Source organism: Suncus etruscus, chromosome 6 (genome assembly GCF_024139225.1).
Source record: "Suncus etruscus isolate mSunEtr1 chromosome 6, mSunEtr1.pri.cur, whole genome shotgun sequence".
Taxonomy (NCBI): Eukaryota; Metazoa; Chordata; class Mammalia; order Eulipotyphla; family Soricidae; genus Suncus; species Suncus etruscus.
Genome location: NC_064853.1, coordinates 46,121,600 through 46,265,778, shown reverse-complemented (window position 1 = coordinate 46,265,778; position 144,179 = coordinate 46,121,600). Strand labels below are relative to the sequence as shown.

At 43.0% G+C, this 144,179-nt stretch overlaps 3 protein-coding genes, 2 non-coding genes and 1 pseudogene across 6 annotated transcripts; 2 read left to right on the top strand and 4 right to left on the bottom strand.

Moving 5' to 3' along the window:
• Positions 1-25,778: 25,778 nt before the first annotated feature.
• Positions 25,779-63,320, bottom strand: SNRNP40 (small nuclear ribonucleoprotein U5 subunit 40). The gene is made up of 10 exons (XM_049774913.1): positions 63,151-63,320; positions 61,901-62,030; positions 59,285-59,378; positions 56,561-56,726; positions 42,064-42,186; positions 37,727-37,847; positions 34,124-34,206; positions 32,601-32,662; positions 27,072-27,175; positions 25,779-25,898 (listed from the first exon to the last, which is right to left on the bottom strand). Exons 1-10 carry the CDS (start codon positions 63,301-63,303, stop codon positions 25,849-25,851), a joined length of 1,086 nt encoding a protein of 361 aa, XP_049630870.1. The 5' UTR covers positions 63,304-63,320; the 3' UTR covers positions 25,779-25,848.
• LOC126012950 (U6 spliceosomal RNA) lies at positions 41,916-42,022 on the top strand. The gene has a single exon (XR_007497291.1). It is a non-coding gene; the product is annotated as a U6 spliceosomal RNA (small nuclear RNA).
• Positions 63,321-63,555: 235 nt separating the features above from the next.
• ZCCHC17 (zinc finger CCHC-type containing 17) lies at positions 63,556-124,340 on the top strand. 2 transcript variants are annotated; one of them, XM_049775025.1, is made up of 8 exons: positions 63,556-63,613; positions 75,384-75,504; positions 80,587-80,644; positions 104,480-104,580; positions 107,321-107,412; positions 112,544-112,644; positions 115,210-115,352; positions 124,091-124,340. In XM_049775025.1, the coding sequence occupies exons 2-8, from the start codon at positions 75,439-75,441 to the stop codon at positions 124,250-124,252; spliced, it is 723 nt and encodes a 240-aa protein (XP_049630982.1). In that variant the 5' UTR covers positions 63,556-63,613; positions 75,384-75,438; the 3' UTR covers positions 124,253-124,340. The 2 variants fall into 2 exon arrangements, with proteins under 2 accessions (XP_049630982.1, XP_049630983.1); XM_049775026.1 differs by lacking the exon at positions 75,384-75,504 and having other exon boundaries at positions 63,599-63,613.
• LOC126011366 (U6 snRNA-associated Sm-like protein LSm2) lies at positions 85,188-85,478 on the bottom strand (annotated as a pseudogene).
• LOC126012833 (U6 spliceosomal RNA) lies at positions 110,827-110,933 on the bottom strand. Its single transcript, XR_007497189.1, has one exon. It is a non-coding gene; the product is annotated as a U6 spliceosomal RNA (small nuclear RNA).
• Positions 124,341-125,868: 1,528 nt separating the features above from the next.
• On the bottom strand, positions 125,869-135,675 carry FABP3 (fatty acid binding protein 3). The gene is made up of 4 exons (XM_049775212.1): positions 135,555-135,675; positions 130,670-130,842; positions 128,792-128,893; positions 125,869-125,992 (listed from the first exon to the last, which is right to left on the bottom strand). Exons 1-4 carry the CDS (start codon positions 135,625-135,627, stop codon positions 125,939-125,941), a joined length of 402 nt encoding a protein of 133 aa, XP_049631169.1. The 5' UTR covers positions 135,628-135,675; the 3' UTR covers positions 125,869-125,938.
• Between the last annotated feature and the right edge of the window lie 8,504 nt (positions 135,676-144,179).

Below are 144,179 nucleotides of genomic sequence, written 5' to 3'. Positions count from 1 at the left end.
TCTTCTTTACTTTTCTCATTTTTTTGTTTTTGTTTTTTGGGCCACACCCGTTTGATGCTCAGGGGTTACTCCTGGCTAAGCGCTCAGAAATTGCCCCTGGCTTGGGGGGACCATATGGGATGCCGGGGGATCAAACTGCGGTCCTTCCTTGGCTAGCGCTTGCAAGGCAGACACCGTACCTCTAGCCACCTCACTGGCCCCTCTTTTCTTATTTTTTTGTTTGTTTTTTTGGGGGGTTTGGGGTCACATCTGGTGGTGCTCAGAGGTTACTCCTGGCTCTGCGCTCAGAAATTGCTCCTGGCAGGCTCAGGGGACTAAATGGGATGCCAGGGATTGAACCTGGGTCCGTCCCAGGTAAACTGCATGTAAGGCAAACGGCCCACCACTGTGGTATCTCTCCAGCCCTTAGTACTTTTTCATAAGCCTATTGGCCGTCTATCTTCCTTGGGAAAGTGTCTGTTTATCTTCTTGCCCCATTTATAAATGGGATCACTGAATTTTTTGTTATTGAGCTATTTGAGTGCTTTTTAGAATACAAATATCAGTCTATCTACTGTACTGTGAGACCATTTTATTCTCCATTTAATAGGATGTCTTTTTACTTTAGATTTAGTTTCTTTTGCTGTACAGAAGCTTTTTAATATGAGATAGTCCCATTTGTTTATTTTTCTACTCTTTGCCACCGTGATCATCTTGTTGAAGACTTCTTACAGTCAATTTCCTGGAGAGTTCTGCTAGTATTTTTATCAGTATATTTTATAGATTCTGACCTAAAAATCTTGAATTTTTTTTCAAGATGGGCGAGAACCACACCTAATGGCACTCAGGAATTACTCCTGGCATGCTCTTGGAACCATATGGAATGCTGGGGTTTGAACCTAGATTATCTGCATACAAGGCAAGTGTCCTACCTGCTATGCCATCACTCTGGCCTCTAATCTTGAGATTTTAATCCATTTTTTTGTTTGTTTGTTTTTTTTTGGGGGGGGGCACACCCGGCAGTGCTCAGGGGTTACTCCTGGCTGTCTGCTCAGAAATAGCTCCTGGCAGGCACAGGGGACCATATGGGACACCGGGATTCGAACCAATCACCTTTGGTCCTGGATCGGCTGCTTGCAAGGCAAATGCCGCTGTGCTATCTCTCCGGGCCCGAGATTTTAATCCATTTTGAGTTTACTTTTGTGAATAGTGTGAGGTACATTTCTTCTTTGTTTGTTTTTTTTTTTGGGGGGGGGGTCACACTCTTCGGCACTCAGGGTTACTCCTGGCTCTGCATTCAGAAATCGCTCCTGGCAGGCACAAGGGACCATATGAAATGCCGGAATTCGAGCCACCATTTGTCCTGTGTTGGCTGTGTTCAAGGCAAATGACCTACTGCTATGCTATCATTCCAGCCCTGTGAGGTACATTTCTTTTTCTTTTTCTTTTTCTTTTTTTTTCTTTTTTCTTTTCTTTTCTTTCTTTTTTTTTTTTCTTTTTCTTTTTTTGGTTTTTGGGTCACACCCGACAGTGCTCAGGGGTTACTCCTGGCTGTCTGCTCAGAAATTGCTCCTGGCAGGCACGGGGGACCATATGGGACACCGGGATTCAAACCAACCACCTTTGGTCCTGGATCGGCTGCTTGCAAGGCAAACGCCGCTGTGCTATCTCTCTGCCCCCCCCCTTATTTTATTTTTTAATTTTTATTATTATTATTATTTTTTTTTTGGTGCTACACTCAGCAGTACTCAGGCCTCACACCTGGATCTGTGCTCAAGAATCACACCTCACAATGTTCAGGGGACCATATTTGGCTCTGGGGATTGAACACAGGTCAGCCCATGAAAGCAAGTGCCCTAACCACTCTATGCTTTCTCTTGCCATTTATTTATCCTATTTTTATTACCCTGTCTCCCTTCCCTTCATTGCTGTGATTTCTGGGACATTTGGGGAGTTGCTCTGATGTTCCAACATGTGCTTTCTGGGAGTCAAACTCCAGGCTGCGGTGCTCACACCTCTTTAGCTGTGGTGCTCACTAAGGGCAGCACACTTGAGCTGTAATGGGAGCACACACCTGGCCTCAGTGTTCTGGAGACTGCACTGTCTGTTGTGGTCCCAGGGAGCTACAGAGATGCTGTGACTGCACTTCAGGCATGTGATTGAAATCAGGGATCAAACTCATGGCCTCACACTTTCAGGGCAAGTACTTTTAGCCATGGCACACCCCAGGTCTATAACATGACTTAAAAGGGGGAAAAGGTCTCTGATAAGTTATGATTGAGAAAAAAGGAAGAGCTAAAACAGGGTAACCATGTGTAGGCCAGGCAAGATCAGGAAACCCTGAAAAGCTCTTTACATTCCCTATTTAAGGCTATGGGGGAGAGAATCTGCTGGCAATCAAGTCCCATCTCCCTTCCCACTCACCCTTGGAGGCCACATGTCAGCTGAACTCTTGAAACTCTTAGGGACTCTTGAAACAGCAAGAACCCCTCTTCACTTGGCCCTGACCCTCAGTGGGCCTTCTTTATGCTGAGAACCAAAGCAGACTGGAAGACATATGGGGTGGGTGCAGGCCTCCACTCCAGGGTACCAAATACCCTGCCAAGATTCTCCTCCTTCTGACTCCCCACCTTTGTCATTTTTCCATAATACTCACCCACGAGTCTTCTCTCCTAGCAAACAATTCACTGAGTCTTAGAATCGCCATCTTAGAGTCTGAGAAAAATGGTGTCGGAATCACAGAGAGGGGGTAGAAAAGTGCAGAGTTCTCTGACAGAGCAGCTCCACCACGGTGTTCTTGCCTTGGAGTCAAGGCCTTTCAGTGACCCGACTCCAGCACTATCTCTGGAGGTTGGGTATTTAAAAATATACTCCCCAGGAACTCTGATGAGCAGCTCTAATCCTCCAAATCAATACAACACAGGCGTTCCTGTCAAATGGCCACCTGCTTCTCTTGCATTCCTCTGGAGAAGAGGCACTCACCGTTTTCTATGTGTACAGCTGTGGTTCAGTTGCTTTCTTTGGAGAGAAAATCTGTCTTCTTATAATCCGCTTTGTCTTGGCTCAATATTTAGAGGCCTCTGAGAATCAAAGGTTTTCCTCTTTTTCATGGTAGCCTTTGGATGTTTGCAGACAATGGTTTCATCTATTTTTCTTAGTTCTTACAATTGCTCCCCAAAATGATCTTCTAAGAGGGTCCTGAAAGCACCCTTTTGTGTCAACCTCCTGTGCAGGATACTGAGAAGCCTCTGATGGTTTCCTTTCTATTGGACAAAGTCCAGAACTGTCAATCTGGCTTTCAAGATCCTTTGCTGATTCCTACACTTCCCCAAATACTGTTACCCTAATGTGATGCATACAATCAATTTTTTTTACTTTAAATATTTTGTGTGTGTGTGTGTGTGTGTGTGTGTGTGTGTGTGTGTGTGTGTGTGTGTGTGTGTGTGTGGTTTTTTGGGTCACACCCGGCAGTGCTCAGGGGTTATTCCTGGCTCCAGGCTCAGAAATTGCTCCTGGCAGGTACGGGGGACCATATGGGATGCCGGGATTCGAACCGATGACCTCCTGCATGAAAGGCAAATGCCTTACCTCCATGCTATCTCTCCGGTACTACTTTAAATATTTTTATATGTTTATTTTGGTTTTGGTTTGTGAGCCACTCTTGGAGGTCTCCGGTTTTACTCCTGGTTGAGCTCAGGGATCACTCTTGATGGGGCTCAGAAGACCAACATGTAGTGCCAAGGACTGAACCCAGGTTAGCTGCATGCAAGTTGTCTATCTCTTCGGTCCCTGAATTCCTTTTGGTTTTCTTTTTTTTTCTTTCATTTTTTTGGTTTTTGATTTTTGGGCTATACCTTGTGGTGCTCAGGGGTTACTCCTGGCTCTGTGCTCAGAAATCACTCCTGGAAGGCTCAGGGAACCTTATGGGATGCTGGGATCAAACTCAGGCCTGTCCTGGGTTGGCCATGTGCTAGGCAAATTACTGCTGTACTATCAGTCCAGCCCCATGCATTCTTTTTTTTTTTTAGCCCCATGCATTCTATTTTTGAACACTAGGAAATCTGCCAAATTATTGTACATGTTTTTTCTTGTCTTCTTATTGTGGGGGTGAGTATCTGGGTCACACCTGGCAGTGCTCAGGGATCACTTCTGATGGGTCTTGGGGAGACCATATAGAATGCCAGAGATCAAACCAGGGTTAGCAAATGCAAGGCAAGCACCCTACCTTCTGTACTCTCTCTCCAGATCCTCAATAAAACTTAATTTTATTTTTTGGAGCCACAACTTCTGGACAGGGATAACTTCTGCTCAGGGATCACTTCTGGTGGGCTCGGGGGATCATATGGAGTGCTGGAGATTGAACTCTCGTTAGCTACATGCAAGGCAAATACCCTGCCTGCTGTACAATCTGGTTCCAATAAAACCTTTTTTTTTTTTGTTTTGTTTTTTTGGGTCACACCCAGCAGTGCTCAGGGGTTACTCCTGGCTCTGTGCTCAAAAATCGCTCCTGGCAGGCTCAGGGGACCATATTGGATGCCAGGATTCGAACCAATGACCTTCTGCATGCAAGGCAAATGCTCTACTTCCATGCTATCTCTCCACCCTGCCAATAAAATGTTTTCTAACTCTTCCTTAGATACTGTCTCCTATTTGTAGGCATACTCTAACTATATTATTGGAATATTATTTGAATTATTTTTTCTTTTTGGTGTTGATCGCTGGTTAGTGCCCAGGGGCTACTACCAATGGTGCTGAGGATCAAATTTGGTCTTCCACCATGCAAAGCACATGCACTAGCCATTTGAACTATATCCCCGGCTTCCTGAGTTGTTTTTTCTATGTCTCTAAAGCAGGTGCATCAGAAGACACGAAGCATAGGTTATATGTGGTACATACATCTCCTGGAGTGTCAGTTTTATTTGATGCTTAGTCATTTAAAATATTTATTAGTACTGGACTGGAGAGATAGTATAGCAGGTAGGAGGCTTGCTTCACATGGCTAACCCAGGTTCAATCCAAAACACCTCACATAGTCCCCTGAGTACAGTAATTCCTGAGTAATTCCTTAGTATAGAGCCAGGACCAACTCCTGAGCATCACCAGGCATCCTATATATATATATATATTTTTTTATATATATATATATACACACACACATATATATACATATATATACATACATATATATACATATATAATTTACTTATTGTTTATTTATTTTGGGTTTTAGGGCCACACAGAGTTGCTCAGGGGTTACTGGTTCTGTACTCAGAAATCGCTTCTGGCAGGCTCAGGGGACCATATGGGATGTCAGGGATTGAATGTGGGTCTGTCCCAGGTTGACCATGTGCAAGGCAAACACTCTGCTGCTATGCTATCCCTTCAGCCCCTATATGTATTTATTAGTGCAAATGAGGCACAACTGTATGAAGCAACAGACAAATCCACGAACATTTAAATGGCTTCTGTGGGAACAAAAGTAGGGGATCACTCTAGATGAAGAGACACTAGAGAGGCAGAAGGGCCAAATGCATGAAACTTGGTTCACCCCAAATTGAAAAATAGCTATAAAATCAATTTTTAATTTGAAGCAAATTTTTATGTGACCATTAGATGTTATTCTGGAACTATTTAGGTGTCTAACAGAATTGTAGCTATAAAGGAGAGTGTTCTTAGGAGATATCTGCTGTAGTATTTAGGAGTAATTGAGAATACAGAATGATGTAACCGTCTTTCATTTGTTACTGATAATTGTAAATGTGTGCTCTGTATGTGAGAGGGATTATTGAATCCAGATAGATGCATGTTGATGTTTACTATAATAAACTTCCACTTGTTTCCTGGGAAGAGAGCAAACGGTCCCTCACCTCAAATGATGCAGCTGAGCTCCCCATGTTTGAGAAATCACAGGGATCCGCATTTCCAGAGTGCAGCAAATAAACCTTCTCCTGAGAAAACCATCTTTGTGATTTTTTTTGTCTTTTTTTTTTAACCACACCCGGCGATGCTCAGCTGCTATTCCTAGCTTTGCTCAGGACGCCTTCCTGGCATGCTCAGGGGGCCATGTGGGATGCCGGTGACAGAACTCAGGTCGAGCGCTTGCAAGGCAAGCGCCCTACCCGCTGTTCTATCACTCCGGCCCCATTTTGTGATCTTGAGCTAGCTCCTGCTAGCTAACTATGATGTATATATATTTTTTATTTAATTTTGGTTGGGGGGGTCACACCCAGAGGTGTTAGGACCTTTTCTTGGCTCTCTGCTTAGGGACCACTCCTGGTGGTATTCAGGGAATCATATGCAGTGCTACACAACCAAGGTCAGCCATGTGCAAGGCAAGTGCCTTAACTTCTGATTCTCTATACTATTTCTCTGGCCTAAAAGAGAAACATCTTTTTCTTGGTGCTGAAAATTGAGCTGATAACTTCACATATGTGTGGCCTGAACTTTACCACTGAGCCACAACCCCAGCTGCGAGAAGTATTCTTGAGTTCACACAGAGTAAGTATCAGAGAAATGGTTTCTCTGAGAGCCAAGGAACAGCAGCGAAGTCAACTTGTCTTTATGTTTTGCCCTCCTGGCTCTAGTGATATCGCCTGACTAACACAGCAGTGTCCTCAGCCTTGATGGCATATTGCAATCATCTAAGGAAGCTCTGATGCTCACTCCCAGAGATTCTGGCTTAATTGATCTGGGGGATGATCTTAGCATCTGGAGTTTCAAAGGCTCCCCCCAGGTGATTCTAATGTGCATTCAGGGTTAGAAGCTCTGAAGGCCTACACTCTGTTGATGAGGATGAGCTCCAGCTGGGTACACAGCCTGGCCTTGCTGCTTACTAGTCTGATCTTGGGTGTTACCTCTATTCTTTGAAACTGTTGCCCCGTATATGACAATCAAGTAATTTAATGCATGTTCAGCACAAAGCCAAAAAGAGTGCCCAAGTAGCTAAGGGGAATTATTAATGGGGAAAAAAAAGTCTCTGGGACTTTCTCAGGAAAGATGAACACTTCTGAGCTAGTGGATCTCAAACTTGCATCAGGATCACATGGGCTTCTGTTATAGCAGATTGTTGAACGCCTCCTCCCCCCAACGTTTCTGATTTTGCAGGTCTCACTGGGGCTGTTTAATTTGCATTTCTAGAACATTTTCAGGTGATGCTACTGTTCTAGGGCAATCACTGTTGTAGAGCCTTCTCCTACTTCTTTGTCATCCTCTTCCTCCCTTCTTCTTTCTCCTACTCCATCTTCTTCCTTTGTGTCAGGGATCAAGTTGGAGTCAGTTGTATGCCAGGCAAGTGCCTGAATTTCTGTACTATCACTCAAATCCAAAGCCTATCTTATTTTTGTTTTTGTTTTTAGATCACACCTGATGGTGCTCAGGGCTTACTCCTGGCAGTGCTCAAGGAACCTTATGGGGTATCAGGAACCAAACCTGGGTTAGCCTCTTGTAAGGCAAAAGCTCTGCCCTCTATCTTTCCAGCAATTCAAGAGCCTAACTTAAACAGTGGGTTGCAACTCTATATGGTGTCACACAACTGAATGCGAAGTCACCTCCAGTTACATTGTTTTAAAATACATTTAAAATAATTTATGATTGGGGCCGGAGTGATGGTGCAGTGGTAGGACATTTGCTTTGCACGAGTCCTAGGTCCCAGGATGAACCTAGGTTCGATCCCCTGGCGTCCCATAAGGTCCCCCAAGTCAGGAGCGATTTCTAAGCACATAGCCATGAGTAACCCCTGAGTGTCAGTGGGTGTGACCCAAAATAAAAAAAAAAAGAAATTTATGATTAAAAGTACCTGTTCTGGCCCGGAGAGATAGCACAGCGGCGTTTGCCTTGCAAGCAGCTGATCCAGGACCAAAGGTGGTTGGTTCGAATCCCGGTGTCCCACATGGTCCCCCGTGCCTGCCAGGAGCTATTTCTGAGCAGACAGCCAGGAGTAATCCCTGAGCAACGCCGGGTGTGGCCCAAAAACCAAAAAAAAAAAAAAAAAAAAAAAGTACCTGTTCTGGGCTGAAGAGATAGCATGGAGGTGAGGCATGTGCCTTGCATGCAGAAGGATGGTGGTTTGAATCCTGGCATCCCATATGGTTCCCTGAGCCTGCCAAAAGTGATTTCTGAGCATAGAGCCAGAAGTAACTCCTGAGCGCTGTCAGGTGTGACCCAAAAACCAAAAAAAAAAAAAAAAAAAAAAAAAAAAAAAAAAAAACATAAAGTACCTGTTCTAAATATCTATGCTCAGAGTCACATTAAAAAGAGCCTGAGCCGGGAAGGTGGCGCTAGAGGTAAGGTGTCTGCCTTACAAGCGCGCCAAGGAACGGACCGACCGCGGTTCGATCCCCCGGCATTCCATATGGTCCCCCCAAGCCAGGGGCGATTTCTGAGCACATAGCCAGGAGTAACCCCTGAGAGTCAAACGGGTGTGGCCCAAAAACCAAAAAAAAAAAAAAAAAAAAAAAAAGAGCCTGATTGAACAAGGGGAGGACATGGCTCCATGCTCTCTTGGCTTGTCCAAATCACAGACCAAAGTGGTGTCTCGGAAACACCCCCCTCCCTCTTGACTATTTCTAAAACACAAAAGGGTCATGTGTATCTCCTTTGTATATCTCAGATGTATTCCTTTAACATCTATAACTCTTTTCGAATATCTTCATATAGTGACAATTTTACATACTGGATTTGTTATTTGATTGTTTGATTTCCCCCCTTTGAGGTCTGTTTTATAAGCAATACTGGTAGAAGAGTATCTCTGTATAGATTTCATGTATGTACCAAGTTAAGGGGAATGTTGGACTTTATTTGTCGGCCCCAGATGCACCAACAATATCTTGTGGCATTGCTTCTCTTTTGCATAGGCACATTAAAATGGGAAAATAATACATATGCAAACAAGTTCTTACCTAATAGAGATGGGAACACAAATTTGGTAATGTAATTAGGCCTTTTACCCTGGCATAATGATTTGGCTCAGGCCTCAGAAGAATGGGCATCGCCCACACACACCTGAACAATGGATACCATCTATGGAAACAATCACAATTATCTATAACATTACCAGGATCCAAGCCTCTACCAGGGAAGATCTACCACTGCTTTGGCATTGACTTACTCCAAAGAGTAAGATGACTCAGCAACAGTCTGCATGCAGGACAGATTGCTCCGCATTGAATGGTATGCTGAAACTAGAGGATGCTCCACATCAGCCTGACATCGATGAAAGAAATGCACAGAATCCAGAGTCTTTAAATATAAGAATCTGATACCAACAATAGGTAAAGTGTGAAAAAGTTTCACCGGGACCTTGACAATGACTCAAGTTGGATGGACTGGTATGCCTGGAACCGAGAGTTGGTCTTATGCCAATAAACTTCTGTGGTGAGGCCTTTTTGTAATCAGGTCAAGGATTTTTTTTTCCATTTTCCCCATTTTTCTGGACCTATGCAAACAACAGCGATTGCCACTATCACACCTTTACTATAATTTTTTACTCTTATCCTTTAAGGAAAAAGAAATACAACTTACTGAACTTAAAAACAAATAACTGTAATAGAATGCCTGTCTCGAATACAGGCAGGGGATGGGAAGGGGGGAGGGGGTAATGTTACACTGGTGAAGGGGGGGTGTTCTGGTTATGACTGTAACCCAACTATGATCATGTTACTTAAATAAAAAATATATTTAAAAAAAAGAGCCTGATTGATGATAACACAGCAGGCAGGGCACTTGCATGCACACAGCTAACCTGAGTTCCATCTTCAGCATCCTATATGGTCCCCTGAGTACTTCCAAGAGTGATCCCTGAGCTCAAAGCCAGGGATAACCCCTGAACACGACTGTATGTGGCCCTCAAACAAACAATGTATATCACTCCTTCAGTTGTAACAATAAGAAATATTTCCACACCTAGGTTAAAGAGATGGTAGAGGTATGAAGGCATTTGCCTTATACACAACTGATTCTGGCTGAATCTCAGTCACTACATATGGTCCTCTGATCACTGTCAGGATTGCTGGATGTGGCAAAAAGCAATGTATTTTTGGTTTTTGGGTCATACCCGGCGGTGCTCAGGGGTTACTCCTGGCTGTCTGCTCAGAAATAGCTCCTGGCAGGCACGGGGGACCATATGGGACACCGGGATTTGAACCAACCACCTTTGGTCCTGGATCAGCTGCTTGCAAGGCAAACACCACTGTGCTATCTCTCCGGGCCCAAGCAATGTATTTTTTACATTGTCAAGTGTTTCTTGAAATTCAAGATTATTTAGAATTAACAGCTACTGCCTTTTTTTTGGTTGTTGTTGTCTTATGGGTCATACCCGATAGTGCTCAGGGGTTACTTCTCTGTGCTCAGATATCACTCACTCCTGGTGGGCTCGGGGACTATATGGGATGCTGGGAATTGAAACCGAGTCAGCCAAGTGCAAGGCAAGCACCCTACTGGCTGTACTATCAATCACTCCATCCCCAAAAGAGCTACTGCTTTAAAACAACAACAATAACACCACAACAGGGGCTGGAGCATTATCACAGTGGTAAGGTGTTTGCCTTGCAAGTGGCCGACCCAGGACTGACTTGGGTTCGATTCCTGGCATCGCATATGGTTCTCAGAGCCTGCCAGGAGTGATTTCTGAGCACAAAGCCAGGAGTAACTAATATCCACCTAATAATAATAGTAACTAATAACCATAGCTAATATCCCCAGTTTCCTTCACACCCTCCTCATTATCTGTCTCCATGGAAAACATTTTTCTTCTTTCCTTTTTTTTTTTTTTTTTGTTTTTTTTGGGTCACACCCGGCAGTGCTCAGGGGTTACTCCTGGCTGTCTGCTCAGGACACGGGGGACCATATGGGACACTGGGATTCGAACCAACCACCTTTGGTCCTGGATTGGCTGCTTGCAAGGCAAATGCTGCTCTGCTATCTCTCCAAGACCCTTTCTTTTTTTTCATATTAGACACTACAGTTTGCAGTTTTGTTACTGAAAGAAAGTTATGCACATCACTTTACCTAGTTCTTGTCCAGAGTGATCATTTCCAACTATTTTTGTCATTTAGCTCCTTCTCTTCCCTAACTGCATTTCTCTGCTCTTTGTGGTCAGCTACCTACCATGGATCAGTTCTCCTGGCCTTTGACTCTATTGTATTTGGTATTATTACCATACTACTTTCTTTTATAATATCCCTAAAACTAGTGTAATCAATGCTATGTCTATCCATCCCCTTCTGACTCATTTCATTCAGCATCATACTCTCACATCAATCAATAAGCAAATTTTATGACTTCATTTTTCCTAAAAGCTGAGTAGTATTCCATTGTATAGGTAGATGTACTATGGTTCTTCATCCACTTATCTGTTTCCAGGCACTTGTGTTGTTTTCAGTTTCTGTTCTGAATAGTGCTACAATGAGCACATATGACTTTTCTGCATTGTGTTTTTGGGCCACTATGTATATTCCAGGAAATGATAGTGCTAGGTCAAAAAGAAGTTCAACTTTTTATATTTTTTTCTTGTTTTTTGAGTCACACTAGGCAGGGCTCAGGGGTTACTCCTGGTTCTATGCTCAGAAATAGCCCCTGGCAGGCTTGGGGGACCATATGGGATGCCAGGATTCCAACCACCGTCCTTCTGCATGTAAAGCAAACACCTTACCTCCATGCTGTATTTCTGGCCCCAACTTTCTATATTTTTTGATAAAGAGAGCTTAGAGAATGAGAGTTGAACAACATTTAAGAGAGAAAAACAATTCCAATGGCCCTCACATGCACAGGGCCCTGGATTCAGTCTCTAGCACTGCCTTGTCTTGTGGGCAAATAATGGCCAGGACAGCACTACTATGGAGGCCTCCCCTAAAAAAAAATTGTGAGAGTCTAGAGGGGTTGTAGAAATAAGCAGAAAAGATAAAATTCTGTAGAAAGTAGAGTTTCAGAGCTAGAGAAATAATTCAACAGGCTGGAGGCATGCTGGTGGGTATGTTTTTTTTAATTTTTTAATTTAATTTAATTTTTTTTGGTTTTGGGGCCTCTCTTAGCAGTGCTCAGGGGTTACTCTTGTCTCTTCAGTGAGGAATTGCTTGTGGCAGGCTCAGGAGACTGTATGGCAGGCTGGGGATCGAACCCAGGTTGGTCCTGGGTTGACTGTGTGCAAGGCAAACATCCTACCTGCTATGCTATTGCTCCAGCCCTATTTTATTTTATTTTATTTTATTTTATTTTATTTTATTTTATTTTTTGTGTCACACCCAGCAGCACCCAGGGGTTGCTCCTGGCTCTACGCTCAGAAATTGCTCCCGGCAGGTTCGGGGGACCATATGAGATTCCAGGATTCGAATCACCGTCCTTCTGCATGCAAGGCAAATGCCCTACCTCTATGCTATCTCTCCGGCCCCTATTTTATTTTATTTTATTTTATTTTGGTTTTTGGGCCACACCAGGTGACGCTTAGGGATTACTCCTGGTTCTGTGCTCAGAAATCGCTCCTGGCAGGCTCGGGGGACCATATGAGATGCTGGGATTCGAACCAATGACCTGCATGATAGGCAAAAGGTTTACCTCCATGCTATCTCTCCTGCCTCCACTTTATCTTTTCTTTTGGATTAAAGGGAGAGGGATTGGGCCACACCTAGTGGTTTTCTTTCCTTCCTGAGAGCCGGGAGTCTCTGCCAGCATGGGGTTTGGTAGGCCTCTGCCATGCCAATGGCCTTCTTAACCAGGCCTAGGGGGGTGCGGGACTTGGGTGACCCCACCACCCCTCAACCGCCTTGCTCCGGATCTCCAGGGCTTCCCCTGGTCCACATGCCTGGGCAAGCCAGCGAGGTGGGTCCCTTGGAGGAGCTTGAAGGTTACCCTAGGCTTAACTTGTGGGTGCTGAGAGTTGCTCGGTTGCACTAAAGCAGTCACTAGTAATTTCTTAGCAGTCAATTTGTTTAAGATTCATTAAACATCCCTATCCTTGAATTATGTTTTTGTGTATGCAGAATGTCCATTTTGTACTCTGCTCTTTTGCACACCCCTACAAAAGCTCATTTTTCTCTTTAACTCTCTCACCCCTACCATCATTACTCCACATTTACCCTTTTTAACTTCAGTACTGCAGAGTTCTAAGTCACAGAGCAAAGTGGTGCACTGGAATTAACACCACCCCCAACTATTTCAACAGGCATAAAATGGACACATATGTCTTTTCAACATTTTGTGTATGTTTTCTTTGACAGCTATAGTTCTTGCCGAATTTTTTTTGTTTTTTTTTTTGTTTGTTTTTGTTTTTGTTTTTTGGGCCACACCCGGTGGTGCTCAGGGGTTACTCCTGGCTGTCTGCTCAGAAATAGTTCCTGGCAGGCACGGGGGACCATATGGGACACCGGGATTCGAACCAACCACCTTTGGTCCTGGATCGGCTGCTTGCAAGGCAAACGCCGCTGTGCTATCTCTCTGGGCCCTGAATATTTTCTTATACAGTGATGATTTTCCCCATTTTTTATCTTTTCTTCACTTTGTGAACTGTTCAATAGGGAATTTGGGGAAAGAGTCCCTCAGTTTAATTCTTGTTTGAACCAAGTCACGGGTATTTTTGGATGTGTTCTTAGGCCCTCATATACACCGATGACACCACGTGGCTTTATTTCTTGTTTGCATAGGCACATTAAAACGGGATAATACTATACATACAAATAAGTTCTTATCTAATACAAATCTTGTAGTGCAATGAGACCTTATACTGTTTTTTGTTTGTTTGTTTGTTTGTTTGTTTTTTGTTTTGGGGCCACACCCGGCGGTGCTCAGGGGTTACTCCTGGCTGGCTGCTCAGAAATAGCTCCTGGCAGGCACGGGGGACCATATGGGACACCGGGATTCGAACCAACCACCTTTGGTCCTGGATCAGCTGCTTGCAAGGCAAACGCTGCTGTGCTATCTCTCCGGGCCCGAGACCTTATACTCTGAACATTGACATAATGACCTGGCACAGGCCTCAGAAGAATGGGCATTCTCCATTCACCCCTGATCTAGGGAAGCCATCTACGAAACATCCAAGGTTGTCTATAACATCACCTGGAAGCAATCTTCTACCAGGGAAGACCCTACTGCTGCTCTGACATCGACCTACTCAAAAGAGACTTCCCTTAACACTGAGAAGACTTAACAACAACAACGACCTGCTTACTGGACAGGGCATTGCCCTTTAATTGTGAGGTGAAATGAGAGGATGCTCCACACCAGCCTGACTTGAATATGCAGATTCCAGGATCATTAATACAGAAACCTGATGCCAACAATAGAGACTGTGTGAAAAATAAAACTGTATTGGCACTACAGACAATGACTTAGATTGAACAAACTAGTTTGCCTGGAGCCTAGAGTTGGTCTTATGCCAGGAAACTTCAGGGGTAGGGTGTCCTTGTATTTAGGCCAAGGCTTTTCCTTCCATGTCCTCCATATGTTGGTGGGCCTATGCAAACAATATTTGCTACTCTAACACCATTTCTACTGTGCTCCTTTGACTCTAAACCTTAAAAAAAAAAAAAACCACTTAAACTTTTGATGTTAACTTAAACTAATATGCATGTGCCATGAAAATGTAAAAAAAAAATACTATGGGGCCTGGAGAGATAGCACAGCGGTGTTTGCCTTGCAAGCAGCTGATCCAGGATCAAAGGTGGTTGGTTCAAATTCTGGTGTCCCATATGGTCCCCTGTGCCTGCCAGGAGCTATTTCTGAGCAGACAGCCAGGAGTAACCCCTGAGCACCACCGGGTGTGGCCCAAAACCAAAACAAAACAAAACAAAAAAATACTATGCCTTCAATGTTTAAGGAATCACATAAATTTCATGGCTTTATATTGCTTTGTGTACTGCTAAGAAAAGTTATAATGTACTACAATCTGGGGACTTGTGGACAAAGTAATTGTACATGGGTTCTGTTTTATTTTTTTTAATGTTCTTTGACTGTAAGTTCAAAATTTAGGTGTCAGTAAGGGGATTTCTTCTGAGAACTCTATTTATGGGTGATTGTCTTTCCACTGTAACTTTACCTTGTCCTCTTTTCTTTTTTCATTGTTCTCATAATTAAAAATAAAAAATTAAAAAAATAAAAATAAATCGCTCCTGGCTTGGAGGACCATATGGAACACCAGGGGTTCAAACCACAGTTTGTCCCTAGGTTAGCTGTGTGCAAAGCAAATGCCCTACTGCTGCACCATCCCTCCAGCTTATTTTATTTTTTTAATGTGGGTTGCACCTTAGCAGTGCACAGGGATTACTCCTGGATCTGTGTTTAAGGATTACTCCTGTTAGGGACTGAACCTGGATTGGCTGTGTGCAAGGCAAGCACTCTACCTGCTGTAGCATCTCTCCAGTCCCAGGCTGCCTGTGTTTGATCTCTGTCCTCTGGAGTGCAAGGTGGGAATAACTCCTGAGCATTGCTGGGTAGGGCCCCAAAACAAAAAAGGAAGAGTTTGTGGTGCCAGTGAAAGATAGTACAGTGGTAGTGCACTTGCCATGCACCCAGCTGACTCAGGTTCAATTATCAGCATCTCTTTTTTTTTTTGTTTTGTTTTGTTTTATTGGGCCACACCCCGAGGTGCTCTGGGTTTACTCCTGGCAGGCACAGGGGACCATATGGGACGCTGGGATTTGAACCAACCACCTTAGGTCCTGGATTGGCTGTTTGCAAGGCAAACACCGCTGTGCTATCTCTCCGGCCCCCAGCATCTCCATATGGTCCCACTGAGCCTAAGCCTAGAGTCAAAAGTGATCCCTAGGGGTCAGATCCATAGTACAGTGGTAGGGCATTTGCCTTGCACACAGCTGTCCCAGGACGAACTCGGTTTGATCCCCGGCATCCCATAAAGTCCCCTAAGCCAAGAGGGATTTCTGAGCGCATATCCAGGAATAACCCCTGAGCGTCACCGGGTGGGCCCAAAACCAAACAAACAAAAAAAAGAGTAATCCCTAAGTCCAGAGCCAGGAATAAACCTTACTGGAATATGAACCCCACCCCCTCAAAAGAGAATTCATATAGTTTAGGGCTTGATGCAGGGAATGGGACTCACCGGCATTCTCAAAGAAGGATCACTACCAATCTAGGGACAACAAGTTGACCAGAGAAGAGGGTAGCTAAAAGCTCAGGATTGGGGCCCGGAGAGATAGCACAGCCATGTTTGCCTTGCAAGCAGCCGATCCAGGACCTAAGGTAGTTGGTTTGAATCCCGGTCACCCATATGGTCCCTCGTGCCTGCCAGGAGCTATTTCTGAGCAGACAGCCAGGAGTAACTCCTGAGCGCCGCCGAGTGCGGCCCAAAAACCAAACCAAAACAAACAAACAAACAAACAAAAAAACCCCACAGAGCTCAGGTTTGGCTTCATTTGGTTCCATAGGAGAATCAGAGCTGTCTTTTTGTTTAGGCCCTGATTTTTCCCCCTTGGTACACCTGCCATTAAGTCCTGAAGTCTCCTGGAAGGATAATCCTGTCCTAAATCAATCAGACTTAGAGTCTTTTCTTGAGGTTCAGCTACCCATATCCTTAAATTGCATGAAGCTGTCTCGCAGCTGTTTCTAATCCACAGTCCTTTCAGTACTAAGCACTAGCAGCAGACGCTAGTCTCTCAGGCAGAAACAAATAACTAATTTTGCTGTGAAGGAGAAACTCTTAACAAAAGTCTTGACCTGTCCTAATTCACCTCGTTGACAATTCAGCCCACAAAACTCAGCCACCTAGTGAAAATATTTGGCTCTTTAAGTGCCAACAATATTAAGTGCTAGAGACTGTGGAAGTCATAAAAGGAAATTAAGTGAAAACCAGAGATGCCATTACTCATTTGGGAGCAATATATCTCTCCCAAAGTGAGAATACAATTTGCACCCTCTGGGGATGTTTTGTACTCAAATCCTTATTCCCTAAACTAGGGTCTCTATTCCCTTCTCATTCTAACTGGTACTGCTTTTTCCTACTAATGGCTTTATCCAGCCTTTCAAGAAGGCACTAGGGAGGAGTGAAGAGATCCAGGTTAGAGGAAAGCCCCAGCAAACCTCAAGGCTTTGGTTCTTCCCAATCATCACCTACTTCTCCAGGGGCTGGCAGACTTTCAAAGTGCTATGTTGGCCTGGAGAGATAGCATATCATCGGATGTCTCTTGCCTTGCACTTGGCTGACCAGAATTTGATCCCTGGATCCCATATGATTGCTTGAACACTGCTAGGAGTGATTTCTGAGTGAGTGCAAAGCCAGGTGTAACCCCTGAGCATCATCCCCAGGAATGGCCCAACAACAACAACAACAACAACAACAACAAACCCAAACCCAAGTAAAAATACTACATGAAGGTATTTTTGTTTGTTTGTTTGTTTGTTTTTGGGCCACACCCAGTGATGCTCAGGGGTTACTCCTGGTAATTTCTGCTCTCAGAAATCGCTCCTGATAGGCTCAAGGGACCATATGGGATCTCAGGTTCGTCCTTGGTTGTCCATGAGCAAGGGAAATGCCCCACCACTGTGCTATCACTCTGGCTCCTACATTAAGTTTATGCTTTGTAATACTCCAACCATGAATGGTGAGGCTATGTAGATGGAAAAGCTGGACTAATTCTTTTCTTTTTTTGTAGGGGGATTTGGGCCATACCTGGTGATGCTCTGGGATTACTCCTTGCTAAGGGCTCAGAAATCGCTCCTGGCTTGGGGGACCATATGGGATATTGGGGATTGAATCAAGGTCCATCCTGGATCAGTCATGTGCAAGGCAAATGCCCTACTGCTGTGCTATCATTCAGGCCCCTAATTCTTTTTTTTTTTTTTTTGGGCCACATCCGGCGGTGCTCAGGGGTTACTCCTGGCTATCTGCTCAGAAATAGCTCCTGGGGGCCAGGCGGTGGCGCTAGAGATAAGGTGCCTGCCTTGCCTGCACTAGCCTAGGACGGACCGCGGTTCAATCCCCCGGCGTCCCATATGGGTCCCCCAAGCCAGGAGCGACTTCTGAGCGCATAACCAGGAGTAACCCCTGAGCGTCACCGGGTGTGGCCCAAAAACCAAAAAATAAAAAAAAAAATAAAAAATAAACAGAAATAGCTCCTGGTAGGCACGGGGGACCATATGGGACACCGGGATTCGAACCAACCACCTTTGGTCCTGGATTGGCTGCTTGCAAGGCAAACACCGCTGTGCTATCTCTCCGGGCCCCCCCCCCCCTTTTTTTCTTTAATACTTTATTTAAACACTGTGGTTTAGAAGTTGTTTGTAATACAATTGTTTCTGGCCTTCAATGCTCCAGGATTTCCAGGATTTTTGGAGCTGGGCATATGAGTTGGTATGGCCACAGCTGTGGAACATAACTGTGACTGCAAAGGCTTCCTGAAGTATGGAGGGTTGAGGGGGAAGCTGCCTGCTTCTACTCTGAGATGATCAGGGTTGGACTAGTTCTGAGGTATGTGGACTCAGTATTTATTTATATTTTTTGTATTAGTTAATTTATTTTTTGTAGTTTTTTTCTTCTGGTATTCCTATTTGAACACCAGTCCCCACCATCAGTGTAAATTCCCTCCACCATTGTCTCTAGTTTCTCACTCATTCCCAAGTCCTTCCCTTTGGCAGGCACAACATAGTTTATTTATATTGCTTGTTACAACTAAGTGGCTAATTAAATTATCAAAAAATACTTCAGTAAAAGAAAATTTGTGGTGTGTCATTAAGTCATTGTCTGAAGGTTCACTAAACTTTTTGTTGCTAGTTGAGCCTTCTGTGCTTTCTTTTTGTTTATTGTGCTTAGTTAGATTCTATACTACTTTTCCAAATGATCTGGTATGCTCCTACTGGCGTGTCAGTATTAAATTTAAAGGTGCCACATGGCTCCATCTATGGCTGCATGTTCTAGTAACTCCAGGGCAGGACAGGGTAGATGAGTTTACCTGATGGCTGCTGTAGGATGTGGGTATGGCTGCTGGGTCTTCCAGCAGAGTACTTGGGGGAAGTACAGGGGTTGGGGAAGGCTGATTGCCTTCACAATGAGAAGAAACCAGGGTTTTCTTTCCCCAGAATCAGTGTACTTGGAATTTTTTGTTTGTTTTCACACTTGGCGACACTCAGGGGTTACTCCTGGCTCTGTGCTCAAAAATCACTCCTGGCAGGCTCAGGAAACCATGTGGGAAGCTGGGATTTGAACCACTGTTTGTCCTGGGTTGGCTGCATGCAAGGCAAACACTCTACTGCTGTGCTATCTCCCTGGCCCCTGTACTTGGAATTTTTGTTGGTTTGGTGTTTCTGCAGTTGTGAAGTAGTGAAATTGGGCCCTTAGCATGTTGGTAGTTGTGGGGTGTAGATACGGCTGCTGAGGCTTAGGTGGGGTGGGAACTCAGCCTATTCTTCACCTGAGAACTCTACAAAGTTTTCAAACTAAAGTCCAGTAGACCAGTGAATTTTATTTCATTTTTTACTATTTATTTATTTTTCAGGTCACACCTGGCAATGTTCAGGGGCTACTCTGGGCTCTGCACTTAGGAATCACTCCTGACAGTGTTCAGGAGACAATAAGGGACAAGGGGGATTGAACCGGGGTCAGCTATGTGCAAAGCAAATGCTCTCTCCACTTGTGCTATCCCTTTGGCCCCTAGACCAGTGGATTTTATTGACCTTTTTATTTTTTGTTTTTGTTTTTGGGCCACACCCGGCAGTGCTCAGGGGTTACTCCTGGCTCTATGCTCAGAAATCGCCCCTGGCAGCCTCAGGGGACCATATGGGATGCCGGGATTTGAACCACCATCCTTCTGCATGAAAGGTAAACACTTTACCTCCATGCTATCTCTCTGGCCTCTTATTGACCTTTTAAATACTGAACTCAATATTTAAAAGAATTAGGGAGTAATGCATGCATGGTCAACTGTCTCCTTTTTAAAATTTTCTTCTTAAAGAATGGTTTTATTCAGAGGTATTGAGGAAGAGGAGGAAGAAGATAAGAAAGAACAAGTTCCAGAGCTCAGGTTTCTCCAAAGGTGGAGAGCTCCACTGCAAAAATCCAGCAGTAGGAAAGTACTCATCTCAAGAGATGTGGGCAATATATGTATGCAGATACCATGTGCATTGGCTGGCAACATGTGCCCCACTCTTCAGGTTAAAGGTGTAGTCTGCTGTGGCTGCAAAGATAATATAGCATGTAGAGTGCTTGCCTTGTAAGTAGCAGATTAAGGTTTGATCCCTGGTATTCCATGTGATCCCCAAAGAATTACGAGGAGTGATCTCTGAGTGCTGAACCAGGAGTAAAGGCTAAGCACAGCAGAGTGTGGCCCTCAAATAGAACAAACAAAAAATTGAAACTTGTATATAATTTTTGTTTGTTTTTGGCCACACCTGGTGATACTCAGGGTTACTCCTAGATCTGTACTCAGAAATTACTCCTGGTGGTGCTCAGGGGACTAAATGGGATGCTGAGGATTGAACCTGGTCAGAGCTGTGAGCAAGGTAAATCCCTAACCACAATACTATTGCTTCATCCCCCAACCTTGTATATAATTATTATTCTGGTTGGAAATCTGAGTTACTAGTCCCACTATACCTTTTTCTTTATCTTTTTAAAATTTAATCACTTAATCACTGTGAGATACACAGTTGCAAATTTGTTGATGGTTGAGTTTCTCAGTCATAAACGTTCAAACACACAACCCATCACTAGTTCACTTTCCACCACCAATGTCCCCAGTTTCTCTGCCCCACCCAGTTGCCTCTATGGCAGATACTTTTCTTCTCTTTCCCCATTTTTCCCTTTTAAGCACTGTGGTTTGCAATATTGTTACTGCATATCAATTTACCCCCTCTTAGCACCCAGTTTATGCCCAGAGTGATCATTTCCAACTAACTTTGTCATTGTGGTCCCTTCTCTGCCCTAACTGCATTCTCCACCAATCACCATCCCTGTTGTGTCAAATTTCCTATCATAGGTCAGCCCTTCTGGCCCTTGTTTCTATTGTCTTTGGGCATTATTTTCATCCTATGTTTTTCTTTCTCTTTATGTCCCACATAAATATGATTATTCTATGTCTGTCCCTCTCTTTCTGAAGTATTTCACTCCACATGATACTCTACATATCTATCCATGTATAACAAATCTCATGACTTCATTTTTCTTAATGGCTGCATAGTATTCCATTGTGCTGTATTGTACCATAGTTTCTTTATCCACTCATCTGTTCTTGGGCACTTGGGTTGTTTCCAGATTCTGGCTATTATGAATAGTACTGCAATGAACTTAGGTGTGCAGATACCTTTTTTGCTTTAGTTTTAGACTTCTAGGGTATATTCCAGGAGTGGTATTGCTGGGTTGAAAGAAAGCTCAATTTCCATCTTTTTGAGGAATCCATATTATTTTCCAAAAAAGGCTGAACCACTTGTGAAGTCCAAGGATACTTTTGACTTGAATCTAAGCAATCCTGCAATAATGAAACCTGAAATTTTGGGTTGGAGAGATAGTTAGGTCAAGCATTTGCCTTGCACGAAGCCAACCAAAGTTCAATCCTCAGTATCATGTATGGTCCCTCAAGTACCACCAAGCATGATCCCTAAACAGTCGGGCCCCAAATCGAATACCAAAACCAAACCAAACCAAACCCCCACCCCACTCCTAAAGAAACCAGTTTCATTTCCTTTAACCCAAACATGTTGAGAATCTTTGTTTCAGTGCGTTAATGTATTTGGGAAACTACTTTTCCTTAGAATTTGGAATCCTCAAATATAGAATCAAAAACAATAGTGGACAGGACATTGCTCAGAAGTGTGGCACTTTGAGGAGCCTGTTCGATAGTACAATGGGTTAGGCATTTGACTTGCAAAGAATTGATCTGTGTTAGTCCCATCCCCCGAGCATTGCTTGGAGTAATTTTTCAGTTAAGTACTTGGTTCTAAGTGTAGCAGAATCAGGTGCAGGTCCAAAACAAAACAAAAAAACCTCACAGAAGTAGGATATTTGTCTTGTATGTATGTGGCTTTGAGTTTAACCCCTCACATTGGCAAGGATAAAAAGAATGAAAAACAAGCTCCCTAAGACTTGGCTTTTTTGGTTTTGTTTTTGTCACACTCAGCAGTGCTCAAGGGCTGCTCCTGGCTCTATTTTCATTGGACTCTTAACAGTGCCAGGAAGGAACCTAGACCTCCTGCATACAAAGTAGGTAGGTGCTCCAGTCTGTTGAGTATTTCTCTTGGTTGCCTTTAAAATATCGTTTTTGTGTTTGGACACTTCAGCAATACTCAGGGGCTACTTTGAATGATAGGGGGTCTTTTCCAGCAATGCCCAGGTTCCCATGTGGTACTGGGAGTTAAATCTGGGTCTTCTGCATGCAAATCCTATGCTCAATCCCGCAATTTTACAGTTCATTGCTTCACATGCCTTTAATTCCACTTGCCCATTCTCCTTGTTGAACTAACCTGGGGTTGCACAGACACCAGGCTGTGGAGCTCACATTTTTTTTTTTAATTTTGGGTTACACTTGGCAGTGCTCAGGGGCCACTTCTGGCTCCATGCTCAGAAATTGTCCCCCGCAGGCTAGGGGACCATATGGGATGCCGGGATTTGAACCACCGTCCTTCTGTATGCAAGGCAAATGCCCTACCACTGTGCTATCTCTCTGGTCCCCGGAGCTCACATTTTTAAGTATGGTGTTTTTATTTATTTGGTTTTTGTGTCATATCTGGTAGTGCTCAGAAATTGCTCCTGGCAGGCTTGAGGGACCATATGGGATGCCAGGAATCGAACCACCTTCAGTCCTGGGTTGGCCGCTTTGCAAGGCAAACACCCTTCTGCTGTGCTATCTGACCCCTCGGTGTGGTGTTTGCTGGGGTTACTGTAGTGCTTACACTTATAAGGTCTCATTTCCTGGCCACAACAATACTAACACTTTTTTGGGGGGAAGATGTTGGGCCACACCTAGCAGCACTCAGGGTTACTCCTCGCTGTACTCAGAAATCACTCCTGGTAGACTCGGGACCATATGAGATTCCATGGATCAAACTTGGTCCACCCCGGTTGGCTGTGTGCAAGGCAAACACCCTACTCCTATGCTATCGCCCTAGCCTGAATACTAACACATTTTTAAAAGTCATTGTGTTGGCTAGGATTTTTACCTTTTTGTGTAGTCAATTGCACTGCCAGAACTCAAAGACCGTAGCTGCCAGGATCACAACTAACTGTATATGTGAAACTGGGAATTTGAACTTATTACCATATCTTTGCTTGCAAGATAGGTGCTTTAAATGAGTATTTCTTAACTAGGGGCCCCAGATGAAAACAATTGCTTTTTACATAAAACTAAAGTCCAAACTGGCAGGATGGGGGAGGGGAGCATCTGAAGGAAAAGGTCTAGATTTGGAAAAAGGTCAAGATACTGTTCTGTTGTTGCACTATCCTTCTAGTCTCAGCTCCTCACTTCTAGTCATGATGAAGTTCTTGTAGTTTATGAAACACACCAGGCTTTCAAGCTAGTATCTGTTCTTGGAATGCACATGGCTCTCTGACCACCTGACAAAGTGTTGATCATTCTCTAAGTCCCAATCTAGGAATGATCACATGTACACAACTTCCTTAATTCTCTTATATACAATAAATTCGTTTAGTGCACTTTATTTAAAGTTTATTAATACTAAATGTTAAATGATTTGGGGCTGGAGTGATAGCACAGTGATAGGGCGTTTGCCTTGCACACAGCTGATTTGATCCCCAGCATCCTATATGGTCTCCCAAGCCAGGAGCGATTTCTGAGTGCATAGCCAGGAGTAACCCCTGAATGTGACTGGGTGTGGCCCAAAAACCAAAATAAAAATAAAATAGGGGCTGGAGAGATAGCATGGAGGTAGGGCATTTGCCTTTCATGCGGAAGGATGGTGGTTCAAATCCTGGCATCCCAAATGGTCCCCTGAGCCTGCCAGGAGCGATTTCTGAGTGCAGAGCCAGGAGTAACCCCTGAATGTGACCAGGTGTGGCCCAAAAACCAAAATAAAAATAAAAGTATGCTTGGACAGTTTTACTATCCCACTGGTTCCTTCATAAATGAGTTAAATAAACTTGAACACATGCTTACTTGAAGGTATTCTTTGTTAGAACTTAAGATAAGCACTACTCGGGCCCGGAGAGATAGCATAGCGGTGTTTGCCTTGCAAGCAGCCCATCCAGGACCAAAGGTAGTTGGTTCGAATCCCGGTGTCCCATATGGTCCCCTGTGCCTGCCAGGAGCTATTTCTGAGCAGACAGCCAGGAGTAACTCCTGAGCACAGCCGGGTGTGACCCAAAAACCAAAAAAAAAAAAAAAAAAAAAAAAAAAAGATAAGCACTACTCCAGGTTTGTGAATTCAAGTATAAAATCATGTTCAGAACAGTCTGGAAACAGATTGTATTCACCTATGGGATATTAAAATAAAGCCAAACAAACCACAAACCCCGAGTATGAGACTAGTAACCAAAGAATAAAAATAATGGATGAAAAGTGCAGTTATGACAGATGACAATAATAATTGGGTATGATCACTCTGGGCAAAAACTGGGAATTTAAAGGAAGTGATATGCCTGGTACCTTTTCAGTAACAGTATTCTAAACCACGTGCCTAAAAGGGAAAGGAGGGAGAGAGAAAGTGAGTCTGCCATAGCAGGTAGGGCACTTGCCTTGCATGCTGTTAACCTGAGTTCGATCCCTGGCATCCTATATGGTTCCCCACCAGAAGTGAATTCTGAGTGCAGAGCCAGGAGTAATACTGAGCTCATCAGGTGTGCTCCCCTGACTGTCCCCTAAAAAGAAGTATCTGCCATAAAGGCAGGCTGGGACTACAGAAGGATAACTGGGGAAGCTGGTGGCTATAAATAAACACTGAAGGATATCTGAACGTTGTAAAACAGTGTATGACTGAAACTCAACTATCAACAATTTTTTTGTTGTTTTTGGGCCACACCCAGCAGTGCTCAGGGGTTACTCCTGGTTTGGTGCTCAGAGTTCACTTCTGACAGGCTCAGGGGACCATGTGGGATGCCAGGGATCAAACCAGGTCCATCCGAGGTTGGCTGCATGCAAGGCAACCGCCCTACCACTGTGCTATCATTCTGGGCCCCTATGAAAAAAAATTTAAACTTTGTATCTCATGGTGGTTTAATAAAGACAAAAACAAAAAAAGAAGTCTGAAAGTATAAAGCCAATATTCTTTTGGGGTTATGTGTAAGAGCCAGGTTATAAATTTTACCTATCATCTCTTGACTTATGCTTATTGTATGAGAAAAGTATAACTAACTGAAAGATAAACATCTGTACTTTCTAAAACCTGAAAAATCTAAAAATAGAAAATGGGAGAACCCCAAACAACCCAAACACCCCAGTAAATAGCCTCTTCAAAGTTTAAGCAGATTGTATCTCCAGGGTATATTCACGTTTCACTCCCACTTATAGTGAAAAAGCTCCGAAGAAAAATAGCAATCAATTCAATCGATATGTTTTTATAAAAAGGCATCTATTTTATTTTTAATACAAAATGACTCAGAAACAAAAAGAAATATACAAGCCAGTTATTGAATTAAAAAAAATCCCAACAAACTATTTTAGTCACACTTTGTCATCTTGGACCTGAATTATGAAACAGGAAATGATATACCAACCAATGTCTGTCCCTTTGAAGAACTCTTACTGGGGTCAAGGTAGATGTGGGTGGGGGGGGGAAGGGGATATGCAAATAGTCCCTGAAATGTGGCAGGTGGTATTCAGAAGCCAGTGGAAGTTTAATATAAATTCATCCTGGTGAAATGGGATACATGTGGTTGTTGCGATATGGTCACACCTCCTCCATATTTCTTGCTAGTTCTGGTTCTGGGCACCATTTGATGCCATAGCCCGAAGTCTCAAGGTCAAGCAGCCTTGGAATCTTCCATAATCTTCACTGAATCTCTCCCATATACAGCCTCTTGTCACTTGATGCTGAGAGAACTAAGGTGAAAAGAACATAGAAGATAACTGGAAATATTGAAGGTTTAAGGAGATTTGGTATTCAAGGGCTCTTGTGTCAAGAGCCAGTTCTGATATTGAAAGAGCAACTGGATTTAGCTTCAATTCCCCTTTGCTCAAACACTACTTCATAGGAAACTGTTGCCTGGTTTCTTAGTCCAAGCCTCTCAAAACCAAGGGTGAATGGTGCTAAGGGAAATAAACACATTACCAAGCTTGAAATCTTTATGCCCTTTATCAGTCAACCCTAAGAAAGAGACCTCAGCCATTCTAGACAGGAAGACTCAGTATCTATATCAGTTATTTTGTAAATGCGTTCTGCTTGTTAGGTTTGGCACAAATAAGTTTCATTTTCTCTTTAAATTCAAGGCCCATAGGGGCCGGTGCGGTGGCGCTAGAGTAAGGTGTCTGCCTTGCTAGCGCTAGCCTAGGACGGACCGTGGTTCGATCCCCTGGCGTCCCATATGGTCCCCCAAGGCAGGAGGGACTTCTGAGTGCATAGCCAGGAGTAACCCCTGAGCATCACCAGGTGTGCCCCCCCCCAAAAAAAAAAATTCAAGGCCCATCAAGTGCACAAGTCTTTTTAAAAGAAACATGGTTTACTTGCACAAAACTGATCAGTTCGAGAGATTGTTAATGCCCTTGAAGTGGTTTTTGTGGGTGTGAAACAAATGGTGAGAATTTGAATTGGTCCCTCCTATTATAGTATTGAAATTAAGTCTACTTAATTTATCAAGTCATGTTCATGCCCTGATTTTATATACTTGTATCTATCAATAAACACTGTGATACTTGAAAAAAAATTCAAGGCCCATTATTTATCTAGTCAATAAAATGGTAAACTACAATTTATATAAGAATGTTAAGAAACATTCTTTTATCTAATAGATAGTAGAAGACACAAATTTTCATTTGTTTGCTTTTGAGTCAGTCCCTGCAACGCTTATTCCTGGTAGTTTTTGGGAGATCATAAGTGGTGCCAGGGATCAAACATGGATTGATCAGGCAAGTGCTGTACTAAATTTTTCTGAAACATAGATTTGAAGCAAGAAAGAACTAGGAATACTTTCTTTTAAATTGAATGAAAGATTTATTTTATTTTTTTACCTTTACTACTTAGACAGTTCCCCTATCCCAAAGTCAAAATAAACTTACTGATGGGTTCATCGGGATGGAAAGCCACTTCATTGATAGAGCCAGCATGGCCAGGTAACTTATACAAAATCCTTCTGCTTGTGGTATCCCACACATACACGAACCTGTAAGGTACCATAAGAAAAATGGTAAGATTTCCCAGAGTCAAAGGTAGAGCAGAGGCATGAGTTTTCAAGGAACATGAAAGCGACAATATAATTACTTTGTGCACACACAAAGACACACACAAATTGAAATAACATGTTAACATTTTACAGATTTTAAATAAATCACGATGTATGTTACATTCTGCTGACCACCTAAATTCTAGTTTCCATCCTTCATCTTACAATTGACCCCTTTAACTACATATAGCTATTTCTACTTTACCATGTTTATTTATTATTATTGCTCCTGACTCTGCTTAGGGATCACTCCTGGTGGTGTTCAGGGAGTGAACTGTGAGGCTGAGGATTGAATCCAGGTTGGCTGCATGCAAGGATCAACCTACCCCACTATACTGTGCCTCCAATACCCTCCATTAATTAATTAGGAACATAGGAGAAAGTTGAGAGGGGTTAAGTATGGGAAATATTAACACAGCACTGGAAATTTGCAACAGAGAAGTAGCTGGGCATGATACTGTTTGACAGACCATAGTATGTATAATTCCTCTGCCAACTCAGTCATATTCAGCAGCAAAGCTTTGATGAAACTTTTTTGTTTGTTTGTTTTTGGGCCACACCCGGTGATGCTCAGGGGCTACTCCTGGCTCTGCTCTCAGAAATCTCTCCTGGCTTGGGGGACCATATGGGACACCAGGGGATCGAACCTCAGTGCATCTTAGATTAGCGCAAGGCAGATGCCATACTGCTTGTGCCAATGCTCCGACCCCTCCAAAAACAACTTTTTTCCCTCCACCCCTCCAAAAACTTCTTAATCATACTGTTTAGCTCTTAAGGGCAAGGCTCCATACAAAATTAAGTTTCCCCCAAAAATGGGATGGAAAGAGGAAGTTCTTCTGTTCTACAGACTCCTTGGCTCTGATGCTTAAACTCTCCATAGTGTCTTTACTGCCATCAAGAAATAAACTGTCCACATTAATCCAGTTATGATATATGAGCTCTGGAGTCAGGAAGAACTTGGTTCAAGACTCAATGCAGTTAAATAATAATTAAGTAACCTTTCATAATTATTTACTTTTCTGAGCTTCTCTTTCCTTAGCTATTATGATAGAGACGTAGTAAACTCAGTTTGGTTGAGAGAAGGAAGATAATGTAGAGAAAGTGCATGGTAAAGAGAACTAATGACAGCAATTGTTTGAATACACTTATTATCAAAACAGAATCACATGAAGTCAACAGCCCTACTAAATCAAACACTCCTAGCAGAAAGACTGGCCAGTTTTCCCATAGTTTTAGATAGGTCTGTTGAAGGGCCTTAAACTTGATTTTGAGGAAGTAGGTGATATGCAAATAGAGGGCTCTTTGCCAAATCCAGGCCAAACTGAAAGCAGTTTTCTGAGGAAAAAAATGGATACATAAAAGTCAGCAGAACTGATCTCTCAGGGCTTATTTCAAGGTCTCACTCTCCATGGTTGCCAATTAGATACTAAATTTAGAGAGATTCACTGTTTCCTTACCATGGTATGGCAACATTCAGCAGGAACCTGGATCCTTACATAACAAATAGAGCTTATAGATTTGGGGGAAATTGGCTAGGTCACTTGTGACATCTGACCAACCGTCAGCAGGCCTTCCCTAGACCAGAGACACTATTACAATTTTACAGGAATAGCGTGGAGGAAAACAGTGGAACCTGAACTGAGGGTTAGGAGGCAGCTCAAAGGAAGAGAGGTATGAGCTTGATTTCTGCACTGCCTGGTGCCCTGAGTATTGATGCGACGCCCAAGTGAGTACCCAATCAAGAGAAACATCTGAACACTGCCAAACAACAAAGAGACCAGAGAGACAGTATATGGTCAAAGCACCTGCCTTGGGCCCGGAGAGATACCACAGCGGCGTTTGCCTTGCAAGCAGCCGATCCAGGACCAAATCCCGGTGTTGGTTCAAATCCCGGTGTCCCATATGGTCCCCCGTGCCTGCCAGGAGCTATTTCTGAGCAGACAGCCAGGAGTAACCCCTGAGCACCACAGGGTGTGGCCCCAAAACCAAAAAAAAAAAAAAAAAAAAAAAAAAAAAGCACCTGCCTTACACGTGCTACTCATTAGGATTCCCAGCACTACACTCCTCTAAGCACCACTGGCAGAAAGCCTTGAGCACAGGGGGCCAAGAACGATAGTACAGTGCACATACCTTGCATATGGCTGACCCCAGTTCAATCCTCAACACCCTATGTGGTTCCCCCCAAACCACCATTCAAGTGAGTACAACTTCCTCTTATCAGTTTAGACTGGCACAAGCTTTCTGTAATAAAGTGACCCCTGAGTGAAGAGTCAGGAGTAAGCCCTGTGTGCTGCTGGTGTTGCTCAAAAAAAAAAAAAAAAAACCAACCCAAACAAACCAAACCAAAACAAAAACCTTGAGCATGAACAGTAGATAATGACCAATGCTGAGTGTGGCCCAACATCTCTCCTTGTAAAAAATGAGGTCATTGAAAAGCAGAAAGGAACCATATCAGATGCAAATTACTAAGAAGAAAAACCATGCAGGGGCTGGAGAAACAGTAAAGCTGGTAAGGCCCTGAACACATTTATTTGATGGTGGGTTCAATCCCAGGCATCCTCATATGGTTTCCCGAGCTCCACCAGGAGTGATTGATCCCTGAGCATAGAACCAGGAATAAGTCACAAGCACTGCTGGGTGTTACCTCAAAAACAAAATGGAAAGAAAGGGTGGTGGTGGTGATGGTTTAGAATTCTGAAGGGGGGGGGGGCGGAGAGATAGCATAGTGGTAAGGCGTTTGCCTTTCATGCAGAAGGACGGTGGTTCGAATCCTGGCATCCCATATGGTCCCCTGAGCCTGCCAGGAGTGATTTCTGAGTGTAGAACCAGGAATAACCCCTGAGTGCTGCCGGGTGTGACCACCCCCAAAAAAAACCCCAAAACAAACAAACAAAATTTCTGGAATATGGGGGCTGGAGAGATAGCACAATGAAAGGGTGTTTGCCTTGCAAGCAGCTGACTCAGGACCAAAGGTGGTTCGAATCCTGGCATCTCATATGGTCGGTCCCCCACTGCCTGCTAGGAGCAATTCCTGAGCACCAAGCCAGGTGTGGCCCCAAAACAAGATAAAAAAAGAATTCTGAAATATGGGCAGGAGCCATGGGTGTTTGCTTTTCACACGGCTGATCCTGGTTCGATCCCCAGCATCCCATATGGTTCCCCAAGTAAGGAGCAATTTCTGAGCTCATAGCCTACTCCTGAGCGTAATCGGGCATGGTCCCAAAACAAAGAATTCTGAAATAATCTGGTATGTTCAGCTTTGTTTACAAATAGAAAGTGAAAATAGTGACCAAAGTGAGGTTTCTAGGGTCCGAATAGGAAAAAACAAACTAAAAACAAATACCAAACACCTGAACATGATGAAAGCCCAAGTCAAAGAAAGACTTTTCAAATCACTATGGAAGCAGGAAAATCTCTGAAATTGAGAAAAATGGGAAGGCTAATAAAGGTTAAGAAGGCCATAAAGAGATCAACCAGCTAAATGCATAACTGCATGAGAAAGAACGACATATAATTACACCAGAATCAGAGTTCCCTGAATACTGCCATGAGTAGCCCAAGTGTGTAGGCCAGAGAGAGAGCACAGAGGTAAGGATTTTGCCTTGCATGTGGCCCACCCGGGACGGAGTTGGGTTCGATCCACGCATCCCATGGTCCCCTAAGCCTGCCAGGAGTGATTCCTGAGTGCAGAGCCAGGAATAACCCTTAGTGCTGCTGGGTGTGGCCCCCAAGCACACAAATAAACACCACCAAAACTAAGTGTGGAACCACAACAAAACAACAAAACCCCGAGGAAGAGTTAAATGTCCTCCAAGGGGAGCAAAACCTAAAGTTGGCTACACTTTTTTACCACTCCCACTCAATCTGATTCACTCTCAAGCACTGGTTATCTATCACAGACATACTGAACACAATTCTGACAGAATTCCTCCTTTCTGTTTCCGATTACATAAAGTGTGAGCCAGTTTAACTGACAGGAGAAAGCTACAGTCTCTTGACCCAGCACATAGCTGGAAAATACAGTTCACAGGCTACCAAACCCTTATTAGCAGTCCTGACACTTTCTCTACTAGAATCCAGATCCTGCTCTCAACCACTCCTAATATAGTGTCTTTACCAATACCGCTAAACTGATATGTAGGGTAAAAATCTGCTAATATCCTTGACCTACAAATTCATTTACTGTGTTTAGACTAGCTTAAAAAACTTTCTGGAAGGAGTCTGCTCAGATGACTAAGATCCATTCATTCCCTGACCTTCAAAAGCAAGTAACTTTTTTTGTTTTTGTGCCACATCTAGCAATACTCTGAGAATTACTCCTATGGGATCAAGGGACCAAAAGGATACTGGGGATAAAACCTGGCTTGGTATTTGGGGTAAGGGGTGACACCTGTGACAGTGCTTGGGGAACCATGCAATGTGGAGGAGTAAACACAAGCCTTCTGTATGCATGTACTTCAGTCCTTTGCTCTCCCCTAGACCTAGGAGTAAATAATTAGCAGGAGTCCCTTACTATTTTTATTGAGTGTAAGACGCAATAAATGCTAAAAATGTCAGATGTATAACATGTGATTACAACACAATAAAAGAGCAGTTAGCTATTTCCACAAATGACTGGATTAAGAGGGTCATGTCGTTCTTAGATATAACATGGAGGTGATAGCAGATTATCAGAGAGATAAGAAATTTGGGGGCCCGAAGAGACAGCACAGCGGCGTTTGCCTTGCAAGCAGCCGATCCAGGACCAAAGGTGGTTGGTTCGAATCCCGGTGTCCCATATGGTCCCCCGTGCCTGCCAGGAGCTATTTCTGAGCAGACAGCCAGGAGTAACCCCTGAGCACCGCCGGGTGTGGCCCAAAAAACAAAAAAAAAAACAAAAACAAAAAAAAAATTTGGGTAACAGAAGAGAATCTGAATGAGAATACACAAAAGGAGGTATGAATATGGAACGTTCTAAGTGAATTAAGCCCCTGGTGATGATGGGGGAAGGAGGATACTGAATGGACTGAATCATGGTAGAAGAAAGAGATAAGGGAAACTGGAATCAGATTATGAGTCTAAATTTTATTGTGATAGTAAAGCGAGTCCAATAGAATCTGATAAAGGACATGAGTCAGATAGCAAGGAGAATCCAATAGAGTCAATGCAATTGTTTACCCTCCAGGAATAAAAGGAACCTGGAAAGGGTAGAAATGATGTATCTGTCCTCTCTGCCCTTTAAACCCTTCATACTGCACAGTTTCATATCTGAGTACAGCCATAATTCTATGTCTGCTCTAACTCAGTACCTGCACTTCATGTATTAAACATAAGAAGATACTTGCACAACAACATCATTCTTTACCTCACACCTAATAATCCTTACCTGTCAGCTGAGCCAGCTGCTATCTTGCTCCCATCCGGGGACCAAGAGCATCGCAGAAGATTCTATGATAACAAACAGGAATCGATTAAATACAACAATCTACCAAACTCTTTTTTTGTTAGCCTAAAGACTCCCTGAGAGGTTAAGTTTCTTCAGTTTTAATGATCCTCCCCAGAAAGATCAGCAATTACTTTATAGCTGTGGCCCAAGGCAGCATAATTTATTATTTCATAGCATATAAAAACCAATTGTTGGGCCGAAGTGACAGCACAGCGGTAGGACGTTTGCCTTGCATGCTGCTGATCTGGGAAGGACCCAGTTTGATCCCTAGCATCCCATATGGTTCCCGAGCCTGCCAGGATCGATTATGAGCGCAGAGTCAGGAGTAACCTGAGAGCTGCCGGGTGTGGCTCAAACACCTCCACAAAACCCCCCATAATTGTGGAAAATGTTTAATTTATATTAAAGTGGACCTGCCAATAAAATTTTTATTTTGGGTCATATCTGGTATTGCTCGGGGGTGGGGGTGGTGGTGGTGGTAGTGGTTACTCCTGGCTCTGCACTCAGAAATTACTCCTGAGTGATTAGCGGTCAGTATGCTAGGGACAAACTTGCTTTGGCCATGTAAAAGGCAAATGCCCTACTCACTATACTATTGCTCCAGCTCTGACAATAAGCAAAATTTTGTTCTGTCTTGAAATGAAAAAATATTTTTCTTGATCTTACATTTATCTTAAAAGAAAACAGCAATAAAGCCATTTTAATAAAATGAAACTTTTGAAAGTAAAAATGAATCTCAAGGGGCTGAGTACAGTGGGTAAATGCTTGTAAATGGCTGAATGGGGTTCTATTTCTGTCACCCCATATGGTTCCCCGAGCACCGCCAGAAGTGATTTTGAATTACCCAGGAGTAACTGAGCATTGCTAGGTGTGTTCCCACAATCACAATAACTCCCCACCCCAAAGAAAGAAACTGACTCTCAATGGGCTCTGAAAAGAAAAACACTAGCCTCTATTAAAAAGTTATCTGGGGGAGGCACAACAGGTAGGGTGTTTGCTTTGCATCCAGCCGACCTGGGTTTTATCCCTGGCATCCTATATAATCAACCCCCCAAGCCTGGCAGTAGTGATTTCTGAGTACAGAGCCAGGAGTAACCTCTGAATGCTGCCAGGTGTAGACCCCCTAAAAAATAATTATTTATGAGGAAGATTGCAAGAGCTAAAGTGGGATTTAAGTGTTTAGGAAAAGTTCTCTTCAGGTCACAGTGCTTACAGAGGGATCTATTTTCAGAGTTCTAATAGCTGTTTACAGGGAAGATAAAGGACTACTGGCATCTTGGTACCAAACATGGAAGACTTGGTCTCATCTTGAACACTGATCCAAGAATGTCCAAATAAACAAGGAATTTAAAGGAAATACTGTGAGCTGTATGTAAGTGTAATCAGCTATGTGCTCTTTAGGTTCCATCTTAAGTATTTCTTTGAAGTTAATGTATAGTAAATCTTTGCCATGCAGAACTTACCTTCTCAAAGTTGTGCACATTTCCTTGAAATACCTTCACGCACCTCTCTTTTGGAGCAAATGGCCGGACATCCCATACCCGCACTGCATATTCAAACAAATAAAACAACAGATTAATCAGAGGCTTCCTGAGGTCACCATCAGTATCATGTCAATGATAGATGCCATTTCCTGATCCAATATGGTACATTGCTAGCTGGTAACTTATTTTCGTTTTTTTTTTTTTTTTTTTTTTTAAAGCCACACCTGGTGGTGCTCAGAAATCACTTCTGGTAGGTTCAGGGGTACCATATGAAATGCTGGGGATTGAACCTGGATCAGCTGCATGCAAGGTAAATGGCCTACCCACTACAATATCACTCTGGCTCCTATTCTCTATCGATCCAACTCGACTCCTATTTTTCTTTTCTAATGAAAATAAAATGCACTCATGTTCCATTAATTAATTAATTAGGAACATAGAAGAAAGCTGAGAGGGGTAAGTATGGGAAATATTAACACAGCACTGGAAATTTGCAACAGAGAAGTAGCTGGGCACGATACTGTTTGACAAACCATAGTATGTGTAATTCCTCTGCCAACTCAGTCATATTCAGCAGCAAAGCTTTATTTTTGTTTTTGTTTTTTTGGGCCATACTCAGTGACGCTCAGGGGTTACTCCTGGCTATAAGCTCAGAAATAGCTCCTGGAGGCTTGGGGGGGCTATATGAAATGTTGGGGATTGGACCACCATTCTTCCAAGGTCATCTACATGCAAGGCATGTGCTATAGCTCAGGCCCCTGATGGCAACAATTTAAATACCACTGAATACTATGACAATAAATCTGTAAGTCTAAAGTGAGAATCAACCTTTTCTTTCTGAATTCTTTTCTTTTTGTGGCGGGCTCTCACCTGACGATGGTCAGAGGACTATATAGGATGCTAGGGATGGAACCCGGACTAGCTACATGCAAAGCAAATGCCATACCTGCTGCATATTACTTCAGCCCCTAGGGTTCTTTTTTCTTTTCTTTTCTTTTCTTTTCTTTTCTTTTCTTTTCTTTTCTTTTCTTTTCTTTTTCTTTCCTTTCCTTTTCTTCCCTTCCTTCCTTCCTTCCTCCCTCCCTCCCTCCCTCCCTCCTTCCTTCTTTCTTTCTTTTTTTTTTTTTTGGTTTTTGGGCCACACCCGGCGGTGCTCAGGGGTTACTCCTGGCTGTCTGCTCAGAAATAGCTCCTGGAAGGCACGGGGGACCATATGGGACACCGGGATTCGAACCAACCACCTTTGGTCCTGGATCGGCTGCTTGCAAGGCAAACGCCGCTGTGCTATCTCTCCGGGCCCCACTAAAGCTGCTTTTAACTAAAGCTATAACTGTAGAGGAATTCAAATAATTTGAGTGCAAAAAAGTTAACACTAACTCTTAAAGCTGACAGACATAAAAAGGTAAAGCTATATATAAAATTTTGCTATCAAATTGAGAACTTAGCATTTTGGTAAAGATGTTCACTCAATATTTATTCAACACCCACTCAGTGGTGGCAACTACTAATTTCTTTTTAGGTTGAGGATTGTATCTGGAGGTAATTCAGGGGTCACAACCAGCAGGGATGAGGGACTGTGAAGGACACTGGGATTTGAGCTTGTTTTTTTTTTTTTTTTTTTGACCACACCTGGCATTACTAAAGAGATACTCTTGGATCTGCACTGAGGAATTATTACTGGCAGGTTTGGGGGATCATCAGAAATGCCAGGGTCAGCTGTATGCAGGGCAAACCACTTACTCACTGTGCTATCCCTTTGCTCCTGGGATTTGATCTTTTTGGGGGTTTTTTGGGCCACATAAGGAGGTGCTGAGAGGTCACTCCTGGCTCTGTGCTCAGAAATCGCTCCTGGCAGGCTCAGGGGACCATATAGGATGCCAGGATAAATCTGGGTCAGTCCCTGGTAGGCCGAGTGCAAGGCTCTACTGCTGTGCAATCTCTTTGGACCCATGGGATTTGATCTCGTGACCACATGCTTGCAAGGCAGACACACCAAGGCTTGTACTATTCCTCTAGACCAGTGGTCAGCAACCTTTTTTTTTCAACTGAGCCAAATCTCGCCAAAACCACGACTGAAATTGATTTTGAGAGTCACATAGGGCACACACTGACAGAGGCTAGGAGCAGAGTCCTGACTCCTGGAGCGGACGCCCGGCACACAGAAGAGCCACATTAAAAGTGTAAGGAGCCAAATGTGGCTCGCAAGCCGCAGGTTGCCAACCACTGCTCTAGACCAGTCCGCAAACTTCTAAGACAAATGTCCCTCAGACCGTTGGAGGCTATACTATAGTAAAAACAAAAACTATAAACAAATTCCTATGTACACTGCATAGATCTTATTTATTTTGTTTTTGTTTTTTTTTTTTTTGGGGGGGGTGACACCAGGAAATGCTCAGGGGTTACTCCTGGTTCTACACTCAGAAATTGTTCCTGGCAGGCTTGGGGGACCATATGAGATGCCGGGATTTGAACCACCGACCTTCTGCATGCAAGGCAAACGCCTTACCTCCATGCGATCTCTCCGGTCCATTATTTTGAAGTGAAGAAACAAAACCAGGGGCCAGAGATAGTATGGAGGTAAGGTGTTTGCCTTGCATGCAGAAGGTCGGTGGTTCTAATCCCAGCATCCCATATGGTCCCCCGAGCGCTGCTGGATGTGACCCCCCCCCTCCAAAAAAAAGAAAAAGAAACAAAATGGGAACAAATACAGTATGTGGCCCGCGGGATGTAGTTTGAGGACCACTGCTGCTAGACCTTAGGCACTGCTTTTTACTAAATGAATGTCCGTGAAAGTATTATATTTTTTTGGTTTTTAGCCTACCTTGCACAGAATAGTTAGCTGGGAGGACACTATGTGATGTCAGGGATTCAACTTGGGGTTAGCCACAAGCGAGGCAAGCTATACTATTGACTGGCCTAGTGAAAGTATTTTATTTCCTACAAGTCTACAACAGAGAGACTTCCTTAGTATTAAACATAATTTAACAAGTCATTTTCCTTTTTGCTATATAATAAACCCATCCTCCTTTTTGACTCAAAAAGCAAAGAATAAAAATATAAGGTTGCGGGCCCGGAGAGATAGCACAGCGGTGTTTGCCTTGCAAGCAGCCGATCCAGGACCAAAGGTGGTTGGTTCGAATCCCGGTGTCCCATGTGGTCCCCGTGCCTGCCAGGAGCTATTTCTGAGCAGACAGCCAGGAGTGGCCCCTGAGCACCGCCGGGTGTGACCCAAAAACAAAAAAAACAAAACAAAACAAAACAAAAATATAAGGTTGCATAAATTAAAAATGTTAGGATGTAAGGACCTCTTGTCACACAAATGCTTAGGGGTGGGGGTGAGGAGACCTAGTGGACAGAAAGAACACAAACTGAGATATTAATAGCTCAAATGATCAAGTTTTGTCTAAAAATGCTTGAGCATTGTCTTGGATAAATCACCAAATGATTTTTAGCTGCTCACCTCTCCCTTAGAGTCCCGTTTATTTCAGCACACGTTTCTAGCACTCAATGTCCATTTTCTTTATGATCCACACTGATTTGAACAGTGGGTAAGATTTCCGTTCTAGTGTTAACTTAAGTTACCTGTATTATCCATTGCATTGGACAAGAGATAAGAGCCTTCAGAACTTAAACTCAGGCCAGTCACAGAATCTGCATGGCCTCTCATGGTGTAGGTTAGCTTGTTTTGGCGTAAGTCCCAAACCTGCAAAACCAAAAAATTTGCTCTAAGAAATCAAAGTGAAATAGCAAAACAATAGAATAATTAGTTAGCTGCCTTGAGAAATTATAACCTTGTTAATCTGGGTGTGAGGCCTGAAGTGATAGTAGTACAGTGGTATAGGGTGCTTGCCTTGCAAGCAGTGGACCTTGGTTTAATCCTGGGCATCCCATATGATAACCCAGTCTTTAAAAAAAAAAAAAAAAAAAAAAAAAAAAAACACCAAAAAACAGCAATACAAAAAAAGAATGTGGAGATAGAATTCTAACCCAGACATACCTTCTTACCGTCTCCCTCAATCTGGGTGTAAGTAAGCTATTTATTACTTTACTATAAATACAAATACATATATATATATATTTTTTTTTTTTTTTTTTTTTTTTTTTTTTTTTTGTTTTTGGGTCATACCCGGCAGCGCTCAGAAATCACTCCTGGCAGGCTCGGGGGACCATATAGGATGCCGGGATTCAAACCACCATCCTTCTTCGTGCAAGGCAAACACCCTACCTCCATGCCATCTCTCCAGCCCCAAAATACAGACTGTTTATCAGAGGAAAACAAAATCCCATCTTTAGAAAAATGAGTCAAAGTTAATATGTATAATTGGGTAGATATGAACCCGTGAATGTCCAGTAGAAAGAAAAGTTTAGGAACCAAGGAGTTAGTTCAAAAAGTTTCAGTGCATACTTTGTATTTGGGAACCCTAGCTAGGTTTGATCCTTGTGCCATGGCAAGGTTGTCTAAGAATTGCCAGTGAGGCCCCCAGATCTCCTGAGCAGTTATGAAGCCTCCCTCCCAATTAACCAAACTCCCATTCTGACTACAGCTCAAGATCACAAACAACCAGACCATCAAGGTATAGCACAGAGGTACATTTTGCTCTTTATTTCCATTTTTCTCTAACTTCCTAATCTTATTTCTAGTAAAAACAACAAAGTTACTAAGAATTGGTTATTTGGGGGCTGGAGATAGCAAGCAGCCGAAACAGGACTGACGTTGGTTCCAATCCTGGCATCCCAAATGGTCCCCCGTGCATACCTGGAGCGATTTCTGAGCATAGAGCCAGGAGTAACTCCTGAGCACCACCGGGTATGGCCCAAAAACAAAAAACAAAAAACAAAAAGAAAAAAGAATTGGGTATTTGCTGACAAACATACAAAGAATTTGTTGAACTCAAAAAGTATTTTGGATGCAGTTTTGGGTCACACCTGACAGTGTTTGGTGACTACTCCTTTCAGTACTCAGTGAACCATGCAGTATAGAAGTGAACTTGCAAAGCATGTGCATTGGCTTTGTCAACACAAAAAAATGTTTGCTTTTCCTCTTCATTGTCATGTTTTGGGCTCACACACTAGTTGTAGTTCTAAGGACTACAGTGGCTGCCCATCAGGACGACACTTGGTAATGTGGGATAGTATTAAGCATTGAACTTGCAGCCTGTTATCTCAAGGCAGTTATTACCACTTGATCTACTTTTTTTGGCTCCTCAGATTTAATTTATTTTGAGTTTTTTGGGGCAGGAATTCCCTGGTGGTGTTCAGGGGACTGGAAGCCACGATCAGCAACATTCAAGAGTTGGTTCAGTGCCAGGACCCAGTAATATGGGGTAGAAATGACCATGCAGTGCCAGAACTCAATCTTAGGGAATATGTAGTCTATCCTTTTGAACGATCTCCTTGGCCTTACCAATTCACATTTTTTTTTTTTTTTTGCCACAACTAGTGGTACTGAGAGACTATTCATGGCTCAGTGCTGAGATATTTAGTGCCTTCAACTCAGATATTTAAAAAAAAATTTTTTTTGGTGGTTTTTTTGGGTCACATCCAGCAGTGCTCAGGGGTTACTCCTGGCTCCATGCTCAGAAATTGCTCCTGGCAGGCACGGGGGACAATATGGGACACCGGGATTCGAGCCAATGACCTTCTGCATGAAAGGCAAATGCTTTACCTTCATGCTATCTCTCCGGCACCTCAACTCAGTTTTGTTCCTTTCTTGGTTCTTCACTTCTGGTGGGCTCATATGAACTTGGGTAGGCCATATGCAAGGCATGTGCCCTCCCTACCTGCCGTACTATCTCTCTGGCCCCCTCGTTTATTTATTTATATTTTTAGTTTTTGGGTCACACACAGCAGCACTCAGGGGCTACTCCTGGCTCTATGCTCAGAAATCGCCCCCAGCAGGCTCAGGGGACCACATGGGATGCCGGGATTTGAACCACCGTCCTTCTGCATGCAAGGCAAATGCCCTACCTCCATGTCGTCTCTTTGGACCCAGGCCCCCTCAATTTTTAAAGAGCTACCATTCACTAGTTGTTCCCTTAGAATTGTCAAAATTTCTAAGACAGAGAAGCAAAAACTAGGCTTTTTCAGGATACCTTGAAATGCAGTATATCTGTACTGTAATTTGTCAAGCAAGTGCTCAAGATTAGTAAACTACTATGAACTTACAAGGTAATTGCTGAGCTATAGAGATAGCTCCAAGTTGGAAGGCATTCATTGTATCCAGGAAACCCTGGCTTGATCAATCAGTGATGGTCTCAGTGTGATTCTGGCAATCAGTAAAATTTTTAGTACTTCATTATAATCATCTAAAAATAACGAACTAGATGTCTCAAGTCCCTTACAGGTTAAACATTCTCTGAATCTATTTCTGATAATGAATTCCCAAGGACAATTAGGAATCTTTCTGAGTCCAAGACTGTATACTCCACTAAAATGTGAAAAGAGAGTTGCTAAACAGAGGTAAGATATAATTCTAATTGTCCCATATTTCTTCCTCACTTTTTTCCCCCCACACCTGGTGCTCAGGGTCTCCTGGCTTTGCAGTCAGGAATCACTCCTGATAAGCTTGGGGGACCATATGGGATACCAGAAATCTAACCCAGGTCGGCTACTGCATACAAGGCAAACACCCTACTCACTGTATTATTGTTGACTCCATTTCTCACACTTATACAATAGGGAAATAAAGTCTAATAGATATAACAATCTTTTTTTTTTTTAGTGGGGGGAGAAGGGTTGGATGTTTTGGGTCATACTCAGCAGCACTTAAGAGAATATTCCTGGTGGTGCTCGTCAACCACCTGCAATGTCAGGGTCAAATCGGGGAAAGCTGTGTACAAGGTAAGCACATTAACCCCTATATTCCCTCTGGTCTCAATAACCTAATTTCTCTCTTTTTTAGTGATACTCAGGTGTCAACTGCGATGCTCATGGGTCCAAATGCTGAGAATAAAACCCAGGTTGGCTGCATACAAAAGAAAGTGCCTTAATTACTGTATTTTCTAATCCCTTAATAATCTAATTTTTTTTTTTTTTTTTTTTTTTTGGTTTTTGGGCCACACCTGGTCACACTCAGGGCTTACTCCTGGCTATGAGCTCAGAAATCGCTCCTGACTTGGGGACCATAAGGGATGCCGGGGGATGGAACCATGGTCCGTCTTAGGTCAGTTGCGTGCAAGGCAAATGCCCTACTGCTTGTGCTACTGCTCCAGCCCCCAATAATTTAATTTTTTTGTTTTTCCGTTTTTGGGTCATACCCGGCAGCACTCAGGGGTTACTCCTGGTTCTACGCTCAGAAATCGCTCCTGGCAGGCTCAGGGGACCATATGGGATGCCGGGATTCAAATCACCGTCCCTCTGGCCCCAATAATTTAATTTTTATATTAGGCCTGATTGGTATTTACTAATTTATTGAATATACTAATACTAAAAAGTGAAATGATGGCTAAAGAGTCACAAATTAGTATATTTCTATTTTGTTAGACTGACCCAATTAAAATAAGGGTTTCCATGGCCAGGGTTTGAGTCTTTGCATGACAAAAGAAAAAAGAAAAAAAGGTTTTCTAATGTCTTTTAGGTACTATTGTGCTTTTCAGAGGCTTTGTACTTTACATTTCACATAAACTGGTATTTGATGTCTTTTATATAAGTTACAATGCAACTACTGACGGAACATTAATAATGAGAGAAGGAAAAAACAGGATACAATATATTTCCTTTTATTTAGTATTAAGTTCAAATCAACCACTCGCCCATTTAAAAAGATGAGTGAGTGCTCGCTTCGGCAGCACATATACTAAAATTGGAACCATACAGAGAAGATTAGCATGGCCCCTGCACAAGGATGACACGCAAATTCGTGAAGCGTTCCATATTAAAAAAAAAAAAAAGATGAGTGAAAGAGAAAATAACAAACATACCTTAATATCGTTGTCTATTCCACCAGAAATAATCTGATCACTTGTGTCATTGAAGGTCACAGCTAATACCTGATAGGTGTTCTGAAATGTCTGGATGGCTGCTTTCTTCCGGATGTCCCAAAGCTGAAATAGAGGAGGAGAATCTATAGAAAATTAAGAATTTGGGGGCCGGAGAGATAGCACAGCAGTAGGGCATTTGCCTTGCAAGCGGCTGATCCAGGACCAACAGTGGTTCGAATCCTGGCATTCCCCCCATATGGTCCCCCGAGCCTGCCAGGAGCAATTTCTGAGAACAGAGCCAAAAGTAACCCCTGAGTGCCGCCGGTGGTTTGATACCCACTATCTCCTATAGTCCCCGGAGCCTGCCAGGGGCAATTTCTGAGCACAGAGCCAGGAATAACCCGAGTGCCACCAGGTGTGTTCCCCCCAGCCCATATGGCACATGCCTAAGTCTAAAGCGACAATGAATATATCTCTACTAGGGACCTAGATAAAAATCTATCTGGACAGGGTTTGGAGAAAGATTGCAGCTATTGCCCTTGTCCTACATGTGCCTGACCCAGGTTAACTCCTACCACTGCCCCACATCCTGATCACCATTAGAAATAATTCCAGAGTACAGAGCTGAGAATAACCACTGTGCACTGGGTGTGATCCAAAAACTTTAAAAAATAGATATTTTGTCTGGTCAACTGAAACATCATGGTAAGTGATAATTTACCAATTTGAAGACTGTGAGGGCAAATAATTTTGATTTAATTTTCAGATAAGCCTTTCTTATTTTTTTTTAATGGAGGAAAGGGTATATATTTTTTTTTTTTTTGGTTTTTCGGGCCACACCCTTTTGATGCTCATGGGTTACTCCTGGCTACGCGCTCAGAAATTGCCCCTGGCTTGGGGGGGACCATATGGGATGCTGGGGAATCGAACCGTGGTCCTTTCCTTGGCTAGCGCTTGCAAGGCAGGCACCTTACCTCTAGCGCCACCTCACCGGCCCCAGAGGAAAGGGTATTTTATAAAATCTTCGGGCCGGAGCAATAGCACAACGCTTAGGCGTTTACCTTGCACATGGCAACCTATGACAGACCCAGGTTTGATCCCCAGCATCCCATATGTCCTCCAGAGCCTGCCAGGAGCAACATCTGAGCACTGCCAGGTGTGGCCCCAAAACAAAAACAAATGAAAGCTCACCACAAAGAGTGGTGAGTGCAGTTAGAGAAATAACTACACTGACAACTCTCTTAACAAAGTGAATGAATGAGGGAAGTAGAAAGCCTGTCTCAATACAGGTGGGGCGTCATGGGGAGGAGGAAGATTTGGGACACTGGTGATGGGAATGTTGCACTGGTGAAGGTGGGTGTTCTTTATATGACTGAAACCCAAATACAATCATATTTGTAATCAAGGTGCTTAAATAAAAAAAAGGAACAAAACAACAAACGAAAAGAATGAATCTGGGGCTGAAGTGATAGCACAGCAAGCAGAACATTTGCCTTGCACGTGGCTGACACAGGTCCAATCCCTGGCATCCCATATGGTCCTCTGAGCCTGCTGAGTTATCTCTCTGGACTTTGAATTTTATTAATTAATTAATTAATTTATGTTTTTGGGCCACTTCTAGCAGCACTCAGGGGTTACTCCTGACTCTGTGCTCAGAAATCACTCCTGGTAGGCTTGGGGGATCATATGGGATGGCGGGGATTGAATTTGGTCAAAAACCCTATCAATTGTGCTATTGCTTCAGACTGGATCTCAAAATTTAAATAAATTTAATCAATATGCTTTTAGAGTAGAAGTCCTCAATTTGCCAAATTTGTATATTTAGAATTAGACTATAATCTAATTTGTATAGTCAGAATTAGACTAATATTTTTTAAGACCAATGTTTTTACTGCAGACCCTAATTCATCAGTGGGCTGCAACTTGCATTAAAAAAAGTACATACAAGAACAATAGAATAATATTTAACCATAGAAAAGATAAAGTCATGTAATTTACTGCTCCATGAAGGGATGGAGTGTATCATTCTGAGTGAAGTTAAAAAGTGTGTGAGCAAGAGAGAGCTACACAGAATGATCTCTCTCATATGTGGCTTTAACACTCAATGATCACTGCACAGAACGATCTTTCATATATGGCTTTACACTCAATGATCATTCTTGGTGGTGCTTGAGGACCGCACGTGGTACAGGGGATGGAACCTATGTATGCTGCATACAAGGCAAGTGCCTTCTCTAATCCAATGTATTATTTCTCAGGCCCTGAAAGTTACACTATTCTTAAAAGAAAACAAAAGAAATCTAAGAATACTTGGATTTAGCAAAAAATTCCAGTTGTACTTAGGACTAATTCCTGACTCAGTACTCAGGATCATTCCAGGTGGGATTGGAAGACATATGTTATGCTAGGGATCAAATTATGTTGGCCATATGTAAGGTAAATGCCTTACTACTGTACTATCTCTCTGTTCTCAGGCATATGTTAGGCATGACATCAAAAGCACAAGTGACAGAATGGGGAGGGGAAAGGATTTAATAAAGACTAAAAACTCAGGAGACAGCTGCCTTGCATTGCAGCTGAACCCAGTCAATCCTTGGCCTTGCAAATATTCCCCTGAACACCAAGAGGAGTGACTCCTGTGTGGAGAGCCAGAAGTAAATACTAAGCACTGCTGAATGTAGCCCAATCGCTCCCCAGGCCCCTGCTATCAAAATAGTTAAGCAGGTTACCTAAAGTGTAGTTAAAAAGTTACAAGGCCAGAGAGATAACATGGAGGCAAGGCATTTGCCTTGCATGTAGAAGGTTCGAATCCCAGCATCCTCTGAGCCTGCCAGGTGATCCCAAAACCAAAAACCAAAAAATAAAGTTACATGCAAAAATTCTGTATTTTTATACATCACGTTACAAATTCTATTATTTTTGTTGCACACTAAAGAAACTATTATGAGGGGCCGGCAAGGTGGCGCTAGAGGTAGGGTGTCTGCCTTGCAAGCGCTAGACCACGGTTCGATCCCCCGGCGTCCCATATGGTCCCCCCAAGCTAGGGGCAATTTCTGAGTGCTTAGCCAGGAGTAACCCCTGAGCATCAAACGGGTGTGGCCAAAAAACCAATAAAAAAAAAAAAAAACAAAAGAAAAGAAACTATTATGCTTCTGTACTCTTCTAAAGCCCAGAGAAATATCTCAGACTTTCCATGAATTTAATAACCTTGACATTTCTTAAAATCAAATGTAAAAAAATTCTTAATTTATGGTTGACTGATATTTCCTCATGGTTAGTTTCAAGTTACATATTTTTGGCAGGATCACCACTGTCTGATGTTACTTCGACACTACATCTCCCTCCCTCCCTCCCTCCCTCCCTCCCTTCCTTCCTTCCTTCCTTCCTTCCTTCCTTCCTTCCTTCCTTCCTTCCTTCCTTCCTTCCTTCCTTCCTTCCTTCCTTCCTTCCTTCCCTCCCTCCGTTCCTTCCTTCCTTCCTTCCTTCCTTCCTTCCTTCCTTCCTTCCTTCCTTCCTTCCTTCCTTCCTTCCTTCCTTCCTTCCTTCCTCGTTTTTTTTTTTTTTTGGTTTTGGGTCACACCTGGTAGTGCTCAGGGGCCACTCCTGGCTCTAGGCTCAGAAATCACTCCTGGCAGGCTCGGGGACCATATGGAACGCCAGGATTTGAACCACTGTTCTTCTGCATGCAAGGCAAATGCCTCACCTCCATGCTATCTCTCTGGCCCCAAACACTACATTTTCAATGATGATACATTTTCATTGTGCTCGATTATCAAATGGCTCACAGTCTGATTTTTCTCAGTATCAGTACATTCAGTTTGGTCATTTGATCAAGATGTTCTTTGGACAAGTATTTTTTTCACAAGATGTTCCAGGTTCATTTTGTACGTTTTTTGCCCGGGACTGTAATAAGAGTCCTGTTTCTTTTTAGTAGAAGCTATTAATAGTCTAAGAACTTACTAATGATGTGTTTTTTTTTTTTGTTTTTTGTTTTTGCTTCTGAGGTGGTAGTCTTCCTAAACATTCTCAGTGGGTAGTAAGGCATTATATACAAAGGTACACCAACATAATTATATATAAAAATACTAATTTTAAATTCTCTTTTACCACTTGTTTATATACTGAAAGTTGAGTTTTCTTGTTTTTATTTTTATCTTTGGGCCACACCTGGTGATATTTAGGGGTTACTCCTGGCTATGCACTCAGAAATTACTCCTGGCTCGGGGAACCATATAACACAGGTGGGGGAGAAAGGGAGGAACCATAGTCTGTCCTAAGTCAGCCGCGTGCAAGGCAAAACGCCCTACAGCTGAGTCACCGCTCCGGCCCCTCTTCTTTCTTTATTAAATTCTTTAAAAACTATTAATTTTAGGGGTTGAGTGATAGCATAGCGGTAAGGCATTTGCCTTGCATGCAGCCAACACAGGATGGACAGTGGTTCAAATCCTGGCATCCCATATGGCCTCCTGAGCATGCCAGGAGCAACTTCTAAGCACAGAGCCAGGAGTAACCCCTGAATGCTGCTGGATGTGACCCAAAACAAAAAAAAATTGTTAATTTTATGTCTGCACTAGCCTAGGACGGACTGAGGTTCCATCCCCCAGCATCCCATATCTCAAGCCAGAAGCGATTTCTGACCACACAGCCAGGGGTAACCCCTGAGCATCACCAGGTGTGGCCCAAATACCAAACAAACCCCCCCCCCCAAATTGAATTTTCTTTTTTTGTTGTTTTTGGACCACACCCGGTAATGCTTAAGGGTTACTCCTGGCTATGTGCTCAGAAATCACTCCTGGCTTGGGTAAGAAAGACACCTTACCACTTACGCCACTGCTCTGGCCTCAAAAATTTGAATTTTCACTTAGCTTATCACAGCAATTTACTTTTCAACAAGTCATTTATATAAATTATCACTGATTCACACTAAAGTTTTGATTATTCAAATAGAATATCATGAAAGTAAAACTATGATTAAAGTGCTAAATGTTTCTCTCACAGAATGGCTCCCTGAAATGGTTAATACCTACATATCCAAACATGCAAATCTTTCAGTATCATCAGACACTACTGCTAAAGAAAACCTTTCTTTTTGCATAGCATGACCTGAGTCAGTGCATGCAGCTCACTGACAAAGGCCAGACAATTCAGGGCCATAGCTCGCTATGGCATGGGGATAATGAAAGGTTTTTTTTTTTTTTTTTTTTTTCCCCTGTATTGGCAACTTCATTATCTGATGCTATGAAATTTACTTTCATTATCAAACTTGTATGTAAAGTAAATTCTTCATCTTCTCCTTCCCTTCTAAGAATGTCCTCTCTATGTTCATACTCATTTCCCTTCTAGGTTGACCATATGTGTACCTCTTTTTCACCACACTGACTCTCTGTGTGAATGCCCTATTTATTCAGCTCTGACTCTGTTATCCTTGTTTAAGCTATCTTTGTTCAGGGATGTCATGCTGATCCTTACCTCAAACTTCCCTAATGTGTGGGCAGCTTTACCTCAGGTTCTGAAACCTTATCATCAATGTGAAAGTCCTATTACTTTGCCAGGGTGAGGATGCTCACCTTTCTTCACCTTTTCCTTTCCAATATAGGAAGGAAACACCTATCCTGTGTTGCATAGCTTGCTACTTTACTCTAGTCATCTCCTACTCCTTGCAATGTACTAATGCTCTCCTGTGTAGATGTTCTCCCCATCTCAGTGGAGCTCTGACATACATGATAAGCCACAATCATCTATCTAACCCTACCTCTAACCTAAATACCCTTTCCATTTTGTCTTTGTAGTGCCCTGAGGATTATACTGCAATGAAAAGGAACAATTTATATAGCTATATTAGATTTCACTTTCTTTTTTTAAAGGAATTCACCAAAAATAATTTAAAAGCTATTAGTATGACTGTTTAAAATACTACGTGGCTGAAAATATATGGATCATTAAAAAAACACTGCTTCCTATTTAGAATTCTGACAACTAAAAAGCAACATGATTTTTTTTTCTCCTTCATTAGAGACAGAAGATAACACAGGGGAAAAGGTATTTACATTGTATACTGCCAACCTTTGTTCAATCTCTAGCACCACACATGGTTACACTCAAGCAACACTTGGGAATGATGCTCGAGTACCATCAGGTGGCCCCAAACCAAAATTCAAACACGTCAATAATTTTCTATGTTTAAAAGTTTTTTTTTTATATTTTAAACACCTTGATTACATACATGATTGTGTTTGGGTTTCAGTCATGTAAAGAACACCACCCATCACCAGTGCAACATTCCCATCACCAATGTCCCAAATCTCCCTTCCCCCCACCCGACCCCCGCCTGTACTCTAGACAGGCTTTCCATTTCCCTCATACATTCTCATTATTAGGACAGTTCAAAATGTAGTTATTTCTCTAACTAAACTCATCACTCTTTGTGGTGAGCTTCCTGAGGTGAGCTGGAACTTCCAGCTCTTTTCTCTTTTGTGTCTGAAAATTATTATTGCAAGAATGTCTTTCATTTTTCTTAAAACCCATAGATGAGTGAGACCATTCTGCGTTTTTCTCTCTCTCTCTGACTTATTTCACTCAGCATAATAGATTCCGTGTACATCCATGTATAGGAAAATTTCATGACTTCATCTCTCCTGACAGCTGTATAATATTCCATTGTGTATATGTACCACAGTTTCTTTAGCCATTCGTCTGTTGAAGGGCATCTTGGTTGTTTTCAGAGTCTTGCTATGGTAAATAGTGCTGCAATGAATATAGGTGTAAGGAAGGGGTTTTTGTATTGTATTTTTGTGTTCCTAGGGTATATCCCTAGGAGTGGTATAGCTGGATCGTATGGGAGCTCGATTTCCAGTTTTTGGAGGAATCTCCATATCGCTTTCCATAAAGGTTGAACTAGACGGCATTCCCACCAGCAGTGGATAAGAGTTCCTTTCTCTCCACATCCCCGCCAACACTGCTTATTCTCATTCTTTGTGATGTGTGCCATTCTCTGTAGTGTGAGGTGGTACCTCATAGTTGTTTTGATTTGCATCTCCCTGATGATTAGTGATGTGGAGCATTTTTTCATGTGTCTTTTGGCCATTTGTATTTCTTCTTTGACAAAGTATCTGTCCATTTCTTCTTCCGATTTTTTGATGGGATTAGATGATTTTTTTCTTGTAAATTTCTGTCAGTGTCTTGTATATTTTGGAGATTAGACCCTTATCTGATGGGTATTGGGTGAATAGTTTCTCCCACTCAGTGGGTGGCTCTAGTATCCTGGGTGCTATTTCCTTTGAGGTGCAGAAGCTTCTCAGCTTAATATATTCCCATCTGTTAATCTCTGCTTTCACTTGCTTGGAGAGTGAAGTTTCCTCCTTGAATATGCCTGTAGTCTCAATGTCCTGGAGTGTTTTACATATGTGTTGTTCTATATATCTTATGGTTTTGGGTCTGATATCGAGGTCTTTAATCCATTTGGATTTTACCTTCGTATATGATGTTAGCTGGGGGTCTAAGTTCAATTTTTTGCAAGTGGCTAGCCAGTTGTGCCAACACCACTTGTTGAAGAGGCTTTTCTTTGCTTCATTTAGGATTTCTTGCTCCTTTATCAAAAATTAGGTGATTGGATGTCTGGGGAACATTTTCTGAGTATTCAAGCCTATTCCACTGATCTGAGGGCCTGTCCTTATTCCAATACCATGCTGTTTTGATAACTATTGGTTTGTAGTAAAGTTTAAAGTTGGGGAAAGTAATTCCTCCCATATTCTTTTTCCCAATGATTGCTTTAGCTATTCTAGGGTGTTTATTGTTCCAAACAAATTTCAAAAGTGCCTGATCCACTTCTTAGAAGAATGTCATGGGTATCTTTAGAGGGATCACATTAAATCTGTATAATGCCTTGGGGAGTACTGCTTTTTTGATGTTAATCCTGCCAATCCATGAGCAGGGTATATGTTTCCATTTCCACGTGTCCTCTCTTATTTCTTGGAGCAGAGTTTTACAGTTTTCTTTGTATAGATCCTTCACATTTTTAGTCAAGTTGATTCCAAGATATTTGAGTTTGTGTGGCACTATTGTGAATGGGGTTGTTTTCTTAATGTCCATTTCTTCCTTATTACTATTGGTATATAGAAAGGCCATTGATTTTTGTGTGTTAATTTTGTAGCCTGCCACCTTGCTATATAAGTCTATTGTTTCTAGAAGCTTTTTGGTAGAGTCTTTAGGGTTTTCTAAGTAGAGTATCATGTCATCTGTAAACAGTGAGAGCTTGACTTCTTCCTTTCCTATCTGGATTCCCTTGATATCTTTTTCTTGCCTAATCGCTATAGCGAGTACTTCCAGTGCTATGTTGAATAGGAGTGGTGAGAGAGGACAGCCTTGTCTTGTGCCAGAATTTAGAGGGAAGGCTTTTACTTTTTCTCCATTGACGATAATATTTGCCACTGGCTTGTGGTAGATGGCCTTAACTATATTGAGAAAGGTTCCTTCCATTCCCATCTTGCTGAGAGTTTTGATCAAGAATGGGTGTTGGACCTTATCAAATGCCTTCTCTGCATCTATTGATATGATTATGTGGTTTTTATTTTTCTTGTTGATAGATTTACGGATGTTAAACCATCCTTGCATTCCTGGGATGAAACCTACTTGATCGTAGTGGATAATCTTCTTAATGAGGCATTGAATCCTATTTGCCAGGATTTTGTTGAGGATTTTTGCATCTGCATTCATCAGCGATATTGGTCTGTAATTTTCTTTTTTCGTAGCATCTCTGTCTGGTTTAGGTATCAAGGTGATGTTGGCTTCATAAAAGCTATTTGGAAGTGTTTCCGTTTGTTCAATTTTATGAAAGAGTCTTGCCAGGATTGGTAATAGTTCCTCTTGGAAAGTTTGAAAGAATTTATTAGTGAATCCGCCTGGGCTTTTGTTTTTGGGCAGACATTTGATTAGCGTTTTAATTTCATCAATAGTGATGGGGATGTTTAGATATACTACATCCTCTTCCTTCAACCGTGGAAGATTATAAGAGTCCAAGAATTTATCCATTTCTTCCAGGTTCTCATTATTAGTGGTGTAGAATTTCTCAAAGTAGTTTCTGATTACCCTTTGAATCTCTGCCATATCAGTAGTGATCTCTCCTTTTTCATTCCTAATATGAGTGATCAAGTTTCTCTCTCTCTCTCTTTGTTAGTTTTGCCAGTGGTCTATCAATCTTGTTCATTTTTTCAAAGAACCAACTTCTGCTTTTGTTGATCTTTCGGATTGTTTTTTGGGTTTCCACTTCGTTGATTTCTGCTCTCAGCTTTGTTATTTCCTTCTGTCTCCCTATTTTTGGGTCCTTTTGTTGAGCACTTTCTAGTTCTATTAGCTGTGTCATTATGGTACTCAGGTAAGCTCCTTCTTCCTTCCTGATGTGTGCTTGCAAAGCTATAAATTTTCCTCTCAGTACTGCTTTTGCTGTGTCCCGTAAGTTCTGATAGTTTGTGTCTTTGTCATTTGTTTCCAGGAACCTTTTGATTTCCTCCTTGATTTCATCTCAGATCCACTGGTTATTCAGTATGAGGCTGTTTAACTTCCAGCTGTTAAAATTTTTCTTCTGAGTCCCTTTGGAATTCACAAATAATTTCAGAACCTTGTGGTCAGTGAAGGTAGCCTGCAAAATTTCTATCCTCTTGATATTATGGAGGTATGTTTTATGTGCCAGCATGTAGTCTATCCTGGAGAATGTCCCATATACATTGGAGAAGAATGTGTATCCAGGTTTCTGGGGATGGAGTTTCCTATATATATACACTAGACCTCTTTCTTTCATTTCTCTCCTCAGATCTAATATATTCTTGTTGGGTTTCAGTCTGGTTGACCTATCCAGTGTTGACAAAGCCGTGTTGAGGTCCCCTACAATTATTGTGTTGTTATTGATATAATTTTTCAGATTTGTCAACAATTGTATTAAATATTTTGCTGGCCCCTCATTTGGTGAATATATGTTTAGGAGAGTTATTTCTTCCTGTTCTACATACCCCTTGATTAATATAAAACGTCCATCTTTGTCCCTTACAACCTTCCTGAGTATAAAGTTTGCATTATCTGATATTAGTATGGCCACTCCAGCTTTTTTATGGGTGTTATTTGCTTGGATAATTTTTCTCCAGCCTTTTATTTTGAGTCTATGTTTGTTCTGACTATTCAGGTATGTTTCTTGTAGGCAGCAGAAGGCTGGATTGAGTTTTTTTTTTTTTTTTTTTTTGGTTTTTGGGCCACACCCTGTGACGCTCAGGGGTTACTCCTGGCTATGCGCTCAGAAGTTTCTCCTGGCTTCTTGGGGGACCATATGGGATGCCGGGGGATCGAACCGCGGTCCGTCCTAGGCTAGCGCAGGCAAGGCAGGCACCTTACCTCCAGCGCCACCGCCCGGCCCTTGGATTGAGTTTTTTGATCCATTTAGCCACTCTGTCTCTTAACTGGTACATTTAGTCCATTGATGTTGAGAGAAAGAATTGTCCTGGGATTTAATGCCATCTTTATATCGAAATTTGTTGTGTCTTTTGGTTAGTCTTGTCTTAAATTAGGTCTTTCAGTTTTTCTTTTAAGACTGGTTTTGAGTCTGTAAAGTTTCTGAGCTGTTTTTTTGTCTGTGAAACCATGTATTCTTCCATCAAACCGGAAAGTGAGTTTTGCTGGGTACAGTATTCTAGGTGAAGCATTCATTTCATTCAGTCTTGTCACAATATCCCACCACTGCTTTCTGGCCTTGAGTGTTTCTGGTGACAGGTCTGCTGTAAATCTCAAGGATGCTCCCTTGAATGTAATTTCCCTTTTTGATCTTGCTGTTTTCAGAATTCTGTCTCTATCTGTGGGATTCATCATTGTGACTAGGATGTATCTTGGGGTATTTTTTTGGGGGTCTCTTTTGGTTGGTACTCTTCGAGCATGCAGGATTTGATCACATATATTCCTTAGCTCTGGAAGTTTCTCTTTAATGATGTTCTTGACCGTTGATTCTTCCTGGAAGTTTTCTTCCTGGGTCTCTGGGACTCCAATGATTCTGTTGAGCTTATCATAGACTTCTATTTTCATCTGTTCCCATTCTTTGACTAATTTTTTCCACTGTTTGTTCATTTGCTTTAAGTTTTGTTTTCCCAATCTCTCCTGCTATATGGAATTGTTATTTATCTCATCTTCCATAGCACCAAGTCTATTCTCAGCTTCTGGTACCCTGTCCCAGAGCTTCTTTTTTTTTTTTTGGACCACACCCGGCATTGCTCAGGGGTTACTTCTGGCTGTCTGCTCAGAAATAGCTTCTGGCAGGCACGGGGGACCATATGGGACACCGGGATTCGAACCAACCACCGTTAGTCCTGGATCGACTGTTTGCAAGGCAAGCGCCGCTGTGCTATCTCTCCGGGCCCTGTCCCAGAGCTTATCCATTTTGTCATTCACTTTGTTTACTGAGTTTTTCAGGCCTGTTAGTTGACATGTTATTTCAGTTTGGAGTTTTGTGATTTCTGTCTTCATATTTTCTTGGTTCTTATTAGTGTTATGTTCAACTCGATCCATGGTTTCTTTTTCTTTGAGATTCTTCCATTTTGCTTGTCTAAAGTCCTTATCTGAGAGGTTGATTAGTTGGTTGGTCATTATAATTGTCATCTTCATTCTCTATGTCTGATGCTGGCCTGCGTTGTTTCCCCATTGTCACACTTGTGGGTTTTTCTACGTGTTGAGGTGGTATTCATTTGCTAAATGATGTAGGTAGCCACACTCCTCTGGCTCCGCCCTTTCTGGATGGGTCGACTTGCCTTCAAGGGAGGGGAGTCTTCCGTGGATGAAGCCTCACACAGGATCAAATCTTAGGCCCGAGCATGCAGCAGAGAAGACAGTCTAGAGAGAAATGCTGGGCTTCAGTGATCCAGCACAGTTCTTAGTGTGATTTTTCTTTTTGTTGTGATGGTGTTCTTTCCTTAGAAAGAGCACACGGCCATGTAGTGAAGCGGAGCCAAAGTGCTCTTCTGGAACCTCTTTTTGGCCCACTCCCAAGAGTTTCACGCGACAGGATAGGAGACAGACACACACAGGCAGCACTCACAATTTTTTATAGTCTGGCTCAATTGAAAAGACAATCTATTACTTTCAAGAGGACTTCACTGATCCAGATATCTGACTGACACTTGAAAACTCATGCTCCTACTTGGGTCAACGATGACTTCAGTCTCAGATCAAGAATATTTTCCAAATATAAATATTTCTTTTTTTTTTTGTTTTTGGGCCACACCTGGCGGTACTCAGGGGTTACTCCTGGCTGTCTGCTCAGAAATAGCTCCTGGCAGGCACGGGGGACCATATGGGACACCGGGATTCGAACCAACCACCTTTGGTCCTGGATCGGCTTGCAAGGCAAACGCCGCTGTGCTATCTCTTCAGGCCCCCAAATATAAATCTTGACTGGCAATAAGTAATAAAGAAGAATCAAGAGGGCCCGGAGAGATAGCACAGCGGTGTTTGCCTTGCAAGCAGCCAATCCAGGACCTAAGGTGGTTGGTTCGAATCCCGGTGTCCCATATGGTTCCCCGTGCCTGCCAGGAGCTATTTCTGAGCAGACAGCCAGGAGTAACCCCTGAGCACCGCCGGGTGTGACCCAAAAACCAAAAAAAAAAAAAAAAAAAAAAAAAAAAAGAAGAATCAAGAATCAAGACTACCTGAGTTCTTTCTTCACTGAGCTACTGGAAAAAAAAAAAAAAGAAAGAAAAGAAAAAACAGCATAACAGCACTACAGCCTTATGGTAGTTTTCTTGTTTTTGTTTTTGTTTTTGGGCCACACCCTGTGACACTCAGGGGTTACTCCTGGCTATGCGCTCAGAAGTTGCTCCTGGCTTCTTGGGGGACCATATGGGACGCCGGGGGATCGAACCGCGGTCCGTCCTAGGCTAGCGCAGGCAAGGCAGGCACCTTACCTCCAGCGCCACCGCCCAGCCCCATGAATGAATTCTTATGCACACTGCATATATCTTATTTTGCAATGAAGAAACAAAACAGATACAAATACAATATGTGGCCCGTGGGCCATAGTTTGAGGACCACAGATGAAAATCCTGTAGATGGGGAGGACACTCATGAGACTAGGGTGTTAAATGAAGGGTAAAAGTCAGAAAAAGATTGAAAAACATTGTACTCTTAAACAATCTTTAAGATGGCACCCTATTTTACTAAAATCATGTACTTGAGCCTTTTGAGATATATTTTTTGTCATTTCAAAATGACATGTATATTACAATTGCAGATGTGCATATCAGAAACATTATTCTAAAGACTAAAAAACTTGAAGATCAGGGAAGTAAATTTTCCAAGATCACATACAGTTAAGGTAAGCATCTAATTCAGGAGATTCATTTTATTCCAAGGAAAAATGATGGAAAATGGCTCAAATATTGTCATACATTTAAAGTATTAACCAGTATCACTTAGTCTCTTGGTTTTGGGGCCACTTACCTGTATTTTACTTTGGCCTTCTGGGCCATACCTGGTGATGCTCAAGAATTATTCTTTTTTTTTTTTTTTTTGTTTTGTTTTTGGGCCACACCCGGCGGTGCTCAGGGATCACTGCTGGCTGTCTGCTCAGAAATAGCTCCTGGCAGGCACGGGGGACCATATGGGACACCGGGATTCAAACCAACCACCTTTGGTCCTGGATCGGCTGCTTGCAAGGCAAACGCCGCTGTGCTATCTCTCCAGGCTCCTCAAGAATTATTCTTGACTCTTCACTTAGGAATCACTCCTTGTGCTCTGGTGACAGCAATATAGGATGCTGGGAATTGAACATGGCTCAGATACATGTAAGGCAAATGCCCTACCTGCTATTATTTTTGCTATTTTGCTATTATTTGTTGGTTCCACAACTTGTATTTTAAAGTGCTATAAAAGGGGCCAAAGAGATATTACAGGAATTAGGTGCTTGCCTTGCCTATAACTGAGCCCAATCCATGATACCAAATATATATTCTACCCTAAGCAACACCTGATGTGGACCACAAACTCCCAAAAGTGAAAATAAGGAGAAGGGATTGAGGGGAGAAGGCTGGAGAGATAGTACAGGAGGCAATTTGAATTCCTGGTGGTACTTATGGTGCCTAGAGCACTGCCAGAGGGCATTCCTGAGTTGAAAGAAAAAAATATTGAAAACCACTAGGTGTGGCCCAATCCCTCTTCCCTTCAACCCAAAAGAAAAAATAAAGTGGGGGCCAGAGAGATAGCATGGAGGTAAACCCTTTGTTTGCCTTTCACGCAGGTCATTGGTTCGAATCCCTGGCATCTGAAATGGTCCAGCCTGCCAGGAGCAATTTCTGAGCATAGAGCCAGGAGTAACACCTGAGCACTGCCAGGTGTGACCCAAAAACCAAAAAAAATAAATAAATAAATAAATAAAGTGTGAAAACAAAGTTGTGGAAAGGAGACTACAGTATAGCTTACTAGGTTCTCATTATGTGTCATCTCTGAAAATGTAATAAACATAGACAACACCTACCTTAACTGTTCCATCGTCACTGCCAGTGCATACAAGCTGAGGGCCCCTTCTGGCCGGGTAACAGGAATTCACAAAGGAAGTATGTCCCTTTAGTCTTTTAACCCTTTCACCGGTTTCACTATCCCACACTGCCACAGTTTTATCTGTGGATGCTGAGAAGAGCATACTAGAAGGTAAGAGAAAAAACAAAAAATAAATAAGGACAAACTATATTAATCTATCGTTCCAACTGCCAAAATGTCTAAGAACACCATTGTTGGGGGCTGGAGAGAGAACACAGCAGTAAGGCGTTTGCCTTAGACGCAGAAGGATGGTGGTCAGAATCCTGACATCCCATATGGTACCTCGAGCCTGCCAAGAGCGATTTCTGATCATAGAGCCAGGAGTAACTTCTGAGTGCAGCCGGTGTGACCCAAAAGCCAAAAACCAAGGGAAAAAAAAAAAAGATCACCACTACTATATCAATCTATGGTATACTGCTAGAATACATCTAACCGTATTTTCCAAAATCTTAACGATACTTTACAGTTACAAGGTCTACTCTATGGTATATAGATATATTTCCTTCCATGAATCCCTGACATATTATATACCAAATACAGCAATTTTCTCAGTCCTTTTTTTCTTTGTGATATATAATAGTTTATATGTAAGCTATCTTCCTACTTGACACTTTTTAATTGCTCCTAGCTGCAGAGATAACAATTCCTGACCCAATAGCTAAGCCATGCTTTTTTTTTTTTTTTTTTTTGAGGAGGTTACATCCAGCAGTGATCCTGGCTTTGCACTCAGAAATAGCTCTTGGCAGGCACTGGGGACCATATGGGATGCCGGGATTCGAACCATAGTCCATCCTGATCTGCTGCGTCCAAGGCAAATGCTCTACCGCTGTGCTATCTCTCTGGGCCAAGCCATGCTTTCTTAATTATTAAAAAAGTGTTTAGAGGGGCCGGCGAGGTGGTGCTAGAGGTAAGGTATCTGCCTTGCAAGCGCTAGCCAAGGAAAGATCTCGACTGCGGTTCCTGGTCCCCCCAGGCCAGGGGCAATTTCTGAGCGCTTAGCCAGGAGCAACCCTTGAGCATCAAACGGGTGTGGCCCGAAAAACCAAAAAAAAAAAAAAAGTGTTTAGAGCTGATCATGGAAATCCTAAATTCTAAAGGTTAAAAATAAAATACATGTGATGTATATATAGATATAATGCTAAATAATGTTAAGTGAATACTAGCATTAAAGAAAAATAGCAGCAGACAAAACCATATTTATAGTTTAATTTTACACATAAACAACGTCATGAATAGCTTTTTTGTTTGTTTGTTTTTTTTTGGTTTTGGGGTCACACCTGGCAGGCTCAGGGGACCATATGGGATGCCGGATTCGAACCACCAACCTTCTGCATGAAAGGCAAACGACTTACCTCCATGCCATCTTTCTGGCCCCTGTTTGTTTGTTTTGGGACCACACCTGGCAGTGCTCAGTTTACTCATGGTTCTGCTCTCAGGAATCACTCCTGGTAGGCTCAAGGGACCATATTGGAGGTAGGGGACTGAACCCAGGTCAGTCAAGTGCATGGCAAGCACCCTATCTGTTGCACCCTCTGGCCCCAAACCAAATACCTTGAATTATGCAAAAGGCCCCATAAAAACCATAATGACACTTATCTTCAGAACGAGAGAAATATGGATTATTTTACTATCTAAAATATGTTTAGAGTAATAATTATTGAAAATAATAAAAATTACCTTGTTTAATTTAGTACATTTAAGAAAAGAGGTTTTGGGTTATACCCAGTGATGCTCAGGGATCAGTATTGGCTCTGAATTCAGGATTTACTCCTGGTGGTGCTTATGGACAATACGGGGCACTGAGCATTGAATATAGGTTAGGTACTGAGTATGGCAAGTGTCTTATCTGCTGTACTATCTCTATAGCCCCCAAAATAAATTTATTTACTTTTATTTTCTATTTTATTTATTTATTTTGGTTTTTCAGCCACACTCGTTTGATGCTCAGGGGTTACTCCTGGCTAAGCGCTCAGAAATTGCCCCTGGCTTGGGGGGACCATAAGGGACGCTGGGGGATCAAACTACGGTCCTTGGTCCTTCCTTGGCTAGCGCTTGCAAGGCAGACACCTTACCTCTAGCACCACCTTGCCGGCCCCTATTTACTGGTTTATTATAATATAGAGATAAGTATTTACAGAATGCAAACTTGAAACAAATTACTTGAAACATATTACTCAGGAAGATAGGAAGACAGTAAAGCAATTGCCCAAAATAAGCTTTTTGACAATTTTGTTTTGTATGGTTTTGTTTTTTGGACACACCTGATAATGATGCTCAGGGCTTATTAGACCATATGCCAGAGATCAAATTGAGACCTGCTGTGTGCAAGACAAGAGCTGTAACACTGGGACCGGAGAGATAGCACAGCAGTAGGGCATTTGCCTTGCATGCAGAAGGACAGTGGTTCGAATCCCGGCATCCCATGTGGTCCCCTGATTTCTGATCATAGAACCAGGAGTGGCCCCTGAGCATTACTGAGTGTGACCCAAACAACTAAAACAACAACAACAACAACAACAACAACAACAAAGAGCTGTAATACTTCTCTGGTCCTAGGTAGGTTTGGGTTTGATTCTTAAGAGAAAAAACGCACAAGGATAACATATAAAAAAATAACAAGCATTAGAGAGATAGCTGCCATTCTATTCTGTAGAATACTCACCTGCCATCTGTGTTATAATGCAGTTCCATCACTGCTCCACTGTGTCCCTTCAGTGTAGCATAGTTATCACAGTCACCATAGACATTCCATAACACTATAAGAAATACAAAGATTCTGTGAGCATTACTAAGGAAAAGAAAACTCATAATTGGCCTCAGAATGGGTAAGAGGAAATTACCAACAATAGTTCTAAAACTAGATTGCCATATAACTATATTATTTATTTATTCATTTTGGAGTTCATATCCTGTGGTGCTCAAGGGTTACTCCTGGCTCTGAGCTCAGAAATCACTCCTGACAGGGTAGGGGGACCATATGGGATGCCATATTCGAACCACCGTCTGTCCTGAGTCTGCTGCGTGCAAGGCAAACACCCTACCACCGAGGCCAGAGGATAGCACAGGGGTAGGGTATTTGCCTTGCATGTGGCTGACCTGGGAGAGAGCCAGTTCGATTCCCAGCACCTATATGGTCTCCCAGAAGTGATTTCCAAGTGCAGAGCCAGGAATAACCCCTGAGCACTTCTGGGTGTGACCGACCAACCGACCAACCAACCAATAAAGTTAAAAAAAACAAACAAAAAAACAAAGGCTGAAGAGATAGCATGGAGGTAAGGTGTTTGCCTTTCATGCAGAAGGTCCATGGTTCAAATCCCGGCGTCCCATATGGTCCCCTGTGCCTGCCAGGAGCGATTTCTGAGCATAGAGCCAGGAGTAACCCCTGAGCACTGCCGGGTATGACCCAAAAACCAAAAAAAAAAAAAAAAAAAAAATAAATAAAAAAAAAAAAAAAAAAAAAAAAAAAAATATACCTCACTGCTGTGCTATATCTCTCTGGCCCCCATATAACTCTATTATTACTGCTTCTAACCACTGACTTTTCCTGATACGTAGGAAAAAATGACCAAAAAAAAAAAAATCACATTTCATGAGTTTAAAGACATTAGTTAATGGATGTGTACACACACACACACACACACACACACACACACACACACAGACTGACCAAAAAAAAAATCACATTTCATGAGTTTAAAGACATTAGTTAATAGATGTACACACACACACACACACACACAAACACACACACCAGGTGTGGCCCCAAAACAAAAAGAATATATAGACAACTATTACTTTTTTGGGGGGTTTTGGGCCATATCTGGTGACGCTAAGGAGTTACTCCTGGCTATACACTCAGAAATTGCTTCTGGCTTAGGGGACTATATGGGACACAGGGGGATTGAACCGTGGTCCATCAGACGTGCGCAAGGCAAACACCCTACTGCTGTGCCACCTCTCCGGCCCCCAACCATTACTTTTCTGATAAGAGGTTTTTAGTTTTTATAAAATTCAGCGCATTAGTAAGCAACAATACTATGCAAAGTATCCTAAGCATTCCAGATACTTGGCCATCAGTAAATTTATAAGGACCACACAACACCTAAATCAAAATGATCAATGAAGAAAAAAAGTTAATGAAGAAATTATCCCAGAGTTACCAGCAAAGAGCCAAATACTTAACTTAATTTGACAAGGGACAAGTGATACCATAAGAAAAACAAATCAGTTGCTTCCATTATTTTTCTTGCCTTTTCTCATAAATCCCCAAAGTGAAGTCCTCTTTATTATCAGAAAAATGGGCATTCCTGACTAGCTGAGAACTAGGTATACAGGTAGAATACCTAGATTTTGCAGCCTACCTCTTTATTATTATTATTTTTTATTTTTTTTTGTTTTTTGGGCCACACCCAGCGTTGCTCAGGGGTTACTCCTGGCTGTCTGCTCAGAAATAGCTCCTGGCAGGCACAGGGGACCATATGGGACACCGGGATTCGAACCAACCACCTTTGGTCCTGGATCGGCTGCTTGCAAGGCAAATGCCACTGTGCTATCTCTCCGGGCCCGCTGCCTACCTCTTTAGGATCTCGTCATCATTTCCTTAAGTAAAGATCCTAAATATAATCAAGAAGTCTTCCTACCTTTCAAAAATTAAGTTATATATTTCCCCATTACTCTCATTAACCTGTTTGGCTGATATCTCTTGTTTTACTAAATCAGTTCAGGATGTGACTCTAAAAAATATTCTCAAACTAGAGCAATTCAGCCATTATTTGGAATTGTAACAAAACTGTTACACTTAAAACATGGATGTGGGGAGAGATAGTATGGAGGTAGGGCTTTGCATTGCATGCAGAAGGACAGTGGTTCGAATTCCAGCATCCCAAATGGTCCCCAGAGTGATTTCTGAGCATAGAGCAGGAGTAACTCCTGAGCACTGCTGGGTGTGACTCCCCCCCCCCCCCCCAAAAAAAAATCCACATGGATCCAGCCAAATTCAACATTCAAAATCATTCAGCATTTTTATGTCCCACTCTGGCCACGTAGTCATACATTTTACTCAGGTAGATATTTTCTATAGCACTAAAAACTTGAAAGGGGCAATCACTTTTGGGGCTGGAGAAATAGTATAGCAGGCAAAGTGCTTGCCGTGCATGCAGCCAACAAGGATTGATCCTTAAGTTCAGAGCAAAGAGTAAACCCTAAGCACTGCTGGGTGCAGCTTCAAAACAAAAACAAAACCATAGCAATCACTTAGGATTAAGAAACAATGACTTACATATTAGTCGGTCAAATCCTGCAGATGCTAAGGTGGATCCATTGGGATGAAATTTGCAGCAATATACTTCTCCCTCATGTCCTGAGAGAAGCATGATTGGAGCTTGAAGAGAGGAACACCGAGGAGGCCCCTAAACAAAAGAAAGTAGAGAATAGTTGTTAAAGTTACAAAAATGGGGGCGAAAAGGGTTTGGTGTGCAAAATTGGGCTACTAGGGAGAGACAAGGGGGAAAATGAGTGAATTTCTCCTGATTTAGAGAGTAACTTCACATTATGTATTGCATCCAATTAGAAACACCTGCTGAACTTTCAGTCTTCTTCTAATTACTTAAATATGTTTAAACACATTTTTGTATCAAATCCATTATACTTGTCACTGTCCCTGACAGATGGAAATCTATCTTCCAGCATGATTCCTTAGAGTAGATAAAAAAAATCTTCATATTTTTCTTTCATCAAAGTCAAGAAGCATCCCATCTTCCCTCTGCATTCCATTAATGCTATTCTATTTCTTCAGAGTAATTATTTTTGCAGTGCCAGCGATTAAACCCAGAACCTCACACATGCAAGACGGGCACTCTAACACTGAGCCACAGCCCTGTTTATATATTTTCTTTTCTTCCACAAGAGAAAAGATGGTCCGTGAATGTAGAGAATTTCCTGTCATTAAAGGTTTCTAATCTTCTGCTAATTTAATGAATGATTAAACTGAACTTTCTAATAACCCTGCAGAGTACAAATTATTTAGGAATATGACCTTGGTCACTGAGGCTTTAAGATTCACCAAAATTTGGGCAAATAATTTTATTAGACAGAAGAACAGGTGCATTATCATAATCATCAACTCTTGTCAGTAGTTTCTTCCTAGTTTATTTTTTTGAGGGTCCCACCCGAGCAGCGCTCAGGGGTTCCTCCTGGCAGGCTCGGGGGATCATATGGGATGCCGGAATTTGAACCACCGTCCTTCTGCATGCGAGGCAAACGCCTTACCTCCCTGCTATCTCTCCGGCTCCCCGATGTAGATTTTTGAACTCAAGCCCCTAACCTATTCTACTGCCATTTCACAGGGTGGGCGAGCTGGAGAAAGGTCTCCAACAGGGAAACATCTGGAAGAAGCGCAGGACGTCAGCCACTTGACCATAGAAACCGATCATAAATTTGAACTCCAGCCAGAGCCTCATTCTGTCCCCACGCACTGCAGAGGAAAGGATGAGTGGAGGAGGCCGAGACTCCCCTTGCCGCTCCACTTACAGCTTGCAACAAAGCTCCCGGCGCTGCCTGCTGTTGCTGCTGCTGGCCCGCTCCGGGGCCGGACCCCGCCGCTCCCAAGAGCAACTCATGCCGCGGCCGCTTGACTGGAACCAGCGGCAATTCTGGGCCTTTTCGCTTCGCCTGTTCTATCATGGCGGCGATCACTCTGCTCAGAGGCGCCCCGCACCGGCGCCGCCAACTTCCGGCGCCACGCGATTGGCTCCGACTCCAAACTTCCTGCCGAGGAAAGCCAATAGGCTTCCAGTATTCTCTTTGGCAACGCCCTCTGGATACCCTTCGGGGATTGGTCTACTTATGCAAGACATCACGCGAGTCCCGCTCCAGGATTGGCGAATAGGAGTTGAGTCCCGCCCCGGGGCGCGCGGTGTCTTGTGGGGCGGCGGGGCGGGCAAAGCGCGCTGCCTGGATTTGGCGTTTGGAGGGATGCTGCAGCGCTGTGCAAGTAAGTACCGGGCGTCTGGAGGATGGATGGTGGCCCGAGGGATGTGGCAAGCTTGTATGGGGCGTGCATCTCCTTTTTAGCTAAAGGTTTGTTTGCTAGGGCCAGTCATGGGCCCCCTCCTGTGGTGGAAAGCCAGGCTTTCGTTCCCTTTCGGGGTCTGGGGACGGAGGGGGCTCGGCTGCAGCTTAGGGGCCTTGGACGGAGGCCCCCCCTGAGAGAAGAGGACCCGAAGTCTGGAGCCGACGAGAGAAGATATTAAGATTCTTCTGTGAGGACCAGGACTTCCGGTCATCGCCCCGCAGATAGAGCCTCAGCTGAAGCGAGTTTCACGGGGGCCGAGCCCGGGAGTTCGAGCCTGGCGCTGACCACTTGTTTAAAATCTTCCCTGCGGGGGAGGCCGGAGAGAGAGCATGGGGGTAAGGCGTTTGCCTTGCATGCAGAAGGACGGTGGTTCGAATCCCGGCATCACACAGGGTCCCCCAAATGAGCCTGCCAGGAGCGATTTCTGTGTGCAGAGCCAGGAGGAACCCCTGAGCGTTGCCGGGTGTGACCCAAAAAACAAACCCAAAAAGACCCTTTCCCTGGGGGCCCTGGAGATTCTGATCCGCGGGGAGGTCTCTGGGAGAGCGGCTACTCGAAGGGGCGCCCGTCAGGGGGTTCGGTTCCTTGCAGTGCGGCAGGTTGACACGCTGCGGGATGTTCTGGCTGGACCGTGCGTGACGGGCCGGAGTGGCCGCCTTGCTTCTGGAAGCCCAAGGGGGAACCTCCCGCCGAAAGACTGTGTCGTGTTTTTGTTTTTTTGAGGAGTAGGGGAAAGGGGTGTGTTTGCGGGGAGCCGATTTGCTCCCTCAAGAGGGGCGATGGGCCTTTCTGGTGAGCGTGGCCCGAGGGATGGAGCGGTGGTTGTTTTTTAAACTCCAGGGATTCCTGCAAAGGACTTTTGATGCCTAAGTAGGACCCGGCGTTGGCTACTGGGTCTGGTAGGGGAATCCAAGAGAAGAATGTCCCTGCTTATTTTGGCTTTGTAGATTTGCTGGGACTTTTGTGACTTTATGATTTGCGGGATTCTTTGCATTCAGGAGGCTTTTGACTTCAGGCGTTTATTATTTTTGTTGTTTTGTTTTGATTTGTTTTCTTTTGGTTTGTTTTTGGGCCACACTCGGTGATGTTCAGGGGTTACTCCTGGCTAGGCGCTCAGAAATCGCTCCTGGCTTGGGGGGACCATATGGGACGCTGGGGGATCAAACCGCGGTCCATCCTAGGCTGTCCTGTGCAAGGCAAACCCTACCGCTTGCGCCATCAGAGGGTTTTTATTTTTTTTATTTTTTTTTATTATTGTTGTTGGAAATGTGAATTTAGGAGTACATTGTGTATGGAGTTTCTGCATTTCACAGTTGTTTAAAACGTTAAAATAAAAAATACACAAATACTTAAGAAAGATTTTTTGTTTTCAGAATCTATGTAAAAGCAACTCTGAATGGCCTACTTCAGTCTCTGTCAAATTTTAATTTATACTTTTATTTATTTTTTTTATTTCTGGGAGGGCTTGGGCCCACATCTGGTGGCGCTCAGGTGTATGGTGCTGGGGATCTGGGGATGCAATGCTCTACTATTTCTTTTCAGCTGTAGATGTGGTCCTATCTAGTTGGCATGAATTTAGCTCAGTGTTTTATAGATTTAGAAAAAAATTTTATGGTGTTTTTAGGCCACACCTGGTGACACTTAGGGGTTATTCCTGGTGCTCTGCTCATAAATTGCTCCTAGGGGCTGGAGAGATAGCACAGTGGTAAGGCGTTTGCCTTGCATGCAGCCAACCCAGGGCGGACCCGGGTTCGATTCCCAACATCCCATATGGTCCCCTGAGCCTGCCAGGAGTGATTTCTAAGTGCAGAGCCAGGAGTAACTTCTGAGCATCACTGGATGTGACCCAAAAACAAACAAACAAAAAATTGCTCCTGGCAGGCTCTGGTCTGGGGACCATATGGGATGTTGGGTATCAGACCAGGGTTTGTTTTGGGTCTGCAGGCTGCTAGGCAAACGCCCTACTGCTCAACTATCACTCCGTCCCTCTAAATGAAATCTTATATGTAAGTTTTGGGGCTGGAGAGATAGTACTGCAGGTAGGGAGCTTGCCTTGCAGGCAGCTGTCACAGATTTGATCTTAGGCACTACATAGGATTCCCTTAGCAACCCAGGATAGATTCCTGAGCACAGAGCCGTAAGTAAAGCCTGAGCATAGTAGATAAAATTAAATTTTAAAATAAATTGTAGGAGATGGGAGTGTAATTCAGTGGTAGAGCACTGCAAAACAAAACGAACAACAATGGGGCCTGAGAGATAGCATGGAGGTAAGGTGTTTGCCTTTCATGCAGAAGGTCATCGGTTTGAATCCCGGCGTCCCATATGGTCCCCGCGCCTGCCAGGAACAATTTCTGAGCATGGAACCAGGAGTAACCCCTGAGCACTGCCGGGTGTGACCCAAAAACCACCCACCCACCCCCACCCTCACCCCCACACACCCACCCACCCCCCACACACACGCCGAGTGTGACCCAAAAACCACACACACACACATACACCAAGAAAAAACAAAGAAAAGCTCAAAAATCTAGCAAACACATGGTTGTTTTCTATAAGTAGGATTTAGAGGGATTGAATGAAATGGCTAAAGACAATTATAATGGAGTGGGGGTATAATAAACATTATATCATGATGACTATATTAGTACTATATCATGGGAACCAGGAGATATCTTAGTGACTAGAGCCATGCAATCTTGAGGCTGTAAATTTACCTCTGGTGTCATCAAATGTGTGAAATGAAATGCTGACAACTTAGCTGTTTGTATAAAATATCATTGCTGTCTGAGATCCCAGGCACTGCAAGTACCTAAGCACTCCTAAGCCACCCTGGAGCCAGGTATCTGCAAACAATATAGCTAAGTGTACAACCCCCAGCAAGCACTGTATGGAAAAATATGCAATTGTGTGGACAGAATTGCAACACCTAGTAAACAGGTGTATGAGCACCACCACAAATCCTGGCAAAAACACTACAACCAGAATGGACATAAGCACCACTAAGAGTGTGACTTCTGTTGAGCTCATATAGAAGTACTGCAGCCAAAGCATGTGACTGTTGACAAGTGCTACAGCCTAAAGAATGTGACCCTCAGTCATTGCAACAAACGGAAATAAGAGGGGCAAAAAGGGATAAAATAGTTATATGTGTTGTCTAGTGTGCAATGGCATTATGTCTAAAAAACTATATATTTTGCAAGCAGCCGATCCAGGACCAAAGATGGTTGGTTCGAATCCCGGTGTCCCATATGGTCCCCCGTGCCTGCCAGGAGCTATTTCTGAGCAGACAGCCAGGAGTAATGCTGGGTGTGGCCCAAAAACCAAAAAAAAAAAAAAAAAAAAACAAAAACAAAAACAAAAATCTTATATATTTAATCTTTTAATATACTATTGGCTATTACATTTAAGCTAGGCTCACTGTCTTTTAAACCTGTAGCTTTTTGCTCCTGGAGATAGGTCTTATCTCAGTGTCTCAGTGTTGAGATAATGCTGATGCTGACTGACTAAGTGGTTGTGGGAGGTGATTAGCAATTTCTTTATAATTTTTTATTTTAGTGTTTGGCATTTTGGGGGTATGTTTTGGGGCCATACCCTGTGGTTGCTCTGAGCTTACTCAGTGGCTCTCCCACTCCTGAAGGGCTTAGGGGAGTGTCTGTGGTGTGTGGGATAAAGTAAGCACCCTATCCTGCTATACTGTCTTCCTAGCCCTAAATGTTTTTTATTTGTTGTTTGGACCATCCTTGTCAGTGCTCCTAGACTATTCCTGACTGTGTTCAGGAGTCACCCTTGGTGGTTCTCAGGAAACAATGTGGTGTGCTCAGGGCTGTAGGGCTGCAAACACTTAACAGTTGCATGCAAAGCGATTTACCTCCTGTACAATTTCTCCAGCCCCTGTTTTTGTTAGTTCTTAATATTGCAGCTTTACCCTAAGGAAAAGTGAAATCATGTAGTTCACTGCCACCTGGATAGACCTGGAGGGTATCATGTTAAGCAAAGTAAGTTAAAGGGAGGACAAATACTGGATAATCTCACTCTTCTGTGGTATATAGTAGAACAAGAAAAGAATGAAAGGTTTTAAATGATGGCAAACTGTAGTCTTGAATTACAGAGCTCAGAATGCCAAGTAGAGTGAGTCAGGGTAGGTTTGGGTAATGATGAAATGAACTGGAAGTAGCATAGTTAACATTGGTTGAGGTTCTTTTGTGGTGTAGAGATGAGATAATTACATAAAAATCACGAACATTAATAGTATTGTAAGCATATGATTCAAACTTTAATAATAATTAAGAGTTTGCCAAAGGGGAGTGGGAAAGGGACCTTGAGACAGTTTCTCCTGAAGATTGACACTGGTGGTGAATGTGGGTGGGAAGTTAGAACACTGTATGCTTAAAACTCACAGTACCTAAATAAAATTTTGAAGAAAAAGAAAAAGAGATTGCTGCTTGGATTGAGTCTTCATGAAAGATATTTCTGCAGCATGTAATGTTATTTGATAACATTTTATCCATGCTAGGAATTACTTCCAAATTGAGTGAATTATTTCAAATTCTCCTACTGCTTTATTAATAAGTTTATGTAATAGTCAGTATTTTGGGGGGAGTACCATGCCTAGTACTATGCAGGGCTTACTCCTGGCTCTGTATTCAGGGATGGATACACTGGATGGATGGTTTCAAGGGATCATATGTGGTGCTGGAGATAGTTCCTTGGCTGCATGCCCTACTCCACTATCACTCTGAAATGCATTTTTTGTTTTGTTTGTTTTGTTTTGTTTTGTTTTTGGGTCGCACCCGGCAGCACTCAGGGGTTACTCCTGATTCTACGCTCAGAAATTGCTCCTGGCAGGCTTAGGGGACCATATGGGATGCCAGGATTCAAACCACTGTTGTCCTGCATGCAAGGCAAATGCCCTACCTCCATGCTATCTCTCCAGCTGAAATGCATTTCTTTTTTATTTTATTTTATTTTATTTTTATTTTTTTAGTCTTTAGAATAAAGGATGAGAGGGAGGGAGGGAGAGAGAGGGAGAAGAAAAAGAAGAGAGAGGGGAGAAAAAGGGAAAGAGTAAGAACAAGAGAGGGAAAGAGAGACTGAGAAAGTGAGAACAAGAGAAAGTGAGAGAACTAGAGAGAGAGAGAGCAAGAGCTGGAGCGTGGGAAGCTCACAATCAACCTAAAATGTTTTTTTTTTTTTTTGGTTGTTTTGGTTTTTTGGGTCACACACAGCAGCGCTCAGGGATTACTCCTGGCTCTATGCTCAGAAATCGCTCCTGGCAGGCTTGGAGGACCATATGGGATGCCGGGATTCGAACCACAGTCCTTATGCATGCAAGGCAAACACCCTATCTCCATGCTATCTCCGGCCCCCCTGAAATGCTTTCTTTTTTTTTTTTTTAATTTTTTTATTTTTAATTATGAGAACAAAGATTCAAAGAAAGAGGACAAGGTAAAGTTACAGTGGAAGGACAATCACCCATAGCATAATTCTCAGAAGAAGTCCCCTTGCTGATATCTTAACTTTGAACTTTCAGCCAAAGAACATTAAGATAAATAAAACAGAATCCATGTACAGTTACTTTGTCCCTCAAGTCCCCAGATTGTAACACATTATAATATTTCTTAACAGCACACAACTGAAATGCTTTCTTTTTTTTTTTTTGGTTTTTGGGTCACACCCGGCAGTGCTCAGGGGTTACTCCTGGCTGTGTGCTCAGAAATAGCTCCTGGCAGGCATGGGGGACCATATGGGACACCAGGATTCGAACCAACCACCTTTGGTCCTGGATCGGCTGCTTGCAAGGCAAACACCGTTGTGCTATCTCTTCGGGCCCTGAAATGCTTTCTTAAGATTTGAAATTTAGACCCGGGGTGGGGGGGTACAGGGGCAAACCCAGAAAAAAAAAAGATTTGAAATTTAATCACATAACCTGAATCATCTTGTTCTGCCTCAAAAATTGAGGGGGAAAAATGGATGGTACCAAGACCAAACAGTTGTATGAACATTGAATAGAAATAAAAAAATGATCAGACTTAAACACCAAATCTAAAGCAAACGACAACAGAATTGATATCCAATCTGCAGCAAGCTAGACACACACTTATATTAGCAGCGGGGGGGGGGGGGGGGGCAGAGGAGGAGGATATAGGATGCATGCTGGGAATAGGGGTGAATGGAGGACAGGGAATTCCCCTGACTGAATGTCACTATGTACCTAAAATATTACTGTGAAAGTTTTGTAATTCATTTTAGTCACAATAAAAATTATTGAAAAAAAAAAGATTTGAAATTTGAAGTTACTCTAAAACATAATATTATTATTATGTCCTTAGCATAAAAGATCCCAGGATTTTCAGAATAGTAACATCAATTGCTTTCAACTTATACTGTCCCCAGCTGCATTTACTCCTAATGAGTCAGCCAGTCCATAGAAACCAGATTTGACTTTTCTAGTTATCTAAGTTTCTAGATCAGGGTTCTCAAACTTACGGCCCTCCACACATTTTGTGGCCCTGCCCTAGAGGAATCTTTGTTTTGTTTTGTTTTGTTTTAGTTGTTTGGGTCACAACCCCCAATGTTCAAGGCTTACTACTTAATTTGCAGTCAAGGATCACCTGACTTTGCCTCCTGTGGCCCCCAGGTAAATTGAGTTTGAGACCCCTGTTCTAGATGGAACTTTTTTTTTTTTTTTTTTTCGGTTTTTGGTTTTTGGTTTTTAGGCCACACCCGGTAGTGCTCAGGGATTACTCCTGGCTCTGCATTCAGAAATTACTCCGGGCAGGCCTAGGAGACCCGGGGGCAGGCCTAGGAGACCCGGGATTAAGTCTATCCCGGGTCGTCTGTGTGCAATGTAAACACCCTATAGGTGCTATCACTCCCGTTCTACTAGATGGAACTTTTTGTTTGTTTTTGGGTCATACCCTGAGATGCTCAGGGGTTACTCCTGGCTCTGCGCTCAGAAACTGGCAGGCTCAGAGGACCATATGGGATGCAGGGAATCGAACTACTGTCAGTCCTGGATCAGCTGTGTGCAAGGCAAATGTCCTACTGCTGTGCTATCTCTCCAGTTCCTACTAGATGGGACTTATTTTTATTCTTATTTTAAAATAATATATTTAAGCACCATGGTTACAAACATGATTGTAGTTGGTTTCAGTCATAAAAAGAACACCCCCCCTTCACCAGTGCAATGTTCCCACCACTAATGCCCATCATTTTCCTCCTCCCCCAAACCCTGCCTGTATTCAAGACAAGCATTTTATTTTTCTTACTCATTTTTTTTGGGTGGGGGCCACACCCGGCATGCTCAGGAGTTACTCCTGGCTTTCTGCTCAGAAATAGCTCCTGGCAGGCACTGGGGACCATATGGGACACCGGGATTTGAACCAGCCACCTTTGGTCCTGGATCGGCTGCTTGCAAGGCAAATGCTGCTGTGCTGTCTCTCCGGGCCTCTCTTACTCATTTTAAGGCTGTTTTTTTTTTTTTTTTTTTTTTTTGGAGGGGGAGGGGTTTGGTTGGTTGGTTGGGGTTTTTTGTTTGGTTTGGTTTTGGGACCATACACTACTGGCTCTGCTCTCAAAACGTACCTCGCAGGCTTGGGGGACCGAAATGGGCAATACTCTGGTTTCTCTTCAGATCGTATAAATCTTTCGTCTTTTTTTTTTTTTTTTGGTTTTTGGGTCACACCCGGCAATGCTCAGGGGTTTCTCCTGGCTGTCTGCTCAGAAATAGCTCCTGGCAGGCACAGGGGACCATATGGGACACCGGGATTCGAACCAACCACCTTTGCTCCTGAACGGCTGCTTGCAAGGCAGACGCCACTGTGCTATTTCTCCGGGCCCAATCTTTCGTCTTTTACCACAATGGGATGCTGGGGATCGAACCCGGGTTGGCTGCGTGCAAGGCAAATGCCCTACCACTGTGCTATTGCTCTGATCCCAGCGCTGTTTTATATTGGAAATCTGTTGGCTGGTGTATTCACCTTGACCAATGATTTTGATTTGAGTTGGATAATTTGCTGCAACTTCTATATCAACACTTGCTGTTCACCTTGCACTTTGGTGTTACACAAATAGTTTCTTGAAAGCTCATGAAATTGAAAAGAAAAAAAAAAGAAAGAAAGCTCATTAAATTAACCCCTGCTTGCTGCCGACTTTTCTGCAACTTTCTCTCCTCTCTTGGCCTTGATAGAATTGAACTGAGAGATAGAATCTTGCTCTGAGTTACATTTTGGCTTAAGGGAATGTGTTGACTGGTTTGTTCCAGAGCACTAAAACTCTATTAGCGCTAAAAAGAAATACTTTTTTCTTTTTTTTTGTTTTTGGGCCACACCCGGTGGTGCTCAGGGGTTACTCCTGCCTGTCTGCTCAGAAATAGCTCCTGGCAGGCACGGGGGACCATATGGACACCGGGATTCGAACCAACCACCTTTGGTCCTGGATCAGCTGCTTGCAAGGCAAATGCCGCTGTTCTATCTCTCCGGGCCCGCTTTTTGTTTTCTTAATATTTATTCCTTGTAGTAGCATATTTAATCTCAAGATAGTTTTGTTTTTATCAACTACTTGGTTAACCATTTAGTGCAGAAAACTTAGCTTTTCATTCACTTCACTAAATTGTTTGGTTTTATTTTGTTTTTTTGGGCCACACCCAGTGACGCTCAGTTTGTTACTCCTGGCTTTGTGCTTAGAAATCGCTCCTGGCTCGGGGAACCATATGGGATGCCAGGGATCCGTATGATCATATGGGATGACCCAGGTCCATCCTGGGTCAGCCGTGTGCAAGGCAAACGCACTACTGTGCTATCGCTCCAGCCCCTCACTTCACTAAATTTTTTGATTGCCTTCATTGAAGTTAATTATTTCTAATTTTTTTTTTTTTTTTGGGTTTTTGGGCCACACCCAGCAGTGCTCAGGGGTTACTCCTGGCTGTCTGCTCAGAAATATCTCCTGGCAGGCACGGGGGACCATATGGGACACCGGGATTTGAACCAACCACCTTTGGTCCTGGACTGGCTGCTTGCAAGGCAAACGCCGCTGTGCTATCTCTCCGGGCCCAATTATTTCTAATTTTTAACTTAAAGTGAGAGATATGAGTCGTTCTTTTACTGAAAGACATGAGTTTATCATGGGATTTTGAAATGGTCTCATTTCAATATTGCTGTGTCACGGGGAAGAGAGAGAGACTGGGAGAGGGAGAGACACAGGTAATAATAGGTTAGTGGAGCAATCAGAAAAGACATACTGATTGATTTGTGATTCCCCCAAATAATTAAATAACATTAAAGATAACATCACTATAACAGATGGTCATGAAAAAGTATGAAATATTTTAAGAATTATCCAAATATGACACAGGAAGTGAGCACTTGCTACTGGAGAAATGGCACTAATAAACTTGTTTAACTCAGGGTTGTCATTAACCTTCAATTTATAAAACAAACAAAAAACAGTATCTGCAAAGTATTAAAGCAAAACACAATAAAATAATGGGATTTTTTGTTTGTTTGTTTTGGGGCTACACCTGGTGGCACTCGGGTTATTCCTGGTTCTGCACTCAGAAATCACTCCTTTCAGGATCTAGGAACCATCTGGGATGTTGGGGATCAAACCCAGGCCCATCCCAGGTCGGCCGTTTGCAAGGCAAATGCCCTACTGCTGTGCTATCACTTTGGCTCCTAAAATAATGTTTTTAAGTCTCAATTAATGGTTTAATTATTTCAATAAAAAACTACTTCAGGGGGCCAGAGAGATAGCATGGAGGTAAGGCATTTTTGCCTTTCATGCAGAAGGACGGTGGTTCGAATCCCGGCATCCTATATGGTCCCCTGAGCCTGCCAGGGGCGATTTCTGAGCATAGAGCCATAAGTAACACCTGAGTGTGCCAGGTGTGACCCAAACCAAAAAAAAAAAAGAAGCCAAAAAACCTACTTTATATAAAATGTCTGAAAGTTGGGCTGGGGTTTTGGGGCTAGACCGAGCTGTGCTCAGGCCTCACTCTCTACCTGTGGGGCTCTGGAATCCAAATGTGGTAAGTGCCTTACTTAATGTACTATGTCTCCCAAACCATTTTTAGGTCATAAGTATGTGGTGGCTGGAGAGATGGTATAGAGGTAAGGCTCTTGCTTTGCATGAAGCCAACCTGAGTTTGATTTCTGGCATTCCAGATAGTCACTCCCCAGCCCACCAGGAGTGATCTCTGAATGTAGAGACAGGAACAAACCCTGAGCACTACTGGATATGGTTAAAAAACTAAGGTAAATAAATAAAATGAGGTTTTTAATTTATTTAGCAAGTAAATTAAAGTGATTTGGCATCAACCAGAGTTTATTCTACATCTCCTGCCTTTCTAGGCATGGTGGCTTGGTTTTCTAATGTATATCCAAGACTTCAGGTATACAGGAATATAAATTAGGTATCCAAATCAGATATTGTTTAATAAATCATGACTTTTAAAAGATCTAAAAGATTTTTTATGTTTATGCCAACCCTTAATAGAGTTACAGTCCACAATTTAAGAAGTTTGCACATACTTTATATGGTAATAATAAGACCTACATAATGAGAGTTTTGAATTAATTCAATGATAATTTGAATGTTTACTGTTTAGTACATTGCCAAGAGATATAAGTGCTTGAAAAGTGTTAGTTATTATTTATTATTATTGTTATTGCTTCTCTCTCTATTGCAGTAACTAGAGTTCTATCATACATGCTTGGCTTTGGTGTTTGCACATTTTAGTTGTGATTGCTAGAGTTGTACACAGTTCGTGGTTCTTATATAGTCAGCTATGGCACTCAGCAAGGGTCACACTCCTTTAGTTGTGGTGGCTGAGTACATTTTGACAGTAATTGTAATGCTTGTCAAGCATTGTAATCCTAGTTATGTTCTTGTACATCTTTTAAAGGATTTGGTGCTCACTTGGGGGTCACTTTACATGGGGTCACATGTGGTGCTTACATGTACCAGACTATGATGGGCTAGAAATTGTTCATGGTACTGTGGATTCTAGACAGCTGACCTGACTAAATTGTGCTTAATGTGTGTGGAATGTCAACCATGATTGGACTCCCAGCCTTACTGTTGTAATGCAGGCTCTCTAAGCTATTCTTCAGGTTCCTGTTCTTTAAAACAAACAAGCCAAGAAAAACCCTGATCTTGGGCCAGAGAGATAGTACTGGGGGTTAAGATGCTCACTCTGCATGAAATTGACCCTGGTTCTATTCCAATTCCAATCCCATTGGGAGACATTCCTGAATACCCTCTTTTCCCAAAGATTTATCCTTAGAAGTCACACCTTGTTAAGCTATCTCTTGACAAAAGAATAGCTGCAATAATAATTACCTATATAAAACAACAAATACAAGACTAATGGTCTTGAATAAGTATCAAATTGAGCAAAAAATGAGATTAAGGTTTCTAAAACTTGCCACAGTTACAAAAAAAATTGAGCTTTTAAGTTTTGGGACCATACGGGGTGTCAGGGACTGAAACTGCTCACTGTTACCTATTGTAACCTATTTTTCTGGCTCCAACTGCCCAAAATTGGAATGAACAAGATAGGTGCTGTAAAATTTGATGGTATTCTGTAGAGTCTAACTGTGAATTGTCTATTGAGATGCCTTGCTAACTGTTTTCTCTCTCCCCACCCACCACTTTTATTTATTTATTTCTTTTTGGTGTGTTTATGTGACAGGGCATTTGAATTAGCTTTAGCAGAAGAGAAATGGAGGAACCATAGAAGATTAAGGATGAATTCAGGAAGACCTGAGACCATGGAAAACTTGCCTGCTCTCTATACTATTTTCCAAGGAGAGGTATCTTCTTTTGTGCTTTGAAACCTACCATTTGGGGTTTGGGAGAAGTATAGGGCTTAGTGACATGTTCCTGACCTGACTTGGATCTCCAGCACCATATATTCTACTGAGAATTACTGCAATACTTGGGGGTGCATACTTGGAGGCCCCCCTTTTCACCATCAGTACCCTGGCACCACAGGACCTACGCAGCACAACATTCTCAGGCTCCTGAATTGAACTGCTGGCCCAACTCAGTAAGAATTGCCAGTACAGGCCTGTGTAACTTGACTCAAATGAAAAGGAAGAAAAACTATATATGTTAAGCTTGTATCATGAGGATGAAAAACAGTTGGGTTTGGACCTTCTGATTATTGTATTATGCATTGTAATTTAAATGCAAAGGACTAACAGAGTTTCTGGCTACTACATATATTCCATTAAATTCAGACTAACTGCTTTTTTGGGATCTTCATTTGGATAACTCACAACATTTCTAACTTAAGTTCTAAAAATCTTACTGACTTGGGGCCATGCTATGCTGTGTTTGGGATTATTCTTTTATGTGTTGGTTGATCACATGATGCCAGTGATGGAACCTTCCTATATTTAAAACATGCTTCAGTCTATTGAGTTATCTCTGTCCTTTTAATTTATGTTTAAACAAAATTAAAAATGTTCATATCAAGTCTTCCTTTTTTTTTAAATTTAATTTTTTGGTTTTTGGGTCACACCTGGCAGCGCTCAGGGGTCACTCCTGGCTCTAGGCTCAGAAATTCCTCCTGGCAGGTTTGGGGGACCATATGGGATGCTGAGATTTGAACCACTGTCCTTATGAATGCAAGGCAAATGCCTTACCTCCATGCTATCTCTCAGGTCCCAAAGTTTTTTTTTTTATTTTTTTTTTTGGGGGGGGTCACACCCGGCAGTGCTCAAGGGTTACTCCTGGCTCCATGCTCCGAAATTGCTCCTGGCAGGCTCGGGGGACCAGATGGGATGCTGGGATTCAAACCAATGACCTTCTGCATGAAAGGCAAACGCCTTACCTCCATTCTATCTCTCCAGCCCCTTGTCTTTTACTTTTTAATCTCAGCAAATGGAACCATCATTTATAAATTTGGGCCTCTTGATTTGCTCTTAGTTTTTTTTGTTTGGGTTTTTTTTTTTGGGGGGGGGGTTATACCAGGCAGTGCTCAGGGGTTACTTCTGGCTCCATGCTCAGAAATCGCTCCTGGCAGGCAGGGGGACCATATGGGTTGCCGGGATTCGAACCACTGTCCCTCTGCGCCTAAGGCAAACACCTTACTGCTGTGCTATCTCTCCGACCCCACTCTTAGTTATTTTACCCAGTTCATCAGCAAATTCTATTATTTCTGTCTTCTAAATACATATTTGATTTGTGTATTTGTTTATTTGCCTGGTATTATGTTAATGCAAGCTCTCCATCTCTGTCTGCCCTTACTTTGTTTTTCATTTTATTTTATTTTTTTGTTTTGGGGGGAGGGCCACACCTGGCGGCACTCGGGTTACTCCTGGCTCTGTGCTCAGAAATCGCTCCTGGCAGGCATGGGGGACCATATGGAATGCCAGGATTTGAACCAAGGTTGGTCCTGGGTTGGCTGCTTGCAAGGCAAACGCCCCACCTCTGTGCTTTCTCTCCGGCCTGACTTGTTTTTGATTATAGCCACTCTACAGTCTATTCTTCACAGCCTGTAAAGTAGTATATTTATATTTTATTCGGAGGGGGGTAAGTTGGACTACATCTAGCAGTACCCTGGGGACCTTATGAAGTATTAGGGATTGAACTGGGATTGGTACAATGCCTGTACCTCCTATGTCATGTTTCTAGCCCCAGAGTAGCATTTAAAAAAACAAATTGGGGTTTTAGTGCTTGGAGAATTAAAGTCATGGTGTAAACATGGCCAAGTCCAAGAACCACACTATGCATAACCATCTCGAAAGTGGCACAGAGGGCCGGAGAGATAGCATGGAGGTAAAGACGTTTGCCTTTCATGCAGAAGGACAGTGGTTCAAATCCCGGCATCCCAGGGCCTGGAGAGATAGCACAGCGGCGTTTGCCTTGAAAGCAGCTGATCCAGGATCTAAGGTGGTTGGTTCAAATCCCTGTGTCCCATATGGTCCCCGTGCCTGCTAGGAGCTATTTCTGAACAGACAGCCAGGAGTAACTCCTGAGCACCGCCGGGTGTGACCCAAAAACAAATCAAATCCCGCATCCCATATGGTCCCCCAAGCCTGCTAGGGGCGATTTCTGATCATAGAGCCGGGAGTATCCCCTGAGCGCTGCTGGGTGTGACCCCCCCCCCCCAAAAAAAAGGTGGCATAGAAATTGGGGTCAGAGGGGCCGGAGAGATAGCATGGAGGTAAGTCGTTTGCCTTTCATGCAGGAGGTCATCGGTTCGAATCCTGGCGCCCCATATGGTCCCCTGTGCCTGCCAGGAGCAATTTCTGAGCCTGGAGCCAGGAATAACCCCTGAGCACTGCCAGGTGTGACCCAAAAACCAAAAAAAAAAAAAAAAAAAAAGAAATTGGGGTCAGAGAAAGAGTTCAGCAGATATGGCACATGCCTTGCACATACCTGATCTGGGTTTCCCTGACATTATTTATGGTCCCCCAAGCCCTTCCAGGAGTGATTTCTGAGTACAGAGCCAGAAGTAACCCCAGAGTATTGCTGGGTATGGACCATAATCTGGGTGGAAAAATTGATATTAAGAAACCTGGTCACAGAGATACAAGTCTCTGAAATGTGTGGGCCCAAATTCCTAAGGAACATTTACTTTAAGAAGCATAATTGAAGGGCCTGAAGAAGATTCAGGCCAACAGTGCCAGTGCCGTAAATGTCTGTGTTGAGGCCAAGTCCCTTATAAAGGTTAGGCCTGTTGCAAAGAGCAATGGTCACAAGGTCAGTCAATTTGTATACATCCCAGGCTCATGCACATTGCCAAGGATCTCAGGCTCTGCTAGCCAACAACCAAGGTTGAGATAAAGGATCAAACCAAGGATCAAATAAGACTAAAGCTAAGGTTTAAACCAGTTCTAAACTAAGATCCAAATTAAGACCTAGTTGATAGCTACTGTTTCAGCTCCAGCTCCAGCTCCTTACCAGGCCCCTTCACCAGAGCAATATTCCCACCACCAATGTCCCCTACTCCCTCCTCTACCATCCCCATCCACTGTCTGTATTCGAGTCAGGCATTCTATTTCTCTCACATACTACCATTGTCAGTGTATTTATTTCTCTGACTTAATTTACCACTCTTCTTGGTAGCTTCATATTTTGGCTATACAAACAGCAGTGCTTAGGGTCTATACCTAGCTCTACTTTCAGGGATCTTGTTGACAGGGGTTGGGGGTGCTAAGAATTAAGCCTGGGTCTGCTATCTGTAAGGCCAAGTGCCCTGCTGTCTACATCTCTCTGGTTCCTAAGACCTTTTTGTTTTGTTTGTTTTTTTTGGGGGGGGGGCACACCCATTGATGCTCAGGGATTATTCCTGGCTATGCACTCAGAAATCGCCCCTGGCTTTGGGGACCATATGTGACACTGGGGGATTCAACTGTGTTCCGTCCTATGTCAGCCATGGTGCAAGGCAAAGGCCTCACTGCTGTGCCACTGCACCGTAGGAGGGGCTGGAGAGAGCATGGAGGTAAGGCATTTGCCTTTCATGCAGAAGGTCATTGGTTCGAATCCCAGCATCCCATATGGTTCCCCGAGCCTGCCAGGAGCGATTTCTGAGCCTGGAGCCAGGAGTAACCCCTGAGCACTGCCAGATGTGACCCAAAACCAAAAAAGAAAAAAAAAAAAAAAGAGATACATAGGAGATACAAATGTCCCTATTATGTTTTAGCAATAGTCGGGGTGGGAGGATGGTGTTGATTCCGGGACACCACTTTCGTCTGTGATTTGGCCATCTGAAGTCTGTAAAAAACTCCCAGCAGTCCCATATCATGAAGTGTCTTTGCGTGGGGGCTTCTCCAAAACTGATTATGGTAGCAAGCACAGGTACCCAGTGAAGGGAGGTGGAAGGTAGGAGTCCATTGATAATAGATTAATAGGAGCAGGGTTTTGATTTCTGCTCAGGCTGAGAGTCTATTTTTTCATTTTGGGAGCTGGCTGGCAGTTAGCTTGAGTGAGGACAATAATCTGCTTCATAAAGAGCAAAGAGCTGAGGATAAAAATGGTTACGTGTGGGGTAATAGACAGTGGGGGTGAGAGTAAAGGACTAGAAATGAGCCTGTAAGGTGATGAGCCAATGGTGGAAGGGAATACAACATAAGACATTCTGTATATTGTAAACATAGATGAACCTCTATGATATACTATTTAATTATCTATACTGTATAATGCAAAGTGGGTTAAACTATATAATACCCTATTAATCTATATAAATTTTACATGCTATTGCCCCCACACGGTTTGAGAATGGGGATTAATGGGAAGCTGGAAGTTCACCAGTCTTCTTCCCAATCCTCCCTTCTGGTGCAGGATGGGGGAGGCCTGGGGTCTCCTTTAAACTTCTCGCCAAGACCCACCTTGTTGGCACCCTGGGCAGGCGGCAAGGGATAACCCTCGGGTCTGGGAAGAAGGAGAGTGAAGGCTATGGGGGGCATCTGGAGGCTACATCTTCCCCTAAGCTTGGCCACCTGACTCCATTTTCAATAATAATACCCTTTCATTTTTGGGAGAGGACAAATTGAGGTCTGTCATGGAATTCCTCTGAAATGTTGACACTGGAGCACCAGAGTTGCTGAATAATTGTCTTTATTACTTTTGTTTAGATGACTCTAAATTCTGGATGCTACCTTTAAGTTTGTTTTTCTTTGATTTTTTTTTAATTTTCTTTTGGTTTTGGGTCACACCCGGCGATGCTCAGGGGTTACTCCTGGCTGTGCTCTCAGAAATCGCTCCTGGCAGGCACAGACAACCATATGGGATGTCAGGATTCAAATCATCGTTTGTTCTGCAATGGCTGCATGCAAGGCAAACGTCCTACCACTGTTCAAATGTTGTTGGAAGACAGATTCTCAGATTCTCATTTGTATAACATTGTTGTTTCCTTTTTTCCTTTTTTTATTGGGTCCTTATAGGTTGCTATGGTGACAGACTATGGAGCCTTTATCAAAATACCAGGCTGCCGGAAGCAAGGTGGGTACCTGTAATTTGAAATGTAGTCCTCCCAGTCTATTCTCTTTTGTCACTGTCATCACATTCTAATATATGTATGTTTTTAAAAATAGATTTGTTTTAGTATAGAGACAAGAATGCAGGTAAGTGATAATAGTTCAGTTTTAATAAATCTTAACTTGAAAATGGAATTTTCTGACTTGAGGAAAGAATCAGGGTATTGATTTCACTTCTGAACTCAACTATTTCCTACATTTTATCTGTGAATCTTGAGTCATTTTCCTTAGGCTTTGGAAAAAGACAAGCTACATAATCTTTGAAACTAACATTAGGAGTTTTCTAGTTGTGACATGGAATGGAAGTAGTATAATAACCAATATACATAAATATATCTCGCATATATATGTATATTTAACTGCGTGGGGAGATCATTTTGGCTCCTGTAATCTTTTTTTTTTTTTTTTTTTTTTTTTTGGTTTTTGGATTTTGGGTCACACCCAGCAGCACTCAGGGGTTACTCCTGGTTCTATGCTCAGAAATAGACCATATGAAATACCTGGATTCAAACTACTGTCCTTCTACTGCAAGGCAAACGCCCTATCTCCATGCTATCTCTTCAGCCCCTTGGCATCTGCAATCTTAAATATGTTTCTCAAAATAATTGTGGTAGGTAGAAAAGGCATGTTTCACAGATTAGTGGTCTACTTAGAATAATTTCTCTAAGATTATTACATTGGTACTAGAGCTCAAGCCTCCTGATTCGTCGACCAGTAGGCTTTCTACTATATCACACTGCTTGTGGAGCCAAATAATCACTTCATTGTTCTGAAATAAAGACTTACAGGCTGAAGTGATAATATATCGGATAGGTGCTTGCCTTGCACATGTTGACCTTGTGATCCTTAGCATCCCATATGGTTCCCCGAACACTACCAGGAGTAATTGCTGAGGACAGATACAGGAAAGTCCCTGAGCACCATCAGGTATGATGACCCCAAAACAGAAAAACAATAAAAAAAAGTTATGTATGTGGGTCCCAGAATGATAACATTGTATAGTGCACTTGCCTTGCATGCAGTCAACCCAGTTTAATTCCTAGCATCTCAAATAGCCCCAATGCCACACTAGCAGTGATTCCTGAGCTCAAAGCCAGAAATAACTTCTGAGCACTTCCAGGTGTGGCTCAAAAAATCAAACTAAAATAAAGACTTACTAAATGTTTTTTTTGTTTATTTATTTGTTTGTTTTGGGGCCACACCCGGTGATACTCAGAAATCACTCCTGGCTTGGGGGACTATATAGGACGCTGGGGGAATCGAACCACAGTCCATCCTAGGCTAGCAAGCACAAGACTAAGATTAGAAGTAGGAAACAGAAAGAATCTAGAGTCTGAAAGACAGAAAAACAGGTAAGGAACCTGCCTTGCAGGTTGTGCCACCGCTCTGGCCCCTGTTGTTGTTGATTTTTGGGCCACACCCGGCAGTGCTCAGGGGTTACTTCTGGCTCTGCATTCAGAAATTGCTCCTGGCATGCTCAGGGGACTATACGGGTTTCTGGGAATCAAACCCAGGTTCATCCCGGGTCGGCCTAAGTATTTTGATGTAAAAAGTGTTACCAAAGGCTGTTATTACGGGAAAAATTAGATTTTTTTTTTCCTATTTTGGTTTTTGGGTCATACCTGGCAGCACTCAGGGGCTACTGGCTCTATACTCAAAAAACACCCCTGGCAGGCTCGGGGGACCATATGGGATGCCGAAATTCAAACCACTGTCCTTCTGCATGCAAGGCAAATGCCTTACTGCTGTGCTATCTCTCTGGCCCCCAAAATTAGAATATTTGCGTAAAAATTTAAACTACCACAAAATTAGTGTAACCAAGTTTACGTAGGGAAAAAAATTTTCAGGATATATAAGAAAGGTGACTAAAAAAGTCAATGTAGGGCCAGAGTTATAGTACTTTGGGTAGCATACTTGTCTTGCATGCAGTTGACCCAAGTTCTATTCCTGGTGTCCCATATGGTTCTCCAAGCCTGCTAGGAGTAGTCCCTATGTGTAAACCAAGAGTGAGCCCTGAGCACAGCTGGATGTGCTTCCATAAAATGAAAAATAAAAAGATTTTCTGGAGGGTAGAGGTGGGGAAGGCACTTGCCTTATACACTCCTAACTAAGGTTCAGTTGCTGGCATCCTATATGGTTCCTGGTGTTTACCAGGAGTGATTACTGAGCACTTGTGATGTAACCCCTGAAAATCACTGGGAATGGCCCCAATAAAAAAATAAAAGGTAAAGTAGGGGAATTGGAAAGATGGTACAGGGTTGGGTGCATACCTTCTATGCAACTGATCTTAGTTCATTTCTCAACATCATATGGTCCCCTGAGCTCTGCCAGGTACAGCTTTAGATACTACTCTTTGCCACTGGGTATAGCCTTTAAATTCTCTGAGCACTATCAGGATGACCTAGAAAATCCCTGACACCACAGGATCTAAGCAACACTGCATCCTTGGGCCCTAGCATTACCAGTTTGCTGAGAATCTCCAAGATGACCCCTGGGTCTTCTGAGCATAGCTTCGGAGTTCCTCGCCCACTCAAAAAAGGGAAAAAATAATAGAAATCAAAGACACAAAAAGAATTTGGGGCTAAGTATAGGAGTGAAGATGCTTATCTTCCATGTGATCAACTCTGGTTCAGCATCACTTAGGAGCACTCCAGGTATGGTCCAACCTCTCCATTATACTCCCTTCCCTTCCCTTCCACATGGTGCTTGGGGTACCATATGAAATGATAGGAATCAAACCCAGGCTTGTTGTGTGCAAGGCAAGCACCTTACTCATTCTACTGTTTCCTGTTTGCTTTTGTTAGTTGTGGGGCGCCATCTAGCAATGCTTAGGGTTCATCTCTGGCTCTACACTCAGAGATTTCTTATGACTGTAGTCAGGGCAGCAGATGTACATCTGGAGATTGAATCTGGTTTGAACCCTAACCTGCAAGGCAGGTTCCTTATCTGTTTTTCTGTCTTTCAGACTCTAGAGTCTTTCTGTTTCCTACCTCTAATCTTAGTCAATCGTCAATTTTAATTCTGTCTTTATTTATTTACTATTTTTATTTTTTGGTTTTTGGGCCACACCCAGTGACGCTTAGGGGTTACTCCTGGCGATGTGTTCAGAAATCGTTCCTGGCTTGGGGGACCATATGGGACGCCGAAAATCAAACCAAAATCAAACCAAGATCCGTTCTGGGTCAGCCGCGGGCAAGGCAAGCACCCTACCGCTGTGCTACTCCTCCGGCCTCGTATTTACTATTTTTTATAAGTGGAAGCATACAATATGCAGTCTTTTGTTGACTTGCTTTTTTTTTTTTTTTTTTTTTTTGGTTTTTGGGCCACACCCGTTTGACGCTCAGGGGTTACTCCTGGCTATGTGCTCAGAAATCGCCCCTGGCTTGGGGGGACCATATGGGACGCCTGGGGATCGAACTGCGGTCCGTTCCTTGGCTAGCGCTTGTTAGGCAGACACCTTACCTCTAGCGCCACCTTCCCGGCCCCTGACTTGCTTTTTTCATTTAAAATGTTTTCAAGGGGCCAGAGCAATAGCACAGCAGTAGGGCATTTGCCTTGCACGTAGACGACCCAGGTTCAATCTCTGGCATCCAGTATGGTCCCCTGAATCTGGCTGGAGCGATTTCTGAGTGCAGAGCCTGGAGTAACTCCTGAGCACCACAGGATGTGGCCCAAAACCAAAAAAAAAAAAATGTTTTTAAGGTTCATTTGTTTCATAACATATGTAATTCATAGCATATATATGTATTGTATTTTTTTTTTCCAGTCATACCCTGCTGCACTCAGGGACTACTAGCTCTGTGCTCAGAAATTACCTCTAGCAGGCTCAGGGGACCACATGGGTTGCAGGAATCAAACTGAGGGTCTGTCAGGGTTGGCCTCGTGCAAAGCAAATGCCCTACCACTGTGCTATTGCTCCGGGCCCAGTACTGTATTTTTTTTTTTCAAATTTGCATCATAAATTTTATTCCCAATGCAGGAGACAGTTTCCTTCTATACCCCAAAATGAATCATCTTCTGCCCTGAAGACATCTAGGGAAAGCTTCCCCTTCTCCAGAGAAAGAACAAGAAGGGCAGGTGCTGGGGATAGGGCAGGCACTATAGCCACCACTCCCCCTCCCCCCAATCTCTGGATCTGTCCTCCATTTCTCAACAGAGTATAGTTGTCCCCACCTACTATTATTTCTTTTATCTCTTCATCCCTTTTTTTTTTTTTTTTTTGGTTTTTGGGCCACACCCGTTTGATGCTCAGGGGTTACTCCTGGCTATGAGCTCAGAAGTCACTCCTGGCTTGGGGGGACCATATGGGACACTGGGGGATCAAACCGCGGTCCGTCCTACGCTAGCGCTTGCAAGGCAGACACCTTACCTCTAGCGCCACCTTCCTGGCCCCTCTTCATCCCTTTTTAAAAAAGCCTTCCATACTGAATCAAAGACAGCACCTCAAATATGTAAGGAAAGGGTCCTGGCTGGGACATGAGGTTAAAGGGCAGCAATGTGGGGGATCATCACTGTTTCTGCTGCAGTGCCTCCTTTCCTTGCTGCATCTTGTAGCAACTGTGTGTCAACCTCATCTGCTGGCAATTGCACATACCGGATCACCAAGTCCCGGATGAAGCAGTTCTTCACTGATAACATGTGGGGGGTTATTTCTCAGGGTCTGTTACACTGGTATCAGTTAGTTTGATGTTGAGATACTGATCTACAGAAGGGAGAGTTCCACAGATGCTCAGGTCATTCTTGAGTTCCACCACCAGGTCCTTGCCCACAAGGGACTTGAAATAGGAATAGAAGAGCATGGTGCTCACACTATGGAGTGCAGGCCAGACTTGCAAGAAGTGGGCCGGGGGGTGGGATCCACAGGCCAGAGGCCGAGTGGGAACCCAAACATGAACCTGCATGCGGAGCAAGGTGGTGTTCGTGCAGGCGCCTTTTTATTTACATATTTTTACTGTATTCCAAAACACTTTATGGAATCAACAATGCCTTCTCCAATTATGCACTTTCTTATTTTTCTGATACTTACTATTAAATTCTGACACTAATACTTGAAGATAATGTTATACTATATAATATTTAAGGACTTGGTTCCACAAGATTACACACACTTCAGATTTAGTCCTAGGTTACTGCACTTCTGTTCCAGTTAGCATACACTTTTTAAGATTTTGTTACAACTCTTCTGGGTTTCTATAATTTGGTAGAAAAACGCACAGAAACTGAAACTTCTATACCTAATGATTGCAGTTCATTATAAAGGACAGTTTAATAGAAAATATAAAGTCTAAAGTTCTAGTGTTGGATTGAGGCCTTTCTCAGCACAGCATGGTGCATTTGGCCCCTTCAGCTGGCAGGTCTGAAGGCGCAGGATAACTGCATAGAAATAATCACAAGCAGTCAGTTTCATTGGAGTCAGCTCAGTTTATTCATGGCCTTGTCTGTCATATGCAGATATACATATGTGCCATGTCTGCCTAACTCATCTCTCTCTCAGGAGTTCTCTCTCTGTCTCCCTTTCTGCTGATCTCCATGCTTCTTTGCTTCTGTTTCTACCCTCTCCTCCCCTGGCCTCTATCTTGCATTCTTTATTCCAAACCACAGACCCCTTCCAGTTGTGCTTGGGTCTGACCATCCTGGTGATACTAACATAGGGCATGGGGGGAGGGGTAGCCTCACATTTCCACCTTCTTTGTATTAAAAAACAAAAAAATGAGAAAAGTTACAAAGCTTTTGCTTCCCTGTTCTCTACCAAAGGTAGGCACTCTAATAAAGCATCAAAGTTTAAATTGTACACAATTCCTCTCAAAACAATCTGCTATTTGTTTAGTTTAGTTTCTTCCTTGTCCTTTTAGGGCCTATTACTTATTTTCTATTTTGTTTTAATTTTTACAGACTTAAAAAGGGGAGAAATGTAAGGTAAACAGAGGCCTTTAAAACAGTTCCCATTTGCATCTGTGTTCTCACTGCCTTTCATCTGGCTTTTTCCCCTCGGGTGGGGGGAAGGGTTTTGTTTGGTTCTCAATAAATGGGAGGCAGGAATGCTGAGGAGCTGAGCTGCCATCTAGGCTTGTGGTTCCACGTGGGGAAGCATCAACTGGGCCAACATCTTCTATCCTCCCCGGATAGGAGGTATGGGATTCCCCTTTCCTCATTGGGGTCTGTAGAACATTCAGCCTGTGCTACAAAGGATGTAAATCATGGGTCTCAAACTCGCGGCCCGCGGGCCATTTGTGGCCCTCCGTACAACATTTTGTGGCCTGTGGCTGGCCTTCAAATATTGCAGTATTGGCGATTATTCGCTTACCAAATAATCGCAATAAAAATCGCATTAGTAAGAAAAAAAATCGCATTAAACATTCACATACCCCGAGCAGTTCCGTTCGGGGTGCAAATGTTTAATGCGATTTTTTTCTTACTAATGCGATTTTTTTTTTTTTTTTTTTTTGGTTTTTGGGCCACACCCGGCGGTGCTCAGGGGTTACTCCTGGCTGTCTGCTCAGAAATAGCTCCTGGCAGGCACGGGGGACCATATGGGACACCGGGATTCGAACCAACCCCCTTTGGTCCTGGATCGGCTGCTTGCAAGGCAAACGCCGCTGAGCTATCTCTCCGGGCCCACTAATGCGATTTTTTATTGCAAATATTTGGTAAGCAAAATCCCTTATGCAGCCCTGCCTCACCCCGACTTTGCCTCCTGCGGCCCCCAGGTAAATTGAGTTTGAGACCCTTGATGTAAATGAATAGTTAGCTTCTGAAGTATGTAGGGTGACATTCAGAAGGGATCCAAAGGGCCAGAACGATAGCACAGCAGTAGGGTATTTGCCTTGTACACGCCTACCCAGAATGAACCATTCCTGGCATCGCCAGGGGCAATTTCTGAGCACAGAGCCAGGAGTGATTCCCTGAGTGCTGCTGGGTATGGCCCTAAAACAAACAAAAAATGGTGGGGGGGGGGGGTGACCCATTGTAGAAAAAAAAAGAAACAAAAGCCTTTCTATAGCATTGAGGTGTATCAACACAGATGTGATTATCTAGAAGCTCTCCAGATCATCTCTCAGCCAATGTTCCCAAACTTATTTGGCCTGCTGAGCCTTGCCAAATATAAGCAAATAAAATCACGCAGATCCTGGAAATCTGCCTTCTTTAAGCAAACAAAGTGTCTTCTTCTTTCATTATATCTGAGCCTCCAACTGCCTTGGATCATTCCAGAGAACCCTGAGGACAGGATTGGAATGTGGTTGGTATTACCCACTTTGGGATACACTACTTTAATGTTAAAATGTAATGTGTAAGTTCCATTATTTAAGCACAATTAATTAGATCATTGACTGTGATTAGACTAAAATAGAATTTTCAGGGGTTTTTTTGTTTTGTTTTTTTGGGTCACACCTGACAGCGTTCAGGAGTGCAGCTTTTTGTTTTGTTTTCTGGTTTTTGGGTCACACCCAGTGATACTCCGGGGTTACTCCGGCTCTACGCTCAGAAATCGCTCCTGGCAGGCTCAGGGAACCATATGAGATGCTGGGATTCAAACCACCGTCCTTCTTCATGCAAGGGAAACACCTTACCTCCATGCTATCTGTCCAGCCCCGGTTTAGGTTTTTGTTTTTAAATTTATTTTTGTGGTGCCAGGGGTTCAATCTAGGACATTACATATGCAAGGAAAGTATTTTACTGAACTACATATCCAGTTCTGGCTATTCTTTTTGTTTTTGTTTTATGGGTCACACCTGGCAGCGCTCATGGGTTACTCCTGGCTCTATGCTCCGAAATCGCTCCTGGCAGGCTCAGGAAACCATATGGATTGCCGGGATTCGAACCACCATCCTTCTACATGCAAGGCAAATGCCCTACCTCCATACTATCACTCCGGCCCTCTGGCTATTCTTGCTATACCTCAATCTCCTGACCTTATCTTTTCTGTGAAATCCGGAGAGGGTATTAAAAAAAGTTCTAATGGTATAATTACATCTTTGGCTGGAGAGATAGCATGGAGGTGTAGGGCATTTGCCTTGCATGCAGAAGAACTGTGGTTTGAATCCCAGCATCCCATATGGTCCCCAGAGCCTGCCAGGAGCAATTTCTGAGCATAGAGCTAGGAGTAACCCCTGAATGCTGCTGGGTTGTGACCCCCCCAAAAAAAAAAACCCACAAAATTACAACTTATAATCATGGCATAAACTTGCAACTTGGTTGAAAAAGGTTTGTTACAAATAATGAGACTTTTCATTCATGTAATTCAAGAGTTCTAAATATTTCTCATATGATTATACCAATTTCAGCATCCTGATTGTGGAAAATTGGATAAAGAGTTCACAAGATTTCTCTGTGTTACTTCTTTTCATTGTTACTGTTTTTATAGTAACTTTACCAGTAATTTTTTGTTTTTGTTTTTGGGCCACATGTTATTCCTGGCTTTGTGTTCAGAAATTGCTCCTGGCAGGCGTGGGGGACCATATGGGAATTGAACCAGGCTGGCCCTGTGCAAAGCAAATGCCTTAGCACTGAGTTATCACTCTGGCCCCTCCCAGTGATTCTTGGGATTCAGGCAAGACTACGCCTGACAGTGCTCAGGGATCACCTAGTGTCAGTGATCCAATTTAAGGCTTCACACACATTAACCGTATGCTCAACTATTTAGCTATATCTGTTATCCATCCATTCACCCATCCATCCATCCACCCATCCATCCATCCAACCATCCATTCATCCATCTATTCGCCACACCTGCTGGTGCGCAGGGGTTACTCCTGGCTCTGCATTTAGGAACCACTCCTGATGGGCTTGGGATCATATTGGATGCCTGAAATTGAACCCGAGTCAACCACATGCAAGGCAAGTAAGTGCCCTTCCTGCCTTGCTACCTCTCTGGTCCCATGTGATCCTTTTATTATTTTATTTTATTTATTTTGGTTTTGAGGTGCCCACACCTGACACTTCTCAAGGGTACTTCTGTTACTCTCTGCTTAGGGAATATTTTCTGGCAGTATTCCAGGGAACCTGCAGTGAAAGGGATTGAACCTGTGCCTCCCATAACTATTTGGTTGTAAGAAAAGATGAAGTCATATAGTTACATGGGTGGATCTGGAGAGTTAAATGAATCCGGGAGAGGAATAGACACAGAATGATCTCAATCATATACAGGATATAAAAAAACATAGCTGGGAATAAGACACTAAAGCTGATAGAAATAAAGAGCAGAACTGGTCCTTAGTAGAAATCTTGTTACTTTGGGGGTATGAGAGGGATAAGCCACAGAAGGGACAGCTACAACAGTGATAGAGGGAAGTAGACACTATGGACCAGAACTAGGTGCTAAAAGCAATTTGATAAGCATGAGGTCTGCATGTTCAGTGGGTAAGGCACTTGACTTGTAAGGCACTTGACACAGCTGACACTGGTTCATTTCTTGGCACCCCACTGGTTCCTGGTATGAGCCTGTTAGGAGTAGCACAGAATCAGGAGTAAGGCCTGAGTACTGCCAGGTGTGAACCAAATACCAAAGGAACAATATTTAACGATACTTGATTAGTAATATTGTAATCTACAGTGCCTGTGAAGGAAAGAGAAAACATTAAAAAAATTTTTTTGTGGGGCTGGAGAGATAGCATGGAGGTAAGGCGTTTGCCTTTCATGCAAGAGGTCATCGGTTCGAATCCCAGCGTCCCATATGGTCCCCCGTGCCTGCCAGGAGCAATTTCTGAGCATGGAGCCAGGAGTAACCCCTGAGCACTGCTGGGTGTGACCCAAAAACCACAAAAAAAAAAAATTTTTTTTTGTGTGTTTGGGCCACAATCCGACAGTGCTTAGGGGTTATTCCTGGCTCTGAGCTCAGAAATCGCTCCTAGCAGGCTCGGGATCACATGGGATGTTTGGAATTGAACCCAGGTCCACTGCCCTACCACTGTGCTATCGCTCCAGCCCTAAAAAGTGTTTTTTTGATAGAAGCAGGCTTGGAGTTGGAAGGAAAACGGGATATTGTTGGAGATAAATGAACACATGAAAGTAATCATGAATAACTTTATAATTTATTGTGATTCAGTTTTTTTTGTTGTTGTTTTTGTTTTGTTTTGTTTTTGTTTTGGGTTACACCCAGCAATGCTCAAGAGTTACTCCTGGCTCTATGCTCAGAAATTGATCCTGGCAGGCTCAGGGGACCATATGGGATGCCAGGATTCGAACCACCGACCTTCTGCATGCCCCTGTGATTCAGTTTTTTTGTTTGTTTGGTTTTTTTTTTTGTTTTTTGGGCCACACCCGGCATTGCTCAGGGGTTACTCCTGGCTGTCTGCTCAGAAATCGCCCCTGGCAGGCACGGGGGACCATATGGGACACCGGGATTCGAACCAACCACCTTTGGTCCTGGATCGGCTGCTTGCAAGGGTGATTCAGTTTTTTAAAAAATTAATTTGTTGGGCCAGAGAGACAGCAATAGGGCGTTTGCCTTACACGCTGACAACCCAGGCCAGATGTTGCTTAGAATCCCAGCATCCCGTATGGTCCCCTGAGCCAGCCAGGAGCGATTTCTGAGCACAGAGCCAGGAGTAACCTGAGGGCCGCTGGGTGTGACCCAAACCCCGCCCCCCCCAAAGTTAAATTGTTGTAGGCTTTGGCAGTGCCTGTTAATTTATTTTTGTTTGGGGGCCACGCCTGACTGCTCAGGGTTTATTCCTAGCTTTGCAGTCAGAGATTACTCCTGGTTTGTCTTGGGGGACCATATAAGGTGCCTGGTATCAAACTGCCTGGGACATTTGTGAGGCAAGTGCCCTACCTACTGTACTAGCTCTCTGACATTTTGAATGTGTTTATTCTTTAGGATTCTTCAGGAAATTAATTTGCATTATGGAATTAGGTAAACTATATGTATATATATATATAATGCAACGTACAGATAATGATGGCTATTTTCTTTTGGAGGGGGTATTGAGTTGTGTATAACCAGCTGTGTTCAGAGTTTTCTTCTGGCTTTGTGTGCAGTGATAATTCTTGGTGGGGATGGAGTTGGGTTGTGATGCCTATAATCAAACCCTGATTGGCTCTTTGCAAGAGAAACACCTTCCCCACTATACTATCTCTCCAGCCCTGATAACTATTTCTAAGATACTTTGATACTGGTGCCTGTCTCATTTTTTGTAGTGCCAATGGAAAATATATCATTTCAGAACACTGATACTTAACTTACAGAATTGAAAAGATAGTGTTATCAGCAGCATTCTGAGGAGTGTATTTTATAATAGATAAAACACGGTAGATCTCAGTTTATTAAAATATGTTTATGGAAACGTGGAAGAGGGGTGGCGATATAGTACAGTGAGCGGGTAAGGCATTTTCCTTGCAGGCTGACCCAGGCTTGATTCTAGGTACCCCATATGGTTCCCCAATCTTCCTAATCACCAACCAAGGATAATTCTTATCTCAGTGCCAGAAATAAGCCCAGAAATATGCCAGGTGTGAGCCTTCCCCCCCCCCCAAAAAAAAAGAAAGGAAGAGTTGAAGGATATGGGAGGACATATTACACAAGAATCTGTAATTAAGGCCCGGAGAGATAGCACAGCGGTGTTTGCCTTGCAAGCAGCCGATCCAGGACCAAAGGTGGTTGGTTCGAATCCCGGTGTCCCATATGGTCCCCCGTGCCTGCCAGGAGCTATTTCTGAGCAGACAGCCAGGAGTAACCCCTGAGCACCGCCGGGTGTGGCCCAAAAACCAAAAAAAAAAAAAAAAAAAAAAAAAAAAAGGAATCTGTAATTAATTATAAGGCAGTTAGCATGGGGCTGGAGATGTGGCCCATAATCCCTAATATCACATTACTAAACACATTGACATTACGTTATTTATGAGGAGTTTGATTTACCAAGAGAGATATGTACATGGAAGGAAGAGGTACTTTTCACTTTTTCTAAGTTTTTCAAACACTATTTCTTTAATGTCCCAACAGCCGGTCTTTGGATAATAATGTTATGCCTCTAGCCTTGAGAGTTTTGTGCTGCAAATTGCATCTTGGCATTAGAAACGGCTTATCAGTAGTTTCCAAGTTAGAAGTCAGCAATCTGTAATAAAGTTTTTCATTTTATATTGGCTAGGATTTAATGAGGTGAAACTGATCTCCATCCCTATAGGGCAAGTCAGTGTGTTTGCTATAGCTTCCAGTACCTAAAAGTCCTATCTTGAGCATTCAAAAGACAATTTTGGGATTAAAGGCCTGCCACCTTCTAACAGTCGTCAACTCACTCTTTTCCATACTATATAACTAATACCTTTGATTGTTAATGTCAGTTTACAAGTGGTTCTGTCAGTCTGGCAACTATGCTGAGATAAACCTGAGGCATGGTCTAGGAGAGCTGAGGTGGACATTTTTAAGTTTTGTATATTTCTTAGATAACTTAAGTGTTTAACTTTCAGATGAGACAGAAAGTTGTTGTACCTATGATGTAGATCAGCTACTCTACCCTTAAAGGGGGGAACATTATTCACATCTACCCTGAAAGAACTGACTTATGAATTCTCCTTTTGAGATTTTTGTTTTGGCTCACACCTGAGCAAATGCTCAGGAATTGTTCCAATAGGTACTTACAGGATTGTGTACTGACTGCTGGGATCAAGGCTAGGCCTTCTTTATGCTAAGGGCTAGAACCTAATAATCTAGCCCTTTGAGCAGTCTCTTCATTTCAGCCCATGTATTCCAGATATTTTTTGGCAGGGTCTGGAGTGTCTCCCATGCAGACTCTGAGGGTCTAGAGTCGCTTCTGGCAATTCTCATAACTGGTCCAGCTCAATGCTAGGGACCAAGAATGCAGTGCTGTTTGGGTCCGATGGTTCTATAGATTATGCAGACAATCCTGGCTGTTCTAAGGGTCCTCCAGAGCTGCACCCATTTATGCTTGGAGAACCAGGTGGAGCTGGGGATTGTCATGAATGTTGACTTCACATAAAACATTTATTTTAATCTCTAACTCTCATTTGGCCCTTGGTCTCTAGATTTCTTGTTCTTAGGACATGCTTGGTGGTGCTTAGAGGCTGTTCCTGGCTCTTTGCCCAGTGAGTAAAGGTGCTCAGGTGACCATATGTGGTGCTGGGGATTTGATTGATGTCAGCCACATCCAAGGAAAGTGCCTCACCTCTTACACTACTTCTCTGGTCCTGGTCTCTAGATTTTAGCATCTTTGTTTCAAAAAAAGGTAGGTTTTTTTGTTTTTTGGTGACCACACTCAGCAGTGCTCAGGGATCACTCCTGATAAGGATCAGGGTACTGGGGATCAAACCCAGGTCCATCATGTACAAGGCAAGTGCACTACCTATTGTATTATTACTCATTACTCTAGCCCCCCCCCAAGTAGATTCTAATTTTAGTTCTTTTCCTCCCTCCCTCCCTCCCTCCCTCCCTCCCTCCCTCCCTCCCTCCCTCCCTCCCTCCCTCCCTTTCGTTTTTGGATCACATCCAGTGATGTTCAGGGGTTACTCCTGGTTATACACTCAGAAATTGCTCCTGTCTTGGGGAACCATATGGGATACTGGAAATAGAACCCAGGTCCATCTTGGGTGAGCCATGTGCAAGGCAAATGCCCTACTGCAGTGCTATTGTGCCGGCCCCATAATTTTAGTTATTTTTCTCAAATTTCAATTTGGGAAATTAATTCAGAAGCAGGTAATGTGTGAATTATAATTAAATGTATCATCAAGAAATTAAACTAGTAATGAATTCTCTTTATATAGTATGAAATTAGCTACAAATAGAAATATGCCCAGTAAGAACCTATATATATCTGTAAAGAGATGGGAGCATACAAGATGTTGACAAGATAACTTGGATGTAATTCTAGGAAAATGGATTTGGAATAAAATTGTACTTTAGGAGAGGGAAATTTAATTGTATAATATTCAAAATAGGGTGAAATTACATAGACAGGTGCAGTGTTATCTCTTTCGAACAATCAGAAAAAACCTGAATTTGGCAGTATTTCTCTTCATATTTAGGACAAATAAAAACATGGCAGGAACTAGGGAGAGGGATTTTTTTTGGGGGGTGTGTTTTGGGCCACACCCGGTGACTCTCAGGGGTTACTCCTGGCTATACACTTTGAAATCGCCACTGGCTGGGGGGACCTTATGGGATGCTGGGGGATCAAATGGCTGAATGGAGGTCTGTCCTAGGTTAGCGCGTGCAAGGCAAACACCCAACTGCCGGTGCCACTGCTCTGCCCCAGAGAGATATTTTTTTTTTTTCTTTTTTTTTTGGTTTTTGGGCCACACCCGGCATTGCTCAGGGGTTACTCCTGGCTGTCTGCTCAGAAATACCTCCTGGCAGACACGGGGGACCATATGGGACACCGGGATTCGAACCAACCACCTTTGGTCCTGGATCGGCTGCTTGCAAGGCAAACGCCGCTGTGCTATCTCTCCGGGCCCCAGAGAGATATTTTTAATATGAAAGTGATAATCCTGGGCCGGAGAGATAGCATGGAGGTACGGTGTTTGCCTTGTATTAAGAAGGACAGTGGTTCAAATCCCGGCATCTCATATTGTTCCCCATGCCTGCCAGAAGCGATTTCTGAGCATAGAGCCAGGAGTAACCCCTAGTGCTGCCGGGTGTGACCCAAAAACCAAAAAAAAAAAAAAAAAAAGTGAGAATCCATTAAACCTTTAAAATCTTCTAAAGCCTTAATCGCTGTACTACTTCTTAAGTTGTATAGGTTGTCACCACACCTGGTGACACTCAGGGATTACTCCTGGCTGGCTATACGCTCAGAAATCGCTCCTGGCTTTGGGGACCGTATGGAATGCCTAGGATCGAACTGAAGTCCATCCTGAGTCAGCAGCATGCAAGACAAACGTCCTACTGCTGTGCTATTGCTCCGACTCCACTAATTTTTTATTTGAAAAATATGCATTGAATTTTGCGAGAGACCTAATATAGCAGGTAGAGCACTTGCCTTACATGCAGCCAACCCCCTGTGGTTAACTCAACTTCATCAGAAGGGATCCTTGAGTACAGTCAGGAATAAATTCTAAACACTGCTGGATATAGCCCTCACACCAAATGACAACAAAAATCCCATTGAAATTTTTGCTTTCAGTTACATATGGTGATATTTGGGGGGCATGTTGTACGGGGATTGAATTCAGGACTCCAGCATGAAAAGCACGCACTCCAGCCCTTGGGAGCTATCTTCTCAGCTTCCCATTGCTTTTTTAAAGGTGTGGGGGAGGGGGGACCACACTCATCAGTGCTGAGGGCTTCCTTCTGGCTCTACTTTTAGGGATCTTTTCTAGTTAGTGCTGTTGTTCCTGGTGGTAGTAGTGAGACCATATATGGTCCTGGGGACAAAACCCAGGTAGGGAGCATGCAAGGCAAGAGTCATACTCCCTGTTCTATATCTTCAGCCTCCACATTGAATATTTTTATGTGGGGCTGTAGAGATAGCATGGAGGTAAGGCGTTTGCCTTTCATGCAGGACGGTGGTTCGAATCCTGGCATCCCATATGGTCCCCTGTACCTGCCAGGGGCAATTTCTGAGCATAGAGCCAGGAGTAAACCCTGAGCACTGCCAGGTGTGACCCAAAAACCAAAAAAAAAACAAAAAAAAAAGAATATTTTTATGTAGCTCTCATTTTTGTTGTTTGTTTTTGTTTTGGGGCCACACCCAGCTCAGGGGTTCCTGGTTCTGCACTCAGAAATCCCTCCTGGGTGCCTGGGGTTGAACATGGGTTGGCAGCCTGCAAGGTAAATGTCCTACCAGCTATGCTATTGCTCTGACTCCTAGCTCTCAATTTTGAATACAGATAGATTTTTTTTCATATAAGATTATTTGGTTTCACTTGCTTGGAGAGTGCAGTTTCCTCCTTGAAGATGCCTGTAATGTCCTGGAGTGTTTTGCCTATGTGCTGTTCTATATATCTTATGGTTTTGGGGCTGATATCGAGGTCTTTAATCCATTTGGATTTTACCTTTGTACATGATGTTAGCTGGGGGTCTAAGTTTAATTTTTTGCAAGTGGCTATCCAATTGTGCCAACACCACTTGTTGAAGAGGCTTTCCCTGCTCCATTTAGGATTTCCTGCTCCTTTATCAAAAATTAGATGGTTGTATCTCTGGGGAACATTTTCTGAGTATTCAAGCCTATTCCACTGATCTGAGGACCTATCCTTATTCCAATACCATGCTGTTTTGATAATTGTTGCTTTGTAGTACAGTTTAAAGTTGGGAAAAGTAATTCCTCCCATATTCTTTTTCCCAATGATTGCTTTAGCTATTCGAGGGTGTTTATTGTTCCAAATGAATTTCAAAAGTGTCTGATCCACTTCTTTGAAGAATGTCATGGGTATCTTTAGAGGGATGGCATTAAATCTGTATAATGCCTTGGGGAGTATTGACATTTTGATGATGTTAATCCTGCCAATCCATGAGCAGGGTATGCGTTTCCATTTCCGTGTGTCCTCTCTTATTTCTTGGAGCAGAGTTTTATAGTTTTCTTTGTATAGGTCCTTCACATATTTAGTCAAGTTGATTCCAAGATATTTGAGTTTGTGTGGCACTATTGTGAATGGGGTTGTTTTCTTAATGTCCATTTCATCCTTATTACTATTGGTATATAGAAAGGCCATTGATTTTTGTGTGTTAATTTTGTAGCCTGCCACCTTGCTATATGAGTCTATTGTTTCTAGAAGCTTTTTGATAGAGTCTTTAGGGTTTTCTAAGTAGAGTATCATGTCATCTGCAAACAGTGAGAGCTTGACTTCTTCCTTTCCTATCTGGATTCCCTTGATATCCTTTTCTTGCCTAATCGCTATAGCAAGTACTTCCAGTGCTATGTTGAATAGGAGTGGTGAGAGAGGACAGCCTTGTCTTGTGCCAGAATTTAGAGGGAAGGCTTTCAGTTTTTCTCCATTGAGGATAATATTTGCCACTGGCTTGTGGTAGATGGCCTTCACTATATTGAGAAAGGTTCCCTCCATTCCCATCTTGCTGAGAGTTTTGATCAAGAATGGGTGTTGGACCTTATCAAATGCTTTCTCTGCATCTATTGATATGATCATGTGGTTTTTATTTTTCTTGTTATTGATGTTGTGTATTATGTTGATAGATTTACGGATGTTAAACCATCCTTGCATTCCTGGGATGAAACCTACTTGATCGTAGTGGATGATCTTCTTAACGAGGCATTGAATCCTATTTGCCAGGATTTTGTTGAGGATCTTTGCATCTGCATTCATCAGTGATATTGGTCTGTAATTTTCTTTTTTGGTAGCGTCTCTGTCTGGTTTAGGTATCAAGGTGATGTTGGCTTCATAAAAGCTATTTGGAAGTGTTTCTGTTTGTTCAATTTCATGAAAGAGTCTTGCCAAGATTGGCAGTAGTTCCTCTTGGAAAGTTTGATAGAATTCATTAGTGAATCCATCTGGACCTGGGCTTTTGTTTTTCGGCAGACATTTGATTACTGTTTTAATTTCATCAATGGTGATGGGGGTGTTTAGATATGCTACATCCTCTTCCTTCAACCGTGGAAGATTATAAGAGTCCAAGAATTTATCCATTTCTTCCAGGTTCTCATTTTTAGTGGCGTAGAGTTTTTCAAAGTAGTTTCTGATTACCCTTTGAATCTCTGTCATATCAGTAGTGATCTCTCCTTTTTCATTCCTGATACGAGTTATCAAGTTTCTCTCTCTCTCTTTCTTTGTTAGGTTTGCCAGTGGTCTATCAATCTTGTTTATTTTTTCAAAGAACCAACTTCTGCTTTCGTTGATCTTTCGGATTGTTTTTTGAGTTTCCACTTCGTTGATTTCTGCTCTGAGCTTTGTTATTTCCTTCTGTCTTCCTATTCTTGGGTCCTTTTGTTGAGCATTTTCTAGTTCTATTAGCTGTGTCATTAAGCTACTCAGGTAAGCTCCTTCTTCCTTCCTGATGTGTGCTTGCAAAGCTATAAATTTTCCTCTCAGTACTGCTTTTGCTGTGTCCCATAAGTTCTGAGAGTTTGTGTCTTTATTGTCATTTGTTTCCAGGAACCTTTTTATTTCCTCCTTGATTTCATCTCGGACCCATTGGTTATTGAGCATGAGGCTGTTTAACTTCCAGGTGTTAAAGTGTTTCTTCTGAGTGCCTTTGGAGTTCACAAATAATTTCAGAGCCTTGTGGTCAGCGAAGGTAGTCTGCAAAATTTCTATCCTCTTGATCTTATGGAGGTATGTTTTATGTGCCAGCATGTAGTCTATCCTGGAGAATGTCCCATGTACATTGGAGAAGAATGTGTATCCAGGTTTCTGGGGATGGAGTGTCCTATATATATCCACTAGGCCTCTTTCTTCCATTTCTCTCCTCAGGTCTAGTATATTCTTGTTGGGTTTCAGTCTGGTTGACCTGTCCAGTGTTGACAAAGCCGTGTTAAGGTCCCCCACAATTATTGTGTTGTTGTTGATATTATTTTTCAGATTTGTCAACAGTTGTATTAAATATTTTGCTGGCCCCTCATTCGGTGCATATATGTTTAGGAGAGTGAATTCTTCCTGCTCTACGTACCCCTTGATTAATATAAAATGTCCGTCTTTGTCCCTTACAACCTTCCTGAGTATAAAGTTTGCATTATCTGATATTAGTATGGCCACTCCAGCTTTTTTATGGGTGTTGTTTGCTTGGATGATTTTTCTCCAGCCTTTTATTTTGAGTCTATGTTTGTTCTGACTATTCAGGTGCGTTTCTTGTAGGCAGCAGAAGGTTGGATTGAGTTTTTTGATCCATTTAGCCACTCTGTGTCTCAACTGGTGCATTTAGTCCATTGACGTTGAGAGAAAGAATTGTCCTGGGATTTAACGCCATCTTTATTTCAAAATTTGGTGTGTCTTTTGGGTAGTCTTGTCTTAGATTAGGTCTTTCAGTTTTTCTCTTAAGACTGGTTTTGTGTCTGTGAAGTTTCTGAGCTGTTTTTTGTCTGTGAAACCATGTATTCTTCCATCAAACCGGAAAGTGAGTTTTGCTGGGTATAGTATTCTGGGTGAAGCATTCATTTCATTCAGTCTTGTCACAATATCCCACCACTGCTTTCTGGCATTGAGTGTTTCTGGTGACAGGTCTGCTGTAAATCTCAGGGAAGCTTGCTTGAACATGATTTCCCCTTTTGATCTTGCTGTTTTCAGAATTCTGTCTCTATCTGTGGGATTTGTCATTGTGACTAGGATGTGTCTTGGGGTGGTTTTTCTGGGGTCTCTTTTGGTTGGTACTCTTCGGGCATGCAGGATTTGATCACATATATTCTTTAGCTCTGGAAGTTTCTCTTTAATGATGTTCTTGACCGTTGATTCTTCCTGGAAATTTTCTTCCTGGGTCTCTGGGACTCCAATGATTCTTAAGTTGTTTCTGTTGATCTTATCATAGACTTCTATTTTCGTCTGTTCCCATTCTTTGACTAATTTTTCCATTGTCTGCTCATTTGCTTTAAGTTTTTTGTCCAATCTCTCCTGCTGTATGGAATTGTTATGTATCTCATCTTCCACAGCACCAAGTCTATTCTCAGCTTCTGATACCCTGTCCCAGAGCTTATCCATTTTGTCATTCACTTCGTTTACTGACTTTTTCAGTCCTGTTAGTTGACATGTTATTTCAGTTTGGAGTTTTGTCATTTCTGCCTTCATATTTTCTTGGTTCTTATTAGTGTTCTGTTCAACTCGATCCATGGTTTCTTGGAGTCTGTTGAGCACCTTCCATATTGCTAGTCTAAAGTCCTTATCTGAGAGGTTGATTAGTTGTTCAGTCATTATCTGGTCCTCAGAATTGTCATCTTCATTCTCTATGTCTGATGCTGGCCTGCGTTGTTTCCCCATTGTCACACTTGTATTGTGGGTTTTTCTACGTGTTGTGGTGGTATTCATTGTCTATATGATGTAGGCAGCACACTCCTCTGGCTCCTCCCTTTCTGGATAGGCTGACTTGCCTCTAAGGGAGGGGAGTCCTCCGTGGATGAAGCCTCACACTGGGTCAAATCTTAGGCCTGAGCATGCAACAGAGAAGACAGTCCAGAGAGAAATGTTTGCTTCTGTGATATAGCGCCGTTCTTAGTGTGATCTTTCCTTCTTGTTGCAATGGAGTTCTTTCCTTAGAAAGAGTGCACGGCCGCGTAGCGAAGTGGAGCTAAGTGCCTTCTGGAGCCTCTTTTCAGCCCACTCTAAGGAGGTTTACGCAACAGGATAGCAGAGAGACACACACAGGCAGCACTCACAGTTTTTCACAGTCAGGCCCCACTGGTCAGGCGTAGTTTTCACTCGCTCGCTGGGCAGCTTCAGAATGCTGTATTTTTGGGGTTCACTTCCCAGGACTCTGAGGAGAGTCACTGGCTCACTGGGTAGCTTCCGAATGTAGTTTCTTTGGGGTTCGCTTCCCAGGACTCTGAGGAGAGCTTCCAGAGTTCAGGAAAGACAGAGAAGGGTAGGACAGGGCTCGCTTCCGGTGCTCAGTTTCCTCAGAAGAAGCACAGCCGGGTGGAGACTCTGCAGGTAGAGCAATCAGCACTCTGCCTGGAGACCCCCACATCCAGCCATTTCTTACTCACTCACTGGCTCGCTGTGTAGCTCCCAAATGTAGTTTCTTCGGGGTTCGCTTCCCAGGGCTCTGAGGAGAGCTTCCAGAGTTCAGGAAAGACAGAGAAGAGTAGGACAGGGCTCCCTTCAGGTGCTCAGTTTCTGGTTCGCTGGGTAGCTTCCAAATGTAGTTTCTTTGGGGTTCGCTTCCCAGGGCTCTGAGGAGAGCTTCCAGAGTTCAGGAAAGACAGAGAAGGGTAGGACAGGGCTCCCTTCCGGTGCTCAGTTCCTCAGAAGGAGCACAGCCCGGTGGAGATTCTGCAGGTAGAGCAGTCAGCACTCTGCCTGGAAACCCCCACCTGCAGCCATTTCTCACTCACTCACTGGCTCGCTGGGTAGCTCCCGAATGTAGTTTCTTTGGAGTTAGCTTCCCAGGGCTCTGAGGAGAGCTTCCAGAGTTCAGGAAAGACAGAGAAGAGTAGGACAGGGCAGTCAGCACTCTGCCTGGAAACCCCCACCTGCAGCCATTTCTCCTACACTTAAATTTTTGTGGGCTTTTACAGAGAAAGCCCTCAGTGTAGTGGGATGTAGTCTCTCCTCCCCAACTAATGATTGTGAATAAAATTATTAGTCTAAAATCCTTTTTGCTAAAGACAGAAAGGGTTGAGAAATGAGAAGCATTTTCAACAGTCTAATGTGGAATTTAGGCTACATTGATCTCAGAGTATTCAGTTGACAGCCTCAGGTCTTTGGCTTGTCTTTCTTTGTCTGTCTTGCCACCTAGTGGTAAAAATAGGCATTGGTAACTTTTGGCTGCTCAGAATGTAGTCTTGGGAAAACAGTTTGATTTACTTTGTGTCTTCTGTTCATCCTTGAAAGAATCAGTTACTGGCAAGAGGATAAAGTACATTGACTAATTAAATAATGTCCTGTACCCACAATTGGAGGCTAGGTCTCCACCAACGAAGTTGTGGATTACATAATTTTGTTTGGTTTTGGGTCATACCCAGCTGTCCTCAGGGATTTTTCCTGGAAGGACTTAGGTGACCATGTGTCGTTATGGGGGTTGAACCCAAGTTGGATATGTGCAAAGCAAGCTCCTTCCTTGCTGTACTATCTTTCTGGCCTAAATAGATAATTTTAGAAGACTAGAAAGATGATTCTTCTAAGGATTTTGTATGGGGGGGAAGATCTGTTATAAGTATTTTATTAAAGGGTTAGAACAATAGTACAATGGATAGGGTATTTGCATTGCATGAGGCTGACCTGGGCTCAATCCCCAGAATCCCACATTATCTCCCAGGAGTAATTACTGAGTGCGGAGTCAGGAGTTGCCCCTGAGTGCCACTGGGTGTGCTTAAACCTCACCTCCCAATTTTAAATATTTGTCTCACTTTTTGTGGAGGTAGCTATACCTGGCAGTCTCGGGTTACTCCTGGTTCTGCAACTCAGAAATCATTCCTGGACAGCTCAGGGATTAAAACCCCAGGCCTTACCATCTCTGTATATTTGTGTCATTCTTGATAGACATTACTAATTACTAAATTATCTATAAAAATATTTTTTTGTTTTCTGGGCCACACCCGGTGACTCTCAGGGGTTACTTGTTATTTGCTAAAATCTTGCCAATTCAATTAAAATAGAACTTGAATTTACCTTATTAGGCTTTTTGGTTTTTGGGTCACACCTGGCAGCGTTCAGGAGTTACTCCTGACTCTGTTCAGAAATTGTTCCTGGCAGGCTTGATGGACCATGTGGGATATCGGGGATCGAACCCGGATCTATTCCAGGTCAGCTGCATGCAAGGCACATGCCCTACTGCTGTGCTATCTGGCTCCTTGTTTTACTTTAACACAGCTATTTTCTATAGCTATAACTGCTTGCTTTATTATGTTTTTCAATAGTTAATTTCCAATTAATTTACCAACTAGTGATTACTAAGACAATATTATAATTTTCAATTATTATTAGATTTTTAGATTATTTTTGGTGGCAACACCAGTAGTCCTCATGGACAGTTCCTAACTCTCCTCAGGAGTAACCCTGGCAGTACACAGGAAACTATATGGAGCGATAGAAATAGAACTGGGGGGGGCCGGAGAGATAGCACAGTGGCATTTGCCTTGCAAGCAGCCAATCCAGGACCAAAGGTGGTTGGTTCGAATCCCGGTGTCCTATATGGTCCCCCGTGCCTGCCAGGAGCTATTTCTGAGCAAACAGCCAGGAGTAACCCCTGAGCACTGCTGGGTGTGGCCCAAAAAAAAAAAAAAAGAAAGAAAGAAATAGACTGGGTCAGCTCCATTAAAAGCTGTATGTGGGGCTAGAGAGAGAATACAGAGGATAGGGCATTTGCCTTTCTTGCAGCTGACCCAGGTTTGATTCCTGGCTCCCTATATGATTGGTTTCCCAAGCTTGCCAGTATTGATTCCTGAGCACAAAACCAGAAGAACCAACACAGAACACACTGCCAGGTTTGGCCTTCTCTGACCCCAAGAAAACAGTCTACCTCTTGGCCAGAGAGATACTATAGTGGAAAAGGTACTTGTCCTACATATATCTAACTTGGATTTAATACCCAGCGTTCCATAAGGTTCCCCGAGTACCACCAGGAATAATTCCTGAGTACTGCTAAGTATGGCCCCAAACAAAAACCTGAACAAATAAATAAAGACCTTACTTTTATCTCTCTGATCCATAGTAGTAGTATAATTCTTAAAAATATTTTAGGTAGTACTGAAAATATTTTTATATGCCTGTAGTTTTATGCATCTTAGTTTTTACTTATGTAAAATTCTAATTGTATTGGTGTTCTTCCATCAAAGAGGGAAACTTCCTCTCTGGGTTTTTTGTTTGTTTTGTTTTAGGGCTACATCGGCAGTGCTCAGGGGTTAATCCTGACTCTGCTATCAGAAACCACTCCTGGCAGGCTCAGGACCATGTGGGATACCAGGGATTGAACCCGGGTCAAACTGCGTGCAAGGCAAACAACCCACCCACTGTACTATTGCTCTGGCCCCAAAAACTTCCTTTTTTTTCCCCCTTTCTTTTATTGGATTTTTGGGCCACAACTGGGTTCTTTTTTGGATGTTCTCAGGACCATGTGGTCTCATGGGTTAAACATAAGAAATTCACTCTAGCCTTTTAAACTATCTGCCTGATCCCTTGTAGTTTTATTTTGTGTAGTTGATTTGAACCCAGAACCCTAAAAATGAAAAAGTTTTTTGTCTGGCACAAAATTTAATCCCACTCCTGATTTGTAACTTTAATAATTTAGCTGTGTATTATTTCCTCTTATTCTTAGGTCTGGTCCATCGAACTCACATGTCATCATGTCGTGTGGATAAACCCTCTGAGATTGTAGATGTTGGAGATAAAGTGTGGGTGAAGCTTATTGGCCGAGAGGTAAAGTTTTGTATAATTCCTATGTGCTTTTAAAGTGCTAGAATTTTATTGTGTGTGTGTGTGTTTGTATATTTGTGTGTGTGTAAAATCTGCAGGATTTGTCATTATGTTAGTACACTTTAATTTGTACCAATACATCAAAAAATACAATTTATACAGTTTGTCATAATTTTTACTAACTATCTGACATACAAGAGAAGTCAGAAAGGTCTGAAGGACCCTCTAAACTCCTTTGTTAGGTATATTCTTTGAAGGTATACATATTCCTGTTGGTGTGGGCAGACCATAGGAGAAATGAATAAACACTCTAAAGCCTGCTCTACAGAAAATTACAAGGGAAAACAGACCTAAAAAGCTACTTATTCATAATATTTATTGCTCATGGAACGAGATACAAGAGTAAATTAAACAGAAATGGTTTCTGGGCCCGGAGAGATAGCACAGCAGTGTTTACCTTGCAAGAAATGGTTTCTGCTGTTATAGAGCATATATGGAATTAAACTGAAGGAGACAAAAAATTAGCGAACATGTACATAAAACTAGCAGGTAGGACATATTTGCCTTGCATGCAACTGACCTGGGTTCAATCACCAACTATCCCATATGGTTCCTGAGTGCTGCCAGAATGAGAGCAGAGCCAAGAGTAATTCCTGAGCACTGCTGTATGTGACCCCCCCCCCCCAAAAAAAAAAAAGAAAAATAGAAAAAATGTCTTCTGGGCCCGGAGAGATAGCACAGCGGAGTTTGCCTTGCAAGCAGCCGATCCAGGACCAAAGGTGGTTGGTTTGAATCCCGGTGTCCCATATGGTCCCCCATGCCTGCCAGGAGCTATTTCTGAGCAGACAGCCAGGAGTAACCCCTGAGCAACGCCGGGTGTGACCCAAAAACCAAAAAAAAAAGAAAGAAAAAATGTCTTCTAAGTACTAGAGGAAGCAAAAGAGGACAAGTGTCAGTGACTGACACTTTCCTTTTTTTTCTTTTGCTTTCTAGTTTTTGGGCTACACCTGGCAATGCTCAAGGGTTATTCATGGCTTTGCTTTCAGAAATCGCTCCTGACAGGCTCAGGGGACCATATGGGATACGAGAAATTGAACTCACGCTGTATGCAAGGCAAATGCCCTACTCACTGTGCTCCGGCCCCCCATAGAAAATGTTTTGTTTGGGGCACACACCCGGAGATGCTTGAAGATGCTCAGGGGTTACTCCTGGCTCTGCACCCTGGAATTATTCCTGGCAGTGTTCAAGGGACCATATGGAGTGCCAGGGATTCAACTCTGTATGCAGAGTTTAGTTATCTCTATCCTAGAAATTATTGTTTAATAGGTATAGCGTCTTGGTTTTTGGTTTTTGTTTTTTGTTTATTTTTTATTTTTTATTATTATTATTTTTTTTTGGTTTTGGGTCACACCCAGCAGCACCCAGGGGTTACTCCTGGCTCTACGCTCAGAAATTGCTCCTGGCTGGCTCGGGGGACCATATGGGATGCCGGGATTCAAACCACTGTCCTGCTGCATGTGAGGCAAACACCCTACTTCCATGCTATCTCTCCAGCCCCGTGTCTTAGTTTTATAAAGTTAAAAATTATGGGAATTTTTGGTTGGTTGTTATTTCTGTACAACAATGTGAATACTACTGAATTGTATACTTCATTAAGCATAAGATTAAGATGGTATGGGGCCAGAGCGATAGCACAGCGGTAGGGCACAGTTTGCCTTGCAGGTGACCGATCCAGGACAAACCTGGTTTGTCCTGATGTCCCATATGCTCCCTCAGGTCAGGAGCAATTTATGAGCGTATAGTCAGGAGTAATCTATGGGCATCTCGAGGTTTGGCCCAACCCCCCCCCCCCAAAGATTAAAGTGGTAAATTTTTTGTTTTGTATATTTAAACACAGTTTTTTTTTTTTAACAGTGGATGAAGACTGTTTTCTGAAACTCTCCTGCCACAGTCTGCCTATTATGCCTTTAGGTAGCCTTGTTTAGGGCCTCAGCTATTAAAGGAACACCTATTTGTTATGACAGTAGACACTTTGTTAGGTTAGGTAATTTTAGGGCCAAAGAGATAGCACAGTGGTAGGGCATTTGCCTTGCATTCAGCTGATTCAAGACAAACGGTTTGAATCCCAGCATCTCATGGTCCCCTGAGCCAGCCAGAAGTGATTTCTTTTCTTTTTTTTTTTTTTTTTTTTGGTTTTTGGGCCACACCCCACGGTGCTCAGGGATTACTCCTGGCTGTCTGCTCAGAAATAGCTCCTGGCAGGCACGGGGGACCATATGGGACACCGGGATTCGAACCAACCACCTTACGTCCTGGATTGGCTGCTTGCAAAGCAAATACCGCTGTGCTATCTCTCCGGGCCCCCAAGAGTGATTTCTTTTTTTTTTTTCTTTTTTTTTTGTTTTTGTTTTTTGTTTTTGGGCCACACCCGGCGGTGCTCAGGGCTTACTCCTGGCTGTCTGCTCAGAAATAGCTCCTGGCAGGCACAGGGGACCATATGGGACACCGGGATTCGAACCAACCACGTTTGGTCATGGATCGGCTGCTTGCAAGGCAAACACTGCTGTGCTATCTCTCCGGGCCCAACCAAGAGTGATTTCTGAGTGCAGAGCCAGGAGTAACCCCGGGTTTGGGTGTAAAACACTTCCCCCCCCCAAAAAAAAAAAAAAAAAGGTAAGGTAATTTTAGACCAGTTCAAGCTTTTGGTAACTTTGTTGTTGTTGTTGTTGTTGTTTTTCCCCAGATGAAAAATGACAGAATAAAAGTATCTCTCTCCATGAAAGTTGTCAACCAAGGGACTGGAAAAGATCTTGACCCCAACAATGTTATCATTGAGTAGGTAAAAGATTTGGGAAGTTAAAAATCCCCCTACCTTTGTAAACACAGAATGTTGACGTGTATCAGATTGACCTGGGAGCTCTATCTCTCTCTCTCATTTTGTTTTTTTTTTTTTGGAACTCTATCTCTTAACAGACTTCTGATATTGATGAGTTATTGTAACTCTGGACTCTCTGATTTTCAGAGGTATAAAGTGTAAGTAAGAGTTTACTATAGGGTTTTATAATGAAATGCTAAATGTACATTCTCTTGTTATTTTATTTTATTTTATTATTTTTTTGGTTTTTGGGTCACACCCTGCAACACTCAGGAGTTACTCCTGGCTCTACGCTCTGAAATCACTCCTGGCAGGCTCGGGGGATCATATGGGATGCCGGGATTTGAACCACCATCCTTCTGCATGCAAGGCAAATGCCTTAACTCCATGCTATCTCTCCGGCCCCTCTTTTATTTTTTAAAATGATTTTTTTTTTTTGATCAGCTGAGTAACAAACATTTACAAAGTACTGAATATTTTATCTAAAAATGGTGGCTGAGGCATACAATATTTCTCTCTCTCTCTCTCTCTCTCTCTCTCTCTCTCTCTCTCTCTCTCTCTCTCCCTCCCTCCCTCCCTCCCTCCCCCTTATTTTTTTCCTTTTAGACACTTTGATTTGTAGTACAATGCACATTTCCAACCACCAATGTCCCCAGGTTCTCTTCCCCCCACCGCCTGCCTCTATGGCAGACATTTTTTTCTCCTTCTCTCCCTCCCTCTTTCTTTCTCTCTCTGGCAGATATTTTTCTTCTCTCTCTTCTCTTTTTTGATTTATTTTTTCTTTTAGACAATGTGGTCAGTAATATTGTTACTGATGGGTTATTATATCAGTTTTCTTTTTCAGCACCTAGTTCTTATTCAGGGCGATCATTTGCAGTTATCATTGTCATTGTGGTCTCTTCTCTGACCTAACTGCACTCCTCTGATCTTTGTGGCATGATATACCAAAAATTATGAGAATGGGTGCCAGAGAGATAGCACAGTAGTAGGGCGCTTGCCTTGCACACAGCCAATCCAGGACCGGCGATGGTTTTATTTTTGGCCACACCGGTGATGCTTAGGGGTTACTACTGGCTTTGAGCTCAGAAATTGCTCCTGGCTCAGGGGACCATATGGGATGTCAGGGATGGAACCCATGTCCGACCTGGGCAGTCACATGCAAGGCAAACGCCCTACCGCTATGCTATCACTCCAGCCCCTCAATTGTAATTTTTAAGGTTGGTCCTTTTTGGGCTCGGAGAGATAGCACAGCCGTGTTTGCCTTGCAAGCAGCCGATCCAGGACCAAAGGTGGTTGGTTCGAATCCCGGTGTCCCATATGGTCCCCCGTGCCTGCCAGGAGCTATTTCTGAGCAGACAGCCAGGAAGTAACCCCTGAGCACCGCCGGGTGTGACCCAAAAACCAAAAAAAAAAAAAAAAAAAAAAAAAAAAAAGGTTGGTCCTTCGTAATTTCATTTTTTGATATTGCTGCTGACAGTATCCTATTTCCATCTATGGTTTTCATCATTGTGATTAAGATATGCCTTGGAATCTTTTTCTTTGAGTTTCTTTTAGCTGGTACTCTTTGGGATTTCAAGATATGGGTGTTTGTGTTCTTCAGTTCTGGGAAGTTCTCAACAATGATGTCTTTGACTGTTGTTTCTTTATAGGGTTTTTCTTTGTAGCTCTCTGGGACTCCACTAATTTTTTTTGTTTGTTTGTTTTTGGGCCACACCCGGCGGTGCTCAAGGGTTACTCCTGGTATCTGCTCAGAAATAGCTCCTGGCAGGCATGGAGACCATGTGGGACACCGGGATTCGAACCAACCACCTTAGGTCCTGGATCGGCTGCTTGCAAGGCAAACACCGCTGTGCTATCTCTCTGGGCCCGGACTCCACTAATTCTTATGTTGTTTCTCTTGAGCTTATCCCAAAATGCTGTTGTCCTCCGTTTATTGTGAGGTTTTTCCACTTTCTCATCTATTTTGAGGCTTTCTTCCATCTTATGTTGTTGATTGGAGGTTTTCTGCATTTGATCTGTGAGCTTACGGATTCTGTCCTTAGCAACTGTTACTCTGCTAGTCAGACCTTCCAGTGAAGTTTTAATTTAGCTTACCACGTTTTTTTCATTGTGATATTTCTGTTTGTATTTTTCTCATTTCTGTTCTCATATCCTCCTGTGTTTTATTGGTGGTCTGTTCCACTGTTTCTCTGAGCTTGTTGAACATCCTAAGCATTTCCATTCTGAACTCCATTTCAGAGAGGTTAAATAGAGGATTACTCATGATTGGTTCTGCAGGATTGCAGTCTTTGCAAACAGGTGTAGTGGAATTTTGTGCTGCTTTCCTATGCTTCCTTATGTAGTCTTGATGTGCTTCTTTCCTAAGTCACTGTCAGTCTTCCCCACTTCCAGGAAGGTCTTAGGGAAGTTTCTTTATGTGATGAGAGATTATCTTTTGACCACATAAGTGGCCATATATGTGCTTGGGAGGTTCTCCTTGGCCATGACTTCTACCTGTATATTTATGAAGTAAAGTTTGATGTTCAATGGGAATCTTGGCCTCCAACCAGCTGCCATGTAGCCACCACCAATAATAATAATTCTTTTATTTAATAAATTTATTTGTTTGAAGCAACATGGTTTACAGAGTGGCTCATAATACAAATATTTCTGGCATTCAGTGTTCCAGCACCAATCATTGCCGCCATCAGTGTAATATTCCTTCCACCATTGTCCCCAGTTTTCCACCCTCCCCCAAGCCTTCCCCTTGGCTGGTATGAATAATTTACTTAATACTGTTTGTTATAACTAAAGGGAAAACTTTATCAAAAGAAAAATTAGTGAAAAATTGTCATCTTGTTATGGAGTCATTATGTCATCATTTGAAGGTTTATTAAGTTGAGCATTCTTTTGTTGCTATATTTCTATTGGGATGTCAGGATTAAAATAGAGATATATGTGGCTGTGTATTTGACTACTTGGTCTAGAACTTCAAGAATTTGTGGAGCTGGGTTAATTAAAATCTCCCAGTCACACTAGTAACAACTTAAATTCTCAAGTGTCACAGACATAAAAAGTCAGTAGTACAGACACAAATTTATAGATACTAACTTCCATCAGTGCGATATATTGAACTATAGGTTCAGTAGAATAAAGTATATAGACTTTACCTAAGCAGTCTTTTTCATGGTATAGAGGGAAGGGGACAGTGTAAGCAAACCTAAAAAATTAAATGATCAAAGTGTAAAGTTCTTTTTTTTTTTTTAATATATATAATTTTTATTTTGATCATAGTGTCTTACATATTGTTGACAATAACATTTTAGGTACATATTTACATAAAATCAGGGGGGATTCCCATCACCAATTTGTCCTCCCTACACCTCCGTTTTTGTAAAAATATGGAACGCTTCACGAATTTGCGTGTCATCCTTGCGCAGGGGCCATGCTAATCTTCTCTGTATCGTTCCAATTTTAGTATATGTGCTGCCGAAGCGAGCACCAAAGTGTAAAGTTCTGTGGAAGCATAAGAGAATGAACTCTTCCTGTGATAGCAGGGGGTATTTAATTTAAACTTTAAAATGAATGGAATAAGATATTTCATATCTTTGTCCACTCTTGAACTTAAATATCTCATAAAACAGCTAAGATATGTGAGATATGAGGCCAAGGTGATAGTACTATGAGTAAGGCGCTTGCATGCAGCCAAGGCAGGTTCAATCTCCAGTGCCTTATATAGTCCTCAAGTCCTGCCACAAGTTATCACTGCACTGCCGCTTGTGGCCTCCTCCCCCCAGAAAAATATAAAAGATGTGAAATGAGTAGCTTCTACTAAAATGGCGTGCCTATATGTGTGTGTGTTTACTAAAAATGTTTATACGAAAGTTCACAGAAACAGTATTTACTCAAATACTATCAACAGCAAAGTGTTTCATAACAGTGAGAATGAATGGCAACTACATACACTATGGGCTGGGGAGATAATACAGTAGATAGGGCACTTACTGGCCTTGCATGTGGCCAATAGAGTTCAATTCTGGCACCCCATATGGTCCTCCAACTCCACCAGGAGTGATCCCTAAGCACATACCAGGAATAAGTCCTGAGCGTCACCAGGTGTACCTCCCACAGCCCTGCCAAAAAGAACTTACACACAAAAAAAGATGAATCTCACAAATAAGCATAAGAAACATGACACAGGGCTGGAGTGATAGTACAAGTGGATAAAGTGTTTGCCTTGCATGTAGCCAAGGTAATCTTCAATTTCTCCTCTTTATTGGTTATATGAATATATTAAAATTATGAATATTACTTATGAATGCTTTTCTGTGTCTATGTTACACTTTGATCAAAGTTCAGAATTTTCAAAAATATATGGTAACGTGAAAAGAAAGATTGATTCTGATGTCAGTGAAAACTTGATAGGAGGTGGTGAACTGACTTTTGAAATGTTTGTGGTAAAGTGGTGAAATAATTCTTGTAGATTATTTGTTTTGTTTTGGTTTTTTTTGGGGGAATCACACCCGACAGTGCTCAGGGGATACTCCTGGCTCTATGTTCAGAAATCACTCCTGCAGGCTCCGGGGACCATATGGGATGCCAGGATTCGAACCACCATTCTTTTACATGCAAGGCAAGCACGTTACCTCCATGCTATCTCTCCAGCCCTAATTCTTGTAGATTCTTTTTTTTTTTTTTTTTTTTTGGTTTTTGGGTCACACTCGCAGTGCTCAGGGGTTACACCTGGCTCTATGCTCAGAAATTGATTGCTCCTGCAGGCTCAGGGGACCATATGAGACGCTGGGATTCAAACCACCAACCTTCTGCAAGCAAGGCAAACACCTTACCTCCATGCTATCTCTCAGGCCCCTCTTGTAGATTCTTGTAGTATCTGGCAGCATCTCTTTTGTTGTTGGTTATGGATTTGGGGCCACACCTAGTGGTGCTTAGGCCTTACACTGGCTCTATTCTCAGGGGTCACTGTTGGTAGTGTCTAGGAATTTGAACCAAGGTTGGTTGCCTATAGAGCCAATGTCTTAATCCCTGTCCTGTCTCTTTGACCTTCTTTGGCAATATCCCTTAGAAAACCCAAGTCAGTATTTTTCATTAAAGGCAAGAAGAGAGACGAAGGCGGTCCTTCCAGGATTACACTGCACAGAAGATCACCCTCGAGGCTGTCCTGAACACTACTTGCAAGAAGTGTGGTTGTAAAGGTAAGGGTTGCCTCTGTACTATTAAATTTTCTGTCCTTGTAGGCAGACTCTTTACTATAGAAGGAATGCAATCTATATATAATTTGTTCACCTTTTTGATCATCTCACCTATTCTCACTCTTATCTCTACTAGACACACTAGAATTCATGGATTGATGCTTTTTTGTGTGTCCTTTTTGTTGTCTACAAAAAGAACACATACAGAGGCTATATGCAGCAATGCTTAGGGCATATTCCTGGCTCTGTGTTTAGGGATCACTGCTGTGTTGGTGGACCAAATGATCATATGCAGTGCCAAGAATTGAACCTGGGTCATCATGTGCAAGGCCAACAACTTACCAGCTGTTCTATCTGGCTCGCTCTTTTTATTTTTTGGTTTGTTTTTGTTTGGGGGTAGTTACTCAGGGCTTACTCCTGTACTCAGGGATCACTTCTGGTGGGCTCAGGGACCATACAAGGTACAAGGGTCAAACCTGAGTTGACCAAATACAAGGCTGTACTATCACTCCAGCTCTGTCTTTTTCTCTGAATGCTGTCACTGCTTGTTGTATTATACCATCATCACTACTTTCCACCTCCCTACTCCACCTCACTCCAAAGTTGATGCCCTGCCTAGGCAAGGTCCCCCATGTATTCTGCAAAAAAGGACAAAGATTTTAGTTTATGATCAACACCAAAAAAGTTATTTTTAGCTCCAAGAGCCATTATTATTTTGCTGCAAAAATTGATTTAGAAATGTATTTTTTAGGGGCCGGGCGGTGGCGCTAAAGGTAAGGTGCCTGCCTTGCCTGCGCTAACCTTGGACGGACCGCGGTTTGATCCCCCGGTGTCCCATATGGTCCCCCAAGCCAGGAGCAACTTCTGAGCGCATAGCCAGGAGTAACCCCTGAGCGTTACTGGGTGTGGCCCAAAAACCAAAAAAAAAAAAAGAAATGTATTTTTTAGTGTGCTTTATGTCTTTAACTTCAGAGTTCTGAATGTAATATCCTTTCAGTAATAACATTGGCAAGGCTATCATAAGAAAGTGAAAAAGAGCACTTCCTTTTAGTTGTTTCCTCAGAATTCCTCTAGTCTTACTCAAATATTAAGAACTCTTTTTAGCCTGATTTCTTTGTTGAAGTGATAGTAAGAGCTATTGCCATTTTAAAAGTGACCTCAATTTGTCATCATCTTTCTCTAGCCTTTCATCTACCCTCCTCGCTTTTAAGTTTTTTCACAGTTACAACAGGTTTGTGCTCTGTTGAGGCTGTGGCATTTAAGCCCATATCCATCATTTCATTTAGAGGGAAAAATAAAATTGGAAGAAAAGGCTGGAGCAATAGCACGAGGGTAACGTTGCCAACATGGGTTCAATTTTTGGCATCCCATATAGTCACTTGAGCCTACTAGGAGTAAACCTTGAGGGCCACTGAGTGTGGCCCAAAAACCAAAAATTTTTTTTGAGAAAAAGAATATTTTTTTTGGTTTTTGGGTCACACCTGGCAGCGCTCAGGGGTTATTCCTGGCTCCATGCTCAGAAATCACTCCTGGCAGGCTCAGGGGACCATATGGGATGCCGGATTTGAACCGATGACCTCTCGCATGAAAGGCAAACGCCCTACCTCCATGCTATCTCTCCGGCTCCGAAAGAATACATTTTTAGGGCAATAGAAACATTACAGACTTTTGGAAAACTGTTTGATTTCTCATCCATATCTCATGAATCTTCTCTGCCTCTAATTATCCTATGATCTACCAAAATTCAGACAAAACCAGCTGTGTAACATTTACTAAAGAGTCCCTGGATAATATAATAGAGTTAGAAGGAAGGGAGGGTGGTACTCTCTTCATTTCAACTTGAATCTAATAAGTAGGCATTCCATAAGGCAGACAATAATGGAAGATGGAACTTCCACTATTATATATAATAGCCAAGGTCAGGTGAAAGGTAGTTTTGGTGTGCAGAAAGACCATAGGATAGGAGAGCAAGAGACCTGGACTAACTTTTAGCTCTGTTACTGTTTGTGAACTACTTCTCTCCCTTGGGTCTTTATAGTTTCTGCAGCTGCACCATTGGCTTTGATCTAAAATCCTTGATTCAGCTGATAATCTGAATATTGAATGCTCGGTGACTATACCTTTCAGTGAGTTTGCATATGCATGCTCCTTTCCTGCCATCCATCCAAGAGCTATCTCTATTTAGGGCTTGGCTTGCTCTCACTTCCCTCTGCTAAGAATTCTGTTCTCTGGAACAGCCTTTTGTTGTCAGTAATAATTTCCAAAAAATTATTTGAAAATTGACTAAGTCCCATTCCTAAAGTGAACAAGTTTATGGCAGTCTATCCTTTGACATTTTTAAAGCAGCTCCATTGCATCCCATAGTATTAATCTGATTTGTTCTCATTGTTAAAATCAATGCCATCATCAGTCACCGAAAACCACTGATTCCAGTAACTGCTCTGATTGAACTAGTAATATTTCTCAAACTAGCTCCTTTTAGGAACTTTTAGGGAAAATCTACCTACTGTGAAGAGAGACTGCTCCTATTTACTGCTTCTATTTACTCTTCGTATTTTTCTTCTGTAGGCCACTTTGCAAAGGATTGTTTTATGCAACCAGGAGGAACCAAATACTCTCTGATACCTGATGAGGAAGAGGAGAAGGAAGAGGCAAAGTCAGCAGAGTTTGAAAAGCCTGACCCTACAAGGAATTCTAGGAAAAGAAAGAAGGTGTTTACTGTCTTTTATTTATATACTCACAAGTTTGAAAAGAAAATAAGCTTTTCGGTAGAAGTTTTAAGATACTGAAAGATTAATTTCTCTTTTAATTTTCTTTTTTTTTTTTTTTTTGTTTTTTGTTTTTGGGCCACACCCGGTGACGCTCAGGGGTTACTCCTGGCTATGCGCTCAGAAGTCGCTCCTGGCTTGGGGGACCATATGGGACGCCGGGGGATCGAACCGCGGTCCGTCCTAGGCTAGCGCAGGTAAGGCAGGCACCTTACCTCCAGCGCCACTGCCCGGCCCCCTCTTTTAATTTTCTACCCAGAGTTTTATGATATCTTTTTGGTTTTTCAGGCCACACCCTTTGATGCTCAGGGGTTACTCCTGGCTAAGCCCCTGGCTTGGGGGGACCAGATGGGACGCTGGGGGATCGAACCGCGGTCCTTCCTTGGCTAGCGCTTGCAAGGCAGAGACACCTTACCTCTAGCGCCACCTTGCTGGCCCCGAGTTTTATGATATCTTAGTTCAATCTTTTCCTAGGTAATATTAAGTATAGATATAGTTAGCAGCATATAAATGCAAATATATAGGGCCAGAGCAATAGCTCAGCAGTAGGGTGTTTGCCTTGCACACAGCCAATCCATAATGAACCCTGCTTCAATCCCCGGCATCCCATATGGTCCCCGAGCCTGCCAGGAGTAACCTCTGAGTGCTGCTGGGTATGGGCACCCACCCCCAAAAAGCAAAATGTTGGGGAAGGGGAGGTGACTGGGAGATAGTTAAAAACCCTAGTGTTTATTTAGGCTTTGTATGCAAGAGGCTCAGGTTAGATACTTAGCACTGTATGGTCCTCTAATAGTCACTGATAGTGACACCACTGAGCACTGAGCTAGCAGTAGCCTCTAAGAACTAGGTATAGCCTAAAAGTCTCAAAACAACAATATATACAACAATAAATTACGGGGCCGGAGAGATAGCATGGAGGTAAGGTGTTTGCCTTTCATGCTAAAGGATGGTGGTTTGAATCCTGGCATCCCATATGATCCCCTGTGCCTGCCAGGGGCGATTTCTGATCATAGAGCCAGGAGTAACCTCTGAGCGCTGCCAGGTGTGACCCAAAAATAAAAACAAAACAAAAAAAGAATAAATTATATCTTATTTTTTCATTATACTCATCAAAGGTACTTTCTGATAATTTTGATTATTCTTCTAAAAGATGCTTTAAGGATTTAGGCTATACTATAGCAATATGACACTTACCTTGCATACAGAGGACTTGGTGTTCAATCCCTGGCATGCCATATGGTCTCCTGAGTCCTGCCAGGAGTGATGTCTGAGTGTAGAGCCAGAGGTAAACCCTGAACACCGCTAGATGTGGCCTTCAAACAAACAAACAAACAAAAAAAAACAAACTGTAAGAACAATATATGACATTATATCTTTTGGTAGTGTGGTGGTTTTTTGTTTGTTTGATTTTTTTGGTTTGTTTTGTTTTGTTTTGTTTTTGTTTTTGGGTCACACCCGGCAGCGCTCACGGGTTACTCCTGGCTCTATACTCAGAAATCGCTCCTGGCAGGCTCGGGGGACCATATGGGATGCTGGGATTTGAACCACCATCCTTCTGCGTCTAAGGCAAATGCCTTACCGCTGTGCTATCTCTCCGGCTGATTTTTTTTTTTTAATTTTCCTATTGTTGGGTTTTAATTTTTGTTGTTATAGGCCCACACCTGCCTGTGCTCAAGGGCTACTCCTTATGGTTGAAGACCACATTGTGCCAAGGAATGAACCCAGCTTCTGGAATGCAAAGCATTTTCACTATTCCTTTGAGCTATCTCCTCAGCCTTGACTGCTTCCCCTACTGATTATATTGGGATAAATTTCTTTTTTTTTTTTTTTTGGTTTTTGGGTCACACCCACCAGCGCTCAGGGGCTACTTCTGGCTCTATGCTCCAGGCAGGCTCAGGGGCCATATGGGATGCCAGGATTTGAACCACCGACCTACTGCATGCAAGGCAAACGCCTTACCTCTATGCTATCTCTCTGGCCCCCGGATAAATTTCTAAATAAGACTATTGCATTAGGGACCAGAGCAATAGTAGGTCTCCTACCTTGCATGTTGCTGCCCCAGGTTCAATTCTTGGCATCCCACATGGTCCCTAAAGCCTGCCAGGAGTGACCTATGAATACAGAGCCAGGAGTAAAACTTGTGCACTTCCAGGTAGGGCACAAAAGCACTTTCTTCTTTTCTCTAGAAAGTATTTACCTGGGTCCGGTAGTGAAACGAATGCCTGTTTTATGTAGTTTGTTTTCTCTGTTCTATTTCTAGCAGAATAGTTTGCGAAATGTGTTAATCTGGTGCTGGAATGAAAATGCATTTGTGGGACAAGGATAGTATAGGGGTTGGTAAGGCACCTGTTTTGCAAGTGGCCAACCTGGGCTTAAGTCTCTGATAACTACATATGGTACCCTGAACACCTTCATTCATGATCACTGAGCACCAAACTGGGTGTAAATCCTGAGCAACGCAAAGTGTAGCTCACATTATATCTTAAAATAAAAGTGCATTTGTAGCTTCTAGCTTATAGAAAGGAAATGCAGCTGGAGAGGGAAGGGATTAAGGATGCCTTGCATCCTATTGCACTCGATTGATCCCAGTTTAAATATATGGCACCACATATGATTCCTTAAAACACCACCAGGGGCTACTCCTGAACACAGAACCAGGACTAGTAGATTCAAAGCACAGAGCATTAGGCAGGTTTGGTCTAACTCCTCCCTACCCCTTTTAGAAAAAAGGAATTGCAGAAAACTATGACATTTGATCAGAAAATGTTCTCATTTTGTATTATTTTTATAAATTTTTGTTTTTTTTGTTTGTTTTTTTGGGCCACACCCTGTATGGCATTCAAGGGTTACTCTTGGCTCTGCCCTCTGAAATTGCTCCTGGCATGCTCAGAGGACCATTTGGGATACTGTGGATCAAATCTAGGTTTGTCCTGGATCAGCAACATGCAAGACAAACACCCTACCACTGTGCTATCACTCCGACCCCACATGTTGTATAAATTTTTTGTGGAGTCCTCTAGTCAGTTCTCAGGGTTCTGGGTGCTACTCATGGTGGTAGGTGGTGAGTAGTTTGGTGCTCAAACCAGCAATAACTGTTTTGTTTAGTCCTGCTCGGGGTCCAAGAATGTCACACTTAGTTGTGTCGAGGATCTATGCAGTGCTGGGGATCAAAATTGGTTGTGTTCTACCTTTTGAGGTCGGCAGCCCTATATTTTTTCCAATTGTGCTAGCTATTGAGTTAGGGAATTTTTCTTTAGTTTATAAACTTCGGACAATTTTTTATTGAGTTACCATATTGCTCCAAGCATTGCAAATCTAACATTAAAATAGCAGTATTGAGTTCTTCATCTTTATTGACCATTAGACAAATTTAGTGTTATTTTATTTGTAATGAAAATAATCATTATATCAATACTAACCAAGTATATGAATAATAGTTTATTGAACTCTATATTTCTTCCTTCCCTCCTTCCTTCCTTCCCTTCGTCCCTCCCTCCTTTCCTTTCTTCCTTCTTCTCCTGCTCTCCCTCCCTCCCTACACAGTAAAAATTAGGTCTTTCTTATGGCTCTACACTCAGGGATCACTTAAGGCAGTGCTTGAGGGACTATATGGAGCTCCAGGATTGAACCTTGGCAGACCGCTTGCAAAGTAGTGTCTTTCTACAGTACTATCTGTTCAGCCCCTGAACTGTATATTTTCTTCTGGAAGATTATATGTCGTTAGCTGCCTTAATGGCTTCCACATTCCTAGTTTTGCTTTTTTTGGTTTTGGGGTAGCACCCGGCAGTGCTCAGGAGTTACTTCTGGCTCTACACTCAGAAATCGCTCCTGGCAGACTTGGGACCATATGGATTTGAACCATTGTCCTTCTGCATGCAAGGCAAATGCCCTACCTCCATGCTATCTCTGGCCCCAGCTTCCACATTCTTGTTTGTTTTTTTTGGGGGGCCACACCTGGCGGTGCTCAGGGGTTACTCCTGGCTGTCTGCTCAGAAATAGCTCCTGGCAGGCACGGGGGACCATATGGGACACCGGGATTCGAACCAACCACCTTTGGTCCTGGATCGGCTGCTTGCAAGGCAAATGCCGCTGAGCTATCTCTCCGGGCCTGGCTTCCACATTCTTAACTATTCTCTCACAGGTACCTTAAACTTGGACTTGGAGTTAATTAGACCTAGGTTTGAGGCTCTTCTGTGTATTGACTGGCTTTTTAATATAGGGCTCTCTTACTTAACTTCAGTTCCTTTGCTTTCAAAAATGGGTTTTTGTAATTTTTAACAAATTTTTGGGGGGGGGGTCAGAGGTACAGCAAAGTGGTTCAGCACTTGCTCCTCATGTGTAACATTTTCTGTACTTCCTCAAATGATTATTATATTTCTTTTTCAGCCTTCTTACTGTACCTACACATCACCATCACCACAACTACAAGAATCCCTATCCATCTGTCTTATACTACTTAGTTTATTTTGGATTTTTTTTTCCCCTTCCCTTTGTTTTTACACTGTCATTCTCTTTTCTGACTGTCTTCTTTCTCATTCTGACCTTTGCTTTTGAGTACCATTTAGATACAAGTAATTCCCAAATATTTATATGGTATTTTATTGAGTCTATACTCAGAAGTGGAATTGGTGAACCATTTGGTAATTTGATTTTTAGTTTCTGAAGCAAGATAGTTTGGATGAAGCTTACTTAGATGTGTGAGATGAAAGGAAGGAAGAAGGAAGGAAGGAAGGAAGGAAGGAAGGAAGGAAGGAAGGAAGGAAGGAAGGAAGGAAGGAAGGAAGGAAGGAAGGAAGGACAGGAGAGAGAAAGAAAGAAAGAGAGAGAGAAAGAAAGAAAAAGGAAGGAAGAAAGAGAGAAAAGAAAGAAAAGAAAAAAGGGAACTTCTGTTCAAGAGAGAGCAGGAGCTTCTCCAGAAAACAAAATGCAAGCCAAAAATAAAACCCAGACAAATGAGATACATGTTCAAAGAACATGGGCTTGAAAAGCAAGACTCTCCCCCTCCCCTATTTTTAATGAATCGCTACCCTGGTTTTCATGGTTTCTCCGTACCATTTTATGTTCTTGTTAATGGCATACAGAGGCGTAGCCCAAGCACCACATCAGTTAGATAAAAGTGGGTGATGGTGTTATTCAATAATTCAGTTTTCTAAAAGTGTCTCTTATTTTAAGTTTCGAACAGATGGTTGTTAAAATACCCAATTAATTGTCTCCTTCTGTTTAAAATACTTTTTTGGATCAGAAAGATAAGAATTAAGGAGCTTCCCTTGCATGTGAACAGCCTCAGCTTGACATTGGCTTTCATCTGGTCTTCCAAGGACTGCCAGGAGAAACCCTGTGCATAGATCTAGTACTAACCCCTGAGCACTGCTGGGTGGCCTTAACACACACACACACACACACACACACACACACACACACACACACACACACACACACACACACACACACACACAAAAGGACATACACAAACAAAAGGACACACACACACAAAAGGACACACACAAAAAAAACTTCAAACATTTTCTTTAGCTCACTTTATTTTGAGAATATGGAATATAATTATATTTTAGAAAAGTGGTCACAACTGTTTATAGTATAAGTAAGACTTGTAGTCAACTGTATTTAAGATTTTGGCTTTAAAAATTATAGTGATTTTATTTTCAGTTGCATGGCATTGCCTTTAAGCCCTTGCATTGTTCAGCAGTCAAATGTATATTCATTTGAAGAGATATTCCTTTAACAATCCTTATTACTAGGCAGGTCATTGGGTAGCAGAAATGCTTATGATGTGATAGGCAACTCACATGCAATAAAAGTTAGACATAGCGGGGCCCGGAGAGATAGCACAGCGGCGTTTGCCTTACTAGCAGCCGATCCAGGACCAAAGGTAGTTGGTTTGAATCCTGGTGTCCCATATGGTCCCCCGTGCCTGCCAGGAGCTATTTCTGAGCAGACAGCCAGGAGTAACCCCTGAGCACTGCCGGGTGTGGCCCAAAAACCAAAAACCAAAAAAAAAAAAAAAAGTTAGACATAGCACCTATACTCTAGCAGCGACTAGTGGGAAAGAGTATGTCTGGTAACAAAGGACAAGCTCTCTAAGGGAATTATATTTTTCTACCTTCCCTTCCCATTTTTATTTTGTTGTTGTTTATTATTGCTATTGTAGTTGTGTTACCGTATTTTCCAGCGTATAAGACAACCCCCTAATTTTACACTTAAAACATAGGTTTAGGCCTATATTCACTGTATAAAACAGAACGTTCCTGTGCTGCAACTGTATGTACCACAGTGAGCCAATCACAACAAGCAAAGGTTCAAAGGTTATTCTGTAATAGACTTCCTCTGACTCTGGCCAATCTGAGCAGGCTTTTGACAGTGTAGATTCGGGTACAGAACATTGTATAATTTGCATGCATAAAAAGCCTGCTTGGGGGGCTGGAGAGATAGCATGGTGTGAGATTTTTGCCTTGCATGCAGAAGAACGGTGGTTCGAATCCTGGCATCCCATATGGTCCCCTGAGCCTGCCAGGAGTGATTTTTGAGCATAGAGCCAGGAGTAACCCCTGCTGCTGGGTGTGACCCTAAAACCAAAAAAAAAAAAAAAAAAGCCTGCTTGGATTGGCTGAGTTAGAGAGGCGGTCCAAGCAGCCTTGCAGTGATTAGTGCAGGATTGAGTTGAAAAATTTGTTTTGTGACAATATCCAGACGATTTTCGTTTAGCAGCATATTGAAATGTTTTTCGGGATATACTTGGCATATAAGACAACCCCCGGATTTTCGTTTGACTTTTTTTCGTTTCAAAAGTCGTCTTATACGCCGGAAAATATGGTATGTTTTTTTTTTGCACCACAACTAGCAGGACTCGAGTAACTCCTGGCTCTGTGCTCAGAAATTACTCCTGGAAGGCTCGGGCACCATATGGAATTCTGGGGATTGAAACCTGGTTGGCCGTGTGCAAGGTAAATGTCCTACCTACTGTGCTATCACTCTACTCCAAAAGAAGAGAAAGAATTTGAGGACCTGAGCCCTAGAATATTTCAACTTTAAAATTTTTTAATTGAATTACTATTATTATTATTATTTTTGGTAACTCCTGGTGATGCCCAAGGGTTACTCCCACCCAGTTTTAAGGGTTGTGCTTAGGTAACATGTACCTGGATTGAACCCAGGCCTGCTGCATGCACTCAACCCATTGTTCTAGCTTTCCAGCCCAAAATTATTTCAATTTTTTTAAGTTATAGGAGATGAAGATGAACCAGCAAAGGATACTAGAAAGCAACAGCTGGGGCCAGAGAGATAATACACATCCTTACCTTGCATATGAGTTAGATAGATCCCTGATGCTGCATAAAGTCCATTGGTCACAGAGCCTACCATAAGTCCTTAGCATCACCAGGTGTAGCCCCAAATAATAACAATAATAATATTTTTAAAATGTGGCAGTCTTTATAAACTAGCTATTTGGCTATAAAACAGCAATATCAATTTTCTTCCTTTTTATCCAGAGTAGAATAGGCTCGGAGAAAATTGGTATCCAGGGTAGAATAGGCTCGGAGAAAATTGGTGCTTAGGAGCAACTGGGGACTCATATTCAATGCCAGGAGTAAAACCAGGATTGAATGGCTGCATGCAATGCAGATGCCCTACTTCTTGTACAAAGGAGATAAGCCTCTTTTAGTTGTTATTTTGGGGCCACACTTAGCATTATTCAGGAATCATTCCTGGAGAGGTTTGGGGGACCATCTGTAGTACCTGGGATCAAACTTGGGTCTTCTGCATGCAAGAACTTTATCTCTTTGGCCCCAAGCTCACTTATTTTACTTATTCTTCTTAGCATTCTTTATTTCTTTTTCCCTCCATCCCCAGTTTTTGAGTCACACCCTGTGTTGCTTTGGGGGGACCATATGGGATTGAAACTGGGGCCCCAATTACAAAGTATGTATTTGGCCTTTTAAGCTATCTTCCCAATCCAAGCACTTTATCATTTAAGAGTAGGAGAGTTTTAGTCCATACCTGGTGGTTTTTATGGGGTGCTATTCTTTCTCACTGGTTGGGAGAAACTCCTAGTGGTACTCATAGGACCATATAGTATCAAGGATCAAGCCCAGGATTCCCCCATACAAAGTATCTACTCCAGTCCTTTGAGAGTCTCTGCAGCCTCCTTCATAAGTACCCTTTTAAGTTGATGCTTACTATTTGCAATTGACTGAAAAGAAAACTGAGATTCAAAAAAGATTAAGACTGTCATTTCAAGTTACCTAACCAAGTAAGTGGCAGAGAGGAATTTGAATTTAATATTTATTCCAAATGTGTTGCTTGATCTCCCTACCATGAAGCCTTTCGTCACCATACAGGAAAAGAAACAACATGTTATGTAGAAAAACTCAGGATATTTCTAGTAGGATAATCTATATGCTGTGTTATCTGTGTCAAGTGGCTTTTACCTTGAGCCATATAATTTTTTATTAAATCTTTACACAGTCATGTGACATAGGTGCTGTATTTTAGTTTTTATAGGGCTGGGTGGCAGGGTGTGGGCTATACCTAGCAGTGCTCAGAACTTAAACCGGGCTCTGCACTCAGATCCTTCCTGGTGGAACTCAAGGGACCATGTGTGATGCCAGGTATTGAATCTAATTCAGCCACACAATATTGAGCTTCTTAAATTTTCTCTTCAGGAAAAGAAGAAAAAGAAACACAGAGACAGAAAATCATCTGACTCTGACAGCTCAGACTCTGAGAGTGATACAGGCAAGAGGGCAAGACACACATCAAAAGACAGCAAGGCAGCAAAGAAGAAGAAAAAAAAGAAGAAGCACAAGAAGAAGCATAAGGAATGATAATAGAAAGAGGGGGTGGTTGAGAGAAGGGCCAGGAGTCTTATGCCTTAAAGCCCTGGCTCCTTGAAAGCCTTGATACTGAAGAAATGCTTCTCATCCCATTGACTTCTCCATCATGCAGCTGACAGGTTTGGGGGTTAGATGTCAAAAGCATCTACCTGAATGAGTTGTTTCCTTATCTTTTTTTGGTCCTTTTGCAAGTGACCCCATGCAGCTCACCCATTCATTCATTCAACTTCATTCAGCAGAAGTTCCTATTACAATCTGCAGCTGCCACTGCCAGAGCCAAATTCCTATAAGGGACGGGGGAAATCTAGGCTAGTCACAGGTGGTACTACTGCAGTGAGTCTGGCTATAGTTGGGGTACAGATTGACCCTCCCTGTTGGTCTGCCCTGTACTGATTGTTGGGTGATCTCTGCTGCATCCAATTTGGTGACAGAGGTGGAATGGCAGTATGGAGGAGAATATGGTGAAAAGTGGTGCTCACTTTGTCCATTCCCCTGAATATGATTCTGTGCTAGAAATGGTAACCATTGTCACAGCCAGGAAACCATTGTTTGCAATAACTGAGCTTTTGTGTATATAACTGAAGCCAAAATTATTGTTGTACTTTGTATTTACTACTGTGAGTCAACTGGTTGCACTTCAGGTTTCTGCTTAAATTCCTGGCACTAAATGAAGTATGCTTGGTTCTAAACTTAGTGAAGGTTCTTATTACTGTAATCCTTTTCAGATAACTTTTGGACTTAAAAATCACTGAATCTGCAGTAGTTGACAGGAAAACACTTAATATATTTTCATAGACCCCGGAGAGAAGCCCAATTATGGTATAAGCCAGAGACACAGGTCATATAGCCTTATAGGAAATAAACCTATAAACCCTACTTTCTCTAATGATCAAATGACCTCGTCCCATTGAAATTATTAGAGAACCAGTAAGAATTTTTGCTAGTAAGTAATGGCCTAGATTATGTATAGGCAGGAGCTTGATACTCATCTTGCCCAATGGTCATTTCCCCCTCCACCAATGGCCAAGCCTGGATCATGTGTCTCAGGTCTGTATTTTAGAGAACACAGCATTTTGTATCATTCCAAATTCCAAAGCTACCAGTAACTCTGTGGATGGGAGGTAGGGGAGAAATGGCCTGAGGTGACAGTTTAGAAGCCAGTTGTGGGAACGTGGGAAAGTCCTGCCATTGATTGATCACTCCAGGTTGGACTACATGATCTAGTTAGGGGGAGGAGGTAATGTAAAAGCAAAGAACAGGTACATCTGTTTAATTATTGAGCATGTAAGGTGATCATCTGCTACCACTATCCAGAAGACTATTTTAGTCTCATCAATGCTTCTTTTTACATGCCTTCTAGTCATTTTCTGCTCATTCTTTGACAAACAAGGAAAACCAAGACTCCATGAATTGTATCACCAAAGGCAAAAAGGCAACTGAGTGGCCTTGGCTCTGTTTATTGACCTCAGAGCATCCTTTGGATGCAATTAAAAAAACAAAACAAAACAAAAAAATACAATTGGAAGTGGAACTGGATCCAGGCTGGGGCCACCTGACACCAGAAGAATTCTGCAACCATGGTGGATGTATACAAAATGACAGGAAAAATTGAGGCAATCTGGTGCTGAGTCCAATGTAGTCACTTGGCAGAGGAGCATCAATAAAGGAGTAGGCAAGTCATGCCTCTTTCTCGTAAGTGCGAGTGCAAACTACTTTGCCGTAGGTGAGTGTCTAAAAGGAAAGACAGATTAGGGAGATTTGAGAGTAGGCAGGTATAAGGAACACTCCCTCTCGCCCACCCACCAAGGGTAGGGTAAGGAGGAAGTTTCTCAAGCAGTGCTCTTGGGGCCACTTTTGGCAATATTTTGTCAACTAGGCTGAATGATTCAAAGAACTATGATTCAATGCTGCTCAAGCCCCAGCTAATCTGGGGCTACTAGCGCCACCCTGGTGATGGTGATAGGTGCTAGATTCTCTAGGGCTCCACCATTGATGCCCTGGGTATCATGTGATAGCAAGGATTAAATTCAGGTCCTTGTACAGCATGTGCTTTTGACCTCTGAGCTATATAGATAGCCCCCTGGAAATATCTATATTTGGAGTGGTGGGGTGAGGAATATGACTCTTATACCTTCTTTCTAATGCTATTCATATCTGAACTGCCTATCGATGCCTAGTATTTGACATATGTTTTTGTTTGGGTTACACCTTAGTACTGAACTCACTCCTATTGTAGATCACTCCTTGCTGTGCTTGGGGAACCATGCTGCCCAGAGCTTGAACCTGGGCCTCACATGCAAAACATGTACTCCAACACTTTTGAGCTGTTTTGTTCCTACATATTTTAACTAATACACCAATGCTTTAAGATAGGCCTGGGTGGGCTGAAAATATAGCTCAGCCTTTAGCACTTGCATGTGTGAAGCCTTGGGTTCATTCCCTAGCACTACCTTCCAATCCTCCCCTTCCAAAAAGCAAAACGTTAGTGTTTGCAAATCTCTCAATAGAGAAATTACAATGTAATCTAACTTAGTGCCTCACGCATGTAAAACAGTAAGTCTACCATTGAGTAACATCCCTAGTTTGGAAAATGAGCTTTCTGTTGTTGTTGGGTATTGTTGGTTTTAGACTTTATAGATAAAATTTGGCAATACAGAGGCAGTCTATCACCCAACATTACAAGACAGTTATATCTCAGAAAGTCTAAAGTATGTTTTATTGCAAATGTAAAACTTGGAGTGTTAGGTATGAATCATTTGAAGTTTTAGGCTCATATGTCAAAATAAGTCTGCAGAAAAGATAGAGCGCTTCGGAAAAATGAGCTATGAAATAGGAAAGAATTTGATTAAGATCCCAGTGTATTTCTATGTCTCTTACACTATTATTCTCTCTTTGTGCATAATGCACATAGGTGGGTAAAAATGTCCAAATTCTTGAACTAGGCAATTAACTCTTCATTCCTTCCTACTTAGTGTAGTGCCAGGTTTAAATAAACCTGTAGTACTGGGAGCCACCAGGTTAACCCAGCAATGCTTAGGGCTATATCAGGCAAGAAATTTTATTTATTTATTTGGTTTTTGGGCCACATCCAGCAGCGCTCAGGGGTTACTCCTGTCTCTGCTCAGAAATTGCTCCTGGCAGGCTCAGGGGACCATATGGGATGCCGGAATTCGAACCAGTGTCAGTCCTGGATCGGCTGCTTGCAAGGCAAATGCTCTACTGCTATGCTATCTCTCCGCCCCCATTTTAATGTCTTCTGTTTGTTTCTTTGTGTGTGGGGGGGGGCACACCCAGTGGTGCTCAAGGGTTACTCATAGCTGTGCTCAGAAATTACTTCTGGCAGGCTTGGGTGACCACATGGGATGCCAGGGATTGAACTTGCGTCAGCCAACTGTAAGGCAAATGCCCTACCTGCTGTGCTATCACTCCAGCCCCATGTTTGCTTCTTTATTTCATTGCCAAAACCAGGGCCTCACACATAGCTAAACTATATTTCAACCCTTAGTACCTCATTTTTAATTCTATAGGTATCACTTTCCATGTAAATGCAAGAATATGATGAGCAGGATAAAGGGTCTATGAAGGGCCGGGCGGTGGCGCTGGAGGTAAGGTGCCTGCCTTACCTGCGCTAGCCTAGGAGACGGACCGCGGTTCGATCCCCCGGCGTCCCATATGGCCCCCCAAGCCAGGAGCGACTTCTGAGCGCATAGCCAGGAGTAACCCCTGAGCGTTACCGGGTGTGGCCCAAAAACCAAAAAAAAAAAAAAAAAAAAAAAAAAAAAAAAAAAAAAAAAAAAAAATAAAGGGTCTATGAAAATGCTGACATAAAATTCTGAAGCTGTACAGAGTATTGAGGCAAAAACTGCTAGCTGTTGCTTTCTCTACTGGTGGGTCTGAAGGTGTTGAATTAGTTCTACATTTTCTGAAGTCTCAAACGTTTGTCCTTAGACAGATCTGCTACCTGGATTAGCAATTTCTGTCCAGGTTGTAATCAAGTACATATAATAGGGCAGACAGATTACTGAGAGAAAGTGGGCTGGAATGAAATAGAAAGGACTATTATCAGTTAGTGCTCCACCAGTAGTAGCCAATCTTTCTCTCTTCAGAGGCTTTGTGTGTGGCAGTATGATTCTGAGGAGGAGAGGGAAGAGAATATTATAGTAGATGGATGGCTCAGTGTCCTCTGCCTGGACCAGGCAAGGGGACAACACAGGTCATGAGGAAACTGGAGCACTTTGATTATACTTTGTGCTATTTATCTACTGTCCTTCACACAGCAGCCCTAAAAGGTTAGTTAATTAAAGTTGGACTTGGAGAAAGCATATGTTTAAAATCATGCATGCCAATAGGCCAAAATGTGAATCTCCGCCCGTATCAATTCAAAGCCATTACACAGAAAATTCCCACCTAAAAACACCCAACCCTGCCTTTTCCCAGTTTTTAGTGTTCCTTGACATTTTATAGCAGACTTTGCTGAAGGTGCAGAAGTATAGTAATCAATCGGGTGGCTTCAAGAGTTGTCCATCTTACCAAGATGAGTTTTCCATCAATTAGCTCCCGCACAATTTTTGACTCTTTCCCATCCCACTTCTGCACCTGGATAAGCTTGCCTCCATCCAGTGTCACGGTGGTCTGTAAAAAGAGTGTAATGTGATGTGTGTCAGGAATTGGAGAACAGGATGAGGTCTGGTTACTTACGTCTTTCAGAAACTGAGTCTCTCACCCAGACTAATGCTGGTGTTAGGACAAGAGCACAGGTAACCAACCCACCTCCAGCTGAACCCCACTGGACATCTAGTTCACATTCAGCTGTTGTCTCACTACTGCTGGCAAAGGAGGGGCCTTGTTAAGTATAAGCAGTATAGTGGAGCTACAGAGCCTGACTCAGAAGAGCCACTAGTCTTCAAGCTGAACATTACTGTGCAGTATAGAGGATAAGACACAGGCATATCTCAGCCTAGAGCTCAGGGTCAAATTGGTGAGAAGTCCTGAGGCTTTCTAGCATACAATTTATCACAAGTAATGCTAAAAGACCTTTAGTGGTAAAAAGGTATTGGGAAGTTAGATTGTATGCCCTATCTTTCTGTTGGTCTATATCATGTGACCCTGTTGTCTGAAAGAGGGCAGGCAACTGCTAGGTTTGCCCTTGGAATGTTACACAGTCAAATGCTTTTTTAGTTTTCTAGGTGCTGCTATCCTCTTAGCTGGTTCTTACTTGGCAGCTCTCCCAAGTGTCTCTTTTCTAGGAATTACGGGGGTAGGTTCTAGGCCTGGTTAGGGGACCTGACTGCAGGCACAGTAGGAGAATCTAAGAAGCCCATATATTTGGGACTGGATAGGAGTGAGGGTGCATCCTTACTATATTACTCCACATTTCTGTTCCTGTTTGGGATTTTTTGTTTGTTTGCTTATTTGTTTGATTTTTGCCCACTCGGAACAGCCAGGCTGCTCCAGGAATTAATGTTTTATTTAAATGGCAATCTTGTCCTTGAACAAGATGGTCCTAGTCCAAGAAGATTGAAGCATGTGGTAGGGTAGACATTCGCAGGTGGCTGCCATCTGTGCCATCCCAGTTATGTTCCTGCAGCCTTTGTCAGCTCCAGCTCTTCCACAGGGAGACTAGATCCTATCCTGTCCTTTCTGGGGGGCATGTTTGAGGCAGAAGAAATAGCTGAGTGGACTAAAAATTAATCTCATGTTAAGATACAGAGATAGGCAAATCCTGCAAACGTCAAAGTCCTTTGTAGTTCTCTCATGCTTGGCTCAGGGCTTAGGTAGCCTGAGTCAAGCTTCCAGGACAGAGACATGATGAAGTGATAGGGCTGAGATTGTGGGTATCTGCCATCTCCCTGGAGAGGTCTACTGACCTTGTTAAGAACACACTACAAACACACCTGAGACAATGCCTCACTCAGACATAGTTTTCCTGCTTATAGTCTGGCAGCTTTTGATAATGATTCCTCAAGGTCACTGGCTAGCCAATTCCAGAAGAAACATTTGAATAGGCCTCAGCCTTTTGTCCCTGATGCCACCTTGAATGCTAGAGGCCAGTACAACTTGCTCCTGATTTCTGGGCTTCATTTCTGAGGTTACAACCATGGCCACATAACTTTTAAATAGGGAATTTAAAAACAAGAAAAAAGAAAACCAGAGCACTGAAGTCAGAAGCATATGCTACCTATGGGTGGCCCATTCTCAGTAGCAGATGGTAGATGCTTCCTAAGAAGGAAAGGAAATGGACACACTAATTCAGTATTTAGCTGGGACATTCCAGCACTGTAAGGCTTTATGGATCTTGTTCCTGATATTCTCCCATAATAACCTACCCCTGAGAGTGCAATGATATTAATCTTTTTCTCTTAGGATCTCAGAGCCCTCCATTCCTTATATTCACTTTTCCTGACTCACCTTGACCTTCCGGTCATCTGCAGTTGTTTCATCAAATTCCTCTCCCATCTTGAAGCTGATCTCTGTGCTTTTGAAGGTGCTTTGTGTTTTTATGACAATAACTTCCCCATTGACCTCGATGATTGTGGTAGGCTTTGTCATGCTGGCCACTTGCCTGGTAGCAAAACCCACACCTGAATGTAAGCAAAGGTTGTGAGTGGAGAAACAAGGTATAAAGAACTCTGAGCAATTCTTACTCCTGGATATGGGAAAAAGGATAAGAAGGAAAATAGGCTGCTTGACCATTTATTTGGGGAATGGGGTGTTTGGGCCACACCTGGCTGTGCTTAGTGGTTACTCCTGGCAGTCTTGGGGTACCATATGGGATATTGGAGATCAAACCCAGTTTGACTGTGCTTTCACTCCGGCCCCTACCATGACCATTTTTAAGTTTAGTTTTCTGTTTTCATTTGTAGTAGTGAAAAAGATAATAGTGAAAAGATAATAGTATTGATTCCAGACAGATGAGAAGCTTAAGAAATAAGCATGCCACAGTAAATTAGTGGTAGAACAGAAATGAGAATAGTTACTATTAAAGGCAGATGTTAGTTATCTCAGCTGCTATTTTCTCTATAGATAGAAAAAACTGAGTGGAAGCTTATGGTCATAGATCTGGAATCCAAACCCACTTGCTTTTACTGCAGAGCTCACTTAGCTCCTTAGCACTCTCTGACTGAAGGTCAAGACATTTGAATAGCTTTCAGAACAGCTTTTACAGCTGAAGAAAGAAATGTGATTTTTGCTTTCCCAAGACGCCCAAGATAGGAACAAGAATTAGCTATCTCTCAGAACTTTGCCCTAACAGCACTAGTGTTCCTGTCCCCTCAACCCCCAGTATATATGGTAATCAGACATTTTTAAAATCTCTTATCTGGGGTAGTGATCTTTTAACTTTTTTTGGGGGGGGCATACCTGGTGATGCTCAGGGGTTACTTTTGGCTATTCACTCATAAATCACTCCTGGCTTGGGGGACCATACGGAACATCGGGAATCAAACCACAGTTCGTCCTAGGTCAATATGTGAAAGGCAAACACCCTACTGCTTGCGCCACTACTTTGGCCCTCGTGATCTTTTAACTTTATAGTAAGATCTTGCCTTATAACATGGAAATCTTTGGATATAAAGAAGGTGGGGCTAGAGCAATAGTACAGTGGATAGGTTTGCATGTGACCAACCCAGATTCAATCCTTGGCACCTCATTGTTTCCCAAGACCCACTATGAATGATTCCTGAATGCATATCCAGGAATAAGCCCTGAGTATTGCTGGCCGTAGCCCTACCAAGAAAGATAAAGTTAACAATTACTGTTGTAGGGGATAGGCAGAAAGGAAAAGGGAACACTTGTCAGTGTATAGATTTAGGAGATGCTTAAACTGATAGTACAGTCAAGGTCTCTTGACTTCTAGTTTGAGTTCTCTGGGGATTTCCCTGTTGATTGAGGCATGGCTTTCCTGAGTTTTTGGCAAAGGTTACATGTGAAACAAGGCAGAGTCTCTATCCCTTCAAGTTGTAGCTTCCCTGGAATCTATTTGTTTGCTCCCAATAGCCTCTACTGAACTGTACTTAGCAGAGGCAGGAAGTAAGCCAACCAAGCCAATGTGATGGTGAGTTGGTGTGGGTCAAGTCCTAAATATGCCTGGTTGTTTGGTGCTTAGTAGAAGGCAAGACACTTAGTTCATGCCCTATGCTAGTTTTATTGAGCCCTTTGTCTCCAGTTCATAAAAGGGACTCAGTATCTTTCCCAAAGTCAAAGAAGTGAATAGCCTAGACTTAAATCTGGGTTCCAAAAATGTTTATTATTCTACCTGGGCCATGTTGCCTTCTAGCACATACTTCACATGTTAAGGTCACAAGGCATTCCCTCGGATTACTGGGACCTATTTGTCCCTGAGAACTTTTGATATAAAACAAGAGTGGCAAGGGCTAGCCTTTGCAGCTGTACTGCTGCCGGCCCACCCTACCGGGCCGTTTGGTGATTTGTTCTCACCCCTACCATGAGTGAACCAAGCCAGTCCCACTCCTAGTACAGAGAAGAGAGGAGACCAAGAGGAGCACTGTTTCTTAAGACCCAGAAAAAGATGTGGAGTATTTGAAGAAGACATCCACTGTGAGATGAGTAAAAGACTTAGCTAAGAGAATCCAAGACTAAAAACCTGGACTGGCAACTTAGGAGATTCATGAAGAGCTAGGTTTTTAGAAATGAAGCTGAAGGACCATGGGGAGACTTCAGTAGGCTATATTACGTGCAGATGCCCTGAGTTTCATCCTTGGCACTAACTTTCCCCAAGCACCCTGTGGTGTGGCCTCAAAAAGCCATAAATAGGAACCAGGAGATACTACAACCATTAAGGTATATGAATAAAACAGCATCTGAGGACCTTTGTATCGGTCCCAGGTGACTAAAAATTACCATTGGGATCCTGGATTTCCTGGGCACTATTTGGAAGTTCTTGTCAAAATAGGGGGTGGGATGGTAAATGAGGCTTAAAACTATTATACAAGGATCTGAGAGGGTCTCTTGTCAACCTGAGTCTTTCATCACAGTGAAAAAAAGACAGGGTGGAATTTCACCCTCTTATCTCATCTGGGGACCAAGGATGTTAAAATGTGTACACCTCATTCAGTGACTCAGTTCAATCCAAATGTGCTGTGAGGAGTTTGGGTGAAGGAAGTAACTAATCTTAAAACATTCCCAAATGGGGCCTGGGAGATAGCATGGAGGTAAGGCGTTTGTTTGCCTTTCATGCAGACAGTCATTGGTTCGAATCCTGGTGACCCATATGGTCCCCCGACCCTGCCAGGAGCAATTTCTGAGTGTGGAGCCAGGAGTAACCCCTGAGCACTGCCGGATGTGACCCCCCAAAAAAACAAAACATTCCCAAACAGCTGCCCAGGGCTACCTGCTTCTCTACGAATGGCTACCTTCCTGGAGTACCTGGGCACAATGCCAAGTTCAGGATAAGACATTTGGCATCAAGAGACTTGGGGGTTAGTTCGAATCCTGGCCTCGAATATGATTCCCTGTGCCTGCCATGGGTAATTTCTGAGCATAGAGCCAGGAGTAACCCCTGAGTGCTGCCGGGTGTGACCCAAAAACCAAAAAGAGAGAAAAAAAGGAACTTGGGTGTCTGTTTCAGGAAAGAGTTTGGAACAGAGGTGAAAGACCAGATGTATCTGCCCCCTTTGAGACTATTCCATAATCCTCCCTCACCCTCTTCCCTGGGATGGAACCTAGCCCAATGGATCATTAACAAACAATATTCCAGTTTTCCATGCCCTGACTTGGGGACAGGAACAGGATTTCTGGGAAGGAATAAATCTTCATCTAAACCCAACCTAGAGAGAAAGGACTGAGGTCAATCATTAGTTTGGCTTTTTTTTTTTTTTTTTTTTTTTTTTTTTTTTGATTTTCGGTCACACCCGGTGGTGTTGGGTTACTCCTGGCTCTATGCCCAGAAATCTTACTCCTGGCATTCTCGGGACCATATGTGATGCAGGTATTCGGACCACTATTCATCCTGGATCGGCTGCTTGCAAGGCAAACTCCCTACCGCTGTACTATCTCTCTGGTACCTAATTTGGCTTTTTTTGTTTGTTTGTTTGTTTGTTTGTTTTTTGGGTCACATCTGGCAGTGCTCAGGGGTTACTCCTGGCTCTACGCTCAGAAATCTCTCCTGGCAGGCTCAGAAGACCATATGGGATGCTGGGATTCGAACCACAGTCCTTCTGCATGCAGGCAAATGCCTTACCTCCTTGCTATCTCTCCGGCCCCTAATTTGGCTATTTTTTGTCTGTTTTGGGCCCACAACTGGTGGAGTTCAGGTTATTTTCCAACCCAGGTCAGGTGCGTGCAAGGCAAATGCGCTACCACTATGCTATCTTTCTGGCACCAAGTTAGGCTAGTTCTATTACTTTCACCCTCAAGGACTATAATGGCAACTGCTCTAGTTTGCAGATCTAAAGATCTAGATCTGTTTTCATATCAATATTGCTATGGAATGGATACAGCAAATTTCTGTGCTCCTGAATTTTGTTATACATATGCCCTAGGTACAATATGTGATCCCCAAGAAACTAGACTGGAATTCTTTGAATCCATATGCTTCCCCATTCTAGCAACATACATCCATAAATCAAAGGCCCTGCCTGCCTTGGCCTTGCTTTAGGTCTTGCTTTACAAGTTTTGCTTCACAGGTGTTGGCCTTGCTTTAGGAACTTTTCCTATCCCAGAAGTCCAATGACTTTTTTCACTGATACCTCAACCAGTGCTTGAGCTTTGTAATGCAGCTGGAATAGGGCCTCTTACCCTACTATCTGAAAAACTAGTGGTAGTAATTGAAATCTGGTTAACTTAACCACAGCAGTATAAAGTAAGAAATTCCCCAGTGAGAAAGCAGGCATACCGAGAAACAACCGATTTCCCAAACCTACAGAGGGATTTCTGCTTGCTTGCTTTTATGGGTCCTTTCTCACTAAATACCATTCCCATTCATCATTCCTCATTTTTCTATCCTGAGGTTTCCCATTTCTTTAGGTTGTTGTGCACTTTGTTTTTACACCATTTTCTTTTTATAGTCACCCTCCAATTTCACTTTCTTCCTGTAACCCAGACTTAGATCATATGCCCTTCAAAAGTATTTTCGGCCCCCACATCAGTGTACATATCTGCCTCCTTGCACCTCTACCTCTGGTCAGATACAGACTATGGAAGCCCCTTGCCAACAGCCCTTGACTAGGTGGGATGGATGCTACCATTGTGCAAGATACTAGCCACAGATGGAAGTTCTGCACTGAACAGGGCATTTGGCCAGCCCCTCGACCCTAGCATCCAGAGCCACGCTCACCGAGTTCCTTCATGTAGTCATCGAAATTCTTGCTGTCCACCAGCTTCCAGGTTCCGACAAATGCTTCCACCATGGTGAGATTGTGCTAGATTGGGAAGAGATGACGGAGCAGGCAAGCAAGAACTCTGAAACCGGCAGCTCCTAGCCCGCCCTACCGCTTTAAATAGCCCTAAGTGCACAAGAGGAGGCGTGGTTCCTAGCACACGCCCCCACCCCACACACGTCCCGCCCCGCCTCCCCCCTTACTCCCGAAATAGGAAGCCGGTGCTGGCACTGACCACTGGACGCCCATCCCCCCGTACAAGAGAAGGGGGCAGATGGAGTGCCCTGCCTAGCTGTGTCAGCTGGGTCGCTCAGGCTCTGGGTTGCTGTCCTGGCTGCCAGAACCTGCAGTCTTTCCTAACCTCTAGGTGCTCTTTGGAATCTCAAGGACGCAATTGTTGCCTTGAGGGGTACAGGCCACCTATATTTTCTATGCCATAGCCCTTTCCAAAGCAAGGGTTCAGAGGAACTTTGTCCTTGGGTTGAACCTTGATGCCCCTGCGCTCGAAAGCTCTGGCTCACTCTCAGGGCACTGATATGTTGGTCCACGTTTTCCGGTGTCAACGCCAAATGTTCAGAGAGGAGCTGACAGGAAACTAAGGAGAGTGACTTGGACCCAAATGGAAAGCCTGAGCGCAGACATTTTTTTGCCCGCCACTCCATTCTCAACCCTAACCCCAAAACCCCCCCACCTCCACCCCAGGAGGAGAATCACCTGGAGCGCCTTGTCTTTGCCCAAGGGGAGGAGAGGCCAGGGGTGCCAATATCTAGCCACGCGTGCTCGCCCCTCCCAAAGGAATGTCTCCTGCGCAAGCCTTTCCACACTTCAGGCCAACTCCACCATGTCCCTCTCCAGGCTTTTTGACCTCTATCGTCTGCTCCAAGCATTGGCTGGATCAGTCATTTGCCCACACCCTCCAGACTCTCCCCACTCAGAACTCTTCAAGGACAGAATCTCTCCCATCTCCCAGCCCATTCTCTGACCTCTGCTTTGGGCAGCATCCTGAGTTGCAGTTGGTACCTCCTTTAAAGAGGTGGGTTTGGTTGTTTGACACCTTAAATAGTTCAACTTATAAGGACACCAATATAGTCCTCAGGAGTGATCCCTGAGCACAGACCGAGGAGTTAGCCTTGAACACAATAGGGTGTGACCCCAACAAAAAGCTTTTTTTTTTTTTTTTGGCTTTTGGGTCATACCCAGTGGGTTCAGGGGTTACTCCTGGCTTTTCGGTCAGAATCACTCCTGGTAGGCTCAGATGATCATATGGGATGCCAGAATTCGAACCACCGTCTGTCCTGATTGGCTGCGTGCAAGGCAAACGCCCTACCGCTGTACTACTATCTCTCCCACCCACGAAAAGCATTTTAAATGAAATCCACCTTGGGTAACTTGCATGTTGAGGGCTTTGTTGTTTCATTAAACGATGAAAACCAAAGCTCATGAAGTAGGTTTTCTTTCTGTTTAAACAGATGAGCAAACTGAAGCTTAAAGAAGTACAATGGCAGGCCAAAATAGGTAGGTTACTAGTCATACATGCAGCCCACCATGGTTTAATCCCAGCACCATATATGGTACCCCTACCAGCATCACCAGAAGTGATCTCTGAGATCAAAGCCAGGAGTAAATCCTGAGAATAGCCAGGTTTACACCCCCACCCTCCCCCCAAAAAACCCCAGAATGACAGCTATGAATTAGATGCCTTTAAGTAGTTCACCTCTTCTGAAACAGACAAAATTAGATGGTATAGGTCAGAGCAATAGTACAGAGGGTAGAGCCTTTGCCTTGCACATGGCTGACTCGGGTTCTATCCCCAGCATCCCATACTGTTCCCTGAGCCTGCCAGGAGTGATTTCTGAGGGCAGAGCCAGGAGTAACCCGAGTGCCGCCAAATGTGACCCCAAAACAAAAAACTAGATGGTAATCTAGTAACCTAAAGAAAGGTCTATCCTGATTGAAAGGTTCTGGGGAAGCTCCCCAGAGGAGGTATGGCATAGGTGAATTTTTGTTTGTTTTGGGGTCACACCCAGCAGCACTCGGGTTACTCCTGGCTCTATGCTCAGAAATTGCTCCTGGCAGCCTCGGGGGACCATATGGGATGCCGGGATTTGAAGCACCATTTTTCTGCAATGCAAGGCAAACACCTTACCTCCATACTATCTCTCCGGTCCCATAGGTGAATTTTTGAGAGTTTCAGTAGACACAGCCTTGTTAAGGGAGCCATGTCTACTGAACCCTTAATCTGCAAAGTTCCCATAGAGGGGCAAGCCAGAGACCACTGAAGTGCCCCATCCCCCACAAGAAAGGGCCTCTCCTGGACCTCTTCCTCCATGGGGAAGCAGAGACCACCTTCTTTCCCCAGTTTTGCAGGAAGGAAGAGCTCTTCCAGGGAGGAAGAGCCCTTTTGCCCTACATCTTTACTTCCTTTGAACAGGTCCATTTGCCAGAGATCTCAGGGACAGGCCTCAGGGCTGGGCATCTAGCCCTGGTGATCTCATTGCTGGAGCAGGTGTTCTGGGAGTGGGGGGAGGAGAGTGACGGTTTCCAACTCAAGGTCATAGTCTTTAGATAACAGGGCTTCCTCTGTCAAGGACTGAGTGACTGAGACCCAGGGACTAGAACTGACTCTCGACAAAATCCTTATAATGCCATAGAAGAAAGTCGGGGCAGGGATTTGAGCTATAGCAGGTCTGAGTTCCACTTCTCATTCAGTTGGATCCTAACTGTAAGGCTATGCACACAGTTCACTTTAAGCTACTCTAAGCCTAAGTAATGATAGTATTTACCTCACAGAAATGTCAGGGCATTGACTGATAATACGTTTAAAATACGGATCAGGGAAAATGTAATGAGTTAGTTGCTGCTGTAACCATTGCTGTCTCTGTGGAGAGAGCATGGTGCCTGAGACCTGGCTTGGCTCTCTACCCCTCACCTGCTGGGCCAACACATATAGACACCTGTGCTTTTCTAATCCTCAATTTTCTTATTTCTGAGGATTAGAAGCTGCAACAGCTTTGAAGAGAGAGCTATAGAGGTCTTCAGTCACTGTCAGAAAGCCCTTTTGCTTCCTTTGGGCCCAGATTAAGTTCAGCAACATGGTTCTGTAAGGGATTCTAGACAACTTGGAGCCTAGGACTTTCAATCCTCCTCCCCTGACTCCATACTCATTCCTAGGTCACTAAGGTGGACTCCTGAGTTTCACTCTGATGCCTTTCTATGTATTTTCCTCCTTATTGCTACACTCAAATAGCCTTCTCAATCCTTGGGTTGCCTGCATTCTTGCCCTGTTATTCTGGATACTCTTTAGATATAAAGGGCCAGGTAAGGGGATACAGTACTGTCATTTTTCCTGTCCTCACCCCTTGATTGCCCTTGTCAAATCCAGAGGCAAATAAAACATCTGGCAGGCAACAGGACCAATCTCTGTCAAGAGCAGCATCGCTCCAGCCCTTACCCAATGGTGATGTCATTGTTCAGTGTTCCCATGGCAACCAGAGACTGGGAAGATAGAAAAGAGGAGAGATGAGTAACCAGGAAAGAACCAATGAGATGGACCGACAGTACCGGATGATCCATGGGGCCACAGGGCGGGGCAGAGAGAGGCTGCTCAGCATCTTCTGTCGTTCCCTGGGCCCCTCACCAATGTGCTGTTGACACAGAGAAATATGAGCAGTAAAGGCTCAGAAAGCCGAGCCTCCCTTTGCCCCTTCTGATTCAAAGGCTGTGGATATTGATCACCCACTCCTCTCTACTCCACTTTCAGAATCTGAAATAGAATTTTTCTCCTTTGCTGAGTGTGATTGTGCGGCTTTTGGTCTCTGCCACCAACTCTTCAAATCTTAGTCTTTCTCTCCATAACCTCCATCCCCATGCCAGTACATGGTATGTTCAGAAGCATTATCTGAGGGATTGCCTCTTAAATCTCAAACTAAGTACTTATCATCCAGGAACAAGCCCCTTCTCCTTCCTTGGAGGAGCCCATCTGCTCAGCGCCAACATGAGCAATAAACAAGACAATATCGAAGGCCTGATACTCAATGGTGATTTTCTTCTCCTTTCTGGGATCCTCCAATGAACGAGGGCCATTGAGACCCAATCCAAATATATTTCTAGCTCTACCTTTCTTGAAGACACTGAGGTTGTCAGATTCAGTGAGTTCAGATTCTGTATCTCTGTAAATATTCAACCAGCATGCCCATTCAACCACCAACCAGCATGCCCGTTCCCAGGCATTATCCTGGCTCAGTGGGAGGTGGGTGGGGTGGTACAGGGCCAATAAGAGAGCTAGAGTCACAGCCCCCACTGTGCTCACTATGTAAGTTTACAACCACACTGGGGAGAATGGAGTGTCTTTTCTGCCACTAGGAAGCTGCTTCCTCCTTCCCCAAGAGATTCTAGATAACTCTGAATGTGAGAGAACAAATGGTGGCAGAAGGTAGAGGTTTAGTTACTTAACAGCACTTGTACTTCTGAGAATTAACTGCAGAGCAGAATGCTCCCTGGACAGGGAACAAGGGCTCCAAGGAAAGAAGGGTGCAGCTCAGTGTGGAAAGATTGGCAGGTCTGCCTTCCCTGAAACCAGCTGTCCTCCCTGTGACTAACAGATAAAGCCAACTCTTGAGCCTTGTCTCAGCCACTTCATTAGTTGAATTTATTACTGAATTTCTGCTCCAAGAGGGCCAAGAAGATAAACATGAATGAATGATTTTTGAGAGTATATTGAATAATAATGCATGAATGATTGAGTGAATCAGTCTGTTTTTCTAGCTCTAGGGGCTCTGTTGGGTGATTCATCTCTTTTCCTTCTGGCTAGCCCTTATTCCTTACATCAGCTGTGTGACTTGGACAATCATGACCTCTCTGGGTCTCCATTACTTTTATTTTCCTTAAATTTATTTTGCTTTGGGGCTGGCAAGGTGGCGCTAGAGGTAAGGTGTCTGCCTTGCAAGCGCTAGCCAAGGAAGGACCGCGGTTCAATCCCCCAGCGTCCCATATGGTTCCCCCAAGCCAGGGGCAATTTCTGAGCGCTTAGCCAGGAGTAACCCCTGAGCATCAAACGGGTGTGGCCCGAAAAACCAAAAACCAAAAAAAAATTTTTTTTTATTTTGCTTTAACATTTTTTTTGTGTGTATGTGTGTTTTTGTTTTTGTTTTTGTTTTTTGGTGTGTGTGTGGGGGGGGAGGAGATTGGTACCACATCTGGCCATGCTCTGGGTATACTCCTATTCTGTGCTCAGGTATCACTTCTGGGTTTGGGGGATTGTATGGGGTGCTAGGGGTTGAACCCGGATTGACTACATGCAAGGAAAATGCCTCCTGCTGTACTATTAGGCCCTCTTTTTTAAAATTGCAATATAATTTTATATGATGTATATTTGGTTCAGGTGTACAACCCAATGATTTGATATTTGTATATTTTATGAATGATTTTATGAATGATCACCATAAATTTGAACCCACACATAGTTATAAAGCTTTTTTTCTCCTTATGATTAGTTTCTTCTTTTTAACTTTTTTAGTTTGGGGTCACACCCAGCAATGCTTAGGGATCACTCCTAACTCTGCATTCAGGAATTACTCCTGGTGGATTTGAGGGACCCATATGGGATCAGAATTCTAGTCAGGCACATGCAGGGCAAACACCCTATCAACTGTCCTATTGCCCAGCCTCATGATTTGGAAAGACCAGCAGGTAAGTTAGGAGAATTTGGGGAATGTGGTAAGGCTAGTCCTCCGATCATTTAGATTGTGTGAAGTTTGCCCTTTCTCTCTCTATCTGGGTGGTTTTTATTTTTCTGGCAACTGTGGCTTTCCTCCTCCACTTCTCAATAATGTGCCTGTTAGGATTACTGTCATGTTTTCATTGTTGAAGTCTTTGTGTGTGTGCTTTTATTCATGTGTGTGTGCTCACATCCATGTGATGAAGGACACCTTTGGGTCAGAAAAAAGGTCATCTCTGATCCTGAACTGGAATGAGCAGTTTGGAAAATGATTAAAGAAACCAGATTATTTTTTATATTAATATCTTTATTTAAACACCTTGATTACACATATGATTGTAGTTGAGTTTCAGTCATGTAAAGAACATCCCCCTTCACCGGTGCAACATTCCCACCACCAATGTCCCAAATCTCCCTCCTACCCACCCACCCCCACCTGTACTCTAGACAAGCTTTCCACTTCCTCATTCATTCACATTGTTATGATAGTTCTCAGTGTAGTTATTTCTCTAACTCTCTAAATGCACTCACCACTCTTTGTAAGAAACTAGATTCTTGTTGATGAGTGTTAGAAATGTTTAGTGCTTTAGTGCTTCTTTTTTTTCCATAGAAGTTTAGTGACATTTTTGTGACCAGAAATATGCCATAGGAACTTGCTTTTTGTCCATTAACCTCTGGTAAAACTGGTTTTATTACCTCTGTTTCACTTAAAGTTGTAACTTCTAAGAACCCATTGCTAAGTTTACTAGGACGTAGTGTGTAGCAAAGATTAATTATTGGTCTTCTCAGCCTCCTTCCCTTGCTGCATGGCCCCCATTTAAGACTCATCCTTTTCTATGGTCCTGTTGACTCTAGAAGCTCTTCCCACTCCAGCTACTCTTTGCTCTTTGTTGTTGTTTGTTTGTTTTTTGAGGTATGATTTGGGCCACACCTGGAGTCCTTGGACTTTGCACTTATTGGTTGTTCCCATAGGACCTATGATGACATAGGTCATTGGGGAACCTGGCAAAACTGGGGATCCAACCAATGATGGCAGTATGCTAAAGCCAATACTATCTCTCTTACTCCACTCTGCTTTAAAGTTGCAACTTCCAAGAACCCATCTCTTTATTGTGTAAAGATTAATTGGTAATCTTTACTCTATTTTTTTTTTTTTTTGGTTTTTGGGCCACACCCAGTTATGCTCAGGAGTTACTCCTGGCTATGTGCTCAGAAATCGCTCCTGGCTTAGGGGACCAGATGGGACGCTGGGGGATGGCCAGGGGATTGAACCTCGGTCCGTCCTAGGCTAGCGCGCACAAGTCAGAAGCACAATTGCGCCACCATCCCGGCCCCTAATTGGTAATCTTTAAAACCTCACACCTTCCCTTTGTTGTTGTTGTTGTTATGATGACCAAGAGTTGTAATGCTTACTTGGAGATCACACACACTGTGCTGTTAGCACTTTGTTGAGGTATTGGAGAATCTCAGACAACACAATTATGAGGAATGTGCTTTAAGCATGTGGGTGGCAACAGGATCAAACCCATGACCTTGTAAGGCTTGTAAGGCAAATTTTATTGTTTTGATGTGTGTCTTTGTTTTTAATTTTTGAGTTTTGGTCCACTTCCAGTGATGCTCAGGAATAACTCCTGATTCTGTACTCAGAAGTTACTCCTGGCAGTGCTAGGGGACTCTTATGGGATGCCAAGGATCAAACCTGGGTTGGCCAAGTATAAAGCAAGAGTCCTCCCCACTATGCTATCACTCTGGCCTCTGTAAGGCAAAAAAAAAAAAAAGTTGGGCCAGAGGAGGTAGGATGTTTACCTTGCATGCGGCCACTCCAGGTTTGATCCTTGGCATTCCATATGGTTCTCTGAACCTGTCAGGAATAATTTCCGAGTGTAGAAACTGAAGTAACCCCTGAACACTGCCAGGTGTGAACCAAAAACCAAAATAAAAATATTTTCTTTGATTTGGGGGGTGGGCCACACCCAGTGGTGCTCAGGGGTTATTCCTGGCTATGTGCCTAGAAATTGCTCCTGGCTTGGGGGACCATATGGGATGCCGGGGGATGGAACCGCAGTCCGTCCTAGGTTAGTGTGTGCATGGAAAATGCCCTACTGCTTGCGCCACCAATCCATCCCCTTCTTGATTTTTTTTAAGGCTACAACCAGTGATGCTTAGGATTAATTCCTGGCTCTTTGCTCAAGGATCACTCCTGGCAGTGCTCAGGGGAACCATATGTTCTAGCAGGCATCAAAATGGGGCCAACTCTATGTGCTATCTCTCTGGCCTTGCAAGACAGTTGTTTTTAGTCACTGAGCCTTTGCATTTTAGCTTTTTTTTTTTTTTTTTTGGTTTTTGGGCCACACCCGGCAGTGCTCAGGGGTTACTCCTGGCTGTCTGCTCAAATAGCTCCTGGCAGGCACGAGGGACCATATGGGACACCGGGATTCGAACCAACCACCTTTGGTCCTAGATCGGCTGCTTGCAAGGCAAACACCGCTGTGCTATCTCTCCGGACCCTGCATTTTAGCTGTTAACTGACTGGTCACTATCATGAATTCTTTTGCTTTCTTGTCCTCCACTTGTTTGCTTCTTCGAAGTCTTCGAAGACTCTTCTATGCGTTCTCCCATGAAGACTCTAACTTGGCTTTGTGGAGTGGTCAGTTCTACAGAGAAAACCACTTGTCTTCATGGTTCTCACCAGAAATTCTGCCCCAGCCCTGCTTGTTTTCCATTCTCCTCCTGTCCTGGTCTTCTGCCTCCTACATTTTTCTCCTTCATTTTTAAGAATACCAGATTAGGCCATTTCCTGTATGGAGAGGGGCCCTGTGTACTTCCCCACAAAAGTCCTTTTGGACATAGGAATATGTGCCCCGGG

Excerpts from the sequence above, each read along its gene's own strand:
- SNRNP40 (XM_049774913.1), bottom strand. The coding sequence starts at position 63,303 with ATGATAGAACAGGCGAAGCGAAAAGGCCCAGAATTGCCGCTGGTTCCA. Across the intron at positions 62,031-63,150 it reads CGGGAGCTTTGTTGCAAGCT|GGGCCTCCTCGGTGTTCCTC; the intron begins GTAAGTGGAGCG and ends TCTTTTGTTTAG. Across the intron at positions 25,899-27,071 it reads CCATCCCGATGAACCCATCA|TTCTCTCAGCATCAAGTGAC; the intron begins GTAAGTTTATTT and ends TTTTCACCTTAG.
- ZCCHC17 (XM_049775025.1), top strand. The coding sequence starts at position 75,439 with ATGAATTCAGGAAGACCTGAGACCATGGAAAACTTGCCTGCTCTCTAT. Across the intron at positions 80,645-104,479 it reads ACCAGGCTGCCGGAAGCAAG|GTCTGGTCCATCGAACTCAC; the intron begins GTGGGTACCTGT and ends TCTTATTCTTAG. Across the intron at positions 104,581-107,320 it reads TGAAGCTTATTGGCCGAGAG|ATGAAAAATGACAGAATAAA; the intron begins GTAAAGTTTTGT and ends GTTTTTCCCCAG.
- FABP3 (XM_049775212.1), bottom strand. The coding sequence starts at position 135,627 with ATGGTGGAAGCATTTGTCGGAACCTGGAAGCTGGTGGACAGCAAGAAT. Across the intron at positions 128,894-130,669 it reads CAGATGACCGGAAGGTCAAG|ACCACCGTGACACTGGATGG; the intron begins GTGAGTCAGGAA and ends CTCTTTTTACAG. Across the intron at positions 125,993-128,791 it reads TTGATGGAAAACTCATCTTG|ACACTCACCTACGGCAAAGT; the intron begins GTAAGATGGACA and ends CTTTCCTTTTAG.